General features: G+C 42.4%; 1 protein-coding gene across 2 annotated transcripts; it reads left to right on the top strand.

The window, feature by feature from the left end:
• The first annotated feature begins 46019 nt into the window (after positions 1-46019).
• On the top strand, positions 46020-106976 carry NUDT14 (nudix hydrolase 14). Of its 2 annotated transcripts, none has more exons than XM_035328244.1 (5): positions 46020-46179; positions 74369-74412; positions 88952-89016; positions 93624-93861; positions 105381-106976. In XM_035328244.1, the coding sequence occupies exons 1-5, from the start codon at positions 46099-46101 to the stop codon at positions 105619-105621; spliced, it is 669 nt and encodes a 222-aa protein (XP_035184135.1). In that variant the 5' UTR covers positions 46020-46098; the 3' UTR covers positions 105622-106976. The 2 variants fall into 2 exon arrangements, with proteins under 2 accessions (XP_035184135.1, XP_035184136.1); XM_035328245.1 differs by lacking the exon at positions 46020-46179 and adding an exon at positions 60516-60615.
• Positions 106977-144179: the final 37203 nt, after the last annotated feature.

The raw sequence follows: 144179 nt of genomic DNA, 5'->3' as shown, positions 1-144179 counted from the left end.
ACCACCAACCTGTTATTCAGAAAGTACTGATCTTCAAAATTAAATACAGCTGAAAACCATTGCTCTGAATTCAGGTAATACATCGGGAAGACTACTTGAGATAAAAGGTAGTTGGTGCCTGTGGCTTGTTGGTGTCAGAAGGGACTGCCAGTAAAAGCAGGCTGCGGAAGGGCATTAGCTTGTGGGGTTCACAGAGAATGAGGCAATTCATCACCTGAGGAACACAGATTCACTGAGAGTAGTGAGGGATTAGAACATGCCATAAAACACCATCTTTACTGCATCCACAAATTTTGCATCCAGTAACGATTAAATCCGAGAGGTAAATATTTCAGCTCCCAAGGCCTCATCAATGGGAGTCTTTGCAGTGGCTTTAAAATGCTTTGAATTGCACTCACATAGAGCACATTCATCTCATAGGCTCTTGGACAAAACTTTTTTGGCTGTTGAATCACGGGTTCAGCTAGTGACCACCTGTGACTCTTGAGATCACTGTGATTATTAGCTTAGGCAAATGCACTTGTCTTCCATTCCTCCTTCCTGTCTCCATTTATCCTACCGGGGCATTCACCTGTTGTACATCGTCTAAATCCTTGATTAGGAGGTCTCCGGGTCAGGGCCTGTCTTTGTGTTCTTTGTTAGATCTCTTCAATATTAATCCCTTTCACATTGGCACTATATGAAAGGTGGATTCCTCGCAAATTCTTATTAAGTACCCAATTAATAAGAGCAAGAGCGTGTTAAGAGCATAGCACAGAGACAATGCTCCATTCAGATGCTGCCTGAAATCTCGATGCTGATACTGTCATTTGAGTGAAGCCTGTCTAGGGCTGGGGGTGAATCCCATGGTGAGCACTAGGAGAGGATTATTAGCAGGAGTAGATTTTTTATTTTATTTGGAATTCAGGGTTCATATGTGTGTGATTAAACAAAAATAACATTTTTTTTTCTGTGTACCATTTATATAGACTTTATTTTAGAAATTTAGACAGGAAAAAAAATGTTTAATTGGCCTAAAACTTGATCATAATCAGGGACTTCATTCTGCTTTGCACCTTATTCAGAAGCACATAGCACAGAGCCTTTTATTGTCACTCATGGCCGATTTGGGGAACAGCTCATCCAGCATGCCCTCCTGGGATATCTGTGTTTCTCAGTGACTCATCAGCTCCCCTGTGCCAAAGGATTAATGAAGTTCAGATGATGTCAGACCCCAAATTTGAGTAGAACAGAATCCCTAGGAACATCAGCAAGGAACCTCGTGGCAGATAGGCACTCGTAAAAAGGGGGTTGTTTTAGTCTGACACAAGGAAATGTCAAGGGACAGCTGACCACAAGGACAAGCCAGATGAAGGGGAAAGTTGTGGTAGGCCTGTCTGGGACTGCAGATTTGAGAGAAAACCCTGTGTTTTACCTGAAACAGCAATCTGAGGTGCTAAGCTACAATATTTATTTCAGTGTAGAGGGCTCCAGACTTACTGGAAGGAGGCCCATATCTGAAAAAATCTCCACCAATACCAACGTCAGAAAACACAGGCGTGTGTGGAGTGCCTTGAGATTCTGGCTCCACCACTGCAGCGCCTTGACAAACTATTCCCACGGTTCACCTCCGGCCGTGGACGCGAGGTGATAAAGGCAGGCCTCTGTGCGCTCCTAAAGATGCTGGGTGCTCATTTTGCCATTCATTACCCCGCAGAGCAGCCTTTAGGCCACTCTGAATGGTAACAGGTGCTTCTGGCCCCATTGTGCCGTCCCAGCTGTCAGGGATTTCTGGGGACCAGAGAGTGAGATTGTGTGGGAGTTGCTTTAGTGGCTCTTTGCCATTCAGGAATTCTTTTGCGCCAAGGGAATCCTCCAACAGCTGTTTGGGCTGGCTTGGTGACAGCTTTGTGCTGCCGGAGCTGGGCAAAGCAGCCCCAGCTGGGCCAAGGATCTGGCTCCTTGCATGTAACTTGCTTATTTAGGCCTGTCGCCCTGTTTCGTAGGTAATCTCTGCTACTGTTAGTGAATGCAGCGAGCTGCTGAAATCGGTGGCCTTTGCCAAAGAGCGAAATACCAACTGATGTAATTGGAATGTGAGATCTGCAACGCTTGAAAATTCTGCCAGAAGCCAGTTAAATGGAGATGGCATCTCATTAAAGGGAAGAATGGGGTCTCTGTACATGTTTTCTGTCCTCACTCTGGGCAATGGATCTCCAGCAAGTTTCCTCTGTAAATGATAAGCATCTGAAAGAGGAGATGTAAAAAAAAGAAGCTGGGTCTGTGGGTGAAATGGGTAGGAGCAGGCCTACTGTGCTCAAGGATGTGATGTCCAGGTGCAGCAAATGAAGGCCTGGCTGAGAGCTACGTGTACCTTGCAAACAAAGCTATGTTTTGCCATGCCATGCTGTTGGTTCGTGCATGTGCCCTGAATGTCTTTCCTCATCCCTTTGTGTCACTGCCTATTCAGGAGCCACGAGGAACATATCATAAGGCCAGCTAGCAACAGTGTCTCCGTATCTACCCAGTCACGACTGGCAACACAGTCTTCGAGGATCAGCTGTTTGATTATCCAGAGAGCATGTGGCTTCACTCAGCTGCTCCAAGCAAAAAAAGGCCAAGAAAGACAACTGACCAATTGTCAAGAAGTGTGGACAGTGAGGCAGGAGGGAGAATACACGTGACTGGTTTCTGAGTATGGTCCTTCAGAATCCAGTCAAAATAGAATTTGCTTGAGCTGTCTCATGTCCTGCTTTATTTATGTACATAAATATTTTTATATTTGTCCTTATTCAAAAGGGAGTGGGACACCATATACTGTGAATGGAACAATGCACGCAAGCACTTGGAAATCCAAGAAGTGCCTTGTAGCTAATTCATATGACACGACACATCTCCCCCAGTGCATTGTTGATGGGCTATCAGGTCCCAACAAAGCTGTGAGGAAAGTAAGTGGCATGAAATAAACCCCATGCTACTGAGCAAGCCCATTATTTGCCTGACACAAAATGTGTAAATACTGAAATAGGTTAAGCAACTGCAGCCTAAAATAAGATTTTTTTTTTTTTTTTTTTTCTGTTCTTGCCTGTATTTTGTAGCCTAATGGATTAAAGTGCAAAGCTGACAAGCTGCTTTAAAGAGATGTTCCCCGTGGGACATTAAAAAGTCTTCATACGTTTCACTAGACAAAACAGACAACCACCTCCCTGTCTTTGCTCAGAGCAAAAAATGGGGCTGTGTTTTATATTCTGTGCTACTAAAGGATATGCTTTATTCCAGTAACTGGAAGGAGGAAGGATACTCAGTAGATAGGCATCATCTAGAAATTACAGTGTTTGCTGTTATTTGAAGTACATCCCCCTTGGGAGGATGGTAAGAGCATTCACTTCCCTCTGTTATAGTGGTTACAGAATTACGTGGCCTGGACCCATCCATGAAGTTAATGCCATGAAGGAACCTTCCCAGGGGAAGAGAGGTAATCATGATCCTGTGGTTTCCATCTATTTCTTCCTGGACTTTAGAGAAGGTAGTGCTTATAGATGGTGCCCCAATGGCATGCCAGGTTGGATGGGCCCAGGCAGGGCCACCAAGGGGTTTTGTCCCCCAGGCAGCCCCCCAGAGCTCACCTGCAAAAGCCAGACAAGCCAGGAGCCCACCATGTGCCGTCTCCAGGCTGTCTGTTGGGGAGCGGGTGGCAGGCATGGGGTGTCCCTGCAGGTCCCCTCGGAGTGGCCATATTCCCAGAAAGAAACCTCTTGGCTGTGAACCTCCCAGCTCTGTCCGCCTTTCCTCCAGCGCCATCACATGAGGCTTCACCACATCGACCACATGATGGATGGGGCCAGGGCTTGGACGAGGGGCACCCTGCAGACACTGGCTCGCCCAGGGCTTTGGCACCCCATTTCCCACTGCGGGGGAAGCGAGTGCCCGCATCCGGGGAGCCGAGCTGCGGGGCACTTTCCCACAGGAGTGAAGCGGTGAAGAAGCTGGATGGGTTTGGAGCCAAGGCTTGCAGCTATTTGAATGCTGTCTGTCTCTACAGACTGCATCTTCACCCCGAGCCAGCACGTGGAGGGGTTGGAGGGAGGGATGGACTCCCCCTGGGGGTGATATCCTCCCTGCGAGGGACTCTCCAGGGTTTTTTAAGCGTAGGCTGTAGAAATCTTTTTGATTTGTAGATACAAGTTGATCTTCTTTGAAAGAAAACAATCTTTTTTTTTTTTTTTTTTTTTTTTTTTCCCACTCCCCAGGCTTCTTTAAAATCTTCTTCTCCCACGAGGGCTTTATCCAAAGAGAGAAGACACCTCACTGCATTAAAGAGAAGCCTGCCGAGTGTGAGCCATTGCATCGAACCCAAAATAAACCTGGAAAACATTGCCAAAAATAATAATAATGAAAGAAAGTGTCTGTGTGCTGTGAGAAAATATTTTGCAAGTAAATTAAAATAGGAAAGCAAGGGGAAGCTTTCCTGAAGTGGAGCCCAGAGGATCTTTTAGGGCAAAGCCTGAGAGATGCTGACCGAGCTTCTGCCCCTCCTGCTGCCATGCTGCAGAGACCTCTCAGGCCTCATGGCTCTGCCCCATCACACACCACATCTCCTTCCCCCATGACCCAGCACACTGGATCCGTCCTGCTGCCCCCACCACACTACCCCAGCAAACACAGCAGCTCTGTGCATGAAGCTCGGTGCAGGAGCAGGCCCTGGATTTACCCGGCTCTGAGGTTAGAAAATAGTGCAAGTTAGGAAGAACATCTCCAAGCTCCTCTGAAAGTCTCAGCTTATGCCATCATGACCTGTTTATATAGGCCAGCTATGGCCTTTTCATGCAGCACTTTTTGTCTGCTTGAGCATGAGTAACACCAGCTCATTGATATTTTTCATGTTTTAAATTGCAACAAGCATTTTAGGAATAGCACGCATTTACATTTTCTCCTTTGGTCTCAACCACCTTAAAAATGCTAGCAGTCACTAGGATTGACTTACAGTTGCTGGTGATGATGGACCTGATAGGAGAGAGAATACTGTTTTCTCAACGCTACTTTTATCTCATACTTTAAACCCCCATCAAAGAATTTCATGCATATTTTTCTACATATTGCAACTTGTTGTAGGGGCTGGACTTGGATACACTTTTTAGTTAATTGCTGCTTCACTTTGTATTTTATTTAAAACACACCAGTTCTAAGAAGCTCTGCTAGGAGGTTATTGTCTTAGAAACTGCATAAATGTCAGCTATGTTTTCATTTGCTCCTTTCTTTCTTCATTTTTTTTTTTTTTTTTGGGGGGGGGGGGGGGGGGGTGGGGGGGGGAGGTGTAGGCATTTTCTCTAGGCCATTCCCCTTTCTCATTCAGTCCTCAGACTTCTGTTCCAGCCCTTCTAGTTTCCAGCTGAGCATCCTCCTACGATTAGTGATGTATTTCCAGAATGCACACATTTCTTAGGACTGAGATAAGAATCTTTGGGGTTTTCTTTTAGCAGCCTCTCTTCCTTTGGCCTCAATTAGAAATGTTGCTGAGTGTCACTGTTCATAAGCAACAGATCTGCACCACTTCAATTCACAAATTCATCTCCTGTGTCCCCGTGGAGCTAATCCTGTAATTGGATCCAGACACAGAAGCCACATGCACACTGGTAAATTAAACATGCCCAGCGGTGTTCCTGGGCACTGCGGCCAGTTGGCATGGAGCAGGCAGCGTCTGTGCTGGTGACCCACCTAGTTTTAAGGTGTTTGCATGGTGGCTGCGTATGGGAAATGGTTCCTGGGCTGATCTAAGCGCTGTGTCCAGGATTAGTGTTAGAATGGGCCAAATTCACACCGGGGATGCTCTAACAGGCTGATAGTGCAGGCACTCCTGGCCCAGCACCTGGGAATGCTTCTGGCGTACCTGGACTTTTTAACAGTGCTGTGGCTGCCTGAGTGTCTGACTCAGAGACAGTGCAAGCACATGGATCAGCCCCCTGATTCAACTGCAGATCAGCCCCCTGCCTCACCTGCACGAGCTGTCGGCACAGCGGTGCCACCCACCCCTGCTGTTCGTAATGGCATACCACCACAATTGGAGGCTCAATTGCACGTCAGGGGACATTTCCCTTAAGTACTGTAAGATACACCATGAAGCTCAAGGCATTGCTGAATGACACACATTATCTTGATAGGTAGGTAGGTAGACACATTGATAAAAGGACAGACAGACAGATCAGGATTTTTCATCCTTTGTCTCTTCTCAGATGTCTAGTCAGAGAAGGTACAGTGGAAGGGACCTCCAAGAGATCTGTTTTCACTGCAGAGCATTGATATAAAAATTCTTAAAGAAGAACCTCACTGTCTCTCACAGTGACCTGAAGCAGGTTTGCAGTAGAGAGGCTCCAAAGCAGGACAGGCACAGTCACCCTCTGTGGGCATGGCCTCCTCCCAGCTTCCTAAGGCTTTGTATTCAATACACACTAAAGGAATTTTTCCTCATCAATGTTTCTGTTCCTTTTCTGAAACTGGTTATACTGCTGGCCTCCACAGCACCCTGGGAAAGGAGTTCCACAACTCCATTAGATGTGGTATGATATCATACTTCTTTTTGTCTGAAAGAGTCTGCTGCTTGATCATTTCTTTGCATGTCTCACAGCTCTTCTATTGTAGGAACAGCTGTCTTTATTTACCTTTTCTATGCCATTTGGGATGTAAAACATTTTTTCTCAGATGTTGCCTTTCATCGTCATTTTTTTCAATCAGGAAGGTTCTAGTTTGCGTGTTCAGCCGTTGCACAGATTTTTTTCATCCATAACTATCATTCCATATTCTGTCAGAGTTACAGATCTAATCTAGTGCTGCTCTGTGCTTCTGAGATGGGGAGGATCAGGCCTGCCTCAATGTACTTGGATTTAATTTATGGCTTAATAATCTTTACTACTTTTTCAGTGTTCTTTTCCTAATAATTACTAACATCCCATTTACCTTTTTCACCTTTACTGAGCACTGCTGTGATATTTTCATAGGACTGTCGCCAGTGGCTTCAGTGGCTTTTCCTAATTGGTAACAGCTATATCAGAAGCCCTAATTTTGTATGTAACATTCGGGTTGTTTTTTTTCTGCAGTGCTTTACTTTGCACTTCCCAACACTGAATCCATTTGCTGTTTTATCATCTGGTAGCTCAGTAAAGCCAACCTCTTCTGCAACTCTTTGCTGTCAGCTGTACTTTTGGCAGCCAGGTGCCCACAGATTCAGTGGAATCCCCTGTGCTGACCCTTTATTCCACTTTTGATTCCTCTCTGTTAAAAGAAGCCAATTCACACAGGAACCCATCCGTCCCTTTGCAAACTCTCTGCAACCTACACACTTTGCTGTCATCCAAACAGAAGTCTTGCCATCGACCTGCCATTCTTCTCCAACTAATGTTGAACGAATGAATTAAATCTCTTATGCATGTTGCTGGGAATGAGGTTGGACCTCTCCTACTCTATAAGCAATACACTGTGCTCCTTTGGCCCCGTGTAGCAGTTTTCATCTCCACATATCAAAGTACTTGCAAAGATGGGGGAGTATCAATGTCTCCAGGTGACAGCCAGGGAAACTGATACCCCTTTTAGCAGTAACAGTATGCAGTGTTCTAGAGTGGCCTGAATGCTATTTGTTGAATAAATTAGTTAATGAGTAACAGCAATAGTTGCTAATTAACATACTCAATGAATATTTATGCTGGCATCTAGCCAGTTGTACATCTTATACAATGTGTCTTTCACTCTCACTTTCCCCTTATTTATTTCATACCATGGGCTCCCATCGGAAATGACCTATCCTGGCTCTGCCTCCCTGGCATCTGTCACACAGAAAGCCGACTTCTTCCCACCCTGCAACGGCCAGTCACAATTAAATGTGAGACCCAAAAGTCATCCCCAGCCTCAATGTGTCCCTAATTCCCAACATACTGGTCGATCACTGGGTCCCCCACAGCACCCCTAGGATTTACAGACTCAGACTTTATAGGGGAAGGAAATCTCAGCTTGTGGGATGAGACAGAATCAACGGACCAGCATCAGAAGAGGTGTGCCTTCTAAACATGAATATCATGGAACATTTAAAGATTCACAGAGAAAAGCAATAGCTTAATTTCAACCTGGAATCCAATCTGCAGCTAGCATAGCTCCAGGTCCATCGCTGTACCCCGCTGCCTGGATCAGCTCCAGTGCCTGGAATAGCCCCAGGCGTGTGCATTACACTCATCTCACTAATCAGGCATTTCAACTCAGCACTCCCTGTAGGGTGGCAAGGTAGGAACTGGTGTTTGTAATTCAAGAGGTGAGGGAGTCTCTTGGTATCATCTCTCCTGTTGAGATGTCCATTACAGCTTTGGTCCAGAAACGAGCATCACACTGGCACAAAACCCAAAGCCTTGTGTCCAATACCAGCCTTAGGGATGGGACTCTAAGCATTAGCCTCTATTAATCTTGCACAGGTTAGGCAAAAGCTAATGATGACTATGAACAGTAAAAAAACGTAATGCTGGTTGTGAAGAGTGGCAGAAAATCTCACACGGCCAATGACTGCAATCTCCCATTAGTGAATGATAAAGTAGCAAATAAAAGTTTCATGTCAACAAATGCAAACTCATGCTTACAGGGAAAAAAAAAAAAAAAAAAAAAAAAAAAAAAAAAAGCACACCCTGGTGATGTCTGTGCAGTAATGGACATTGCATTAGCTATTGCCACTCAGGAGAGACACCCTGCAGGCACTGTTGATAGTGCTATAAGTACTTAACTTGGGGTACAGCAGCATTCAGAAAGAAAAAACTGAAGATCAGGAATTATTAGGAAAGAAACTGAGAAAAACTGATGCTGTCTCCATCCCTGTGTTGCTGTGCATATTGGTGGTGCATGCCCTCTTCTTGCAGTGCCTTGGAGAAACAGATTAAGACTAGAAAGGTTTGCAGATCAACAGGAATGATCAAAGCTACGGAAAGCCTTCAAAATAAAGAAGTATCATATGGGCTGGGACTGTTCAGCTGGAAAAGAAACCACTGTGACAGCAGATGAGAGAGGTATGTGAAACCAGGAATGGCCTGCAGAATGTGATAAAAATGCATCTCTCCCAGCACAAGAACTGGGGAGCCTTCACATGATTAAGTGTCAGATTCAAAGCAAACACGCCCAAAACATAACCACATTGTGACACTCGTTGCCACAGGATGTCGTGGAGGCCAAAAGTATAAATGGGTTCAAAAAGCAATTAGAAAATTCTTGAAAGAGAAGTCCATCAAAGGCCCCTAGACTGCAGAGATGAAGATACAGCCCTGGCTCAGGAAGTCCCTAAACTCCAGATTGCCAGAAACTGGAAGGATGAAGTAGAGGAAATATTGCTGTGCTTGCCCTGCTCTTGTACTCTTTTGCTGAGCATCCGCTCCTGGAGGGCCAGAGGCAGGATATGGGCTAGGTGACCCCTCGGTCTGACTCAGCACTGCTGTTCCTGCGGCCTGGCTCTCTTCCAGCTAGGCTAATTCATCCCATGGCTGCTTGGAGGTTGTGTTTCTCCGTGGCTGGCTGTCCTGGGCTATCTGGAAGGTAATATTGTCTCTACCAGCGAGGGGAGACCCTCGTTGGGACCAAATCAAAGGGACATAAGGTTTCAGACACAACAGCCAGAGCTGAGGAACTTGGTACTGTGAGGTCAAGGGTCCTGACGTGTAACTGCAAGGGAAAAGCGGTGACAAGGACAAGGACAGTGGGCCTTGGGTCTGCCATGGCCAGACCAGCATCAGCTACCAGTGTCTGGCGGGACATCACTGGGGTGTAGGGAACAGCACTCGGATCCATTTCTTCTGAGACAGGCCCTATCTCCAACCTGTGCAGCACAGCGTGGGAACACGGCTGTGTAGGGGGTTTTGGATCCGTGCCGTGCCCGGCCCTTAAAGGCTTTCTGCCGACTCCGACTTCCACCAGGGCGTAGCAGCTCTGGGCTTTGCACTGCACCAAAGAGACCTGGGGTGAGGGTTGCTCCGGGCTCCTGCCAGCCTCTGCTCCCAGCCTTCCCATGGCAGATGCACAGTGCTGGAGGAGGTTCAGATAAGGCCTTGCTCCAACAAAACAACAAAACCAAACAAAAAGCAACCACTCAAGCACCCAGGTAATGAGCAGCACCTGTGCACCTCTAGGCACATAGGCACACAGCACTTCCCAGAGGAGCCCATGGAGCTGCTCCACGTGCTGAAAATTACACCCGTACTTCAGGATTTTTCTGTATCGGGGCATTAAATTGAGCAGAAAACCCTTCCTTTGCCTCGTTTTGAAAAGCTGCAGTATTTGTGAATGCCTTGCTGCAGATAAGCGTTTTAAGTGCATTGTAGCACCGTGGCTGTTTTTGAATTACTAAAAACCCAGCACTACAAGCTTTGTCTGTGATAAGGCTAATCTCCTCTTCTCAGCATTATCATGCTAGAAATCACGCTGCAGGCCTGTGTAATCTGACTTCATTTTGCATTAACCATAATTGTGAGAACTTGCTTTCTGCATGCGTGTTTGGGCAGAGATTGTTTGCCAATGCCTTTATACAATTACTTTACTCCCCAAAGTATGCCAGAATTAATTTCTTTTGCTCAACTTTAAAATAAAATAAAATAAAATAAAATAAAATAAAATAAAATAAAATAAAATAAAATAATAAAATAGTTACCCCAAGGGAAAAAGACAAGAAGAAGAAAAGAAAGTCCCTGTTGTACAGCATGACTCTGAAGCATACAGTAATGGCCTCAGTAGCACAAATCATGAAGTTAGAGGTACCAAATAACCAAGTTTCACGAGTCAGTTTGGCAGGCATTGCTTCTGTGAATGTCACTGTGAGAGATGAAGTCCCAACACCCCAGCTCTCAGTGGGGGCAATGTGTAATGACATGCGTTGCAGATATGCCTTAATTGTCGCTACTGTAATTAATAGAGATGCAGCATTGGGTTCAGACCTCCTTTTTTTTTTATTCCTTCCAAAATCCACACTTTCTGTTCACTCATTTCTTTTTCCTTTTCCTGTAGTGCCTGATCCTATTCCTATTAACCAAGAAGAGACCTCATAGAAGGTGTGGGTCGGGGCAGGAGTCAGGATGGGAGCCCTAAACAAGCTCTGCCTGCAGAGCTTGAAGAGCACAGGCTAGCAGCTCTCTGGAGTCTCCTGTGAGCTACAGAGTTCAAAGATCACAGCCAATATTTGCAAAGCAGACCTGATGCTGATCCCAACCTTTATAGATCCTGGTCTGATATGAGAAAGAAAATGATTTCATAGTCTTTCAATTAAACAGCTTATCAGTGATGTTAAAGCATCTGCAGTGACTGAGTGCTAAGGAGGAGAAACTCAGCGTGAGAGACATTTATAAAGAGGAACACCTAAGAACATGAAACCAAAGGTTTTTTTTATGGCTAATGAAACAAAGGCATTTGATTAATTACTGACATTGCAGCTAAAGAAGTACATTTTAAAAAGTGATTACTATGAGTAGAGATGTTAAGGGTGATAATATGCACGAAGCAGACAGCAGGGCTGTAGAAGATTTATGAGATTCCCCTGCACCTTGGCTGTAACAGGGTAAGCTTGCTGAGTCCCAGGAGTTCACAGGAAGAGATCTGAAGAGCTCTGAGTCTTTTCCAAACCCCCAGAGAGATACATTAACTAACTGAGTGTCCGTGACATGGATAATATACCCTGAGTCATCTGAAAGGGCGAGAAAAAGGCAACAGCGCTGGGCAGAGGAGCTGTTCCCAGTGCAAGGGTACTGCGACTTGGCCCTGACCACAGTGTGCAGGGAGTGGTCTAGTTGGCACGTGGAGGTCCCCGTGGAGTTTGGAGGCAGCAGGGTGTTCTGCCACGGAGAGCAAAACCGAGTTTTCCTGACGGTGTTCACCATGGGAAAAACTACAAGGTGGAAACGTCTGCTTTCCACTGCCCTGGCCAAGGCATGGTGGCATTGTACTGCCTCCCTGCTCCTCCATGTTGTGTTCCAGCACAGTTCGCTCGGGGAACACCATCACATGTGAGCATCATGCCCCACAGGGAAGGGAAAGCAACCCACTTCCATCAGCTGCTGCATCCCCAAAAGGATGTGAAAAAAAAAAAAAAAAAAAAAAAAAAAAAAAAAAAACCTGCCCGAGGAGGAGAAGACCTCTCAGAAAGGGGTCTTCTACCCTCCTGCTTCCAGATCAGAACACCTCTGAAAGCTGAGGGCTGTCACTTGTGTTGTAGATATAAGTGCTGGAAAGTGAGTAGCTTTTCCATGACATCTTATGCATCACCAGGTGCCACACCTGGGACAGATTAGTCACTGGTGGCTAGCAGAGCAGTCTGGAGAAATACCACTATCTGCTGCTGTTATTGCTCTCTTCCACAGCCACCAGTTCCTGACTGCTCTCAGAGAGCACCAACACATAGCCAATACTCAGGTTCCATGTTGCATATGTAATTTGTGAACTAATTTTGCTCTCCTAGCTCTATTTGTGCTCTGGCTCTGAGCTTCTGTTCATAGCCAGAACTAGCCATGCATATTTAGACGTGGTGGTGAGGAGGGGATTGCTCAGGACAGGCAGGCAGCTGAGCCTTTGATGTTTCCACCAGCATTCACACTGAGGATGGCACCTAGGAACTCTGCTCCTTGCTGCACTCTGCACGTAACTACAGCTTTATTGATTACACCTAGGGCTGCAAATAAAGCAGCTCTGAAACTGGAAACAAATGGTGAGGACAGAAAGAAAAACAACTTATAAATGTATACTAAAAAAAAAAAAAAATCAGATATAAAAAGGCAAGTTGCAACAGTGAGCACTGGGGATTTGTCTAAGGGCCAAAATCTAACTGAGTGCTGGTAGGTGCTCTTGGACAACGGCAGGGTAAAGGTTTGGAGCCAGGTTTTCTGCCGGGATAAACAAGCGATGAAGTAAATTGCACTAATCTGATTTATAGCAGCAGAGAGTCTCTGCCATTAAAAGCATAGATTCCTCCAGAAGAGCAAGGGGCATCTTTTATGAGTTGCTGCATGACAGTAATTCCTCGTGCGCTGAAGAAATATCTCGATGATTTCACTGGCAGACATGCCCATAAGGATGTTTCAAAAGGTGAAAAAATAACAATATCCTTAAGCTACCTGCAACAATTGCTAATTTCCAGCTACCTTCTTTTTTAATCAGTGAGACAGGCATATGTTGACATTTCTTTATCACTGCTATTAATCAGATCTGAATATCTCTGTTTAAATACCACCTCCATATGCCTCATGGCACTTTTTTTTTCCACTTTGTATGACAGCTCCATAACCTTAACTGTGTTGCCCTACACTAATGACACAGAGCGTAATGCGATAGCTTCAGATAAAGGTGCTAATAAAATATTCTTGCAGATGCCCTTAACATAATGACATGTAAGGAACATCATAGGTCCTGCCCTTGCCAGTAGAGGTCACTGCAGAATGGATGTGCGAACATTCACCCAGAAACCCTCTCAGGTCTGATACACAGTTTTTTTTGTTGTTGTTGTTGTTGTTTTGTTTTGTTTTGTTTTAAATTAGACTCATAGAGACATAGAGATCTGGGTCCGAAGAGCGCAAAAGCCTCCATGTAGCACAGTGGATGTCCACAGTGCCCAAGTGACCAGACACAGAGCATTTCTAATGCTCTCCTTGGATCATGTTGGTTTTAGGTAAAGGTACCCACTGTAACCAGAAACAATACAACATTTTCTCAAAATAGAAATATATTTTAACATAATTGCTAGCAGATCAGTCACTTTTGATAGCAGACCTATTGTGTAAAAAAAAAAAAAAAAAAAAAAAAAATTATTTATTATTGTTCTTTATCTCAGTTTCTGAGGCCCTATGTTGAATGCTGTAATCTCAGTGAGATTTAATTCTGATTACCCAGTATGGAAACATTTGTCTCATTCATCTCTCTAGGGTGTATGAGCACAATGTGAATATGGACCGTATGGATTTCCCAGTGCACACAGGGATACGAGAGGGCTGACAGACTAGGGACGAACGTGGATGTTCTATTCTGCTGGAAATGCAGAGTAGTAGTCAAGGGAGCTGTCATGATGATCGCCTGACCTGCTGTATAACCCCGATATAAAATTATCTCCCATGAACTCTTCTCCATCTTCAGATCTTGCAGAGGAGCTTTCGGGAAGTCATCCACCCTTGATTTAAAGAGAAATTGAGAATCCAACTTTACTCTAGTAAGTAGTGGTTAATTGCCTTCAATTTTTCCTTTACTTCTGTTCTGGATGTGTCTAGCATCAACAACCAACCACTGGATTTTATTATGGGTTTATTTTCTGTTTGAAACATCTGTTGCATTTTCCCCGTGCTCATACTTGTAGACCACAATCAAGTCACCCCTTAGCCTTGTTTCAAACAGACAAATTCCACTGACTTTTTAGTCTCCTATTATAAAGTTTTCCAGATCTCAGATTGCTTGTGTACCTTTCCCTGATGCCTTTCCAACCTGTCAACATTTTTTGAAGCATGGACATGAAAACAGGACAGAACGTTCCTGCGGTAACCCCCTGCTTTTGCACACAGAAAGAAATCCAGGTCACAGCTCCTCCTGTGCATGCTCAGGACGCTCTGCACAGCAGGATCTCACAAGGAGCTGACATTGTTCTGGTTATTTCCCATCACCCCTACAACTTTGCAGGTCCCTTATAAAGTAGGGAATGGAGTCCTCCTTTTTGCAGAGGGATTTTTGACACCCCCAGCCCCAGCTCCATATATTGGAATGAAAGGCTGGCCCTGAGCTCAGGGAAGAAAATGGCTCCCCTGCTCTTTGGACCATTTGGCTTAGGACCAAGCCCAGGTTTAAGTTAGAGCCTCAAGGGAGACTCCCCAGCTGCAGCAGCACAAAAAGTATGGAGCTGGGAGCAAGGGTGGAGCCTGCATTCCTCAATCTAAAAGGAGACTTTTAGTCTCTTCCTCGCCTCCCTTTCTTTGAAATGTCTCTCAAGAGATGGTTAGAGAACAAAGGAGAGGAATGAATAAAACACATTATCAGCACTTTGCATGAGTCCTGCAGGGAAAGGTGGCAAGCTCTCTTCTTTTCTTCTCCCTTTCTTGTTCCTCCCTTCACATAGTGACTCTCTCACTCTGTCTGGTTTGGCACCCTCCCCTTGCAATTCTTTCCAGATCTCCCATTGGAGTTGCAGGAGATGCTGACTCCCTTCTCTGTGGGCCTTGCTGCTCTGCTGCCATTTATTAGCATCCCTGGTTAGAAACGTCTTGATTAGAATGATAGAAATAGTAGCAGTGGAGGGAAACCCACAAGAATGGGAACAAAATGCTGTACAATGATAAATTAAAAGCCATAAGTGCCAGGGCGTGGTACATGCCACTTACTCACTGGGGAGCAAGGCAGAGCCATATCACTCTCCAGTGCCAGGAAAAACGGGACAGACCAATGTTATTTCCTAGAACAATATTTTTAAAGTATTCTTCCATTACTGTCTACCTAAGCATACCTTTGAAAACTACATTGTCTGGCACTACACCATACTCTTTTTTTTTTTTTTTTTTTTTTTCATAGGATTTTAATTGAAATGATTCCCTTCCAATCTAATCCATAAAGCTTTACATGCAGTTTCTTTAAGTGTAAGTCCATTAGTGTCATGCAATGGAAAACCAAGCCCTACATCTTGTCCTAATTGCTCAGAGTTATTTGTATAGAACAGAAAATCCTTTGAATGCATTCTTTTATTAGTTATTAAAGGTCTTGTGCCTTTTCCAAGCAAGTTCTGCAGAAGACAAGCATTTGCTAGCCTGGAATATGTCAGCATAGCTCTACGAACAATGTAAAACCAGATCTGAATAATGCCATTGGTGGTAATTTGCATGTTCGCTTAATATAATCACAGAAAAGATGGATAGGGATGGATAGTCTATGGTTTTTTTTGTTGTTGTTTTGTTTTGTTTTGTTTTTTTTCTACACAAGAACTAGGTTCAAACCAAACTAGAGGTGCTAGTTTTGCATGCAAAAGATAGTAATCTGTGGAATTGATTGCCAAAGGATGTTGTGGATGATAAAAGTTTATAAGGGTTTAAGCAGCAACTGGACAAGTTCACAGTAGAGAAATGCACTGAGGCTGCTAAACATACAGAAACCACACCTAGCTCAGGGAGTCCCTGAACTGAGAATACTTGGATGCTGGAAGAGTATCAGGGGAAAATATCTTACAGGTTTGCCCTTTCTTTACTCTTCCCAAGGTATCTGCTAATGATTACAATCCAAAACTAGATGCTGGACTGGATGGACCTTGGTCTGACGGGGTATGGCTACTCCTCTGTTTTTATGTTTGTGGTACAGATAGTTGTGATAAGGCAGCTGTAGTTGTGCTTGTATTTCCTGAACTGTTTAGTTCTTATGAGAAAAATGACCTAGATATTTGTATTTATTTCTACCATTACAGTATGGTTTAGGTTATGCATAGCTTTCAAGACGCAGACTTGCTTAATCGCAATATTATATTTTCTGTGGATGAGCTGTGTCTTCTTTATTCTCAATCATAGAAGAAAATCAGGATAGTGAACAAATAAGAAGAAGAAGAAGAAAAGAAAAGAGAGTAAAGAAAAGAGAGTAAAGGAAAACAAAAAAAAAAAAAAAAAAAAAAAAGGAGTACGCATATTATCCTGACCCAAAACAAGTCCATGACAGCTTAATACACACAGACATTTCAACAGGCATGTTGGCTTTATAATCCATTTTTGGCGTCAGACTAAGTGATGAAAGGTAGCCATGTGTCCAGATAACTCCATATGAATGATTATAAAACCTGGTCATTTTTGCCAGTGGCACAGGCCCCTACCTGCCTTTTTAAAGACAGCCTTCATCCAAGATGCCTGATGAATGCCAGATTTTTGTGGTATTATCAGTAATGTCATATACCTGTGAACGTGCAGCCCAGCCCTGCAAGAAGCTTGTGCCAGGGAAGAGGATGAAAAGCAGCCCCTAAAAGCCTGAATACTCCAGATGGGCAGACTGTCCCCGGGGAAGAGCTCTCCTCTTGTTTCTATTAGCAAGCAGAGGGAAACAGTTAAAAGAGACAGGCCTTGTTTGCATTAATATTTAGAGTGTTTTGGCCAAAACGTAGCTAAATAATGAATCTGAAGGTACTAAACACTGTTGTGTGAAGTTGGAGCTCAGACCGAACAGAAAAAGAGAGGTGGCAGGAAGGCACTTGGGGAAGCAGAGACTCTGCTTGGACCTGGGTGCCATCAGGTACTTTTGGAGCACCCCACAGAGATCAGGCTGTGAGATCACACCAAACTTGACAGCAACCCCATGAGGAAACATTAGTGCCAACTTAATGGCCAGTGGGGAGCTTTTTTTTAAGCAGCAAGGGACTGCAGCTTAGCTGAGAAGATCTGGTAAAGATTTGCCTATCCAGCAAACCAGGATCAATTTGGCTGAATTAATCTTTGAAGCTTTGAAAGCAGGCAGGGCATCGCTTCCCTGAAGGCCTGGAGATTGCCTGAACTTCCCTAATGCCAGTCAACAGGAATGGTGAAGAGGGGCAGGCGCTAAATCAACACCATCATGCGGGATGTTCAAACTACAGGTGGAGAACCGAGCTCAAAAACTACTGTCAAGAAGCTGCTGGGAGTGGGAAACAGTGAATCTCACAGCTGTCACAGATTAGATCTAGATGCAGACACAGATATTGTCAGTTTATTAATGCACCTATTCTCAAACTGGGTGGCATGTCCCCCCGGGGGGGCTGGAATGCAGAGGGTTGAATAGTTTACTTCTGTGAGGGAGAAAGCAAGTCTGAAGCCAATCCCTCAACCCGCTCCCCTCCGCATGGCTGCCGGGATCACCCAGGCTTGCCCCTGTCCCAGCCTCCACATCTGACATCCCCAGGCCAGGCAGGGCCAGGTGCTGAGTCCCTAGCTCTGCACCGCCTGTGCCACTGCTGAAGGGGACAGGCCTGATGCTGGGGACAGGCATGATTGTGGGGACAGGCCTGGTGCCGGGGACAGGCCTGGTGCCGGGGACAGGCCTGCTGCAGGGGACAGGCCCGCTGCCCTCACCATGGCCTCCACGCAGGCCTGGCCCAGCCCCAAGCCGAGTGTCCCCCTGCCATTCCCCCACTCTGCCACATTCAGGTTTCATCTTCTCTGGGGCCTGCAGTCTGTGTCAGGTTTTCTCCATTAAGGCTGTGCTAGATTTTCTTTCCCTTTCCTTTTTTCATACACTCATAACTCAAGCTTTGTCCACAGGAAGCTTTGTGTTATAAAAACACATGGTGAGTGTACTGGTCTTCCTTGTCTCCAGTTTAGGGCTTAGGCTGATGGAATCCATCACACCTGATGAAATCACCAGGCATTTAAACCTCTCTCTGCTTCTGCCAGTGTCACCTGACAGGAAGTTTACAATATCAGGTTCTGCAATAGCAATTTATGACAGCCAGTGACTGGCTCCATGCAGGAATGTCCCTTGGGCCTCGGTCAGGATGGTCGGTGTTGTTGGCCACCAGTCCCTCCATTCTTTCCTTCCTCTCCTGGTCCTGCATGAGTGGACAGGGAGCAGCCCCCAGACACGGGCCTCCTGCAAACAGCAAGGAGTGTTCAGGTCCCAGCCATGCTGCAGAGTGAAGGTGATGGAGATGCCAGAATGGAAATTTGGAGGGGAGGCACAAAATCCCAGTGGGGCTTGCATCTGACCTATGCCCAAAGCAAGTAGCTTTTTTTTTTTTTTTTTTCTGGAGGGAACAGCTAAATGGCTTGACTCTCAACAAGGACTTGAAAGAAGAGGATTTAATTCTTAGCACTGCCATGATCCTCCTGTGTCACCAAACAACATTACTTCTCTAGGTGTCAGTTCCTTCCCTGTGGAATGAGGAATTTCATCTTCCTTCTCACATCCTTTGCTTCTTCGGTCTGCTTAAACTGCAAGTTGTTTATGCAAGGGCTGTTTTCTATAGGGTGTGCATACAGTGCCTAGAGGTCAAAATGGGTATTTAGGACTGCTATAAAATGACAAATCCCAGTAAGAATCCTGCTCATCCTCCAGGCTGCATCTACCAAGCAGCAGCATATGTTGTCAGTGCTTTTAGAGGTACTATTCTAATATTTCCTTGTACTTTCCATCTCTCTGACCCCTGCGTGCTGTCAGACATACAGGCTACAGCAAGTCTCCCTCATTACTAGCTGCTAGCAAGTACTCAGTCAGTCACCAGCCACTTCTGAAGCATGCCAGACACGTAGTGGAATATGTGCTCCTCTCAACCCATCTGCACAACAGGCTACAGATGCCAGCTGCTTTGCTTGGAATGACATGGAAGACAGAGAAAGAAGGAAAAAGGACAGAACAGTAACTGAACCATGTTCTCCACACTTCTTTTAATTAATTTCTCTCTTGCTTGCACACTATTTTCATGTTGTTTCCCAAATTCTTCTCTCCTTCCCATACTTCCATAGTCTAATTAGGGTATAGAGTTAATAAGTTTAATGAGTTTTCGTTCCGTGACAACAAAATACAAGATGTTCTTAAAATATCTCCATACTGGTCTTTCAGTATACAGGACTTTTATTCAACATGTCCTTTACTTGAATATTCAGTTAATTTGAATACACCATCAGCAGCCACCGGTTCTGAGAACCCTTTCTTCACAAAGAGGATTGGCACTGCTGTTTTCCTTGGGAATATTTCTGATTCACAAAAGGGTAAGATACAAAAGAACACTGAGGATAATAAGCCTAACCTTGTTATCTTTTATACTTTCCCAAGGCTACTCTGGTTGACTGTGATGAACATATTCCTGGTTGATGCTGGCCAGAAGCTGAAAGGGTAATTGAGTAGTCTGAAATGAAGCTGGCCTACAGCAGGTACACATGAAAATGCCAGTGTGCAAGTTCTGAGGCATGGTGGTATGGCAAACTTGTATACAAGTCTATTCAGTAAGTAGCTGCTCACCAGGAAAAAAAAAAAAAAAAAGTATACAAGGGAAAATGATGTCACCATGACTTTTGAGCAAGATCATATTTTCTACCAGCTTTTTAGGAAGAAAATCAGCTTGTTAACATTTTCATCCTTCTGGTGCAAATCTACAGGCAAATCCCTTAATTTTAGAATAAATGTAGCTGGATATGGTTTCATGCACAAAGGCACAAGAATATGGCAGTATTGCCTGAATAAATTCCAGTTCAATGTGATTGTAATGGCAATACAAAAAAAAATAAAATGCATTGGAGGAGTTAGGCATAGGAAAAAAGAGCAAAGAGATCCTGACTGTGTGCAACTTTTTATTTTGAAAACAAAATGAATGAAAGCAAGCAAAGGTTAATCATTCCAGGTGGTTGGTGAAGGTGAGAAGTCATTCTGGGAGCTTCATTTTTGTAGCACACAAACTTTTGTGAAATTCTGAATTCAGTCAGCATCTACAATATCAAGCTCCCAAGCTTATCTGGGAGCCCTACAGACCTCTCTGCCTGTGTAATGAATAAATAAGACTGTGAACAGCAGAAGCCCCATTTCTTCTGGGTGAAGTCTGCACAGACAAACCAGATGAATGAACCCATTTTCAATTCACAACTCTTATTAATTTGGTGACAGAGGGGGAGAACACAAGCCTGGTGGGAACAATGGGCTAATTGGATAAAAAGCATGTGAAAACACTATACCTATAATGTACCTTGTTAGCATATGCAAATGAGATAATTATACGGGCTGATAACAGTTAGGCACAGTAATACACAGTCCGTGTGAACTGTCCACAAATACTTCTGAGATCAAGAAATGAAAGTAAATTCTTTAAACATCCTAATTGGTTGCCAAAAGGAAATTCATTCCAGCTAGAACGTTATTCAGTGTAAAGCAATGTAACTCATTTGATCTCAATGAAGATCAAAAAAAGACAACCATATCCAGACAATCTTGGATTAAGGTGCTTTGTTTGTATATATTTACTACATAAAGTTGTTATGCAAAAACAACCTAAATGAGATGAAGGCTCTGAAATCGTTCATTACTATTTCTCATGTGCTATTAGTAAGCTCAACACTGTCCTGTTTGTGCAAGGAGCCTCGAGATCTTCCTGAAATCTGGACTTGCATACAGGACTTGTACAAGTTACGTGGATAGTCAGACATTTCTTATTCCCTCAATTGCTCTCAGTGATTTTGCACTTCAAATGCTTTTTGCTTACACACATTTAGGCCAGCCTCTCACCTCTCAAACAATTAATGTACCTCAGAGACATTTTCTAGGGAATTATTCAGGTAGACAACATTTTTTCTACTTGATTTGCTATGAAATGACAAGCACTGTTAAACCAAAGGTTAATCATTGATTAAGTTTAATGACACTAAAAGAAACAGGTCATGTGAGAAAGCAATTGCACTTTCATTTTTGCTGTCACAGGTCATTTATAGCTTTTGATTCAAATTCCACCCCACGCAAAGAGTTGCTAACAACATCCTACTTCAAATTCTAATGTACTACAACTGCAGAGCAAGCATGTGAGCTGGCAGTAATCAGGCCATTTGTAAAGCACACACAGATTCTTTCATTCATCCTGGCCATTAAACTGTTTGAAAAGATTATTTTATTGTTCTGCATTAAGAGGCAGTGCTTTTGACAACTTGTTTAACAGAAAAGTGCCCCCTTCTACTTGTACACAGGACTGTTCTGTCATTTTGGTGCATTTAAGAACCTCAGTTTCATCGTCACCTGCAGTTCTTCCCACTTTGCTATGGACTCAAAAAAAAAAAAAAAAAGGAAACAAGCTCAAAAAGAGAATATTGATTTTCTCTGTTACCAATACCCTTGTGCCCCCAAATATGTGTGGAGCTGAAAAGTCAATAATTTTCTGTGAATCTTTCAAGGATGGGTACATCAGGAAGAAGCTGCAGTAATAAAGCTCACTTCTGGTCTCATCCTCCTTTGTATCATGGTGTTCCCATTTGGTTCTAGGACATGGCTCTTCCTTTACACCAGCATCAGCCTGATCAGAATCAAATCTTCCACCTGCTGAGGGACAGTTAATGGTCATTGTTAATCCAATATGCATCTATGCTTTGGCCTACCAGCCAAAATAATTATCCCTCTAACAAAGAAAGGGCCCTTTGAAAACTTGGATGTGGGCAGGAAATAAGCAATAGAGGTAGATCATGAGGCTTATAAGGCTATATAAAGCTTTCTTTTCCTTTTAGTCTATGTAATATGAAAAAGAAGGACCCATGTCAGGACCCACATATTTTATGCACAAATGTCAAATTTCAAAACTGACCTAATTTAAAATAGCAGACGTAAAGTCAGCAATATTAGTGTGCATGACAAAAACACTTCATAAAAGCCAGGGTTTCTGTTGCAAAGAGCACCTATAGGCAGAGTGGAGTTGTGCTTTGAAAATACTAATGGTGGGACAAAAGAGATGAGGTTGCCTTTATGTGTAGACTATACCAGAACTCAAGGATGAGTCCAGGTTTTTGGAACGAGACCATTGAACAGATGCAAAGCTCCTGAGAAGAGCTTGTCTTTGAAGCATAGCAATAAATTTGATGAAAGTAGACTGTTGTTATAGATTTATTCCAGCGTAACACCAAAATTGGCATAAAGAAATCTGCTTTAAAATGATAGTACAACAGATTCAACAAAAGGAATGCCTCAAAGCAATAAGATATTTCCTTCTCAAAGAGTGCAGCAAACATTATTCAAGCATATAAAACAAGAAGAGTGCTCTAATTCTGGTATATTGGCATGATTTTTCCCTTTAAACTTAATTCAGTAACGATCATTAGAAAGTCTGCATTAAATATTCTCATTTTCAGTGCTGCAGTGTTGGAGCATTGCCATAGTCTTTTTGAAGAGCCACTCCACATTCAAATCTATTTTCACCCTTTCAACCCAATTCTATATTGTTATTGCTGAGCAGTGAAGTTGCCTTTGAAAACATACAAAGTAGGTGATTTTTCAATTGTGTAAAGCCATGTTTGGCTTTCGGCATTTGAGTTCATGGGAATAGCCTTTCCAAAAGCCTGGTCCAAAGCATAGTGAAGTCAATGGAAAAACTCCAGGTGACTTCACTGGGCCTTGGATCGAGCCCAGACTCTGGAGCCTCTAAGTCTGGAAGTTTCAGCTGGGCACGGAGTTAGCCCTAATTGTTCAAAAACAGAATAAGAATTTTGCAGGGTCAACCTCCTCCACACACGCTGTGTCTGATATTGCAATGAGTCTCCTAGAAGGCATTCAGCACCTTGCAAAATGAAGTCCCATCTCAGGATAAAACTCCTTATGAAAGTCACAGCAGTAGATGTGCAGTGGATCCATCATGTTGTCTCATTCCTTCTCTGCATCCAGCTGTGCAGTTTAGTCATCTTTAGCCACAGGCTGTGGTCACAGCTTATCTGCTGAACTTAGAAAGCTGCATGGAAATACACTTCAGTGAGACCATTCCCACCAGGAACCGGCTAAGAAAAATAAATAAATAAAGACAAAAAATACAAAAATTTAAATTAAAAGTGTGATCTGATCTCCTAAACAATTCTTTACCCATAAAGTTCCCACCCAAGGAACCAGTTACATTCGTGTTTCAAGGAACTATATTGTTTAAAGAAACTGTAAATGTCACAGAGTTAAAAGAGAAAGAAGCAGCTAGATTTAGTTGAACAATTGGCTAATAACTCAGTCAACAATATTCTTATCCTAGGTAGTAGTTATCAGCTTAGACAGCTGTTACAATCTTTCACTGTAATACTTAAAAGGCAAACCACCAAATTCAATACCATATTGTTTGTGTAGTAGTGTTTGTTTAAAGGTAAATCACTCATAAAAGTGTAATTTCCTGCTGATACATAATGGCGGACAGTGACAGGAAGCTGGTCCGAGCCGACTGAAACCCTGAGATATGCAACTCCAGATCGCCGGCAGTACTTTACCCCAGCTTTAAAATGATTGTGTTTTTACACCCAGTCACACCTAAATTAGCACCAGCGTATTCGGCCTTCTTGCGGATGCCTGTTTTCATTTGTACAACAGCATAAGATAAGAAAAAGTGCTACAATCGGCACAATGAAGTCATGTTTCTCCAAATAAAAATTCCCTTCCTGCCAAGAGACCCTGCTGGGTAAAATTCCTTTCCTAGTCTGCTTTTCTTACTGATTTCTTACAGAATCATACTCACATTTTAGGTTTCCTTCTGCTTGCATTCTCTGCCTCCTTGGATTTTATCATTTTAGGAACTTCTAATTGAAATTCCGAAACTCATGGTGTTTCAGTCACTGGTTTTTGAGCATCAGCAATATAAAGAGAGATCAACTGTTGGAAGAGTTACTCTATATTGATGTCAGTATATCCAAGAACAAAACTAACCTGCAAGCATGTACTAACTCTTCTCTCAATGATCCCTCAACCTGTACAGGGGCTGTCAGTATGAAAGTGATGGGGATGCTTCCATGGTTTAGTCTCTGCACACTGACTCTGCACAAGAAGGGGAGGAAATGTGCCCTGAGAGGAATCACCTATTGTTCCCATCTTGGTCTTCTGAGTGCCGTGCCTTTTGCCCGTCTTCTTCTGCCTAAATCTCAGGTTGCTGAGAGCCGGCTATCTAAGTGGTATTGTTTAGATGATAGTCAATGGAAAGAGATGCAGAAGACAATTGACTCTCTGCTCTCTCTGTACCTTTTTTTGGGTGGAATGAATCAGCATCCATCTCTCAGATAGTCCCCAGTGCCTATGCAGGTAGGTATATATTTTACTTTCCTTCATTTCCCTAAGGAGATATCCTGGGATACCAGCAATATGCTTCAATGGCCTGGTGCCAGAGCACTCTCCATGTGCCATAAGAGCACCTTGCATAAAATCTTACAGCCTACATCCCAAATATACTGCCGTGGAATTTGCACCAGACTACCTTGTTCTTTTGGACAAGAGACACTTCTGATAAACTGCATAGGTAGGTATTTTTACAGATTTCCTTTTAGCAGTCCACAGAAAGTCCTGCAAAGATCACAGAAAAGTGAACTACTCTGCTAAATTTAAAATCATAAAACATTAATAGAAGGCAAAATTGGAAATCAGTTTCGTCTTCCTCTATCTGCCAAGCTCTGATTTCTCAGCAGTAAAGCAGATAGCTCAGGGAAATTCTCCCATCTATCTCCATTAGGTTTTGAGGTTATCAGCTTTTTCCTGTCACATACAAAAAAAAATTACCTTTAATTATCTTAGTTTACACCTACACTACTCAGCCTTGGAAACTTGCTTTAGGATCTGAGAATCTAGTTGTCATCTCAAGTGTCTTATGAATCATCATCAGCAATGAACACATCAAGGCTCAGGTGGGCTGTCTCTTGCCATAACTGAGGCCAGTACTGAGTCCTGAAGATGGAGCTCCACAGAACATGCCATTCTTCATGCACAGTCCCGCATCCAGTCTGGTTCAGCCATCACTGGCCCTACGATATCACAGAACTGATCAGAACAAGAGCAATAAGCTGCTCTGCCTTCCCATATCAACAAGGGTATCCCAAATTATGACTTAGGTAGGTCTAGGAAGACTTACTTGCCTAAAAAATGCCTTTTTATTATTTTTATATACATATTTTAATTTTTAATACAAATGCACTTAGGAACATGTGTTTCCAGTGTTGTGTGAGCTGCTCTCATTCCCTGAAGTTCATGTTGTTAGAAGTGAAGGAGGATTCATTTCCTGATAAGCTGGATGAAATCCTTTTGTGGGTTATATAGTTCACAACTAAATATAGCATTTGTCAATGCTTTTCTGGCCCAGAGGAAGAGAAGATTGCCTATTGGTTTCCTCTTCATTACACGGTTACTAAAATAAAACATCTTTGTTTAATTGAATGCCTCTGCAGTCTCAGTCAGGTGCAACTCCTGTTTCTTCAAACAAACAGATAACAAAGGAAACGTGCAACTGCCATGTAACCTTGTCACTCGCTTTGAGGAGAGGAAGAGCTCCAAGCCAGTCATAGGTTTCCCTCAGTGCTTCAAGGACAGACGGAACAGCTGTCAGTCTGGGGGCAGCAGGGCGGAGGAGGATCACACGCAGTATAAAAGCAGAACAGGAACTGGAGCTAAGCTGCACTCAGTCAGGGAATGGGTTGGAAAAGGGTGCGAGGGACATTCCCCTTGGTACTGTGGCAATTCTTGCTGATGGACCATCAGGTTTCTGCTATGGCAAGTGACTTCATTGAGGAAGTTCTTTTGAAACCAACTGAGATTTTATAATGAGCCTGATGTGAGTGAAGATAGCATAATTTGGCAGCACTTGTACCAATGGATGTCTTTGATATATGAGGATCTAGTTACCAGTCTGAGTAAAGGATTGAATAAGTGTCTCTCCTTTTAATAAATACTATTTTGTATCATTGTTTGGGCTGTAAGGCTGACTGAGAACAAGATCTGTTTGTATTAGACCTGCTGCACACTCACAGAGGCAGACCCTGCTCCTCCAGACCTTCATTTGAAATTGGCGACAAGCATGTGGTGTGGTAAAGGTAGCAGAAATGGAAAGGGAGGAATTAGGTGATCAGAAATCACACAAGATGTTAGTGGAAGTGCCTGAATGCCAGTTTTAGAAAGCTAATGATAAATGGTAGGAATACTGGGAAATAATTAAGGAAATCTTCCAGGAGCTCACTGCGTAGCTGATGATAAAATTCAGGGTTTCGGAACACCACTCTCTTATTCGTAACAACAGAACTCAGAATAACACAGTCCATGAATAACATTCCTCTGAAGAAACATATGAATCTCAGGCTTGTCTTTTCTAAATTCATCGGGTCTGATTTCACTTCTCAGAGACTACCAAGTTCTGCCAGAATGGGATTCAGCAGAGAGCTGAAGAAAAGAAAAGGACCTGTCTTGACATTGTAGTGAGATTCTGCATGGATTGCTCTTGTAAGACATGCCTGCTATCCAGTGAACGACTCCCACACAAACCTGAATCCATCCCCTTTTCTCTGTCTCCATATCTCATGTGGTCCAGCACACAGAGCTCCTCATGCTGAACGCTGGTTGTGGTCGCTCATGCATTCACTGCTCCTCAGGCCTGAATGCCTTCTCCTGTGGTAGAAGAGTAAGTCTGGGCAATGACTGCAGTTCCCAGATCTGTAATCCTACAGGCTTTAAGGCTGTCATGATCTCGTGATCTGATGGTCTGACCTCTGGTGTAACCCAGGGCAGAGAAATTCATGCAGAATCTCCTGCACAGTGCTGTGGTCTCAATTTGTGGTTAGTGGCAGTTTAGAAGCTACAGCTTGCTGCAGTCTCCTGATGATGGAGAATCACCACATCCCCGGTCAGGTATTGCAGTGGTTTGCTGAGTCTGAGTCACCATAACACAAATGCTGTTGAGCCTCGCAGGCCTCCTATGGTTACAATACATTTTGCAGTCTCTCTTTCAGTACAACACAAATAAAACTCTCATGTCGGGTCTATTGCTCAGTCTAAAGCATCCAACGGAAGTGAGAGCTGGTGCTCAGAATATACACAGATTGTCTATAAAGTGTCTGATGAGAGGAAAAGCTACTTTCTACCTACGTCACAAATTTACAGGCTGGTGTATTATCTGACACAGACATTGTTTTTTAAACCACTCTTGGCCTTAGAGAGAAGGCCTGGCTTTGCCAAGAGGCTCCTAAGGACATCTCTTCCTATTTGAAAACATCTCTCATTGAAACACCCTTTAAGGGAAATCACAAACACAGGAAACAGCAGTTAAAGTGAATCGTGTTTGTCCGAATAGAAGGAATGTGATGATATCATTTTGGAATGTGCTTTCTTTCTCAGATTTTTGTTTTGGTGGCAGGAATGTCATTTTCTTAAAAATTAAAGCACATTCTTGGCCATTCTCTCCCCCCCCCCCCCCCCCCCCCTTCCAAATTTTGCCCGAAAATCAATATTCCCATCTCCTGCCATGTGTTTTTCCCAAATTGTCACATACTGTTCTCATGTTACCGGTACAACCATCTGATGTCAGGCATCCCAACCAGCCATTATAAATAGTCATTTACTATTACCTAGGGAGCTTATTTCTATACAGAAAAGTTTCAAGATGTTCTTTGCTATTTTAACCTGAAGGTGTCATTTATTTGCATTTGGGATAGAGGATGTGACCATTAAAAACCATGTCCATTTCCATCACGTCATTGCAAAACCCCAGCTGAGACCTTGGCCCTCTAGAATGAACTGTAGATACCTCAGATGGTCCATTTTCAGAGGAACCCAAAGGCATCTGGTGCCCTTTTCTCCGTGAATCTGAGAGGGCACCTCTCTTACAGCTCTGCCTGAAAGTGCCCACTTACCAGTGGACATATCCCCAAAGCCAGATAACATTCCTTGGTGCCGATGAAGACATGAAGATCTTTGCCATGCCTTTTCTGTGGAACCATATTTTCCCCCCATTTTGACCTAATCCACATCCTATGCATTTCTGTTCTATCATGCTTTTGTTTCCACTTCTAGTTGTTGAGCTGATCAGGATAGAAATGAATTCAGTCATTGAGGAAACAGTACAGGGAAAGCTCTGTGTGGTTGGAAGGTTCCACATGGGAAAGGTCCACATGGGAAAGATGTGTGTGGCTTCCCCAGAAGACAAGGCTGGAGCCTCAGGAGCTTGTCCTGCAGCAGTCTGGGACCTCTTCAAATGGAAAGTGGATCCCTGCTGGTTGAAGGGACAACGTGAGCTTATTGCCCACCCTATCAGCCAGATTCACAGTGTTTAATTTTTGATATTGAGAAGGGTAATGTGTAACAGAACAGTGAGTTACAAAAATCTCACCAATGGCAATTCATAAAGTGTGTGCTTCAGCAGTGAACATCCAGTACACAGTAGAAGAATGGCAGGGCAGTGCAAATAGAGGAGTCAATTGAAATGCAAAAATATTGACTCCTGTGCAAATAAAAGCCGACCCCTGAATGCTGACTCTAAAAGTCTTCTTATCCTCGTACATCTCGTGTCTCAGAGGTGATGTGGTATGTTTCCTAGGTATTTATTTCTCAGAGAACAGTAACATTAACAGGTGTCAAACTGCAATTTCTGACCAGGATCATCGTGTGTATAATAATGAACTCAGCACTGCTGCAACCCAATTCATTGTCCTTGCTCTTTAATGTTCCATCTGATCTCCAAGGTTGCTTACAATGAATGTTACTGCATTATTTATTTATTTATTTTAATTCTAAAAGTCTTTTCTTTCACTGAGCAATGTTTAACAGAATGCTAAGGATCTGTAATTGAACAGAGAATCAAAATTATCCAATACAATCAAGGACACTTTAAGATCAAACATTGACTTTGCACTAGCAGAGCTGTCGCTCCAGAAGAATTTAGAAGTCTGGCTGGGCAGACGTAATACTGCAAGCATCAGTTAATGTATTTTCTTATGTATTTTATACTGGCTACAAGATGATTATGCAAAAACAGAGGCTTCCTACTGACTTAATTCAGGATTGTGTGTGGGTGTAAGGGTGTGCCTTCGCTGGAGCAGTTTACATGACAGGGGCCAGAAACCCAATTCAACACGTCTCTGTATTCTTTAACAATTAGATAAACCAGTAATAAGTTCATAATTGCAATTCCACAAGGTAATTTCATGTGCCTGGGAGATGACAATATGCATGCAATTAAAAGAAGAAAGCTTTCCATCCCTGCAAACTGTATTACTGCATGCTCCGTCTTCTATTTGCAGCATGTAAGCAGAAGGGAGGGCAGGGGTCACCCTGAGCACGGTGGAGGTACCAAGAGGGGAAGCGAGAATCCTTCTCGAGGCGGTAAATTCACTGAGTTCAGTTCAGTAGAAAATATGGAAACGCAGCTCTCTGGCATGCTAGCTCTTCTTAGCAAGTTTCAGCTTTTCGGTTGTGTGCAAGAGGAAATATCTTGGGATAAGGCTCGTAGGTCTAGTATAACAAATAAGGTATAAAAATCCCTTTATCCTGACCATCTTTGAAATTAAAAAAGCAGCTCAATTTCTGAATTATTACATTTAAGCTGTCTTTCAACTTTCCTTTTTCCCCCGACAGCCTTAAATCTCTTTGTGGGTGGAGATCTAATGTCGGCACATGCAATTCTATACTTTAATCATTTTTTAACTACAAGATCAAAGCAAATTGGTTTTTATTACTCCAGTGTCCAATACTTCATAACTTAACTATTGCATGTCAGGCAACAGGTCTTCTCAATGTGCTGCATTAAAACAAATCTTTCCAGATGCATTTGCTTTCCACCAAGAGATGTATTAGAGGGAAAAAGAGAATATTTTAGTAATCATTAGGTATGAAAATTAATAGCAGTACAAGTAAAATATAACGACCTTGCTCCTGCACTGACTCTGGGTCTGTGTGAGCTGTGCACTGTCCAAGAAGACACCCCTTGGCAGACCTTGTTAGCATCTTCACCTCATTTTCATTTCTAACACTTTCCTTCACTTTCCGTACTCCCACGCAGGAACACAGAGAAATTAATACCTGGCCCTTAGCCAGGCTGCTTGGGTGAGCAGTCCCCTGCGGTGGGACTCCTTTGGCCACAGCACAAGAATGATGGCATCTTTTTCCCCCTGCTCTCTATCCATCCCTACATGTGCCTGAATCCTGTCTGTTACTGGTCTCACCACGGTAATTCCTCCCGTGCATTTGCTAGTGCCTCACTCTCATGGCTGGGTATGAGGGGAGTATGGTTTTCTGGGAGAGCCACACACAGCTCTTGGTGACACCACTGGCTGCAAGTCTGGGACGTTTCGATCACTCCTTGGTGCTTCTGGAGAGAAGATCTCACTTAACATACCACCTGACTCGCCAACGTGCTCCCTGCTGCTCACAGGGACGTGACTCAACCTTGCTCAGCAGCTCAGGGAAATTTCAGCAGCATCTCACTGTGACCAGGGTTGAAGCTCCGAGCTACATGTTTCTGCATGCGAACGTGTAGCTCGTGTCCTGCGGACCCGCGGCCGTGCCACTTGCCATTCAGCTGCTCCAGACATGGATTCGCCAGGCTGCACTTCCAGGCGAGCAGAGCAGGCACAAGGCTCGCGCTTTGTTGTTGGGTTGAAATCCTCCCAAATACTTCTCTGTCACAAGCTGTTCCAATTAAGAAGGCATGCAATAATGCCCCTAATTACATTTTTCTTTGATGAGAGATCTAGGCTATTTTTTTTTTAAATGCATGTTGTATAGGGTTAGGAGAACCTTCATTTCAATTCTTTGCATACCTTGGCACCGGCCTTGTCTCCGCCCGACGGCGGGCTCAGGGCCCTGCAGAGGCACGTGCAGCTCCTCTGCTCCAGCAATTCGGGGTTTTGGGTGCCAGCGGCTGGCCAAGCGACCCGGTCTGGGGTTCTGCTGACCCACCCCTGAACTAAGTCCACGAGCTCTGCCTACCCCAACATGAGAGGGAAAAAGACACTGAGCTCTCAGGGGGCTTCGGTGGAGGGGTCTTGCTGCAGAAAACCTCTCTCAGCGCTGCCAGGTTCAAGCGAGCACTGAGCAGGAGATTTATATTTTGTTGATTACAATGGTAATAAGCCACAAACACAAATTCAAAGAGTAAGATTCAACCAAACCCATGTTCTCTTTGAGTGAGATAAAATCTCTACCTTTTACACACCTATCTATTGATGTGTTCCTGGATAAAATGTGTAATTTTAATTAACTGAAAGTACCTGCCTTTTATATTAAACTTGGTGCTAAAAACAAAGAAAATCACACAGCAAAAATGCCACGCTGGCTGAGTGCATGGGAGATCTTTCTTTTGTGCTGAGAAATTGGTATGTGCACTGCTTTCCTCTCGATCAATACACATTAGTGTGCAACTGATGACTGCAGAAATACCCATATCACTTTGCTAATCCTCTTGCTAAGCATTTATGCATTCAGCTCCTCAGACGCAAGCTCCTCAGATAAATTTCTTAGTGGAACAGCTATGGGGAATACAGTTATTGGTAAAGTAAGGAAGAAAAATAAGAAAACCTAAAAACAAATGTGTCCATACAGAGTTAGAGTTAAGCACGAGGAAATCAGATTGTTCACTGTAACTTTAATGCTGTTCTAGTACAACATATTTGTCTCTATTACTTATTGTGTCATGTCAAAACCATCATCATTTAACATACATGTATGTAAGTGTGGTTGGAGGTGTAGGTATATTTACATATATCTCAAGAATGCAGTGCTTTTGATGGATCTCTTAGGATTATTTGGTCAGCACAGATCCTTTGATAATACCGGCAAAGAATTTTAGGTCAGGAATTTACAGTTACACTGAACCAAAAACCCGAGCCAATGGGTATTTCATTAGAGCTAACTTCTCATCTCCATCCAGACCCAGGTCTCAAACTCCCCTTCCTGGATATCCTCTGTTGTCTCTGCCCAAGGGTTTTGCCATCTCACTCTTTCTTTTGACACCACCCTGTTGTTTGGCTACCGGGACGCATTGTTTCGCTAACTAGATCAAGGATTTTGCCAAGTCCTGTTGCTTCCACTTCTGTAGCATATTTCGAATTCCTTCAGCCCTCTCTATCTCAAAATTCTTGGCCCTGCACAACTGTTTTATTTTGGCTGCTAGAAGCCCACACTAACCTAACCAGATTTTGGCTGGCAACACAGATCGTTGTAACCATGTCTGTTTTTCCCTGGGCACATCTTTGTTTACCAAGTCTGGTGGTGGTGGAACCAGTACAGTAAAACTCAGTATACACAGACACAGAGGAAAATCCATGGCTGAGTCCTTAACACAGATAAAAGTGCCACAAAATAGAGCTGAGGACGTGGTATCCGTCAACTAACTAACTACAGCTTCTTTTTAGTGCTTCCATAATGTAAGCATACGATGCGCTATTTTAATTTTTCATGCCCAGTTTGCACACAGGTGAATGCCCACAAGCAACTGTCTCTGGGTAATGGCAATCACGATGCAGAGACTCTCGGATCCTCTGATTGAATTAGGCTATTGCGGCTAATAATGTCTGTTAATTACATCAGAGGATCGCTAGTTTAATGTACACTGGTGGACAAATGTAGATGCTGGTATTGGTGATGGCAGTGATAAAAATATAACAGTACGAACCCACTCTCTTCTGCTGCAAATCACTTCTTCCTCTAGAAACTTTCCCAGTGCTTTAAGTAAAATTTAGCTTCGATTTTAGTAGCAAACCCTTAAGCAAACCTCAGATAACGTTTTTCCTATAACCATTTGTATGAGTATTATCTTCCTCCCCTGCCAGATTAGCCAGAGCACTAACTGCAGCAGTTTTCCTATACACAAAATGCACAAGATCGCTTTCAGAATTGCCTCAGTGGTTTGCTAAAAGACAATGTTCATCTTTTTCTTTAAGCTTTTTATAAAACCCATTTTGGCTGAACTCAGAAAATGTGACTATACAATGGGAAAGGGCAGGCCCTCCTATTTCTTTTTTTTTTTTTTTTTGTATGAACACAATGGCAGGATAAGGGAGGCACCGCGCATTGCGAGGAATACACTTTAATCAAGTTGCTCAGCACCAAAGATTCGTCTCCTGCCACTCTGGATGCCAATGTTTGTTTTCTGTCTGGGAGAAGGAACAGACAACACTTTTCATTTTAATAAAAATCTTTCAGAATGAAGCAAACAGATGACCTAATTTGGAGGATCTGCTTCTTCCCTTGGTTTGCAAGTGACTTAGGAGGTAAAGATGACTGCAGCCTCTCCCCTTACAGCCTGGCTGGAGGAGGTTTAACACTTTCCTGCTCAGTGTGCGAGCTGAGACACAGGAGATCAATTGCAATAGTGTTTAACCCGACTCTTCCCCCCTTCAACAACATTGCCATTACTATCATATACAGCTTGGCTTGAGTGGGAGCTGCAAAATGTGCTGCTATGACTAAAACTGCAGTCGGAAGGGTGGAAATCTACTTTTATTAAGCACATGTAGGCACTTGCTAAAATTACGAGTGCAACTAAAATCAGGACTTCATCTTTAGTCTCACAACAGTCCCCTTCTCTGATATAATAGCATACAACACTGCCAGTTTAAGGGTATCACCACAAGTCTTCTGAGAGGTCTCTTTAAAATTCCCAGCCCCTACAGCGCTGGACATGTACGTATAACCAGGCAAGAAAACATAATCATAAGAAAGACTCATCTTTCACCTAAATAATTCATTTCCAGCCTCCAAGTTTGCACAGAAAAACATAAAAGCCTTAAAGACTCGGTGCAGTAAAACCAAAATGCTTATTTATTTATTTTTAAGTCTCATTACATCATGGCCAGTCTCCAGGACTTTGGGGCTTGAGCGTTACATTTTTATGTTGTGGGCTGACAACACTTGAGCACTACAAGCATCTCATCCTGTCTGCACGTAGCATCTGATAACAGCAGACTGACTTTATTATCTGTGACAAGGTAGAAATAACAGCCTGAAGACTCCTATTTTGTTCGGGGATTCATCTCTGAAGCCAGATCTCCTGCCATTTTCTTTCAACAGCAATTAATGCCCCAAAACCAAGGGAAGAACGGGTAAGAGGAAGGGCAAAGAGGCAGAAACGTGAAACCTATGTCCTCCACCCCTAACATCGTGCCCCTTGGAGTACCAGAGGAGCAGCCCTGTTGTCACTGAGCTTCAGGTAGAGGAGATGCCAGCACTGTGGGCTGTCCTCCTGAGACCACATGCTGGAGCAGAGTGCAGGAGGGAGACAGGAGGCAGTGGGGGGCTGCAACCAGCGCCTTTTCTGCCATGCTCCTCTCCCCAGCTCAAGTCCTGCTTACCTTGTCTGACACAGCCCAGAACAGCTGAAACTTGGTGGAATCTGCCAAGTTGGCCAGAAACTTCCAAAAAATATCACATTAACCATCAGCCACCAGGATATGGTTTCCCTTGGAACTTGTGCTGCATTGGTGAATAATGCCCACAGGTGGGAACACGTCTTATTTCTCTTTTAAGCTTGCCTCACTGTAGCATCCTACCACGGATTCTTGCTACTGTACTGCAAAGAAGCATCTCCCCGTAAGGGTCAGTTAGGCAAAAAACAGGCATACACAGGTAATACTGCAATTTTTTTGTAAGCAGAAAATGGGGCCTGCTCTTCCGTTTTACCTTTGCTGTCCCTTAGGGCAGTTCCCCTCCATGGACTTTGTCCGTTCCGGCACCAGCTGCCTACCTGGTTTAGCCATCAGGTGCAGCCAGCTCTGCACACTCATGTGGGAGAGGTTTCACTCCTGAGCAGGTTGTTATGGTCACGGGCATTTTCCTGCGCTGGAGGGGCTGGGAATGATGATGCTTTCACATACTTTAGACTCACATCACCCGTGTTGACCATGGAATATCCATCTCCCTAAAGCTACATCCCCTGATCCCTGCTGACATCGGATATTCATCCAGATTTGAAGGTACAAGACGTAACTTAGCATGTACTTTTCCTCCCAGGCATTGTAAACCACCTTTTGGGATTTTATTTTTACCATTTCAGAAGTGATACCCAGAAGAATGTAAGGATTCATCTTCCTGTATCAAAATTGGCAACACTATGAGAGCAGAGAGTTGCCCAATGAGCTGAACTGGAGCTGGGCATGCCGCACTCCTGGAGATGAGCAACTGGTTATTCTAGAGAGGTTCTGTAGAGGTGCTAAATCCCACCTCCGGGGAGGGACCAGAGACAAGGAACTGGGGCAAAGGCGTCACTGACTGGCGACCAGATCTACAGCTTCCTGAAGACATCACAACACATAAAGAAGCCACTCTGTTTATCAGCTCTAATACCAGGTTTTCATTTAGACTGAAACAGCTGAAATAAAAAATCTCATCACTCATTAGTCATGATGATCTATTCTCTTTCTCTGCTGTTGTGAGAAAATGTTTTCCTTCTACATGAATTTCTAAAGCAGTTTCATTTAGCAGTTGGTTGTCCCTCCTTGGGAAGTACAGAAAACAAGTGAAGAAATTCAAATTATTTCTTTACAGATTGTAAATCTTTTTTTTTTTTTTCTTTTTTTTTTTTTTTTCCCTAGTCAGCTCTGTTATTGAGTCAGCTATCTGTGCACACTGCCAAAGGAAGTAATGGGAGTTGTCTATATAAAACAGAGGGAGCACAAATCAACTGAAGAGAAAATTGGGTTTCTCTTGAGCCACAGTCAAAAGCAAACCCATCAATGATGTAAAACAAAGCGGGGATTGCTGCAGACTTGCAGATTCCCTGTACTGTAGTGATGCTGTCTATGTTGCATGACTGCTTTGCAGCTCTTTTTCCTTTAATCTAAGTAGTTTCAGCCTTCAGACTGCTTTTCGGCGTGTCTGTCTGCTTGCAGACATTGCTGCATTGATTCCCATCGGGTGCATATTTTAAAAGTTTTCTTCACAACCTTAAGGATTAACTGCCCTTTAAAAATATTTTTTATTTTTAACAGAAATTTAGATTCTGAAGCCCACTGAAGAAAACAATCACTGCAAAGAAGTACCAAATCTCCTGCAAACTCTCCCCTGATCGTTGGGCATTCAACGACCTACCAGCAGCTGTTAATGTAACGTTATGGATGTTTAGCAGGACTTCCTGTATCTAATGAACATAGCTTTTTCAGCAAGGAGACAAAGTGCAACGCTGTCCCAGGAAAATCAAAACGATGTAACATTCAGTCAGGAATGCACTTACTACGCAGCCTGGAATCATGAATTCATCTCATGCTTCTCTAACAAAGATCTCATCTGTAGTCCCAGGCACTGCAGGCACTGACACAGCTTCAGAAGGGATGGGGTTATCCTGCTCCCAAAAGGAACTGATTAGGAGAGATGTTCCACGAGCTATTTGATACAGGCAGCACAATCCAGAATGGCATTTATACAGTGAGTCAAAAAAAAAGCAGTAATCTCCAATATTTTTATGTCCAAGAATGCTGACAGCATTGTCGAACTGACAGTGAAAATTGAAGCTTTTAAGCACTCTGGATTTTAGAATAAATTAGATGTGTGGGTGTTTTTAAAAAGCTACTGTTTATTTCTCTATGTCTAGTTGCACACAGGGATAGGGGAAGCAAAATATGAAGTTGTGAGGTGAGCCGGTGGTGTATGAAACAAGGACGATGCAATGCAGGCAACTTGTAAGAAAGGCTTTCGGCATCTTTTGCCAAATATCCAACTTGCGGAAATTGTGTGAGCAAGGGATTGAAAACGTACAAGGAGTTTTGCTTCATCAATACTATAAAATAAACTGAAGTTGAAATGGGTGTTGCCCAATCCAATTGTCAAACATTGCTGCCGCAATACAAAGACAAATGTTTATTGGCTTAGCTTTGAAACTGCAGTAAATGCTCTTCTATTCAATTAGATAAACAAATACAGTACTGAGTATATAATAGGGTCCTTTCAAGTAAATTATGCTTCCTAACTCATGTGTAAAAGAAAAATGACTTTTAATGTTTATATTCCTGTAAAATAAGAAACCATCAAGGCTCTCCTTCTGTTATATTCCAAATACATAAAAAAGGAGATTTAAATGATGTCCATTTTATGACAACATGAGCAAAGGAAAAAAAAAAAAAAAAAAAAAAAAAGTCCATCTGACATTGCAGCTTTTCTTCTCACTGTTATGAGAGGGAGGAGAAAAAATTCTCCATTCCGTTCTCATTTACAGTAGCACAAATCCCCAGGAACTGCACTGACTTCAGTTGGTTATTTTGGATTTAGGGCAGACTGAGAGAGATTAGAATTTGGTCACACATGAATGAAGAACAGAACATCCACATTCGCTGTAAATGCATTTGTCTTTCTTAGGTACACAATAGAGCAATGCTGACAGATTATGTGTTTCGGTTTACCTGACCAGTGAGAGAGAAATATCTAGTTACTGAGCAGAACATCTCAGGGAAATAAGTACTTTGACACCTTCTCCAGCAAATGCTTCCATTTTATGTCCAGAAAGAGCCACATTCTCTGCAGGATCAGGGCGTTAGGCAAAGGCTAAGTGCATACATACAGCATTATGCATCCAGTGATGAGAACCACCTGTTTGTGAGTCTGTTCTATTGTTTCTGCCAACGATTGGCTCTCAGTCATGGCAATCTCTCATGCAGATATATTAGCATACATGGACTGTATATCTTTAAAATACCGAGTAGAAAACCATAGTAGTTACTGTAGAACACTGTTGTTAAAACAACATGTAATTCCTGATCTTGAAGGAAGGCATTTTCTTCACACAGCATACCCAGTAATGAGAATCTCAGATCTAAACTCAGCAAAAAAGCAATATAGCAAATAGCTATAGATCTACAAGCAACAACGTCCTCTGCACAGCTTGAGCCAACTTCGGGACCCAGCGCCCCCGTGCCTTGCCTTGGCCAGCCGAGGTGCAGCATTGCCCTGCACAAGCAGGTTGCCAAACAAAGTGTCTCTTCTTTGCTCGACACCTATCAACTTTTAATACATCCACCTCTTCCCTTCTGCAGGATTTCTAATGAAGAGGCTGCAGGCAAGGAAGAGGCTTTATGAGAAGGAGCATTGCAAAAGTAAGGTGAAAGCAGACTGCTCCGGGAGATCAGCAGAGATTAGGGACGGATATCCTTGGGTTCAGTTTTGCTGAGAGCATGCTAATGCCCAAATCTCCAATTGAAATGCACTGGATACCTTCTCTGTAGCCTCTAAGGCCATAGTACAAAATAATAAATCCAGCAAAACAGTTCACAAATGGGAAAGGTGTTTTTTTTTATATTATTTTCTGGGGGGGTTGATGTGGGGGTGGGTGCTGCTGAACTAGAACCAAAGACTTGCTATTGTCTAAATGCACACAACATTTATTAAAAAAACACTGCCAAGGTTTCGAAGTCAAGCACTCAAAAGTTAGGAAGTGTCAATGCCAACAGTTTTGAGAGTACAATTTAAGACGGTTAGGATTTCTTTGTTAGAACTTCAGTTCTTACAGAGCCCTTCATGTGATCAAAGGACCGGTCTCTAACTTTCCAGCAAGCTCTCAACAACAGATCAGCCCAGCTACTTCCAAGTTCGTTGCCAAACCACCTGAATTTAATCAGTCTGACCCCTGTTTTGCTTCCTGACTTTAACTCTCCAGCACTTAAATCCAGCTGCCCAACTCCTCCACTGCTGCAATGCTCCCAGACCCCTTCTCTATGCTGCCTTTCACACACTCACACTTGGATGAAAGCTACACTCCCTCGAATTAGGTTGTGCAGAGCTTAGCCTGCCCTTCCCCAGAGCCCTCCTCCAGCTCCCTTCTAACCACAAGAATCTCTAAAGAGCATTTTGGCTGTTTTGTTCCGTTTTGATACTGATGAGCACAATAAAGTTCTGGATTCCTAAGCGCTGCTGCAATACAAATAAATATGGGAATAAGATTGTACGCCTAATGAAGAAGAGGCAGGAAAATGGCCAGTTGTGACTCCTTACCATTCTATCTCATAAATTACATAGATATTTATATCTATATATGTCAAAATAAAAGCCAAGTACCTGCTCCATACATCCGGTAGGGAAAAAAAAAAAAACAAAAAAAAAAAAACAAAAAACAAACAAACAAACAAACAAACAAACAAAACACTCTCCATCTATCTCCATCTATATTTTTCTTTTGGAATGTCTCAATTTACTGAAGAGAAATGTTTCATACAGACAAGTATTCAATTAAATTCCTTCGGAAAACAGGCAGGCTTCCACTGGAGCTATGCCAGCCCCCGGCTTCTGAGCAGCCCAGCTGGTAGTCTCCTGAGGACCAGGGCTTTCAGCTCCCACAGCTTCAACAAATCTTGCTAGGCAAACTGCCTGAAGATTAAGGACCCTTGGGCTTTTAATGCCTGCAGTCCAAGGCAGGCTACCAGGCACAGTGTCACGGTGACTGGAGAGCTCCGAGATACCAGGGTCATGGCTGGAGCCATGGCCAACACTCAAGCATCCAACAGCTTGGGCTCCAGTCCTTTTCACAGACAATTTCCAGCTATTGGAACATCAAGGTTCCCGGAGAAATCAAAATACTTTTCTCCTTACAGCTCTATTGCATACATACGGGCCAAACAAAAGCAGATTCTTCTTACTCCTTTACCCTCCTTCAGCTGTTCCTTATTATGTTATGCTAGTCTTGTTTGTTCCTTTCTATAAATTAGTTTGTAGCTCTTTTGGGAAATGCACCATTTTTCTACCTGTATTTGCACAGTTTCTGGCATAATGAGACCCAGATTGTAGCTGTGCGTGGTACTGTAACACAAACAACAAGGTGTTATCATTTTCTTTTTCTCCTCATTAGAGCGGAGCTTATTGAAAAATCAAAGTCTTCTCTCTAATCATTTTCACTCTGTTAGCTGTAGGCAACATTTGTTGGATAGTAATTAAAATAATTTAAAAGCATCTGAATTTTGCATGCATATTGTTTCTTATTTTTTCACAGGCTATGTGTTTGTTCTTCCCCCAGCTGAAAAGCTAGAAATCAGAATTTACTTCCCATGTTCTCACCTCCCTCTCCCTACTTTCTACCATATTGCAACTTGTCATATTTTATTATGAATATCTTATGAACTGTCTTACTGACATATTAGTTACATATTTATGTTGAAGAGCTTTTTTTCTCCACTATTTTTAGAGACCAATTTTACATGTCATGGTGTCTGTATTTATATAGAATAGATTTCTTTTTTTTACTGCAAGAACTTTTACTGTACAAGAATTTTGATGACAATATGCACTTAAAAAAAAGAAAAAAAAAAAAAAAAAAAAAAAGCTTTGTATCAGCTGTTCGTTCCCCTGGGAGATGGATAAATTCCAGCTGTTCTGGAAAATGGCGCTGTTCTCCTTGACACAGGTGAGCTTTCCCCTATAGCCATGAGACAGTACCTGACATTGCAAAGTACAGACCAAGAAGGTCATTTTCTCATTAAAAGAGACACATCTTGGTTTTCTGAAAGCAAACGGTACCTAATGGTAAGATCTAAGGGAGACAAACTGAAATATTCCTCCAGCTCGGCATGGTGCACACCAGCAATACCACACACCGTTCCCACCTTGCTCACGCTGTCAGCCCTGATGACCCAAATTCTGCAGACCCGTACAGGAATAATTACTCCGAGTTCTTCTGACTGGGGCTATTCATGTGATTAAAGCACCTCTGAACCAACTGATGGTAAATACAATGGTTGGAACATAGTGTTATGTACTGCAGCGCGGACCTCTGATTTTATATTTAGTAATGGAAATGTAAATTATTTAAAACAACACCAACAGAAAATAAGTCTCTCAGATAAGTTACTACTAAAATAAAAACAAATTTCTCTAGGGCTCTATTTACAATGCCAGAACAATTGCATAAGCACGATTCCTGACTTTCATGAATGTAACCAGGGTGGTTATGCCCCAGAACTGAATAATAATTAAAAGCTAGATATTGGCAGCTTCAGGCTTGCTTTTCTGCAGGAGCCTAGGGGGTAAACTTCAGAAGGCAAACTTCAGAACAGCCACTTCATTATGGAAAGAACCTGCATCTGATCCCCGGAGAGGTGCTCACAACTAAGCTCTCTGTGGCAATGCAAAGATGGCCCACGTGAAGAAGACATGCTTTCGTGATGGCAGCCGGAAGGATTCCCAACACAAAATTAAAAATTATACCGGATTTTGGACATTTTTATCCACCTGTCGCACTAAGCATTTACAGCCAAAGTGTCCAACCTCCCTGATACCGTTACCTGACCTTAACAAAAACTGCCTGTGGCCCAGGGAGCTGGGGAGGAGGACGTTCTGGAAGTGCTTTCCAGGCAGAAGACAATGGCTCTGCAGGCATCCCAGCTGCCTGAGGCTGGATGGGGCTGAACCGGGCACGCAGCTGGGTCCTGGCTCAGCCAGCGCCTGCTGGCTTCGGCAGCCCCTGAGCCGGGGCCTCAGGCTATCTGTCACCCCGACATCAAAGCCTTTCTACTAAATACGTGCCATCTCCTTGGCACGGGACCTGCGTGCAACGGCTCACAAACCATAGATTTGCCACAGTTTACATTTCCTGACTTTTTCCTGTAACCACGAGAGCTGGAAATAATTTTTAAAAATGAGAGCTGAGTACTGCAAGTCAGCTGGCCTCTACGTGCTGAGGCTTTCATACCTGCAGTATCTTAGTAACTACAGTACTCGTAGGTATCAAAAGAAATATAAGGTTATATATATAACGATACTCTCCAATATCTGGAGATAAAGAAAAGCTCTGGATGTGATTTTTTTAATTTTTATTTTTATTTATTTTTTGGTAAGCAATGGACATGCCATGGTGCCTGGTAAAGACAGACAGAATTTAATAGCCCTCACACACTCACACACCAAAATCCCTATGGGAAATGTGCCACCTGACTGTGCATGAAGGAGCCCAGCAGCTCAGGCGCTTTGCTAAGCTCCAGCAGGAAGAGGGAAGTACCACGAGGGACATTCACCGGTGCACATGGCAAACGCTGGGGCTGCTGCCTGAACAGCTGGGCTGGGGCAGGTGGTGAAGGACAGCCCCGGCTCCCTGCATGCTGATCCCCAGGCACACAGGTGGAGAGGAGAGGGTGTGCGTTGTCTCCAGGAGCTGCCACAGGCAGAGGGACAGCAGCCCGGTGCAGGAAACATTCCCTGTTACGTCCCAAAGCAAACAGCAATAAAACAAACTGCTAATAAGGATGCAACCTGACCCTCTGCAAAGTACATGCCCAAGGTCTGTGTGTGTTTAAGGGGAAGGGAAGGACTGTGTCTGCAAAAACTTCAACCTCAAGGGGATTTTTTTTTTTAAACAACAACAACAAAAAATTGTTTGGATATTTTGCTGGTAATAAAAGTTACTCACAATGTAACACAGAGCAAACATTGCTTTGAAGGAAAGAGAAGTCTGTTAAACAAAGAACCTTACCCTGAGGAAAGAATTCCTTTTTAGCACTAATGTTAACATTTCATTTTTTATAAGAAATCCCAGTGAATCTTCCCTTAAGACTCTTTAGTTCCAGACAGGACACTTCTCTCTTTTTTTTTTTTTTTTTTTTTCTTCTCTCCCTGTTGACCTAATCTGCTGATCTTTCTTTCCAGGAGAGAAATTAACTTGTACTCTTCTTTTTTTACTTCTTGAGCTGGCTGTTTGTCACACAGTCACACAAAATGTTCTCAGACCTGCTAGAACCCACGCCCGTAAAGCATCCAGACTTTAATTTACAATAGGAGACCGGCAGATATAGGAAAAAAATCATGACAACATTACATATATTACTTAAAAGCAAGAAAACAGCATATAGTACAGAAACCCAATCTAAGGATGATAAAGGAATATATTTGATGCAGTGAAAGGCAACCTGTCATTCTGACACCTTCCTGTTTTTCGGGGGAGTCAAATTAACAGTAATTTAGGAAGGAAGATGTGATGGCACAAGACAATTGGCCTGTGGGAACATACCATCTGTACCTATTTTAATTAGGAGTCTAATGGTACACATAGGTAGTAATCTGCAAAGAAACTGATAGCAAAGAGCAACCTACGATGTAAGAAGTTTGCAAACCGATAATCTAGGGACAGTGTCATAGAAATGGAAATGATACTTTACAGAGTATTACTAATGGAAACCAAAAGATTTTGCAAGCAGTTAAACATCTATCTCCACTTCAGCATCAGAATCATCTCACTGAGAGTAATATACATGAGCACAGCACTTGAACACCTTGGAATTATGAATGTCTATTTTCTCAAGCTTTTGGAGGAATGAAACCACCAGTACTGCTTTAAAATAGAGGCAGACATGCAGAGACGTCTAGTAACACACAACAGAGTAGTACGGAGATCTGCAAGGTCATAATTATCTGAGGTAATAAATCCATGTGTGGCAGTGCTCTGAGCAAACACTCCCAGCCTCCCAATGTCCTTTGGAATCAAGTAACCCCAGCAAAAGTCGTGAGCACATGGTGGGGGCACTTCTGCTCTGGTGGAACTTCATGTGCACTGCGCGAGCTAAGCTATCCTGACCTCAGAGCTGAGCTGCTGTGTAGCATTTCTGCATCGTTATTTGTTATTTGCTGTTATTTGCTTCTTCTTGTTAAGTCAGTGCATTTACAGCCAGGTCAGAGCCACTGCACCGATTACCATAGGAAAGCTACATGAGCAGTGCAAGGAAACAGGAAAGCAGAAGTGCATCTCGCCCATCGAAAGGTAAGTTATTCCCCTTCAGTACTGCCCATGGGAGCAGAAGGTCATTCCCTTCCCAGGATTGTTCCTGGACTAGCAAAGTCAAGGCCACTTGCTATGCAGGGTACCTAGGCATTAATGAAGAATTGTAACAAATTCATGTCCAGTTGCTCAACAGTAGTCTCACTTCAGGGCATATTTTTATTTTCTCATTCAGATTTCACCTGTAAAATGGTAGCACTAAGCCAGCTCCTCAATTTCAGATTGTTAAATCCTTAGTTCAGCTGGCACATTCACAAGGAACACTGTCCGATAAAGAAGTCTACAACTTTCAATCACAATTGCAATGCTAGAGCACCCCAAAAGGTTTTTTCCTGTGACACTGTGCTCAACTGTTCCAGGTGCATTAGTAAGATCAGGTCTGTGACATATCACAACCCCAAAAGCTTCCCACCTAAGACTAAGAATGGAATAAGCCATCCATCACACACTATGACACGTTCCCAAAAACACACACACACTCAAAACCTTAAAGTGGTGTCAGAATGTTTATTGAAGAGCGCAATCTAACTGGCTGAGCCGACCTGGGTACTGGGTAACTTTTAACATAAGCAAACAGAGATACTGTAAACTTGCTATGCATGGAAACTGTGTTTATACTTAAATCGGGCTTGGAAGACTGAAATAATTCAATAGCAAAATATAGCTTAAGTTCCCAGGAGCTCTGAATGACCTCAAGATCATTCTGAAAAAAAAAAAATAAAAAAATACAGGGACACATCCAATGATGCAAATAGAGTTAAACCAATATTTTTAAATAGTCAGATAATAAAATGCATTTAGTCATCTATTTGTCATGAGAGATTTACAAATATGCTTTTTAAAACAACACTTTTCAGTCCCACAAAACATTTTATTATTTTGTCACTTGTGTTATAAGAACCGATGGTAAACGTTCTGCAATGTAAATGCTACCTCACTTACTTCTTACTGAGCTTTGCAATTGCTGGATGTCTTCTTCTTAGCCTTGTTGCTAAGACAATTACCACCACATTAGAAAATGATAAACTTTCTTACTGATGCAGTGGTCATAGGTTAGAAGAGAAAAAAAGAAACAGATGGGAGGGATTTCAGATTATTCTCAGTGCAGTTAATATATTGACCAAATAATTAGATTTATACAGCAAGTAAAATAGCTGTACACTGGCACTTCTGAATGTGAAGTGAGCACAAGTCAGAGAGAAAATTACAACAAATTGTGGGCTCCATTGCTCAGGAATCTATAAAAACATTATCAGGAACATTAAAATACCAAGGCAAATCTAATGTTACATAACGATGATCAAACTCCTATGAAGACCAGGAAGTTGTTAAATCTAATTGTGATTTGCTTAAAAAATGAAGTAAACTGGGAGAAAGTAGTTATCTCATAACTTTGTAGCTGGTAACTGCCAGATGGGCCCAATAAGATGTTTTTTGCTCTTCTGCTATGGGATGGTTGCGTGGCCATGACCAGAAGTTGGCCATGAGGACAAGCCTGAGAAGCGCTGGCTTACACGTTGTAAGGTACAAATGAGGACGTATTCATACCCACGCTTTCCATGCCACTGATTCAATTCCCTTTTGACACAGAAACGCCACACAGGCGAATGTAAGGGACTGTGCTTTTAACGCCAAGGCCGTCAGCCTGCAAAGCCTGACACACAGCCAGGACTGGGATGCGATTTGGGCAAACTTCCGCACGGATGTCAGTTCTCCAGAGGACGGGGCCCACTTTCTGTGTAATACCGGGGTACATCAGCAGTATCAGTACCCCGTGTGGAGATAACTGTCGCAAATCGTTTGAGAAAACACCATTACAAGTAGGTGTTGTAATATGTCAACGTGACAAGCCGCGCTGCGCCGCCGCCTCTCCCCGGTTTTGGGGGTGAAACCGCTCCCTGCCCTGCCTGCTGCTCCCAGGCCGGCCGGCAGCGGCTGCGCACGCCTCTGCCCTTCCTCCTCTGCCCTTCCTCCTTTTCCTCTTCCTCCTCCTCCTCCTCGTCCTGACGGCCGCTGCCCCCGGCGGGATGGAGGCCATCGAGGAGCTGGCGATCCAACCCTGCACCTCCTCCCTCTACCTACGGCCCTTCCGCCTCTGCTACCGGCAGGTGAGTGCCGCCGGCGGCTCGGGCTCGCCCAGCCTCTTCCCCTCACGGCCTGCCCGTCTCTCCTCCCCCTCCCTCCGCCCCACCGAGGCGGGAGAAGGCCGGCTGGGGCGTAGGGATGCCGGAGGAGAAGGGCAGGCTGCTCGGGGGGCCCCTCTGCTGCCGTGTCCCCCCCCTACCCCGCCCGCCGCCCCCGCCATTTTGGGCTCGGCTCGGAGCTGGGTGCGCCTCAGGCTCATGGCGCCCTCCCTGCCGCCTCTGCGGGGCAGCGAGCCCCGGCCCTCCCGCGGCTTCCTGCCTGCCTGAGCGCCCCTCTTTGGGATTGACCTGCAGCAGGGCACCCTCTAATTGAGGTTTTGCTTCCCTAACGAGGGTTACGAGCATAACCTGATGGTTGGCAGCCCTCGGTGTGCAGGGTTATTGACGTGACTCCAAGTTGCACAACTGCACCGCACGGCCAGCCTCGCCGCGGGCACGTGGAGGCGGTGGAAGCGGGGAAGGAAATCCTCTTCCTTATAATGTTTATATCAACATGAATCACCTCCCAGAGAATCCCAGAGAATGGGAGCCTTCAACAATGGAAGGAATGCTAGGCGTAATGCGAAAGTCCTTTCTCGTGGTCCAAAATACTGAATTTTCCTTGATGGACGTTTTCTGCAAGTGAGGTCATGCACAGAACTGGCTGTTTCTCTACTTTATGATGTAGTGTTGGTGGCTCCAGAGTGAGCTCTGTCACAGAAAGGGGGATGGAAGTGGAAATACAGAAGAGCTTGGACAACCTTAGAAAGAAACATTGTGGACCGCATCTCACTGTCATTCACTTCTGTTCGTTCTTTTCTTTGCTCCTGAACACATCAGCTGGAAAGGTAGAAGAGGGAATGCACACAGCAGAGGTGTTTAAACCCAACAGTGAGATGAGATGCAGAAAAGGTTAAGCAAAGGCTGAAATAGTTTGCATCGATACAGATTAACTGACTTTTTTAAATCTTGTTTTATATTTTTATGTGATTTCCCTAAAGAAATCTCTCTTAATTGGTAGGTGTAATGAAAACATAGTGATTTGCAAACAGCTGTAAATTTTACACCAAGTTAACTATTTGTTTTTAGGTATTAGAAGGAAACTTGACCATTTTTTCATATTGTCAATTTCTGCTGGCCTAGCTTGTAAGTGACAAGTCTTAACTTGTTAATGTTGATTTCATTTTTGAGTTGTGCTATATTTATTTGGAAAATGGGATTCCATTAAAATGTACAAAATAGTATTATAAAATTAAGTTGAATACAAGTGCTTTAAACATGATGAGTATGTTAAGAAACAAGGATGCGCGTGTTCACATGCTGTGATTTGACAAGAGATGGCATTGCCACCAAAAGAAGTGGACTTGCCCTTTCTGCAAGTCTTGCTGCTTGCTCTGACTTCCTCTCTTCTCCTTGTGCAAGTGTTTTTGCAGAAGTACAGGGAGCTGGGCTGGGGAGCTGGTCCAGATCAAACCTAATCTGACCAAAAAAAAAAAAAAAAAAACAAAAAAAAAACAGCTTTTTCCTAAACAAGTGCTTATGCTGGCAGAGGGGAAGTGGTAATATGGTGGTTTAGAGGAGTGAGTGAGTGGGGGCTGGTTGAGTGCAGAGATTGTTTCTCTTGGCCTCAAAACTCTCCTAAAAAGAAGGTGAAAGTACTGTTTATACGGCACTTGTGCAGAAACTGCCTTGGGCCCAGCTTCCTGAGAGCATAAGCTGAGTGAGTGCACAACTGTCTGCACCTGACCCGGGAGACAGGCCCTACGTTTATTAAAAACACATTTTGCATTTAAAAACTGACTTACTAACCAAAGGAAATGCTAAATATTTTTAGTTATTTGACTAATTGTTTCAAAGGTGTTTGGGCCTGCTGAAAACCCCAGTAAATACCTAAACTGTCTAAAACGCAAGGGAGTTAGGTGCCTGATCTGCTTAAGAATTTTGAAAATTCCACTGCTTATCAAAAGCTGAAAATGATTTCAAAAATCTAGCCCTTGATCTTAATGATTTAATGATGAGTGGATCTTTTCCTTTACCAACCTTTTTTTTTTTTTAAATCACCAGCTGGAAAAAGAAGATAAAAAAGGGAAAACTTTCCATTTTCCCAGTTCTCAATTGGTGCTCTATCTTAGAGTAAATTAGTTACCCCTTTCCACAATTTCCCTGCACCTGCTTGCTGAACTTAATCCAAATCTAAAAAAAAAAAAAGTCTTTGTAACAGAATAATCTGAGTGAAGGAAGTTTAGATAATAGCATTTGTTACATTATGAAAACTGAAACCAGTTGGATTCTTAATGCAGTACATGGCATAGTGCTGTAACTGGAGGTGGTCTTTTGGCTACTCTTCATGAAGCGATATATGTTCCCTGTAATTCACTGTAGTCAGAAGAAGATCCACCGGTGCTTAATTTTTTAATATAATTTTGATGAAGGATAGTTTAGGCCTTACAGGTCGTCATTTTGTAATCTATTCTCAAACAGATACATTTCTGTAACAGGTATTGATATTTCAACAAAATCCTATGTCTAGGGACATATAAAGATAGAATTGGCATTTTTTTTACTTTTTTTTTTTTTTACAACTTTTTCTCTCTAGCGAGGAAATTGAAAGAATTTTTACAAACTATATGTGACTTTAAGAATATTTCTAAGCATTCATAGATACTTAAGTTATAGCATGGATTCTTAGATATCTCATCTGAAAATTGTACTAGTTGTGCAGAGCTAATTTGAATCTCATTACTCTATCTAAAACAGTTAAGTCTTTAACAGTTAAATGTAAAATTTAGGTACGGGTAATTTATATCAGAGTTAATTCTGCAAGTCTGTTTTTATCCATTAAACCCGTATCCCACTGAGTTGTAGACCACCATTGCTCTAGCTGGTTTGCAGACTACCAGAAGTTTTCAAGATACCAGAAAGTAAACGATGAGAGGGGTTAAATCTAAACTGGTGAGGCAATAATGATTGTAAGCATGTCCAGGTTGAAGAAGATTGTGTCACATCTGATCAAGAGTGGAGCCAGAGGCTCAGGTGGTCTTCATCTGTTCATCAGAGGTACTTAAGGCATACAGAACTGTAGGCCAAAAGATCTGATTAGCGTTCTGGCCAGCTGAATACTCTGTTTGGGTATCTGGATGTTCAGACAAGGAGCTGTGGACACATGCAGGAGCAGTTAGGTGTTCTTAGAATCAGGCCTGGTGGTTACTTTCATGTTACTTTCATGTCAACTTCTTAGAGTTGTGTGCTAGTCCGAAGTCTCCTTGTGTTCTGAAAGCTTGAGTCATCCTTTGGATTGAATGTGTTATATTTGGTTCCATATAGAAATACTCTTCCAAAAGATCAGGAGAAGAATGTAGGATTCTGGATACTTGGATGGAGAGGGGCTTGTCATAATTCTTAGCAGGTCCCAAAATCACCGCGATTTGTGCCCACGGTGGATCTGCTTTCCCCACTGAAGGTCGTGAGATGTTTTTGTTTTCATAGGATGTCTTTTTTCTTCCTCTGCCTGCTCATTGTGTTTTAAATGGAAGTAATTGGCTCTGCATGTTTCTCAAAGAGAGTAAAAGTGTACACCTTTTTTGAAAAAACTCTAGGTTTTGAATCATGCATGGATAGAGGCATCCTGCAGCATCCAAGGTGTGGGGAGGAGCCTGGTTACAGACACATTGGTGTACTTTTTTAAAGGGTTTGTGCCATCTTTATATGGTGCAAAAGTAGAAATAAGTGCAGCAAAGAAGTCACAGAAATGAGCAAACTGTAGGCAGATTTGGCTAGAACTAATGCGGAAGGGTAGGGTAAAATTTAAAATTCCGTACTTCGGAACAGGCACCTACCAGCTCCTCAGAACAGACCTCACTTTCTACTTGGGATTTTCAGCTGTAAACCCTCTTCTCAATCAGGGACCCTCAGACAAGTAAGCCATGTTATTTTATGGAGGATGCGGTGGTGCTTAGAGAAGGATAAGGCACCTCTTGCAGCCTAATCAATGTGCTGTGTGTTTTGTTGGTAGGAACCCTGTTTACATATTTTTGCTCTGCTCGGTGCTGAAATAAAAGAATTCATTTATTCATTTATATAGGATAGCATCTGGCTGTTATTAATGCATACTTGCCCCCAAAGTGCAAATTGATTTGTTGCCTAAAATGGCCCTTTTTTAAACATATATCACCTCCTATAGAATTGGCTTCTCTACCAGGAACTCCATGGTAAATCTCTTTTCACTTTTTCCTATTGAAGTTTTTCTGCTTTTCATAAATAATTTATTCAAGAGACCAGAGGGGTGGCTAATGAGAGATTAACTCTATGCCCAAGGGCTAGGGCATTTCCCCGGGATGTGGTAGAGTCAGGCTGCAAGATCTTGCTTCAATTAATATTGCTTCCCACATCACAGGAGAGTGCTCTCACTGCTGGGAAACACATTTGTGTGTAAATCTTCAGCTCTCTTTTGTGTAGGTTAGCCAGACACTGGCCTATATACCAGATAGACACACGCATGCACACAAAAGGTTAAGAATCCTGCCGAGACTCGGGGATGAAATAGACCCTGAGTAGTAACAGTTGAGCAGTTGTCAGGATTTTGGGCAGCTTTGAGTACCCTAATGGAAATCTGGATTCACTGTAGTCTTCTTAATAAACACCTGAACAGGGACTTTAGTACTTCTGAGCTCTAGTAAAACTTCCTGTAGTAATAGACGATGCCACTGCGTGCATTTTTTTGTCTCTGCACTAATGCATTATTACCCTTTGAGGCTTAGCAGAAGCAAAAGTATTTTTGCTCCAGTTCTCACTCTGCTATTCCGGTCCAAACCCACCTTCATTAGCCCTTTAAGCAAAATTACTGACTTTTGCACAGAACTAAATGACTTTGCACGTTCCTGTTGGTGACCTCGGTGCTGGGGACAGCATCCTTCACAGGAGGCAGAGCGTCAGCTGGGGGGAAGCATCTTGCTGGGGGAATAACACCTTGAGCACTTAAAGAAACTTGTGCCCAAAGCTCACCTATCAAAGCCTTTGTGGATCTAGCCCAGACTCCTATAGCCTTGTTTTTGAAGGTTGTTCTGGCAAGGGAGCTCTTGCCACTGTTTCCTTGCATTGTGTAAACATATTCATTCTGCCCAGAAGCTTTTAGAAGCTTGCTACTAGGCTAATAGTAAGTGTCATTAGTTCTCCCAGCATCCACGTGAGTGAGGCTGTATTCCAGATCTGGGGAATGGTGAACGGGCATCAGTTTCACTGGTGTGGGATAAACCTGAAAAACCCTGCCTATCGATTGCAGAGTATGACCAGTAATGGTAAACAGGAGCACTTTGCCCCGGGCGCTTCACGTCCCTTCTGCAGATCAGTCCTGCTCAGTGCCCGAGTATCACATTTTCTTCGTTGATTTAACATTTAGAATAATTTATTTTGAAGTTAGGCATGTGAAAAATGCTCCCTTTGATTTCATTTTAATGTAAGATGTTTTCATTCTGTGTTAACAAAGTTAAATTATAATCTCAAAGTTTTACAGTCATTCTAAAAGTAATTTTCAAGACTGTGGTAGATTTTAACACACAATGAACTTTATGATATACCTCAGGAGTAGCGTGCGATTCATCAGTGAATAAGGAATGTCTTATTTCTAATCTTAGATTTGATACATCTTTCTTTTGTGACTATAAGCAACCACTCTGCTGCTGTGCCTTTACAATTCAACTGACTTGGAGATGTCATGAAGATTAAGACCCTGATTCTGTGATAAGCTGTATACATGCAGAGGAAAAGCAAAGCCTGTATCATTTATGTCATGAAAACTTTGAAGATGAAAAGAGCAAAGCTGTGCCGTGTTACAGTAATAATAACAATCTGATTTTACATTCAAAAAAATTTTTACATGGTAATAGCAACATGAATGTGCCCAGCTGCCTGAAATATTCTCTGCTTTTTTATAAACATTAAACATTCTTTCCTATTTTGACAGTTAAAAATGATGCTGTTGAGGGAGTAAACAGATTTTTAAGTTACCTGTTCAAACAAGTAAGTCTGCACTTGAATCTTCAAAAGGCTCTAGCAGTAGGAAATAAGCAACCCAGTAATACATTTATTTTGCAGTTCATTTTTTCAAAGCAGTAGTGCAATAAAAGGTGATGCTGTTTTTGCTGCGAAATTTGTCTCATTTTCTTTAGGTTGTCAAGTCTAATATGTCAGTATGTAATATTAATCTTATATTGCTGCTAGCTCAGGAAGTTCCTGAGCTGCAAATTGCAGAAGGCTGAGAGTGTTTTAACAATATATTCTTCCTCAGGCACCTTGGTTTCTGTCAGAGGTAGGATCCTGGATGAGACAGATTTTTGATCTGACTGTTACGGCTGCCACTGTTTTGACCGGGAAATTATGGTTAAAGTGTAGAATGATTCTTTTGTAGGGGTGGAAGAAAAGAATCATGGATTTTCTGCAATAACAGCATTAGGGAGTTAAGTACTGAGGAAACGTAATTTGCTTTGAGAGGAGCAGTTTTCTTTGCAACTAGGACACAGGTTTAAGAAAATAAATTAAGGAATTCAGGTGTATCTGCTTCTGGCTTTGCTATGTACCCGGAGTTCAACTCTGGAAATTTGTACAAGATATTTTTGAATGAGGTGTTTATGAATTACCACAGTGGGAAATGGGAAGCATTAGTAAATAAAAGCAAGAGTTGAAAAAAAAAAAAAACAGTACTCTTTTTTGTTTCAGTGATTATTGTGCAATCTTCGTCTTAACGTCTTTATCCAGCATGCTTTGAGAAGTGAGTATAGGGTTGTTTGAAGTAAATACATGAAAAGTAGTTGGCAAAACTTCACGTTTTTAGGTGAGCTAATGAACTTAGGGCAGCAAATGTCACTGGGAAGAATGAGGTTGTGTTGTGCATCTTTTCTATCATCCTCGCACAGGGCTGAAATGTGTCTGCACTTAGAGAAACTAACGTTAAACCAGAATGGCACAGTTTAGTTGGAAGGGACCTACAAAGACCATGGAGTCCAACTGCCGTGAGATTAAAATCTCATTTAATGTCATCAATAGATACACTATGTGGTTTATTGTGGAATAGCTATGAAGTTGAGACCAAGTTTTAGGAGGAAGTCCATCGGGTGTAGTTAGCTTGAAGCAATGCTTGTCACATTCTCATGCAGTGCTCAGTGAGGGCTGTTGGGCTGCCTGCACGTGGTCCATGCGTCAGCTAGGAGAAGCAGATCAATCACCAGCAGGTTTTCATGTCCTACCAAAGGTGGGCAGCCTCACTGGAAGATGTTTCCAGGTCTGGAGATGAAGAGGTTGAAAACCACTGGCTTTGACAGTACCACTCCAGTAGCCTCATCTGCAAGGGCTTGTCTACACAGGACCATCCCGATTAACTCCACGTCTCATTCTACAACAAAGAGTCTGGTACTGTTTACATTAAACCACTTTCAAAGTACCATTGCACTTTGAATTCATACTCTACCTTAATCCATGTTAACTTTCCCGTGCATGCCCTAAGGGAACAGTAAACTCAACTGAATGACTGTGTCCACACAGGGGTTTAATGGGGTTTAACTAGCAGAATTCAAGTTCATCAAGGTGCTTGTTCCAGATGTGTTTTCTTGATGTCCTGGTAGAGACAAGCCCTAAGAATGAAAGCTGTTTAGGTTTAAGTGAATGAACCGCGTTATAAAATCCATCATTGAGATTTTATTTTATTTTACATGCGGAATATGGCTACTGTAGTGTATAAAGTAGGCTTTTTTGACTTCGTTGGTACCGTTGCTTTTGTAGTAATTGCAGTTAGATCTGAGAAATAAAATAGTGTTCATGTACTTCAACAACGAAATGCTGTATTTGTTTTTCAGTTTGGATCAAAATACATATGTTTGCTTAAACAGCAGATATTTCTTTTTCCCGGTACAAAAATCTGTCATCTGAATCATTATTTCAGCTATGACATTATGTGTATTTAATATGTTTTAAAGCAGATGAACACTGTAACATTTTAAGTGTTTACAGCAAATCTGAATATTATGGAAATGAGACATTCTCTGTAAGTGGGAATATTCTCTAAAATGTCTTGGTTTGATGGCCTGTATGAGATGCAAGTATATGTTATTATATTCTTAAAATACAATTACATTTTAAATAATTATTTTGCCTCAACTGCTTGAATATTTTTATCTTCAACTATAACTCATAAATGGTCAGCTCCTGTGCTTTGAAAACTCTCTACGACAAGCTGATGTTGCATAAATAAGGTTGTTTTACACGGTGGGCATATAAAATTAACTGCCTCTCTGCCTTGCGTTTGGATTAATTACTCTACAAAACTTTAAAACAAAACTTTATCACCTCCAAGCTTGGCTTCTTGGTACTGTCCTCCAGACATTGATCAAAGTCTTGTTAGTATAGTAATACTGAAGTTTACTAAAGTTTAAACAAAGTAAAGCTCAGTTTTTCTTCGTGGTCAGCTCATGTCACACTAAAGCTGCGATCGCTGCTCAAAACAGCATTAATTATTGGTTTCACGTCGTGGTTGCTGTGTCAAAATCCTTTAAATACCTCATGGAGCTGAGAGGGAATCTTAAGGCCTGTGACAGAGCAGCTGGCCTGGACATGGGCTGATGCCCCAGTTGACAGGTTGTTGGATTAGAAAGAATATCAAAGGCAGCGAGTAAGATTAGGGATAAGTGAACATCTGACAGCAGTTTGCAGCAGGGGAGAACAGATGATAAACAATGGGAGCGGGCGGCGTGGGGGGGGAGAGGTGAGAAGGCCATGGGAAAAGTGTGGCGGCAATCACTAAAGCTCCAGGTTGCTGGGCCTCATGAATAGAACAGGAAATGGGATTTGCTAGGACAGATGTGCTGAGTGGTGATGAATACATTATAGGGAAATGAGGCTGAACTCCTAAAGGTGAGGGATGTGCTGTCCCTGAAAATAGAAAATATGGGAAAAGAAAAGTTTGCCCTCCTGGAGACGTAAGCGTGAATAATACAGAAAGGAGAAATGTTAGCAGTAATTTTAATTAAATAGTTATTCTGTAGTAGCATTCATGACAAACTGTAGGTTCTGTACTTTTAGCATAACAACGTTACAATGATACTACATATTTGGTATAGCAAGTATTAATTTTAAACCTAAAATTGCACAAATACCCAAACAGTTTCAATGACAGAACGGCCTGCACGGCTCTGGGTGAGGAATGCTCAGACATACCGTCTGTATCTGGCATGTATTATATGGCATACGTCTGATCCTGCCACCGTTAAAAGAGAGTTGAGCTGGATGATCTTGTGAGGGCCTTCCAGCCTTACGTTCTTCTCATTTTGTGCAATGATTGCGTGCTTCTGGGAAATTACACATAACTGTTGGTGTTCCCGAGAATACTGCTTCTGTGCGTCATGAACCTCTTTGTTTTCAGGTCTTGCTGGATCCTTTTCCTCTATTTACGATACAATTATCTCAGAAAGCTACACTTCTTGTGGGTTTACTGATGGGATTCTCCATCAGTTCACAGAATTTCTCCAGTGTTTTCTGTTTTGTTTTTGATCTTGATTTTTAAGCAAACCTCATTGAAAAGAAGCAGATATCACATTAGCACTCTCACAGTGTGTTACTTTAGCAGGAGGAGATGCAAAGAGCATGACTGGCGATGTCCATCTGACAAAGCATTGATAAGATCTGTTCTCAGAGATAAAGGAGGTTATTCCATAGTACATTCTCGTTTGTAAAAGGAAATCAGAGCTTTCTGAAATAAAGTAGAAACACAAACTGTGAGAGTCACCAACTGTAAAACATAAAGCTCGATGTAAGGACAAGAGGTGACTGAGCTGTAATGGAAATGCCCGCCATCTGTCTTCCCTGACCTCAAATCTCTTCCAAGTGCTGCCTCAGTCCTAGAGAACAGGGCATGTATATCTGGCCTCCTTCAGTCCAAGTTTCCTCCAAGCCCTGTGTACTGTAACTATACCCCTAATTTTTAAGATGGGCAATTGTAACTAGAATTTGAGCTGACTGGGGCTGTCCCGGGCGCTGTGTTCTGACCGCAGCAGTATCATCCAGGTACAGCAGCTGCACTACCAGAAAAGTGCTGCAGTTCTTGGGCCCAGAAGTTTCCCAAAGTCAGTAATCAGCAAAAAATGTATTTCAAGTGGCCACAATAAGGAAATGAAATGTTGTTTGCACAACAAAACATAGATCAAAAAGAGTATGCCCTACTGATTCTGACTGGCTTAAGTACTATCCTAATAGTTCTGTTTTCTGTAAAACTAATTTCTATATTTGCATGATGCTATAACCAAAGAACTGAACCATCTGTTGCAGGCGTTTCCCATTTTTAAAGGAAGGTTAAAGATTATCTGCAGTTGGCTTGCATAGTTCTTTGGTTTAAATCATAAGTTTTAAACTGTTCCAGCATTGCTGTCATTATGAAGGTTTCCAAAATAAAGTACTAAAACGCAGAACTGTCCATAAGTCACCAATCAACTCAGTTAATCAATAATTAATTCAGTGAATTGAATGCGAGTTGTATGTGGCTTTTAAGCAACAGGTACACTTCTCTGTACCCAGTGCTCCCTTCAGAATAGGTGACCAGTTAGGAGATGTTTTGGAGTTACTTCTTCAATTTTTTTATTTATTATTACTTTTTTTTTTTTTTTTTTATGGGAAAGGGATGGCCACTGCTACAGGAATCCCATCTCAGTGAAGTCTTTCTCAATTGAGAGGTAAAAGTGAAATTAAGAAAATAGCAAAATCTGGAGCTGGTTGCATCTGTCACTTTGAACTAATATTTGGGGGGTGGGGAGAAAGGAGAGAATGAAAAGCCCTGAAGATCTTTGTGAGGAGGGTCTGTGAGAAAGTCTTGGGAGAAAAATCTAAAGATTGTTACTAAGCCTTGGCTTCTATTAGCCCCCTGCTGCTGTTCTTCATCAAGTTATTTTAATGGCTTTCAAAGCAAGTGAGTGGAAAATGGTTTCTCTGGAACTTTAAGGAGACTGAACTGAAAACTGTCATTGCTTTATAAGTAAAACACATCAAAGATTGATGGAAGAATTGCTTGTTAAACACATTGTAGATTTTAATTAAAAAAATTGGAGATATCATAAAAGAGACATCAAATCATCATAACTACCTAAAGGTGAAAGTTTAATGGCTTGTCATGTGCTCAGGATCCTATGTTAAGTATCTCCTTCATAGCTTTTGTGACCCTCTGTGTGTGTGCATGTGTACAGGATTGGTTTATTTTTTTTTTTTTTTGAAGAGTTTTTTTTTCCTTGTATGCAGGAAAAGCACACTGTAAAAATGAACGTGGAGGTTACTATGCTTTCTAATTTTATTTTCCCTGCGTATATGGATGTCTTCTGATATTTGTAATATTTAGTGTTTCAAATCGTTATGTCTGTCTTAAATAGTTTTTTTTCTTTGTGCTGTAATGTATTTTTCATCAACTGAACACACAAAAAAAATGTATTTTATAGAAAACATATTTGTGTATCACATAGGAATTGCAAGAGCATCTCTTCTGGAGCCCAGTCCTCTTGCTTTCCTCTCCTTTCCACACCTTCTTTTCCTTCCTTAGTCCTCCCAGTCAATAAATGGTGTGGATTTTAGAGTTGTGTAGATTTTCTTCCATAAGACAAGTAAAAAAAAAAAAAAAGAGTGTGCATAGAAAACATAAAACACAGCATTTCCACTAAAACTTTGAGCTCTATACTTTCAAGCCAAAACATTGTTCTGATATGTCATGTTGCTTATGATCAAGGTGCATATTTAGTAAGCAAAACAAACAATTGTTTTCAAAGACTAAAGGAGCTTCTCAGCAAGCTGATAAAGCACACAGTGCGTTATTTACTGGTCCATCTTAAAATTTCAGAAATGTTCAGTGTTGTTGTTTCGGTTTCACAAGTTCTTTCTGGAGTTAAACAGATACGTCTATGCGTAATTGGGACCCTAGATCTGATTTATAATGAAGAAAAATGTTTTTCCCAAGAGCTTACTATGTGATTATTGCAATTACTTGATTTTCTGAATGATAGCATAGAAATGGTACGTACCATCAAAAAAAAACAGTTTTCGTGAGTTTGTAAGATTTTCATGATGTACAAGATCTCTTTAATTTAGGAATAGAAATATTGGCTATGCAATTAACTGCATAGAATAGATAACTTGATGTTATTATTTTAATGATTCTTCTCAGTTAATTTGTCATTTTAGCTGGTGTTTTATTTAGCCGTAATAGTTACTGTTATTTGTGTACTTGGAGAGGATATAACAGTATGTTTTACTGCATAAAAAGGTTCTAGACTATAAAAGGCTTCAGGCTATGAAAGGCCAGGTATAGAAATCCTTAGTATGTGTTTTTACAAACTTTTAAAATTCAGACCTTGTTGAATACAATGTTGGTTTTGGTCCCTATATTGAGGAGGCCAGGTCTTTACTTGCATTGTTTCTGCTTGATCATAATTTAGGCGAAGTCCAAAGCAATTTGACTGATGTTTTTATGTAGAAAGTAAGGTAATTGCAGCTGGAGCAATTTGGTTATTTATGACCAGAAATTACACATTTTGACAAACTGAGTTGGAAGTCAGGATGTGGAAAATACAGGGGGATAAACTTGTATCTCAAGTATAACGTTGTAAGTGATTGTAAATCTTATTTAGCATGTGAACCTATATAGCTCTTGCATATGTTCTTATCTTGAGTTGTTGAAGTGAAGTATGGCTGCAGGCTTCATTCAGTCTTGCTTTGGCTTTGGGACATGTCTTTGCTACTGTTTGGCCTATTAAGCTTGGTGACCTTGAAGCAGCAGCATTGGAAGAGAAGCTGGCTGGCAAGTTTTGCAGCAAGTCTATCTTAAGAGTTTCACGTGTATGTCTGTGCTTAGCACTGCTTTCAGCATTGCAGTGTTTCTGGCACTTTAAAACCTTGAGCACAGGTGCAGTTTGGGTAGGTATTTTTTAGCAGAAAAGCATTTCAGCAGTGCTTTAAGGAATTGAGTGATGCCTCCAAATTGAATTTTTCAGCTTTTATATGGCCGTGACTTAAGGAAAGGAAGTGGATACCAGCATGTTTTGCCTGCAAGGCTTGTGTTGCTCTTTGAAATGACATTTCATAGCGCTGCAGTGCGTATGGCCTGAAGTTCAATCGGTAACTCATCCCACTTGTACTGCTCAGTCAAGGTAAAGAAGAATGTGGGAGCACTGGCCTCCTGTGCCGTGAGAGCAGTCCGTGATCATCAGTGAAGAGCTGACTGCTGTAGTACTACAGGATAGTTCCTCCAAATATGACACCTGCTTGTTTCTGTAAGCCACCTTTTCTGCCTCGCTGAGGGTGGGTGGTTGGCCTGTCTGTGGAGAACCCTGATTCTTTTAATCTCCTTATTTTCTGCTTGATCTGTCAAGAATCACTGGAGCACATGAGCTTCCCTAGAGCCTTATGGTACCCTCCACAGAGAAAGATTTAATTTGGAAAAGTAATAATACAGATGTCCAGATTTAAGTGTAACAGTTATGCTCAGGAGGGAGTAGAGATGTAATCATACCCAGCATCAGGAAACACAGAAATCAGTGAAATATTTTCCCTAAACACAAAAACGTGGAATTCTTGCTTTTGAAGCATGTCTCAAAATAAATAAAAATAATAAAATAGAACAAAAACACGATGAGTAAATGCCATTTGGTGGTGTATCTTCCCTCCCCTCTGCCTTTACGTTTGTTACAGCGCTTGTGATAGAGGAGTGGGATGACAAACCCTGCCTCACAGTTGTGCCTTGGGGAGAGGTTGAAAGGGAAAAGAAGCAACTTACTGCAGTGCACGTTTTGTATATTTATTTTTTTTGTCATAAGAATGTGTCTTGCTCTTGCAGTGGAAGACTTGTAATTGTAGTATTTGTGGAAGGTAATTCTTCATTGTCAGTCCAGCCCTGCTGAATCTGGGGAGTGGATTTATGAACTTCATTCTTTGTCTAAGATTTTAGTCACTTCTGTGTATGCTGGGTTCCTGCCATCCCATGCTTGGGATAAGGTCTTAGAGCTTATGGTGACCTGGTATTCTGTTGAAGGAGCCAGCAGAACCAGCAATAAATAGATTTAAAAAGGTTACTGTGCTCAGTACTACCGAGGCGACATGCTAAAGAACCTGTAGACCTTGTCTACAAAAGCACTTGTGGTAAGTGGTAACCTTGAGTACCTGTGAGACTTCAGTGGGTAGGAGGCGTCCTTTCCTACTTCTGCTTCACCATGGAGACACCACGGTGCTGCACCTGGCTTTCTTCCCAACTCTGTTGAAACTTAGGATCTCCTGAGCACTGCTTGCTAACCTTGGTTAATCTTGTTAATGCTGGTTCTTTGTTGGCATGTACCAGATTGGTGTGTGATGCAAGGTGTACAGTTCATTGAGCTATATTGTTCCTGCGTTGACTTGACTTCTGCATCAGAAATATGTTGTCCTTCGTAAGTTATAAATAAATCAATAGATTTGTTAATTATATTTTAAAATCATTATCTATGTTACTGCTTTACAGATGCATTTGCAAAACCAAGTAACTGAATTTATGCATGATGGATTGTTTTCTGTGTTTTTTATTATTATTATTATTATATCCAGTTTTAATGATACAACAGTCTAATATATACACAGGCTTTTTCTTATCAGTGTCCTGCTTCAGGTGACATTGTTGGTAGGTTTTGTTTGGTTTTGAAATTAGAATGGCATTCATCTAGTGCATGGTTTTTAATGCAGCTTTATTATCTCTCTGGAAATGGAGTGGGCCGGCACGCGGTAGGAGAGGGCTCGGTTCTTTTTCTGCTGGCCCTTTGTCAACCAGAGAAGATATTAATCGGACCACGTGTAAGTTGCAGTGGAATTTGTTAGAATGACTAAAGGTGCAGTGGAATTTGTTAGAATGACTGAAGAGGTAATGAGAAATATTAGACAATTGATGGTGGTGATTAACGTTTGGCTGGAATACCAGTGGCAACTTAACACTGTGGTTTTATGGTGTTGTCAGTGTTGTTTTCCTGAGTGGCATAGCAAAGTTAATGATGAAAGGACAGTTTCTTTCCTTCTTCTTTTGGATAAGGGTCATGACCTATGGTAGCAAAAAAGAAATTATGCTTGTAGGTGTAGTGGTTGCCTTGGGACTGATGATTTTCAGATTCATTTTCTACTACTTCTGACTATTCTCGTGTTTGCCTCACACTATGCTGTACCTGCAGAGATGTGGTGAGAGCCCTAAATCCTGGCCAAGTCAGTGGGGCAAATGTCTCCTTTGTTAGGGATTCTAAATTAAGTTGTTTTCAGCAGTCCCAAATCCTTCAGGATGGCTATACCTGTAAAGAGGGGAATTGGGAAATTGCAGGAATGTGATTTGGACCAAAGCAGTGCTTGTCCACCTCGTATTTTTAGAAAAGTCCTCTCCCTCAGGGACTGAAAGAATATTTTGAGTAGTGAGTGCACAGAACGAGTAGAGGAAAGAGTACAAGAGTGTGAAGTGAGATTTCTTATCTGCTGTGGGTTGTCAGAATATACAGACTTGCAATGGGTACTGTATGTGGAATCACTATCCTGAAACGACCACTACAGACATAAGAGGCCCAGGTGTGGTAGGCCGAGAGCAGGCCTATGTGGTAGCTCTGGGGCCAAAAGAAGTCAGCTGCCAACGGACCAGAAAAGATGAAAACAGATTTCCCTGAGACGTTTTCATTCTTTCAATCTGTTTAAAGTTTTAAAACAAAGGTTTTAATAAAGATGTTTCAGCATTCAGGGATTCAGGTGTTTGCCTGAATTGGTTCAAGTAAAATCTTTAAATTCAGATCTTGTCTTTCTGAAGAGTGCCTTAAATCGGAGGTTGTTGAATGCTACTAAGTGCTTTCTTAAGTCTCTTCTTCTGGAGATGTTCAGGAAATACTAGAAATTGGAGAAGGGTTTTGAACGCGTGTCTCTTGCTCCCACATTTGTTTCTTTGTTAGAGAACTACAAAGGCTGTGTGTGGGTTTGTTCCTGACTCAGTGCATATGTAATGATTTATACAAATCAGGAAAACTCTACAAAAAGAAATGAAATGCAGAACACCTGAGAGTTCTCTGCAGCCCTCTGTTTGGGTATTTCCCTGGCTTTTAGTCTGTGAGCTGGAGCCAGCAGATGTGCCTCCTGTAGCACCAGAGAGTGCCATTAGCATCTGACCGTTTGTGCTGATGAGCAGAAGTTTGTACGTTTTTGAGTAGAAATGCTGTTCTGAATCCAGAAAGAGTTCTGATGAATCCTAACTTTATCCTTTTGTGGTTTAAAAAAAAAGGTGTGTGAGTTGGGGGGGGGGGGGGGAGAGGGGTGCATTTTGATTATTTTCAATTTCACAACTGTCTAGCTGAAAATCTGAAGTATGCTATTCTCCTTAATACTGAATTAATTTTGAAAAATGGGATCTGTGTTTCTCAGCCTCTTAGGTTGTTTGGGGAGTTTTAATTTTAATTTCCTTTAATGGTCACTGAATATGTAAAGTGTACAATAAACTAATCAAATACTCTATGTTCTTTTTGCACAGGGATGTGCACTTAATGGTAGAAACACTTTTGCTTGTCCCGATAAGAATTGAGGAGACAAAGTGTTAAAAAATTTCTCATCGTGGTGTACCCAGGACAGTTGTCTCAATTGCTTCTAACATCTGATTTTCTTCTAAGTTACATGTCTTAATCTATTTGAACTTCATAAAGTCTAATATGTCTTTAATTATTTGGTGTAGATCAGGACTGCAGAATGTGAGAGATGAAATTGTGGTTATGCTGGTTCCCTCTTGTGTGGCACATACCTTTATGTAGGGGCAGCATGACTGGCCACAGAGAAACTTTTTTTGTGTTGAGGTGATTTAACCAGCTTACATCTTTAGTGTGGCTCAGTGTGTGGTTGCAGAAGTGTTTGTGCTGTTTGCATGCAGGAGACCATGCAGGAAGCAGGGAAAGGGAGGGTGATGCTATTTTGTTGGAAGTGCTGACCTCGGTCATACTGGGCAAAAGAAATCTCAGAGGTTTAAATTTCCTAAATTTCCTGAGATTTTCCTTTTGTCTCTTTGATAGTGATTTGGGGAGGAAAAAATAATAAAAAAAAAAAAATAAGGGCAACAAAAAAAGATCAGGCAGCTATTTCAAGTCATGTGATTTATTTTTTAACAATAACATAAAAATACAGGGAAAAGATTCTAAAGATACTAGTTGAATGACATTTACTGCATAGATTTTCAACAAGTATGGATATCACTGGCTGTGTGAGATGTGTATTAAGTTTGTTTCAGAATACAGTGCTTATTTACAGGAAAATACTTTGCTGCCACATCAGCTGAATACAAAAATTGCAAATGATATCACTTTCATGTTTAGGAAGCTATTTCTTAACTATGCCCAGTTAGAGTTTCAGATTTCATGCTTTCCTACAGCTTTGTGAAAAAGTAGTGTTAGTAATTTTGTAAACGTAGAAGGTGTATAGTCAGCTTATCCATGCAAAATAAGAAAAAGTGTTACAGACTTCTAATTCAATGATATAGGAATTTAGGTAAAACTCAGAGCATTTGAATACTTGCTTTAAATGTAGTCTTCAAAATATTCTAGTAATAATAATAATAATATAATAATAATAAAATATTCTAATTCTAAATATTCTAATTATTTTTTAAAAAATTACCTACTAGCTGTTGGTTCCTTTCAACAGAATTTATTGGAATCATCTTGGAACTAGAAAAAGCCCCATCTGTATCTCAAGTTATAACCTTAAATTATATGCTGACCTGGCAGTAAAATGATGTGAGAAAAGTCATAAATTTGACCTTTGTGCATATTGTGTTTCATAATGCAAGCACCATATCCTTGTTGTTTGTAGTGTAGATTTCAGTATACTGAAAATACACTATAGCTACTACATATTTGACTTCTAATAAAGCACATTTGATATGTATACGCAATTGCTTTTAGTATTAATGTATAATAAAAACAGGAAAACAAAACAAAACGAAAAGGACAGAAAGGGGATTTGACTTAATTTAGTGTATTCATATATGCTTAATTCTCATGTTTTATAAATTTCATTCAAAGGTAAGTGATCTTACTGATAGCTGAATGCCAAACTAGACTGCAACAACTCCATTGTTGAAAAGTACACACAAAAAACAAACTGTGACCTGAAAAGTAAACTTCCAGAGGATTATATGAGAAAGTTTACTTACACATCAAGTATCTTAGCTGTAATTGTTCTGGCAGTTGATGTACATAAAATGAACAAAGTGGCTTGGCCCAGTATTGCATTAACAGTTGAATAAATTAGAGTTTTCTCCATTGTTTATTTTACCTCCTAAAGTGTGAAAAAATTGCACCTTTGAACAGTAAACTCCATTGCCATAACCATCTGTTTGCAGTTTCATTACAAACTCCTACCAGAATAACCCTCACTTTGAAGAGAAAATTGATACGGGTTGTAAAAATTATAGTCTATGACCTTAGGTTTTATGTCTCTTTAGGTATCCCTGGTGTGGTCTCCACTGGTGTGTATTATGATTTCTTCAAGAAGCAACTTTGTCTTCCAGCTAATTTCAGATAAGAAGTCAAGTCCATGCTTCAAAGAGTTTGCTGTCGCACAGAGCTGAGTGCCTTTATCTCTTGTTCAAGATCCCTAGATGTAAAACAAGTGTAGTGGAGACTACAGCAACTTTGCCCTTCCCTGCCCAGAAATGCTGTGTCAGCTGGAGCTGGCATGCTGTTCTTTAGTGAGTAGCTTGGTTTGTCACTGTGAATTTTGCTACGCATAGTCTTACTTACAAAATTGTTAATATTGTCAATTAAAGCCAGTTAGCAGCAGTAGTTTTAGTACTTTAGACACAACATTGATTTTTAATGTAATTGAGAAGTCATAAGTTTGTATATTTTTGGATACAAATTCCATAGAGGCACTAAAACCAGTCCTTTCTAACTGAAATATTTGAATAGTGGTTAAGTTAAAAACTGCAAAACACCATTATTAGTAATCACGATGCTTTTAAAATAAACATTCCGGATAGATTAGTAATGAAATCTTGCAGGCTTTGTTTAAAAAACAAACACCTCCCCCTTTCCTCTTGAGCTTAAACAGTGGCTTGTTTAAAAAACAGTAAAATTCCATAACACTTAAACTCTTTTGAAGTAGGTCTTCAACATCAGCAAGTAATTCTGCAAATTGCTTTTGAAGATGAGGCTTCATTTACTCCAGCATGTGCAGTCTGATTGAGTGGATTAGTGGGTGCGGACTGAAATTGTAATTTAGGCTTTTTTGTGTGCATGTGTCTTTCTCTCAAACAACTCCTTATCAGATGCATCTCTATATTCTTGCTATAATTTTGAGTAGACCCAAGAGTACTCTTTTTAATAGTCGTTGGTGAAAATTTGGTGTGTGTATAATGGCATTACATTCATGTTAGCTACTATTTTTTTTCCCCGTCAGTTTTTCTGGGAGAGTGTATTTTTTTCATATCACTCTCTAGAACCAGCTTGCTGTATGGTTACACAAATGCTAGTGGTGGGGTAGGGGTAGAGCAGAGTTATGCAGATGGGGTAGAAAAAGGAGCAGCCTGGGTTTAGATTGACTTTACAGTGTTACAGGACAGCACCCTTGGACAGAGTTTAACAGAAACACGTCTCATTTCAGTGAGTAGTTATGTAATACGATAGCCAAGTGTAAGGCAGTTCAGTAATACTGATGTGTTCCTTCGAAAGGAAAAGAAAAAGAGCCAGGCACTCGACTCATGAGAATCAGAATTATTTTATTACTTTTGAGTTGCATGTTTTTATGCCGTCTGAGAATGCTTCTGTTCGTTTTAAGATACATAATACTTTCTGTAAAATTTGTAATTATATAAAGAGAAGACAGTTACCTCCCTGCTTCTGACAAATCAAACCGTTGAAATAGACAAAGAAAATAATAATAATAAAAAAACAACCACAATTGTGATGTCATTACTTCAAACAGATTTAATATGCAAAATAGTTTTTTTTTCGGGATGATTGTTTCTATGTGAAAAAGTTGAATATACATTGTCCTTGAATATTTGACTGTCCATTTGCATTCTTTTTTGTGGATGAAAAAGATATTTTGATACAACAGGGCAGCTCTCTAACTCCTATAAACAGAAAGAGATGCTAAACACCGCCCTAATTTACTAATTTAACAAAACAATGGGGAGCAGTTAAACTTCTAAAGCATATGGAATGGCTATTTCATTTTATTCTTAGCTGGAAAACTGCACAAGTCCAGACATGTTTTAGCTGTATTTCCCTGTATAATTTCTGTTCTTCATACAGATTTCACAATATTATGTTGACAATTTTGGCTTTATTGCTCTAAAATAATCTGAAACTATGGGGGTACATGTTTTTTTTGGCATCTAAACTGGTGGTTTTCCTTATTTATTTGTTTATTTAGACAACTTCTGTGTTTGGCAGTGTTGAAAATACTACACAAATATTCAGGCAGTGCAAGGTAATTTGATCACTAGTTGTGTGATCTGAAAGTGAAAAGCATAACATATTCAGTCCTGAGTTTGGGTTGGCCTGGAAGTACAACTCATGTTGGCACGTCACTGTGGACACTGGAAACATCATGTATTGATTATACATAGGGAAGAATTATAGCATTAATATTTCACCTGGCAAGAAATGGTATGCACGAGGTTATAAATCCTCATATGTTTCCACTAAAAATTGCTACAGATATGACATCAGACTCTATTAAAGTGAAAAAAAAGAAATGTGACAGGGAAATTTCAACTTACAGGGGTGCTTCTTCTGCATTGAGTGAAGAAAGAAAGGGAAAGGTTCATTTCCAAATGGGTGAGGGTTTAAGTGGCAGCATCCAGCATCTCCTGTCTTGCTAGGTTTACTGCAAGGGAAGTCCACTCTGTGTAGCCCAAGAACTGTGGCTGATAGAGAAGCAGCAGTTAATGCACATCTTCAGGACATATTTTACCACTGTAGGAACAAACATTTTATAAACCAAGATGTACTGAATTACTGAGTTGCTGTAACTGCAAGTTTATCTCTGAGCAGTTGTTATTGATCGTAAAAAGATGAATTTGAGTGAAAGCATTTAGCTAAGACCACTTAAGAACATAAAAGTAACAAGAGGCTGCAGCAACTGGCTGAGTTGGTGCAGATTTTTGTCTATCTTCAAGAGTCAGTTACTTCATAAAATGAAGAGTTTGCTGTTCTCTTGCCATGTGATTCTGGGCAACGAGGAGATACCTCAGCAAGATAATGTGTAGTAAGTTTCCAGATAGAAGTTACGCTGTGTGCTCTGGTACTAAGCTGTATGGATGAATTTACAGAAGATTGGTTGAATATGGGAAAGTGTGCAATAGAAAACAAATCTTACAAATGCATTTCATGAAAAAATACTGTTATTCTTCTAAGATTTTTTTTTTCCATGAGAACAGAAGAAAGCAAAGTTTGATTGTTCCTGTAGGGAGTTTTACTGCTTTGTTACATGTAAATGATTAAACAGGGACTGCACACTTGCTTGGCACTGCTGACTCTGGTTTAAGACCGTTATCTGCCAAATAATTCTTACTTTTTTTTTTTTTTTTTTTTTTTAACCTGTAATGCTATTATTTTATTGCTTGAAGAATGGTCATAATCCCTTTGCATTCAGGGACTAATTGCTTTTGTGTCGTAGAACTGTGGAAACAGAAGACTAAATGGAGCAGTGAGGACAGAGTTATTTTTATGCTATAATTGCATCAACTTCAGGAGTTTGGTTTTTTTTTTCACAAGCCTGGAACATTTATGTCATGGATAACCGCTTTAAACCCAGCCCAACTGGTAGAGGCTAGGAGATCATTACTGTTGTTTCTCATTTTAACCCTCATAACCTGTGCATGTAGCTTATCTATACCATAATGTATTTGCCTTTCTTCCTTAACTGCTTCTGTTTGTTTACACCAACTTTGTCTGGGCTCTAACTGAACTGTAAGATCATTGAACAGGAACTGTTCCCACTAAGTATTTTTAATGCCCATCACAATGGGTTGCTAAACGTCTCGTTGTCTCTCCTGTTATGTAAACACTAAGAAGTTAATCATTGTCATCGACTGATTATTTTTTTTTCCCCTCTCTGAGTGGCACAGGTGAAGCTAGTTTGCTTATTTTGGACATATGTCCCCAGCATTTATCTGCTTTCTTAGCCTGTCACCAGCCTCCTCAAAAGTGTAATGTAAGGTATGAACCCCTTTTCCTGAGGTGGCTTTGGTGCAGCTGTACAGTTCTTGGAAACTGGCTGCTGTCTGTCCAAACAGCGCTTTTCTCTGGATAAACATAGGAGATGCTGCTGGCCAATGTTTTCAATTCAGCAGCTGTTTAAATTGTCATACTTTAAATAATATAAATTAAAAATGAGCTTTATGTAGAGTCTGAACAAATATCTTTACTGCTTTGGTCATGTATTGTATGTCAGGGGCTCCTTACGAGAAGGTTGTCTGTCATTTAAGTTGGTGCAATTCTAATGTAGGGTTTGTCTTTTTGAACGGTCTGAACTCCCAACAATCACTACAGGAACTACGTTCCTGTAAACCTTCATGATGAGGATTTGCTTTAGATAACGTCATTTTAACTGTTGTGTAACGATTATTACCTAATGTTAAAGCAACATTTAAAGAGATTATTTTAGTGTTGTTGCACCTACTATACTAGCATGTTTTCAATTTACTCTTAAGAATAAAACTTTGTATTTCCTAGCTTAGATTTTATTAAACATTAAATTAGGATGTTTTAAGATATGTATATATAACACAGTTTGTACCACAGGTTCCTCAAAAGGAGCCAGATCAGTGCCCAGGTAGGCCTTAGCCTTTCTCCTCAGGTAGCCAGCTATGACAGAGTCTTCTGTATTATGGGAAGTACTGAACAATTGCTTTATACTCACCATCACCATGTCATTCATGATTTTTTAAGGGCTGCCATGCCAGCCCGTAGTGTGGCCATCTGTGTAGGTTACATTAAGCTGTGTGGTATGGCCTCCTGCACCACTACCTCTTTCTCCTCGTCACCATCCCAAAACTCAGTAGCACTGGAAAGTTACTGGTCCTGCTTTTTATAACTGCAGCACCACACCACTAATTCACTTGTGTGATTTATGAGCAGATCCCATTCTTTGGGAGGAGCAGAATGATCCCTGGGGAAAGTCTAACATCTGTCTCCAAAATCACGTTGAAGTGCTTACTCCCTCCATTTGGAGGAGTCACATCTACACAGAAACCCATGCTGGGAGGCCCTGCAGGGCTCTACACAATGGCAGAGACCACAACCAAACTGCAGGGGTTTTGCTTTGTCTGGTTTTCTTTCTTTCTTTCTTTCTTTTTTTTTTTTTTTTTTTTTTTTTTGACAGCTGGGGATGGCATCAGTGTAACGCTGAGCTGAGCGTTGCTACAAGTGGAGAGACATTTCCCAAAAGCATGAGCTGGTTCAGGAGCATCTCAGGTAGCAGAGCGTCTGTTGGTACTGCCCACAGGGATGAGAAGGAGGAAGGCATTCCAGCTGCCCCCAAACTACTTTTGGTAGTCTTTATTGGCTAGACTGGGCTAAGTCTTAAAGGAATTTATCTAGTGAGCAAAGGTTATCTTTTGCACAGGTAACCTGACAGCAGTGGGACCACAGCGTTCAGACATTATATTGCATAAGGTGGTGGAGGAAAGCAGAGGACAGCTATATCCCTGGTGCAGTGAGTCTTACGGCATTTTATCCAGAGACAGAGAGAGTGTAGGTGGGAAAAAAAATGGTATTCTGATCAGAGGCTGCAGACAAGTCCAATTTATCTGTCACAGATGGTGTGAACAGGCTGCTGCCTCTAAGTATGGCAGTGAGCAGGTGCAGGAAGGGTCTTAGGAAATGGTTTCATGGATAGAGGAAGGACAGAGAATGTGGAGATCAGGTATGGGTGGCATCATAAGCAGCGCTTTGCTGGTAGGAACCACATCTGCTGAACTTGTATCCACTGTCAGCACTTGTCTAGCAAAGAGCTCTGTGCAGCGCGTGGTTGTCCTGCAATCACGTGAATGGAAAGGGATCGAGTTCGCTCCATGTGGACTGGGAAGCTTGTAGTATGCTGTTGTAATTCTAAATTGTCAATGCCATTATCAAGTCAGTCTTACAGACAAAATGAGCGGGACTTGTGACATGCTATTGCACGCTCAAGTAGTGTATCAATTTGGTTATTTGTGCTTGCTTCTCTGGGAGGGGGAGAAGGAGGGAGGGAGGTACTCAGTTTAATTTGGGTGCCTTTGGGAGACATTGCCTTTTGACACCCTTCAACTGCCTTCTATCAAAGGCCTGAAAGAGTGTTCTGGGGAAGCATTATTCTATGCCTCCTCTATTCTTAAATTTTACTTTTGCTGTTAAAGACAGTATACTAGGCAAGATGGACATCTCGCCTGACCTGATACGGCTTTCTTACGCAATTTGTGCTTATGTAAGTAATCTGTCTTCTGAGTAACATGAAACGAAGCTGTCTTACATGCTGCCTCCCCTGGAATACAGCTTTATTAATTTACACATACTATATGCACTAGTTCAGCATTGCAACATGACAGAATCTGATCACTGAGCACAGAAGTAGTGTGATTACTTTGTAATTAAAGATTTACCAAATCAATTGTGTGTTATATAGTGCTGTTAACAGTATCAAAACTGCTATTTCAAACAGATGAAAATTAATATAAAGTAGTGTTGACATGTCTCTCTTTAATAGAGACATTTCATATTTGAAGGACAGTTGTTTAAGTCAGTTTTAAATGTAAAGTGTTAAGTGTCAGTGTTGAGATTTCACAGTGATCTATTATGATTACTTCTCACACAAAGCATGTGAGATGTTTTGATTGTTCCTTAATAGACATTGGAAAATGGACTACTTAATAATAATATAAATATATATGTATTAAAATGAAGAACATTAAGTGTTTGAGAGAGCCTTTATATTTCACTAAGATGCTTCTGGTTTTTGGGAGTGATGTTGATCCACTGATACCTTTTAATTCTTTGCAACTGTCTGTAATTGTGGTGATAAGAGAACATTGTCAAAGGCAGAAGACAGGATATACAGAATGGGACAGTTAAATGTAACAAGTAGTCATGGCTACCTGGCTTTTAAAGGCATCAATCTCAATGAGTTCTGCAATTAATATTTTTGTCTTAAGGATAAGATAGGTATATTACGTACAGCTTTATATAGTTGGTTGGAAACTGGTTAGAATTAATGTTCTGTAAAGTATGTAAAGCAGCATAAGAACCATTGGTAACTGTTTACATGCTATTAATAATTAGCAACCTTCATACTAGTCTGTTAGGAAAGAACCATGCATTGGGTACAATAGAATCTCAACTCCATACGGTTGGGTTCAAATTACATTTGACTTGGACAATAGGGCATGAATGGTGCTCATTTGAGTTTCTGCCATTGTAAACAATGAGATGTTGGAATGTTTCATTTGTTTATTGATTTATTTATTTGGACAGGTGCAGGTTGATCATATGAAATAAATTTGTATTCAAATATAGACAGACAAGACCTTAACAACATTGTCCAGTCTGAGTATATGATCATAACCAGCATCTTGAATGGACAGATTAAAATTAATTTAGCCTGTGGCTGGTTTTGAATTTGGGTCTTAAGCTAATCAAATTGTGTTCTAGAGAAAGTGCTTATATGCTGTCCAGCTGCTTAGAAAATTGAAAAAGTGAACTATTTGCCAATTTGTATTTTTTAAGGTACTAAGTTTCTTCTTTTACTTTCTGATAAAAATTATTTGCACGTCTATGTGGTAGATTCTGTTAATGGAGCTCACACATGAGAATAGGGCATTCAAATCTGATGGATCCCATCTGCTTGAGGCTCATTCTCCAGGGTATAATTTTCCTCAGCTATTTGAAACCCTTTCGTTAGTGCTCCAAAGCAATCAGGTTCTATAATTTGCTAAATGATGGCAGGAAGAAAAAGTCAGGAGGATTATAGCTGGGATCACACTATGGGAATTAGTATCACAGGACTAATAGCCTAAATCAATTCTAGGATAGCTGTGGTGCAGGCATTTCTGTCTTCTCCATCAGCTGGACACCCAAGTTTCTCTCAAGCTGGCACTACAAAGGAAGAACGGCTGGGCACACATCTTACTGTTTGGGGCAGTGGAAGGTTGAAGCTGGAGAACCAATATGAAGGTACACGCAGAAGACACTCCTAGTACACAGTTTCCCAAAACGCTCATGTCAAACAACAAACCGCATAGCAATCTGCAAGCAAGAGAAAATCCCACGCATTCATGTCTTACAGGTAGTAATAAATCTACAAAAGGATTGAGCAGATCTTATGAATTAAATACATTTAAACTATATTACCTCACAGCATTGCCCTCTGCTATTGAGTGTTGCATCTATGTGTTGTCATAGTCTTTTCATAGTTTATCTGTCTCTCGCCAGGTGGAACAGATTGGATGTGTACACGCAGCTTGATGACCAAGGGTTTTAATACTTCAGTTCACACAGAATTTGCTGTCTTTATTTCTCTTTCAACATTATGTTACGTTTAAACAATGGCATGGCTTCTCTTCTGATGTGTGCATTTGATTCCTGTCAGTGCTACAGAAGTTATTCACAGGCACCGATGGAAGAGTAGACTAGAGTTTCTCTTGAGGTGGACAACTGTTTATAATTAGAGCTGTGGGAATGAAGGCAAACGCTGCTAGCAAGCAAACAGTCACTCTTCGAAAAAGCTCGGTAAACTCATAAAGCTCAGGAGCTTAATCTCTGAACCAGAGTGCTTGTTATCTAATCCCCACCAGCTGTTGTGTACTTGGTAGCCATGACATCTGTAATTGAGCTGAAGGGCCTGTCTATATTGGTTGGCACCTTTACCCACCAACTGAACCTGATTCTTCTTTCATTGCTTGCATTTACCTGCTTTAAATCATTAACCAGTTGCTCAGGGTTCGACCATCCGTTTAAGCATACTTTATAATAGAGAGCTTGTGCTGCTCTTCACATTAGGCATGTTTTAGGTTTGTAAGTCTTCAACGGGTCTGTTATTTGCCTTGCTAATACAAGAAAGGTGTCAACCAAAAGAATTTCCTCAGGTTGTATACTGAGTCCTTATACAGACTTAAAACTGACTGAGGAGGGAATTTCATCAAGCTGTTCTTCATCTGAATAATACTTCCACACATCTAATAGATAGGGTACAGAATTATATGCTGTATAGCAGCCTTCCAGTACCTCAATGGGGCCTACAGGAAAGCTGGGCAGGGACTCTTTGTCAGGGAATGGAGTGATAGGATGTGGCGTAATGGTTTTAAACTAAAAGGGGGTAGGTTTAGATTAGATATCAGGAAGAAATTATTTACTCTGAGGGTGGTGAGGCATTGGCACAGGCTGCCCAGAGAAGGGCCAGTGTTTGAGGCCAGGCTTGGATGGGGCTTTTGGCAACCTGGTCAGTGGAAGGTGTCCTGACCCACAGCAGGGGGGTGGAAACTGCATTTTTTCCAGGTCCCTTCCAACCCAAACCATTCTGATTCTATGCATGTCTCTGTTACCTGGTGTGTATGAGCTGATGAAGGTGGTTACAGAACATAGAATATATATACAGTTGTGTGTGTGTACTGTTGAAAAGTGGTTGTTTTCAGGGGTTTGTTTCAGCCGTGTTACCTGTGGTACCTGTCATTTATTAAGACAGCAGAGGACAAGATGACATGCGAGTAGTAAAAAGTGACACAGTAGAGGAGGTAAATGCTGAGCTGTCCTGCAAAGATAAGTCCACTTCTGCACATGTATCATGGAAGAACTTAGACCTATGGGTTATTTTACTGGTTGAAAGTTAGCTGTATATAGCTTCCTAGCACCTGAATGAGTAGACGGGGGTTTGGAGTTGACACTGTGGCCAGAATTGGGCCCAAAGACTACCTCAGTCGTTCATTAGCTGTCAGCTTAATACTGTGGACTAAAGCTTTAGAAATCCCTAAGATAGTTCGCAGCATCTATAATACTTACTGTCAAAATCCAGAATAATGATCTTGTAAGTAAAACCAGCACTACTGAATGTTCAAAAAATACCTTCTAAAAATTTGTTCAATTTCATTATAGTCAGTTTTCATTTGGAATTAATTTTACTGATGCAGTTATTTTTTTTGTTTGTTTGTTTCCCCCAGAATGGTACTAAGAAGTTCTGGGACTTCATGAGGACACATGACAGGTAACAGATGGAATCACATTATTTCCTTTTGTCTTTATGTTGTACTTCATACTCTTCCACTGGTCAAATCTTAGTATATTGAGTTTCTTGTTTTTCCTCCAACTTCCTCTTCAATTCTTACTTCTCACATAATGCAGATACTTCTTCATTATTTTAAACAGAATTAGCAGAAATTTTAAAATCTTCTTATGGCTTGTTATGTCTTTCAGTATATTTTGTCTGTGCCTGACTTCTCAGGTGTTAAGAGTTTTGGCACGTGATATATCGCACATGATGTAATGACACAGAAGATGGAACTACAAGTTTGAATTGTATGAAGTTTTCTTTCTGAGTGTGAATATATCAACTGAGGGAAGGACTCTGTCCGCACATATTTAACCCTGTTATTTGTGTAAACAGTCTGGGCCCAAATATGTGACCACGTTCCCTTACCTGTGAATATACAAGCCCAAATATTGCCCTACAAAGGCTCATAAAAAGAGTCTAAAGTTACAGACATACCGTTTGACTTTCTCACTGGCAATTATTTGGAATGAGGTGGAGATTTTGTTTCATGTTTGATCAAATCTTAGTATTGTGCTTTTTCATTTTTATTTTAATCCTCTCCATCACTACTGTATAATGATGTTTCAGGCAAAGCCTAATTCAAGTGACTTTGCAAATGTCTGAAACCTTTCAGCCCATGCATTCTGTAGACCAAAATGCTCTCCTAATCACACAGGAAGAAGTGGATGGCCTCTGACTTTATTCTGTCTTTCCAATTGTGTTTTTCCTATTAAGGAGGTAAAGTAGTTTGCTCCTGACTCTAAAGAATGCAAAATAATAACTAGATGTATATGTATGATGTAGAGGCAGTCTCAGAGTTATTAAATAGTATTTGTCTCTTTTTAAATGTATAAAGATGTAATCTAGTTACTGAAAAATCAGGTATTGAAAAATGAAAAGCAGAGGTAACAACTTTTCCATAGGAAATAAAAATGATTTTCTGAATTTATTAATGTATAAAATGTAGAAAGCACTAATGGCAAACAAAATTGTGACACAACCATGTTGAGAGAGATATTCTTCTTGTGTATGAGATAAATAGGTAAAACCAATTGCATTTTCTGAAATTTTGTACTGCCAGAACCTTCTAAATCCTTACAATGAATGTTTTTGTTTGTAGGCTCTTGAAATTGGTATTTATATCACTTTAGTGGTAACAACACTTTTTATCAATATAAAGATTATGAAGGTAAAAGTTCCAAGAAGACTAGGAAAATATTAAATTGATTAGAAATGCCTGTACTGCCTGAGGTTAAAGGAAGAAAAAGGAGTGATATTTCACTACTGAAGTTCACACTTGCTTTTGGAATTTGCCTGGAAGACAGTTCTGTCTTTGCACTTTGTCTATCCATATGGGCATGTGCCAGGATTTATGAGCACAGATACAAAAGCTGAAATGATAATTGATTGCTGGAAATTTAATATATGCCTTGTACTTTCAAGCAAGCAAATCCAGCCTCAAGTCACAGTGCTGAGAAGAACATATCTTCCAGAAGAATAATTTATGTTATTATTTTAGTTTTAACTTCAGATTATCGCTGTGTGATAATGTGTGAGCATATGCAACTGAGTGGGGTAAATATGAAAGGATCAGTTTTCCATGAACTTCTTGAGAACAGTATTTCTGAAGGACTTTTGTGAACATTTTTAAAATAGTTGAGTACATAACTGTATAAAAAGGCTACAGCCACATGTCATGCCAGTCATCTCTGGTCACATAACATTTGTTAGCTTCAGATGTACAACAGCTGCCATCCTAACTTATTAGTGACTACTGTTGAACTGCAGAATGCCTCGCGCTCTTTCACAAGAAAATTCATTGCAACTTCTGAAACCTAAGGTAATAATATGAACCCTCTGTATATGAAAACCATGTTTTTTCATACATTTTATTTGTGAATGCAAAGTCAATTATTATCAAGTAGATTAGTCAGGTTCAGAATTCCTTATAATGTCTTGAAGTCCTACATTTTACTGTATTTTTCTAAGACAGCTGTGATGCTAGGCATATGGAAAAGTCATGTTGTCTATTTGCTGAAGAGTGTAGAGGACTTTGTACTTTGAGGGCCCTTAGAGGTTCATTGCTCTTAATGAGGGATAAAATACTGAGGGAGGAGGGGCTTCCAGGGCATGTGTCCTGTTGGTCAGGATTTCCTAGTGCATAAAGTTAGGAAATAACTGTCTCCTTCAGAAAGATAGTGGGAGTTTTCTATAACTAAGATAACTTTTCAAAAGTACTTAAAATTCATTTTATTAGTGAAAATGCTATAACACTGGTAAATGCTCCATTTTTTTTAAATGAGGTTGTTTACTTAAATAGAACATACATTGGAACAACAGATCTACAAAGTATGCATATGTGTGTATTATTTACATAGCATTGATATATACAATTGATTTAATGATATTTAATATTAAAAAATTGCTAATCATATAAAAACAGACATTGAGCCTAATTCATGTCTTTATCTGTTATCCAGCTTCAGCAGCACAACTAAGAGTGTTTAAGACTGACTTCACTGCCATGTGACAGTAAACGCAGAGCTTGTCTTTTCTGGTTCCTCTGGGACCTTTGTGTTTTTTCTCATTTTGAATGAGGTCAGCATAAGCCAACATTTAATAGATTCGTACCAGAATATAGACCTGATACAGGAAAATATTTAGCAAGAGAGTTGAAGTTACTTCTATATAAATGTATCCTTTCCAACTGTTCAGATGAACAGCTGATCAAATAATACAACGACAAAAACATGAGGACTGCAGTAGTCATTTCATTTGCCTTAGGTGTGAGTCACCTGCTTATCTCAATGTATTCCAGTAGGGCTCAACACAAAATCATTTATCCGTACACACGTGGCGTAACACTAGTGCAAGCTAAAATAGGACATCTTTTAATTAGATTTTCCTTTTTTCCTTTTTTTTTTTTTTTTTTTTTTTTCCCCCTCCTTCTTAGTTACTGCAGATCTGAGTTTGAGCCCATACTGTGTGGCTCCTGAGCTTTCTTAAGAGCATTCAAAACTAGCGTATGTCTGGAGTCGCCTCTGCTTTATTTAGTTTGTAATTTATGCATACTCTTAATTCCTCTATACCACTTAAAGACCAAAAAAAAAAAAGTTTTTTTTTTTTTTTTTTTTTTTTGTGAAATTATTACTGGTCACACAGTAAACTGTTACTAAGGCAAACCTTCCAAACCTGTACTGCCAAAAGTTAGTTGAGTATCACTATAGACTAAAGAAGCAGCATTTCCTACCCTATTTGGTTTAAATTGTAATAGAAGGAAGACCCAGGACACAAAGACATACACATGCACACAGAGAGTAGCTAAATCCGGGAACATTCTGCCCGGAGAGGCAGAGGAGTCTGCATCCGAGGAGGAATTCAAACCTGGAGTGGACAAGGCTTAGAGAAACCAGACCTAACTTAGAAATTCGCCTATTTCGAGCAAGAGATTGGATCAGATGATCTCCAAAAGTCTCTTATAACCTGAAAGTTTCTATGACTTTATAAGAAAATAAATACACTTTATTAAAGTTGCAGTTCTCATATAACTGTCAAAAAAAAAAAAAAAAGTAAACTTGTCCAGAAATCTGTCAACTTGAAAGCCACTTTTCTATCCATAAATAAGGCGTTCACTATAGTTCTGGTATTGTGGAGTCACATTTAAGTTATTGTTTCTTTGACACATGCAGTTGAAGTGTATCAGAGCTCAATGCAGGTTTTTATCATGTCTTTAGAAATAATGCTGAAACTTACTAAAAGTAAATGAAGAAAAATAAATTGATCGCTTCTTCTCAATTAGAAAAGTTTTTATTTAAAAAGTTCATTGAGGTGGTCCTCATAAGAGTTAGATAATTATGTTCTGTTGTGTCGGGCAGTAATACACAAGATAGATGCCTTCTGCATTTACTTCGTTGTGCTTTTTTTAATAATTAAATTTAATTTTCCACTCAGCTGATTTTTTTCCTCATCATTAAACATATCCTTAAGAGAATCACACAGAATACGAAAGATGAAAAATTTAAATCATAGGATCATTATTGCAAGGTGCTTCTTAGATTTGGTCTATCAAAGCTAGTTAGCAACCAGCAGTGATGTCTGTGGGGGAAAGTTGATTGATTTTTGTTTGTTTGTTTTTTGTAAGATCGCTGCTATTAAAAATAAAATACCTGATCAGGAATGCACTTTAATTCTGCCAATTTATAGTGATTTTCTGTCAGAAATAGAAATATGCCAAATATTACAAAGTAATCATCCACGTCTGTAACAAAAAAAAAGGTCTCTAAAACCAGAGTCACGCTCCAGTTATAGTCCCCCTCATCCTAATTTTGCTATATTTAGTACCGTAAGAGCCTGAAATGTAATACTTAAGATTTACATTCATCTACTTTATAAAGCAATAGACCCAGTTCGTTTCAGGTTTCAGCAGCTCCCCTTAAACAGATTCAAGGCTTTTAAAAGACATAATTTGGGAACAGATGAAGGTCAGTGCAGTCATGTGCTTGCTTTTGTGCTTTGAGTGATAATGTTCAGGAACAGGAACCTTTTGCTAGCTGACAAGGAAAAGGACAGCTTGTGTTGTGAAAGGATATTAAGCATAATGATGGCTAGTTGTCTATTTAAAAGAATTAAACTTTCACTGTAAAGTACACTACTTCAAAAGGGAAATAAGTTGAGGTGACTGAATTTGCCTGTATGAGTGTTGTGTGAGTTCTTTCTAACCCTGAAACTACCATGTGAGGAGGAAAAGGCTGTAGGACCAAAAAAATTAAACTTTGCATGTGCACTGCACCCCTGTTACACTTTGGTTTTAACTACACAACCATGTCACAGTGGCTCAGGAGTAGTTCTCGACTTAAAAGTTCTTAATGGAAAAAACTTTCTTTTCTCATCTCTCTAAAAAGAGGGGGATGTAATATTCCCTCTGTGTGAGAGAATTTTCTTTTAAGAGATCCATTTATTTCTAATTTAAAGCAACTTCATTTGTAATTGAGCTGGTCGCTCAGAAACGATGCTTCATGTTCTGCAAAGGGAACTGCAAAGCACGGGTTGCCATCAGGAGGCAGTTTGCAGGCGGAAGGGAGCGGAGGACATCTGCACGCCGGCGTCTTGTCCCCTGCAGGTTCTTGACGCCCACGGGACAAGACAGAGACACGAGTAGGAAGACAAAAGCCTTGGGAGGTACCTGCAGCATGCTGCCATAGGGGCTGCCGTATCCCCGCTGCCCCTTTTTGCCTCGCCAGGGCGGCCGGCTGCTATTGCGGCTCAGGGGCTGCAGCAGGCAGCTCTGGAGACGGGGTGGAAGTCATGTGCCCTGACCACATTATAGGAGCGGATTAAATTCCTTCTCCTGTTTCATATGCCGGATCGTTTGGGCTTTATGGAAATTTAATCCCGTATGTATTTTTCTGGTTTATGTCCTAGTGTATTATAAGACACCATGAAATTTAACTCAGATGCTTCCTTTGCGCAAGAATTATCACAGTAGCTTTAAGATGGGTAAAAAACAGCCTTTTAGCATCTTTTTAAGTTAAAAAATAATCTTTCTTGGGTGGCAAGTGCCTTTTATGTGTAATGATAGGCTGTTGTGGTGTAAACCTTGTCTAAACCTTGTCTGCCTTTGTAACATCTCCTCCAGGGTGTCAATGGAGTGGAGTTCTCATGATTATCTTCAAAGATAGTGCAAAAGATAAAGCGCTGTTTAAAATAAACTGGATGTAGTTCAACAAACAACAAAAAAAGATGAAAAGTTTAGTGAAATAATACCTGAGAGAAAAAGTAATGATATCTGGGCATGTTCTTGCAAAGGATAATACAACCGAAGAGAGAAATTACTGCTTATCACAAAAATGGAAAGGAATGCTCTAAAGCAGGCCAGAAACATTAAATTTCATCAGTAATCAATGACCGAACAAGAAAGAATGGTGTCATACAGAACGTATTTCATAAATGAAACGCTAAGAAACCATTTTTAACGATGGGCACTAAGACGATCTGGGAAGGCATGTTCTGTAATCGCTGTCACTGGAAATGCTCAGGTCTGGACTTGGTATCTGTTTATCAAGGATGCGATCAGGATAATGATATTTTTCCTGCCATTAGAAGGAAAAATCTTAGAAGCCTGTTGATTTCCTTTCAACGCAAGTAATTACACGATTTGTTTGCATATGATATTTGCAAATAAAATACATTTATGCTTGTTTGTTGTTTTTTTTTTTTGCTGTTGTTTTCTTTTTTTAAGCAAAGATTTGACATATCCTCTGCTGGTGTGCCAGGAGTTCTGCAGGCATATTTACTGTCTTTTAGATGTCTTATTTTGTTGTTACCTTAGGATCTGATCTAAATAAAATCGTAGCAACAAGGCAAAAATAAATGTATTTGATGCTGTAAAGTTATCAGAGACAAACACAAGATCATAAGCCAGGTTCTGATTTTCCCCTAAGTATCTGCCATTAAATCTCCGTATAACATATAAACTCAACTATGCCCTATCACTGAATAGGATAAAATGGCAATAAAATCTTTGTTCAGGGCATCATTTCATTAGAAAGTTAAATGTTTGTCTAATTTTAAGAACTGAATCAATAGAAATATTTTAAACTAAGGTATATAAAAGTGTTGGTTGACGAGTCACAAATTTCTACATATGGTGGCCAAAGTAGAGATATCTAGTTTTTACATCGTGCAGAATTGCATTTTTCAATATCTTTCAATATTAAAAAAAGTGCACAAGTTAATTCTCTTCTAGTCACTGAAATCAAGAAGAACCTTTCAAGAAGAATTTCCTTCCGGGTGGTTTTGAATTAAACCTGTTTGTCTGAAACGAGTGTCAAAAGAGTTTGCATGGTCTAGAGACAGTAACGTGGTCACGGCCTGCATCTGGGATTGTAAAAGTAATTTTACGAAAATTCGGAAATGTTTTCAAATCTGAGTGCCTGTGTTTTTGATTTTTTTTCAGAAAATATTTTGTGGAAAAGAGGAAACTATTGAATCCATTATTCCCGAAAGGGGGAAACTAGGAACTATAAGACTTTACATTTATACCTGAAAAATACACTTCTATGCCTGCTATTCACTTCATATTTGATTTTTGATAGGTACAAAAGAACATTGCTGGTTTGTCCCTTATTTTAGCTTGGGCAGAACACTTGAAATGTTTATTCTGTGCACTGTCCTTGAATTCTCAAGTTGTTTTAAGAGTTTTCTTTCTGCCATTTCAGAATGGAGTCATACTTCTGCCTTTTAGATCGATCACTTGGTGGTCTTATTATGTGATAGCATTTATAAGCGGTAGTTTCACAAAAATAATTAGGAATTGGAACAAAAGCCCATCAGATTCTGACATCTGTTGAGCGTAATGCCTACAAAGATTTATTTAATGAAATAAGAATAAAACCTGAATTTATTTATTAAAATATTTTGTTGAAAGAATCCCATTAAGATTCAGTGTGTCATTTCCAAGGGTATCCTGGGATACGGGCCAAGATATGACACTTAAAGAATGTTATTGAAAGCAACGTGCTTTGATGTCTCATTTATTTTGCAGTTGAACTTACTTTTCTATTCTTTTTTTCTTTGTTAGATGAAAACAGGGTGCTGGGAGGATTGTTTATTCCAAACAAGTTGTCCTGCATCTTATTCTTTGAATAGGGGACTAATTACTGCTTTACAAGTAGATAGGGAATGTTTTAGAAGTGCATGTGTATGGATTTGTTAGCACTTCTTCATTCATTCTTCTACCAGGCCGATGATTAACCAAACATACGCTTCCTGCTTTGTGGTGTCACGAACAACTTCCTGCTGCACCTCACTTTTCTGAAACCAGCCTTCCTTTTGATTTTTCCCGGTGTAACATTTTCTTAAGTATCTGCATCTCAGCACTTTATTCTGGTTTTACTTGATATTAAATATTTAAATCGTAGAGGAGGAAGCTTTCACATTTCATCTCAATACAGAAGTCTTCTAGACGTCTCTAATTATCTTTTGCCAAATCCACTTTATCTGTGATTAGTATGAAAGGCTGAATGTTTTTGTCAGGAGCTTATAGCTTTGCTTTTGTAATAGGCTGCTTTTTAAGCAGCCAATTGGATTGGTGCTGGCCTTTGAAAAATGTAAAATGCTTTGAAGGAAGACTTAAATGAACCAATAAAGATTGTGCAAGCCCACGTTTAATCTCAGGACTATCTGCATTATAGTTAAAGCTCTGGGAAACTAAAGGAATTGCACTGGAGAATAATCAAAGGGTACAGCTTTATTACATGTCTGTTCTGAAACGAAGGGCCTGTTTTCTCTGGCTTACGATACTGTGCTTCTCTGATAAAAGGAAGACGACAGCACTTTAGATACCAAGTTGTAAATTTTCAGGGACGTGTCCAACTGTGGATGGTTAATGTGAATACAGAATTAGCAGGGGCTGTATGCAATTCTTGTTCGTGGTCACCAAAAATAATTTTGAAATAACTTAAGATGAAGTAGGTCCTCCTGGAGGATGAATCCTCCCTTACAATCACTCTTGATTGTTAGCTCTCAAACAGGTTTGCTTGCTGCTTTAAAATTGAAAGCTCAGTCATTTCTGATTTGAAAAAGAAAAGGATGCTTGGTCGGTAGCATGCTTTAATCCCCGATCTGGGGTGTTTCTCAAGGGTAACATTTAAAAAAAAGACTAAATGGAGTTATAGATTTGACAAAAAATAATGTGAAAGATAAATTTGTCAACACTGTATAAACAAAGTCAAATTCATGAAATTTAAGAAAAAAATAAATTTATGCTTTAAAGCTAAAACAATTGTAGCACATCTAAGTGACATATTTTTTTCTTACTTTCCTTCTTGAATGGTTCATGAGTCTTGCCATTTGCTCCTTTATAAGCCATATAAGGCAAAAATACTATGCGTATGTTTTTGTATTTGTGTGCTCTCCAGCTGAGATGAGTACATCTCCCTAAATACTTTGATGGTTGTGACTACAATTGATTGTTTTCTTTTGATTTCATCAAGGGGACTTTTAATACCAAATATGCTGAGAGTTGAGGGGACTTAATTACTTACTTTTATTCTTGCATGCCATTTTAAAATTTCTTTTTGGAATTTTATTTTCATTGTCCGTTCTATTTTTATTGTCTTTGAGAATGGCATTGAATTAGCACAGGTTCTGATAGTGTTGTGGGGGCTTGGTTGAGTTTTGTTTTTTTTTTTTCCTTTTTTTTTTTTTTTAAAAAAAAAATCAACATTATATTTTTGAGTTTCCACTATGATGCAGGAGATTGTCATTCCTAATATTACAGACTTTCAACTAATTAAGTGATAATTTTTAGCCTTTAAAAGTAGATGGAAGGAGCTGGGGTTAATAGCTGGGAAGCCCTGGCTTTCAGTGTTAATGCCAGTCTTTTTATGGTGCTTTATCTTCCATTATTCAGTTTGATCAGAATTTGTGTGTGATACACACATACCCATGCTAGACACCTACAAAACAATATCCTGACTTGCTCTTAAAATGATTAAAGAAAGGTCAATTTCTTTGCCCTTATTACCCCATCAATTACTTAGCATACCATAGTATTAGTGCAAGATTATCTTTAAAAAGCTTCATCTCCAGTTCTTGACAGTCTTATTTCATTCACAGAAACACAAGAGAATCTTGTCCTTTTCTTTGCTGTTATAAAACTGTGATTTATTTATTTACTTATTTTGCAAATACACATTTGTAAAGTTTGCATTAAGGTCACATGCAAGAATAATGAAAGGCTGAATTAATCTTTTTATTAAGGGATTCTAAAAGTTTGTCTCTTGAAAAGCAATTAGGAAGTGTTAGCATGTGCTTGTGGATTAACTGTATGCCAGGTTAACAACTGACAAATCATCATGACAGAAAAAACCAATGACTACAAACTGAAATTCTATTTCTATCCCCCCAAAAAAGCAACAGCAAAATACAAAGCATGTACCTCAGCCAAAACCAAACACAATAACATCATTTAAGTCGTGTATCTCAAGAAGTACCTGTTCTTGTAGCTTTGGCAAAGCTCACTTGCTGATCTTAATTGCTGGGATGGAATTCAAAAGAATTAACTTGCTGTCCTTCCATATGCGTGTGCACGTTTTAACAGGATGTCAGTTTTCGTCTGTCCCCTACCTCGTACCTGCTGTGGTCACGTACCATGTTTTTTACATGGCTCCTAGAAGGAAGCATCACCTTCATTTTTCAGCCTCAAGGGTGTGAAGCTGTAATATCATTTCTCCACCCGTGTCTGCTCTGCTGAAATGTCACAAAGCATCAGTTACCACGAGCTCAATAAATACAGAGGTGTGTACTATGCTGGGGGAAGGAAAAACTTGGAAGTGGTTTTCTAGGTCGGTGGCACACAATGGAGTCATTTTCTAAACTCCTGTAAGAGGTGTTTTCAGCTCTCAGGGAAGTATTCTGCTGGAGATCTCTCCTACTGAGAGTCTTAAAGGTGGAAGAGGAATTACGATTCTGGATTCCTGTGTCGTAGATGGCCAGGAGTGAGCTGCATGCGATTTCTGCACGTTGACTTTGACATTTAGGGAAGCCTGATAGCCATTAGAGAAGCCTAAACCTTAGCTATTTCAGTCAGGGTTTTCTTTGATGGTTAACTGCTAGGTGAGATCCTGGACTGAATAGTTTAGTCCCTCTAAGAAAATGCTCTATTAAACACCAAGACCAGGCACAATTTTCAGCAAACATGATTAGAGTAAAAGCTTGAGAACAGGCTGGCTGTTTTTTCTAGATACGTCTTGCTGACATTTAGGTATTTATCTTTCTTAAAATACTTTAAGGCTACACTAATTGTTGCTGTATTTATAGAAAGAACAGCGTCCTGTGTTACTGCACAGTGCCCTGGTAATGTGCGTGCCTTCTCTGGGAGAAAGCCTCTGGTCCCTGGAGCACTGATTTATTGTACGTCTGAAGCGAGGAGGAGCTGGCCTGACGGCTGAGCAGGTCTGCGGTCATCACCAGCACTGGAAGACACTGTACAGACCGTGGCATCTCTAATGCAGTTTGTTTCTGTTCAGTGGTAGTCCTTAAAGCAGCCTCTGACAAATGCAGCACAGAGGAGCCACGGCTCCATTATTGCTTGAAGGTGATCTGCGTTTTACAGAAGCAAATATATGTGGAGGGTGTTTTGGAGAGTGTTCTCCTCTGCCACCTCTTGCCTGCAGACACGTAGCAAGCCCACCAGCAGTGGCAAGTACCCCAAGTGCTCCCTGCATATGGTTTCAGCCCGGTGTGTCCCGCGTGCAGGTCTGTGGCTCCGTGGCATAGCATTTGCATTAATGGCCTGGTCTTTTGCACCAGCTGTTTGCCTGGGTGTCAGCTGCTGCAGGGATAGCCCGCAAAGATTTACAACTGCAGAGCATTGCAAAAGGAGTGACCCGCTACCCAGAATGAAAAGGGTGGTAGGTCTGAGCTGGGGCAGCCTTTTAGTTGTGCAGCTTGTTTTCAAAGCATGGAGGCAAGTTTCAGATCCACCTTGACCCTTTTACATTAGACTATTTTTTTCCTTTGTAAAAAAAATAAGAAAAAAAGTGGCACTGTGCAGCTTTTTGGCTCGTGTGTACCTGAAGCCTGTTGTTAGATTAGGACCTTTTGGTATCCGTGTCAGATTAATGTCTTGGTGAGTTTTTCTACTTTTTTAGGAAATTCAGCTCACCCACCGCCACCAGTGGGATTGTATGATTTTTTTAATTATTATTGTTACTTTTCCTGTTTTGATAACACACAGGCTAGGCTTCGTTGATCTTCCATATCTTTTATTTGTGGAGATATTCCCAAGAGTCATTGTGTAAGTTTTAATTGCTTATTTTATATATTTACTATTTTTTGATCACTTTAATGTACATAGATGGATACGTAATATTTAAAAATAGGATAGGTTGTAATATTTTAAAGGGAATTGCCTTGAAACATCAAATATTCATCTAATATCCTGTGGTATGTTACCACTATAAGATGTATTTGCAACTCTGCTTTTGTAATAGAACTTTTTGATATCCTGTATCATCTGTGAAAATAGTAATTTTCAAATAGTTTTGTAATAAATTCTTAGTGTGGTGAGGTAAAACTCTGGAAGGTACTTTCCTAATCTTATGTGCCAGACCAGAGAACTGAAATCGCTTCTGTGGGCTCTTGCAGCAGTAAGGAAACTCACTGAAAGCAGTGGCTGTGGGGATCTTCCAGCTGGATCAGTTGAACCGCCTTGCCCTAGCTTTATGGAATACTCAAACAACTCTCCCGAATGCAGCTTTAAGTGACATTTTGTAAGTTATAAGCTCAGTAACCTGTGGAAATGTTTCATGTTATCTTGTTTCTTGTGGAATAAAAAATACCAAGTAGTATTTGTAGGGTGACACTCATCTTAAGAAGCTTTAATTTTGAACTTTTTCCTCTCCAAGTCTGACAAGAACTATTAGAACTTGCGTGTTGCGGTTTGTTAAAACATGTAAATTTATGTTCAAAATTGTTTGTCAGTCTCTCAGAAAACTAAAAGTAATTAAATAGAAAGTTCTGCAGATTTGTGCCATTTCTGTACCCTCTCATCTCAAGATGGTGTGAGAAGCAGACAATTGTAATAACTTGCTGCTACTCCTTTCCAGCTTAATTTGATCCTGTTCCTTAATTCTGACAGATTGTTTTTAATTTTCCCATCTGTTCCATAAAAATCTCAAGTGATTGACTCTTAGGAAAAAAAAAAAAAATGTCTAATAGCTGAGCCATTTTTAATGAGTTGGTATGAGTTATTTAATGAGACATGCTGAAGAAGGCATGCCAAAGGAAAAATTGGGCCTGGGGTGGTGGCTGTGGAGAAAGGCGAAAGGCAACTGTACCCTTTAGAAGTCCCTACCAGTCCTTTTAACCTTGGACGTGGACTGCTGCTGTCTCCAGTTTCATGCAACGTACTCTGCCTTGGAACAATGGTCAATATATATCTTTGTGTAATATCTCTCTCTATATATTCAGTAGCAGTAGTTCCTTATCCCCTTTTCTGCCATGTCTACCCTCAGACAGTACTGCTCTTGTGAAAATGAATGGCCACATAAAGGGGAAAAAAGAAAATAATTAAAGAAAAATACTTAAGTAAACTTAAGAACATTACAGAGCGTAGTTTAACTTCATTTCTTCTAGCAGCCCACACCACAGCTCCCACATACTTTGGGGTTGTGTCAGAAGGAACCCCCATTTCTACAAACAGAAGGAATATTCACTTTCAGCGTCTCCAAAGGCTAAAACCTTTGCTTGAAAATTGCCTGGAAATGACATCTCGTGGGGCAGGAAGCCATCAATATGCAGTACAGCTCTTTGAGAATAACAACCATGAATATAAACGTTAACATCTGGACTTCCCCCTTCTGTTTTGGTCTTTATATATTATTATAATAAACATTAATATTATTTTTGATAATCATCAAGTAGCAGTTACTCTGGCAGCTTGAGACTGCATTATAAAATTAAATAGTGAAAATAAATATACAGCTCTTTTACAAGGAAAGTTAAAAGTTTGACTAAACTCTGCAAATATGCCATTGTTAGTATAATCTATTGTAGAATTCATAGAATAATGAATTAACTTTCCGATTGCATACAGTGAGGCATAACAAATGACAGAATGCTACTATGGTAATAAGCATAATACATGCTTGTTTTTGCAGGTTTTAATGGGCTACCAACTTAGGAGGGAGACTTTTGTCTGTTTTTTTGTTTGTTTGTTTGTTTGTTTGTTTTTCTTTTCTTTTACTAGTAAAATCAAAGAGTAATTTTACTGGAAAAAAAGAATGGGGAACTTCCATACTTCACCCTTTCTGAGCATCTCTGAATACTCAACATCTCAGGTTTCCCTGTGACATTTATTTCAAACAGTCAGGAAGATAGGGGAAAGATTAAAAACTGACTTTTCAACCATAGAATGTGGTAGCAGTTAAAACTGCTTCTGATTAAAATTTGGGCAAAATTGGACTTGGATGGTGTCTTTTAAGGCCCCAGTTCAGCAAGTGGACAAAGATGGGTGATGCTCTGTGCTTGCTCAGATGCTCAGTGGTCTGGTTGTGAATGGGGCTGGATTGTTCCTAAAACTTAGACCTTAAATCGTAAATCTTAATGTGGGCCTGTTAGGAGGGAAGAAAATGGTTTTAAGAAATTCTTTTCTTGTTAGTGCTGTCTTGCAGCTATGTCCCTAGAGTTGTTGTTCTTTCTTTCTTTCTTTTTTTTTTTTTTTTTTTTTTTTTCCTGTTGGAGAGAAGAATTGATTGGCAAGTTACTTTATCTGTGTGGCAGGAGACAAAAGTGGCTTGCTTTGGGAACATGACCCATTATCTATTCCTCTTGATGGATTTTGGTCAAGAATCTTGTTGCATTGTGTCTCTAGTAATAAATCTTCTATGTATTTATGTAGTTAAAATGAAATTCTCAAGAGGTAAGTTTAATAGTGCTGCATTAATCCTTCATAAAGCATTGATCTTTTGTTTTTTATCTTCTTCCTCAGTGTGTCAATCCTGATCTTTAATACTTCTCGGCAGTGCTTTGTAGTGGTGAAGCAGTTCCGCCCAGGTAATCCTCCTTTTTTTAGATTTACTTTTGCTCTCTTGTGAAGGAAGCTTTAAGGGTTTAGCAGTTAAAAGTTGGTGCATCTGTGGTGATAAAATCTTTGTTCTATATTCTGTTCTTTGTACGATAGCCCACACTTCTCAATAGGTCGGAATTTCTAACCAAGGAAATTTCCATTACAGATGAAACGAATGATGAGGGTAGCCTCACATTCTGCTTTTGGGCTTGCCATTGTCCTCTTCTGGATGAAATTTCAAACAGCTCTATGATGATCATGCAATAAGTTGCCTTTATCTGAAGCTCCTTCTTTATCTATCTAGTATTTAGTTGGGGGCCTTTGTTCAGAATCACAATATTCCTTTTTTTTTTTATTATATATATAAAAAAACAGTTTATGTGCTATTGTGTGTTATATACCTGCAAATTAAAAATGAGAAAAATTGAGGGCTGGTGATGCTATTGTTTCACTAATACAAGGACAGTTTCATTTTATGAGATATTATGAATTTAAGTTAATATGATATTTTTTTTGGACTTTTTGTATCCTTTTTTTTTTTTTTTATTCCAAGCAATATTTACTTTTTGGAAGTTAAAAATGAAATGCATATTATTTGCATGCTAATTGAAAAATCACAAGATATTTCACTGACTGTTGCTAAGAAACCATTCCAAGACTGTTTATGGTAGACTTTACTGAAAACTTTCTAGGGTGGTGTCATGCTGTCCTTGCTTACCAACAGAGCTTGGTAGGCTCTGTTTTGTGCAGCGCTGTTATAATAATAGTGCATATTCCTCAGGAAGCACGATGTTGATTATTACACAGTTTGTTTATCTGTTTATCCATAGTTCAGTGCCTTTTATTTGACAGCTGAATAAAATCGCTCATATAGCTGTTCATCAATTTGAAGCAGTCTTTGGCAAAAGCCTACATGTATATGCATACATATATATATATATGTACGTAATAGCAACACAGACAAGTCCATTATATTGTTTCCATGGAAATGTCAAATCTGCCTCAGCAGACTGGATTGTTCTTGGAGTTAAACTGTTCCAGAGGCTGGAGCTGTTCAGAATCCTGGCCGTAGGGACCGGTGGTCAGTCAGACATCCCATAGCAGCCCAGTGAATGCAACAATGCCCCTACATGACTCACATCACTATTATTACATTTCCATCAGCTGGTTATTGTCTGCCCTGGTGCCTGTTTCACAGAGCAGAAGTGAAGGCTAAGACTTTCTCATTGCTTGCCCCTGCCGAGGTCCCACCAGGAAGGCGATAACGCTGCCCTTTTCTGGTGAGCAAACAGCTGCAGCTCAGGCACCAGGCACGTCCCCTGCACGCGTGGCGGGTGACATCTGTGCTCGCCTTTCCTGAGGGTGCGGTGTCACGGTCAGGTTTTCCCATTTAAGTCCGCGCTGATTCTGCAGGCAGTTGTCCCTCTTTGTACGCACATTCCCACCCCGTTCCCTTTGACGGCACCAGCCCTTATGCAGCCCCAGCAGAGGTCCTGTACGGCTGCAGGCAGATAAGGTGGAGGGTTAGGCAGCTCATCTGGCTGTCCTGAAAGAGCTCATGGTGGCTTGAAGGGTGGCAGGAGCATGCAGCCTTGGTGAGGCAGACAGGACTGTATTTTTCAGTGTACTGTAGACTTAGGCCACCTTGAATGGCCATAAAATTGGTATTTGGAAAGAGCATGGAGAATGGAAAGTTACGCCTGTATCTCAGTAGTTTCCACAGTTCCTCACTCATTACCTACTGACCAAGGTTTCAGGCAATGCTCATTACAGCAGTTAGGTGACCACACATTCTCAGATACAATAAAATTGTAGGTTCTGGGGTAAGGCTAGCCTTAGTACCTATGGACATGTGCTCTGTTTTTTTCACTGTAAGAATAATGACCTTTCAGTAGGTTGTGATGTTTGTTTTTGCATTGACTCAAAGTAAGCAGTATCAAAGATTTGAGCTATAAGCCATGTTCTGTTTCAGGAGATAGCAACCTGGTGTAATCAAAGAGAATTCAGAAGTTTACATGGAAGCTATCACGTTCCCCAGTAAGCTAAACCCCACTAACCCCTCCAAGTTCAGGCTGTTACTTTATTCTCTCTAGCAAGAACAAGCAAATCCCTGTATGGGTCATCTAAAGAGACCGTTCTGAGTAGCTGTAACCATCTCATTCGACCAGTTTGGTTGAGCTGTCCTTCCTTTGTCCCACATTTGCAGAAAGAAAGGCAAGTACCGCAATTCTGCCACAGCCTCCACTCTGAGGCTCCTCATAGCTGAGCCGCTCCGGGGTAGTTAGTCAAGATGCTTAATGAGCAGAAGATGGTTGTTGCAGTCCTCACTGCACTGCTGCTGGTTGCATGCGTACATCTGATGATGGAGGAGGCTGCCTGGTGGAGAAGTGGCTCTGTCTGACCAAAGTAGCGTAAGCCATCAGAAGACGAGAGACAGCAACCAGACACAGCACCGGTGGGTGGGCCACGGGGCTGGAAGACAAGTCCTAGGTTCTGGTTTCTGCTGTCTGAACTCTGTATGCTTCTGCCGTAAGCTGACAACCTGTGATGAGAAAGAGGAAAGTGGTGATGGTGAATTCATACATGATTCCATAGTGAGCACTCTAATTTTTGGACTCTTTTAAAGAAGTGACGAGCACTGCTTGTTTTGTTCCTGATCTACAGAGAAAAGCTGTTAGTATGCTTCGAGTGCTGGCATATTCCAGGGTTGTGCTCTGAGGACTGCTCGACTGGGTCCTTCCAGGAATGTAACTTTGATCCACATGGAGCCCAGTTGTGCTGGGGGAGAAGGAGAATGGCAGGTGCCTGCTGGAATGACAGGATGGGTTTCAGGGATTCAGCAGACTTGTAACAGAGAGTTACTGTAATCACAGTTTCATATTTCCGTTCCCACACTCTTACCTGCATCCCGGTTTGGTGCCTAAGTCCCCTACTGGAATGTATGCTTTGCTTCTTTTTGTATTTGCTGATAAAGATATGTCAGTACTGACAAAGCAATACAATCGTCAGAGTATTTCGCTCATCTCAGCGAGATCCTGGAGGCAGTTGTCATTTGTGATAATTGACATAGCTTTTAAAATATTTTTGGATTAACAACAATATTCACCTTTCAAGGATCTGCCCCTCAGACTCTGCATGGACTTTTTTTTTTTTTCCTCCTCCTTACTGCATTTTAAGAAGAAAATTGAGCTCTACCATGTCTTTCAGCTAAAAACTGGAGGCTTTTTTCCTTAAATGGTTGCATCTCAAGGGCCTAGGTGTACCCACTGCAAACAGCTTCAAAGGTCTTGAGTTCTGGACAATGATGAATTTTTGGACACTCTTCTGCACTTCGTGTTTCTATGTAGACTGACAGCTCCCATGAAGTGCTGGTCTTTGGTACGACCGTTCCGAGTTGTCACAAGAAGTCTTACAGAAGAAGCCTGGGCACCAATTTCTGGGATACAGAAAGTGCTTGAGAAGTTGTCACTGTGCTACTTTACTTTTACGCTACATTTCTTTAGGGATCTGATTGCGTACCACAGTTTTAAGAAAGAATGAGCTAAATGCAGTAACTGGAAGAACAAAAGGTTGTCCATTGAACTTGAGCTCTTTTATATGCCAGCTGTAGAAGATTTAGAAGGGGAAGTAAAGGGTGAGCTCATTTGAAAAGCATGCTACACATACATGAAATATGGATGTAAAATATTCTAATGGAATAAAAATTGTTTCAAATTTTAAAATTCAGAGTATTTTATGACACCCTCATGGTAACCTTTCAAGAAAAACAAGGGGGTAGACGTGAGATTTTAAATGGAATTATACCTGTAAATTAAAGTTAATGTGATCTGGAATTGTCGACAATGATTCTTTGTGTGTTTGCATCCAGTCCTGCAGATCTAACTCAGGCAAAATTTCTGCTGACATCAGTGAGAGGTTTTGCTTAAATGAGGGCTAAAATCTGGCATTTGCACTTTCTTTAGGAGTCCATTACACTGGCAGCTGTTTGTAGATTAATTCAAGAAGTCTTTTTCAAACTCCACGCAGGAATCTGTGCAAGGAACTATATGTTCAAAAGAGGATTTTTTTTTTTCAAACAAACATACATGCTTTTCATACCCTTTCTAAATAACAGCTGAGTTGACAGGCTGAAAGACTCATCATTGTGCACATGGTACATAATGTACAACCCAACTTTCCTGCAAAATAATTGCATAGTTTAAATTAAATCCTGATATCCACATTGCCCAGCAAATGGAAGCTGTTCGGAGCTTCTGGGATGTAGACTTCTTGGATGAACTAGCTTCCTATTTTTATTCTTTATTTTTTAAAGGTGTGCATGAACTCATTCCAAATGATATGAGCACAAACAGAGCTCAAATAATAAATTTACAGAAGTGGCAAAAGAATCTTTATTCTCTAAAGCTTTCAGTCCATTTTCAGTGTGTGGTAATTTTAATAGATAATACTACAGAATACTTGCTGCTCTCGATGCTCTGATGGCTGTAAATTCCCACACAAAATTCATATGTTACATATATATATATATACACATATTCTGTTTAATATTAATAAATTCAAAAAAAAAATATTTATTTATTTATTTATTTTTAAGCTGTTTACATGTGCGAACTAGAAAGACATCATCCTCAGCTCTTCGAGAACCAGGACAAGGAGAGTTTATCCCGTGTAGAGGATCCCCTGCCTGCTGTGGTAGGAGTGACTTATGAACTCTGTGCTGGCATTGTAGACAAGCCAGACCTTTCTTTAGAAGAAATTGCATGCGAGGAGATCTTAGAAGAGTGTGGCTATCGCGTTCCCATTACAAACCTAAGGAAGATCACTTCTTACAGGTAAGTAACAGTAAGTAGAAACACTACGTTTTTTTGTGTCACAGATTTCTGAAGTGGCTTGAATGTGAATTAATGTTCTAAGCAGTGTGTTGGAGAAGTATGAACATCTGAAAGTATGTGTAAGGTGTAATTTTCAGCAAGTGAGAGGAGTATTTGTTAAGAATTTAGGAATGAAAAACTGGTAATTACAGGATGGAATTCCAAGTAAGAATTCAACTGTTGTGATTTATTCCAAAGAGTGTTAGAATTCGAAAAAAAAAGTAGCATTGGGCTCTAAAGAGCAGTTTGTTACAGTACTAGAAAACTGCCTGGCTTTTCTGTGCCAGGCTTGTTTCACCTCTGATTCTTACTGCTCTGGTATAAGTTACTCATGATGGGCTCTTACGTTCTATTAATATGAAATATGAGAACTTGTGCCATGTGGTCTCTTCATATATTTAGGGCATAATTAATGCTTCTTTTAATTGAATGGTAATTAATGTTATATATTAAGATTTTGCTGATTTGACTGTGGAGTTTTCAACATAACATTTGTTGCAGTATTTTAAGTAGCTGTTGAAATAGATTCTAACGTGTTTTAAAATCTATATTAGGAGTAAGAGGAAAATTACAAAAATATGAGTTTCATAAAAAAAGAGGAAAGAAAATAAAAGCTTAGGAAACACTTTGCAATCAGCTTTAATCCCATTTTATCTCCTTCCCAGCTTCTTGTATCGCTATCGAAAATGTATGTATCTTTGTGTTTTTCAGAGAAAGCAGCAGGTTTTCTACTTTCTTCATTTTGTTTGACATCTCCATTGAACTAGGCCCTGTCATTGGTTTTTAATTTGGGAATTGAATACAAATCCACAGCTGTCAATCCTGGCAAATGTTATTTCCTGCTGGATTAACGAGCAGTGCTTCTGTTGAGGGGAGGGGTGAATCACAGGAGCTGTCTCTTACAACTCCTTGAAACTAGATTGAGGGTTTGTTCTGCTGAAAGAAAAAGTGCCTTCCAGATTTTGGAGGAAAAGCTGTCTGTAGCATTTCATAGGTTGGGTGACACTGATGAGCGACACTGATGGGCTGTAGCATACAGATATATACACATAGCCACCAAATAGGAAGAGTAGAATATAATTTCTGTAGCTGTCAGCATAGAAGCTTGCCTCAACAATAATGATTCTCAGCTTCCTAAAACAGCACACGTTTTTGGTTGATAAATGTCTTTTTATTTTATAGGTTGACTTTTTTTTTTTAATCACACTGAGACTTGCAAAGAGGAGAACTCCTTATACAACTGGAGTTTTCTCTGTTGAGACCCACGCAAAGGATGCTTAGTATGTTAATCCTCCAGTCTTGCTTTGTCTATGTGGGCACCGCTTTCTGCCCATGGAGATCCATGCTGAAGTCAAAAGGCCCTGTATAGTATTTACTTTTTCAGATTAATGTCAAAGGTTGAAGCATCAAAGATGAAATTTTTACAGTTTCTTTATTGGACTTACTGTGTTCTGCATTAAAATTTGATTCTAAATATTATGGTATCATTATTAGCAAGATCCTGTTACTGTTCCTTCAGCCAAAGACTGGCATATCTGTTTGATACTTCTATTTGACGCAAAGACAGGAAATAATTGGTCCCCCTAGACACTGCTGAGGGCATATTTTTCCATAATGGCTATGGTACATACGAGAATTTCAGAGCTTTTTCTAAGTGCAACAGGTTTTTCCGAATGGTTTATGCTGTTTCATGCTGTGACTGTCAATGCAAAGACATTGACATAAAGTGTTACATTAGTGCACCGTGCATGTCATTAATAGTTAAAATGCATCATGCCTTTCTTCTATTTTTATCTGTTATCCCAGTGATCGGTGTAATAGTAGCTCTCTATTATTAATCGATCCATTGCAGCAGGTCAGAGAAAAGCCTTAGCAAATGCAATTGGAAGGAATTTTGGGAGGATCTTGTCTAGACTGCTCCTCTTCCAAAGATCAGGGTTTAAATAATTTCTGACAAATGTGCGTCTGTGCTTTCCCTAAAATCTAATAATTTTGTAGCCTCTGCAAGCATTTTGTTTGAAGTATCCAACTATCCCTACCATAAGCAGGTTTTTCTGCATATCTTGTCTGAATTTCCTGTTCTTCATTTCAAGTCTGTGATTTATTACCGTGTTCCCAGTGGACGCGAAGTACTTCTGCACTTTCCATGCATTTGTTTGAACAGGTCTCCTCTTGATTTTATTTTTGTCTGTGAAAAGCTATCTTAGTTGATTTAAGCTTCTCTATAGACTATGTTTTTTTCAATGTCAGATCATTCCTTCTGCTGTCCTCTGCCTTCTCTCCATCTGGTCTGCATCTTTCTTAAGAACATAGTGCCCAAAGTGGAGCACAGTATTTTAGTAGAGGCTATACCAGTTTCAGGTTGAGTGGAATCATCATTTCCCTAGTCTTACAGATGATTTTGTTTATATGCTGTAGTAAAGATGTCTTTTGCAGTTGCATTATGTTGTTGACTTTGCTCCAAGCCTCTCTTATCTAAAATCTATTTTCTGCAGAAGTACTGTACTGTCATTCTTTGAATGCAGGGCTCTCTGTGTGCTTTTGTCACTCCTGCCTGCACACAGGACCTTTAACTTGTCTTTACTGAATTGCATCCCATTTTTTCAGATCAATTCTTCAAGTCGTTGGGATGATTTTGAATTTCAATACTCATCTCTAGCTTCTCATAAGCAATCCATCCCAGCTTTGCTACCTGCAGTCACTATTTCAACATGCAAGTCCTAAAACAAAATATTGATTCATACTGATTTGAGGACAGAGCACAGTGGAATTTGTTTTGGTGAGTTTCCAATTCAACAGTGATACCCACTCCATGGGTACCATTTTCATTCTAGATTTGCACCAATTTCACAGTTTCTTCAATTTCTAATTAAATCATGATTTCCTAGCTCCTTAATGAAACAGTCACATTAGATAGAATCCAAAGCCTTAAGAAATTGAAGTTACATCGTTTGTGTTGCTAATCCTATCCACAAGAGCTGTTAACCTACTGTAGCTGGAATTATTTGACTGCACGTCATATATTCTATACAAATCTGTTAGCTGCTGTTCTTTTCTTGATGCAAAAAATGCCCCATTAAGAATATTGAGAAAAATGTAATTCAGAATTACTGAGTTAAGTCGATTAGATTTTTGTAGATAAAAGCTGGCAATTGCATGCAGTGAGAAGGCTTTCGTAACAAGCAGGAGCGTCTGTGATGCATCTTCAGTCTGAAAGCAAGGAGTTGCCCTGTATGCCTAATGACAGCCATTTCTAGAACCCTGGTAATGAGAAGGAAATTGCCTGACCTGAATAAAAGCAGAGCTGGCAGAAGGATATGGAAAGCAGAAGACACAACAAATGTAAGGGGAGAAGCAGTTTTGGCCAGAACAGTAAATACAGTTCTGTGGCTAATGGATTGAGAAAGGGAGGGACATGGACAGTGCACTGGGAGAACTTAGACTAGGGGATTGAAGGTCCTGAATTATAAATGAGAAGAAGAGATGAAGTGACGATGCAGGGAAAGAACATGGACTGAAAAGTAAATGGACTCAGGAAAAGTACGTTCATTGTGGTGGAGAGGAATTCTTTTAAAGAAATATGGACAGTTCCTAAACTTTAAGCAGAACTCCTCTCTGTTCTCAAGCACTGGGTGCAGTAAAGACTAAAGGCAATTGGAAAATAGCATTTTCTTCATATTTATTACCAGGGTCTGTAGCAGTGTTTTTAGAGGATTTATTGTTATTATTATTTACGTTTCTCAGCTAACTGAAAAAGTTTACTATACTGCTACAGGTATTTCAAAAGCATTTACAAATGAGCTGTTGGACTCCATTTTTAAGCTCTGTCAAAGCTCCTGTGACATGATACTAATCAGATAGAAGTCAGGCACCGAATTAAGCAGCTCTCCAACATAATTACCTTGAATGATCCACAGAGTAGCTGGAGTTGCTGAGAAAGCCAGGAATTGAGAATTTATGCTATTTGAGCAAGAGTCTTTGGAACAAATTGTTCCAGCAACAAGGAGACAGCATGCTGCGGCTGAACGAAAGAGGCTAGATTGGAGGCAGAGCGTGAGAAAGACAAATATATTAAGAGGGGCTTGATTGCAGGAGATCAGAGGACTCACATTTTTGAAAATCAGAAATATCTGATCCTATGATAGAGTTATGCCAACCAGAAACTGGATTTGAATGTACGTGGTTCACCTGTGTAGATGGAGGCAGGAATCATTCTGAAAAATGTTATAGCTTTCACCCTTGTGATGAGTTTCCTCTTCGCAGCATGGCTGCAAAAATTGCAACTTTTGTAACTGGCACAAAGTGAGTAGCCTCATGTTCACCTTACAGTAAGGTGGCTTCTTTCTGTTCTGTCAGCAACGAATCCACTTTTGGAGACGTCATTTTCCATCATGATAGTTTTGACACTTAGGGCTGTGCCGGGTTCTCGTCAGCTATGCGTACGGCTTCAAGTCAAAACTTGAATGGATGGTAGGTGCTAATTCTGCTGTGTAACTGTCAACTGGGGCTTCGTGAAAATGGTTGTCGGTGAAACTGTTCATTTTTAAAAGCTCTAAAACAAATCTATGAGCTTTACTCTGGTTCTGGTTTCTTAAATGCAAAAATTTGAAAGGGAGCTAGCCTTACTTGTATATCAGATAAAACAAATTTTATTTCTGTCATCACATCCCAGCAGTTTTTGGTTTGAATCCCACATGGAATTCAGCTTTCAGTTAGTTTCTTATGTTGAAATATTTACAGCTATCTTCCTTGGGACTTGTTTCATTACAAGACAGGGACAGAGAAATATGTTGTTGTTGTTGTAATTACTAAAGATGTTGTTATAAAAATTGTCATCGATACTTACAGTATTTTCTTCTAGTTCTCAAAATGTTTGGTCATCTTGAGGAGTATTTACAAAATGATTTGGACTTTGATAATATGTTAGAGCGTCAGGAAAAAGGTTACTTAGAGCTTCTGGTTCATCTTCCTTTCCTTTTCATCGCATCTTCCTTTTCTCTCACTGGTTGTACAAACTCTTGGATATGAATTGGATACAATAGGATCTGCAGTTTCTCAGCCCTGCTGTAAAAAATTCAGATGGATTAGTTTAAGGACCTACCTATATTAACATAGGTACTTACTTTAATCTTCCTACATTTGAATTTTTTCCAAAAGTATACAACAAAGGAGGGTATTCACAGAATTAATATTGGATGTTCCAATTACCGTGCTACGGCTATTAGTCCCTGTGCAATGAGGTAAAAATGGTTTGTATTCACAGGTTATTATGTAGAAAGAATAACGGCCTTCAAAATGCTGGAGTGCATTATAATTAGAAAGATCACCTGCTAGTACACCTGTTGGGTGATGGCATAATGTAATATAATTTTATGTTAATTACTTCTCTGCTTTTTTCCTGCACCTGCTGCTTATAATGTCAGAACTGTACAAAGGTCCTAAGAAGTGACAATAGGAGCTGCATGTCACTGTTCATCAGTTTACATGGGGCATGCCTAAATAGATCTTGATCAGAGATTTGTGTCACATTTATATGTAAACTTGAACTATGAATTCACTATATATCCAAATACTGCATCCAAATGGTTAACATTTTATAAATAGATACATTGCATTAAGGTTTTTCACATTTGCTACGTTAGATTAAAACCAAAACATGTATTTCTGTGTTAACAAGGGCATATAAAAGTAGTTTTATATAATCTATTAAATATGAAAAGATGCGAGATTTAATTACTGGCTGTCAGAAATCTGAGTTTAACTAATACATCTTCCCAATTACAAGTTAGTTTTTGTTGTCTACCTTTCAGCAGAGGAGCACAGTATGAATCCTGATTATTTTGGCATAGATGTTTGTCTGTTCCTTCAAATTAAAATATTGAATGTAAACATTGATTTGCATAGATGAGTACCTGCACAAGAGAAAAGGGGAAGTTAAACTTGAGTACACACTTTGAATTTTGACCCTGCTTACAAATGTGTTTGTGTGTGTACAGAAGAATTTGAAGCTGAAACTCTCTGTTAATGAGCATAGGCATTCATAGGAGGTGGACTTAATCTCTTGTAGCTTGTGGGAACTACTAGATGTTTTTTTAAAGCACTATGATTCTGCCACCCAACTCTAATCAAAATATATATTTTATGCTTATGAACTTAGACTTGAGGAATGAAAAGTCCCATTTTGTGAGCTCCGTTTCAGGTGCTGCATATTTCCTCATGTATTTGATGAAAGGGAAGAGCTAAACAAAGACTTTGTGATAGCTGCTATTGCTGTGCTTCAAAGACAGATTGCAGTGACAATCTGTCTCTTGTGTTTCCCTGGTCTGAGAGGGAAGTAGAGATAAAACACCCTCCTTACAGCCTTGTCCTGCCACCCAGTCCCACCCCTGGGCAGGAGGTGAGGAAAAGCACTTTGCACAAACTGCATCTCTGCTGTGCTGTTGCCTACAAGTGCATTGCCCATAGGTTCGAAAGCATGGTTTGATCACAGTATTTGGGCATTTTAATAAAGTGAAATGTGGGACAGCAGCACACAGTCTGATTTTGATGTGTTAAACTTAAATTGAAGTTACTGTTGTGATGAAAACCATACGGCTTCGGTATCCTCAGTTTGACGTGCTTACATTCTTAGACTTGCTGCTGTCAAAGGTACTGGAGGTTTCTTACCATCTCCGAAGCAATACTTAAAGTTTACTACTAAAGATTTTAATTTTAAGTCTATCTGTCGAAGTTAAAGGGTTTGTGAGCTTAAGCCCTAATGATTTGACAAAGAGTCTCTGTCAGCCACGTAGCTGTTAATTGAAATAACTATGAACTTCTCAGAGTATCCTCATGATAAAGGGACAGGTAAATCAGAGCTGTGTTTTGTATAGATCATTTGCATTTGTCCCACAGTGGTAAAGGAGAGGCAGGCACGTCAAAATACATCTGGAACAGTGAGCTGAGTCAAGCCAGGTGGAGTAGGTCTGGGTCGGTACGAGCCATGCCATGCCTGATCCGGGCAGCTCGGTGCTAAGCTTACGGAGTGAGACTGAAGCTTTAAGTCCTGCTGTGGGGCAGTGCTGCGAGTTCAGACCCTGCTTGCCCTCCCCCAGAGGTGCTGGAAGGGGGGACACGTTTGTCAGGGGGTGGTTTTCCCAGGGTGAAACTCATCACTTGCGGTCCGTGTGTGCTGACCTCTGTGATTTTCACAGATGCAAAGCTAATGAATATAGCTGTAATCTGTTAATAGGTGACTCATTTTAGACCAAAAGCATTTTATTTGTAGTGTGAAATACTAGGGAAAAGAGTAACATATGTCACAGACTCAGGATAGAGGAAGAAGTTAGCAGTAAGCAGAAGTAATAAAACCATGAATAAAGGCACATCAATGTTACTCAAACAAAGGGCTCAGAAAGTGCAAACAATTGTGCAAAAGTATAGGAAGTTTCTCGTGGCAGATAAACCTGAAAGCATACTGAGAACATAATTGTAGCCTGTTGCCTCTTTAGCAGGCAGACTGATTTTCTCTCACTTCCCTCTCTTCCTCCCTCTGCTGAAATGTATACACATTTTCAAAAGTATATTTTAAAAAGCTTTATTACTTCATCCAGATGGAGACTTAGATTGGCTTCAAAGCAACAGACCTGCTAACTTTTCATTTCTATAAAAAACAAAGGTACTAAGACAAATGGATTGGCAATAGCACCAGGATTTGGTTTTTGTTGTTGTTTTTGACAATTTTCTAAGGACAGGCAGAATCTAGAAATGTCTAAGAGTCCGGAAATGTGAAAGACAGCAGTAGGCAATATTGGAAGATGTTTAATTTAGTAAAGGGCATTCCACATGGGTCCGTTCAAAAAGTAGCAGAGTAAGCCAGACTATTTAGATTAAGAAATATTCAATAGAAAGGTCTTTTTTTATGCATTACAGGATGTTCCTGTGTCAACCTATTACTGAAGAGGTTGAAATAGTCATGTAGTTAGACAACAAATGCGGTGAATATGTGCATAAATAATGTAATACACCAGTCTCCAAAGTTACCGATCTAAATAGTGAGGGGATTATAAGTAGTCTTAGAAATGTCAAGTGTGCTGTTCTGGGGCAAAAGTAGAATAGAATAGCATGAATATTAATACCAGCACTCTTTGATTTTATTCAAAGCTCATTTGGAAGTTCTTACTAGCCTCTAATGCATAACACACAGCAAAGTTGCGCCAGAAGAAGGTAGGTAATCAAATAAGAAAGGATGAACATGTGGCTGTGTCCTGTCTTGATTATGTATTATTGCAAATTTTTCATTGATTTCCATGGCAAATGATATGCCAGCCTACATGGAGAAACCCCACTTGAACCAGCTGTAACTCTGGGCATCGTAACAAAGAAAGACTTTGATGTCCAGTGCTTTCATCTTTTAAAGTGTATTCAGTATAGTAGCCACTCTTGGTGTGTTCAGTTCATAAGAAAAGCAGTGCTGGTTTATTATAAGTGTCAGATGAGTAAAGAACACGATGAAATAACAGCATATTGAAATCGCTCAATGCTGTCTGAGCTACAGTGACAAGAAATTGAGTCTTAAGGGATAGCCACACAGCAAGCATTTTTCTTTTCCTTTAAAGAAAAGATGTGTGAAAAGTGAACTCCTGTGATTTCCACAGCTGCAGCTATTTCCTAAGTAAACGGTCACAGGTGGTATAGCAGGAGATTTATACTGTAAATACTCAAGCTAAAAAGTTCTTATAGAAGAGCTTCTTAAATAAAGTCTCTATGTTTTTTGTATGTAACCTATGCATAATATCAAGTGGACAGGGGTCCATTTAAGAGCATCTTCATTCTCCAGGTGGGGCACCCCAGATGAAGTTCAGATTTGATACTTAGCAGAAATAACATAACTTTAAATATATTATGCATGATCCTGTCCTTTTTTATAGTACCTGTAGCAAGCTGTATTTTCTATGTTGGAAATTTTGCAGTATAAATTAACATTTGCTTTTTATTTCTTAGTATCAGTTACCAAAGAACAATTGCTGAACCCCAGGCTTCCTATGTTTATTTTACTACTAAAAATGCAATTCTTGCAGAAACAATAGAAGAAAAAGTATTGCTGTATAGAAAGGAAAACAGATCTGGCTCTCCAATTGATTAAGAAAAATAAAATCCTTTCTGACTGCTCACACAAGAAAAGAAGGAAAAGAGCCAAAAAGTGAACAAACGCTGTACTATTTCATCAAAATATGTACTGTCAGTGAGACTCCTTGCATGGGCAGAACTCCAGAAGTGAGGAATGGGCAGCACATGGTTCAGTGGCCAGTGGCAGATAACAAGGTGAATAAGCTGGGGCAGATCGTGCACTGAATGACCAGAGCACAAATGGCCAGCAGTGATGGGCTCTGAAAGGGATCTGTCTGCTCTTCATCAGTATTTCCAGTGTTGCTCTTTAACATCATATATTATTGCTTGATAATACCAAGAAAATGCATTGCATTTTAACACGAGGAGAACGTGGTAAAGTGTGGCGTCATCCCCACAGCAGAGAGAGGACCGATAGCACATTAGCATAAAACATGGCATTCCAACTTCTGCCAGCTGGTTGCTGATAGCAACTTGACGAAAGAGGAGCCTACCTTACTTTTGTACTGAGGTTAGGATGATTAAGGCAGCACGGTGGGCCCAGGGTGCAACTCCTGCTGCTTTCAGAGACTGCGTTTGTGCTGTGCTGTCGGCTGGTCGAGTCTTTGGTATGGCAGGATGAGTGTCAGCACGGCTGATGGATGGCATTGCTCTGCCAGGCAGCTTCCCCTATAAGAGCAGGGGAAAGGGAGCATGGCTTGGGGCAGAGGACATTTGATCGAGTGCTGGTGGCATGGTCTGGAGATGTCTGTCAGCCCCGGATGGTTTTGTTATTGGCAGACCATCTTTGATAGTCATCCTAATGGCATATAAGCACCAGGAACAGTGGCTGCAGAAAGAGGTCCTTAGGGGAAAAAAGTACTAAATCAGACTGACTGAGGAAGAAGGCTGTGTGCTTTGGTGAGAGTGGAAGAGAAGGGGAAAATTGTTAGTCTGGCCACATGCATGCTAGTAGGTTGTGTTTTGGGACTTAAAGCGTGTATCAAAAAAAGCACTACGAACACTGAACTGTAGTGGTGAGCCCAGAATAAAAGAAATCACATAGTAGACTTCATTCTGAGTCCTTGGAAGTGTGAAAGATGCTTAAGTTTCTCTAGCACTTCTTAGGAATAGAAGAACGATCTTGGAGGGGTGAAATGCCTTGCCCAAATTTGCAGAGTGCATCAGTAGTGGTTTTAGGAAAATAATTCACTTTTTCACTCCCTATTCTATGTTTAAAAAATGAGGTGTATATTGGTGTAAGAAATCAACTTGAATAATCACTACTAATTGACCAAACAGAATAACTGTCAGCATTCTTAGAAAACTGAGAGACAAATGATGACCTTCTGGTATAGAGTGATTTATGTTGGATTAGCTGGGAAACCTAGCTGACTGATGATTGGGTAAGCATGGATGCACACTCTAGGATAATAACACTGCTACAAATCTTAGAATCCTCTGTGTGTATAGTAATTTAGAAGCTAATTTTTCATCTTTCTCTAACGCTTGATTCATAGCTTCAGTGAACTTTGGATCCAGCTTCAATATGAAAAGTCACTTGCAATCATACAAAATGAAGAATTTGCAATTACAAAGTGATTTTTTTTTGGAAGGACTAAATGAGTGGATTATGTTCTCATCCCTTATTTTAAAATATCTACATGAAATTGTCCTAAGGAAATAGAGGATTAACAAATAAGAAGTATAATGCACAGCAAGTGGTCTAACTGAAGAAAGGCTATGTAATCTAAAATAATTAAATCCACTGTAATAAATTTAGCAGGGAGACTGAATTATTTCAGATACATGCGTGCTTACAGTGGTCCATTTGGGTCAAGGCTAAAGTTCAGGAAGGATAGAGAAAGACTCTCTGCCTGCCTTTCTATTCTTGTATCCATTCCATGAGTAGAGGACTCCAGCTGTGAATGGACGTAATCTTCTTAAGTAAAAACTCTAAATATTTGTGTAAAAACAAGTAAACGAATGTAGTGTAATAGCATACAGATACACTGAGGAGTTTAATTCTGTTGTTCGTAGATCTCTGCGGGTCATGGCGCAGTCCTGTTCTCACCAAGATCGAATGAAAAAAAACTTTTGTTGACTTCAATATATGTAGAACAACTGTTCATCAATTTCAAAAAAGGTTTATCATTTTCCCTCAAGCTATCATTTTCCCAAAGTTGCAGAATGTATTTGAAGACAGAAGCATTTCGTATGCAGCTGTGTTCAAAAGTGTTGATACTTCAGCATGAAAGTTGCAATCAATTATATTAACAGAGGGTAAGGACGTATTTTGGCATTGCTTAGGGGTGCAAGTTAAGGATCCAGGTTTCCAGATTTCTAGCTACCATATTTTTATCTAAAACAAAGTTTCCTCTGCTTTTTTCCAGGTCTGGAGTTGGTGTGACAGGTTCTAGGCAGACGTTATTTTACGCAGAAGTAACAGACCAGATGAGAACTGGTGAAGGAGGTGGCCAGCCTGAGGAAGGAGAGCTGATAGAAGTTGTAGAAATACCTTTAGAAGACTCCATGAAGTTTGCTTATGATGAGTCTTTCCCGAAGACGATGGGCGTCATCTTCAGCTTCATGTGGTTCCAAACCAACATAGCACCCAAGCTGCCAAAAAAATAAGATCAAAGCACTGTGACTTTGAGACAAGCTTTCTTGCTGGTTGTGGGTACAAAAAACTGCAAATCTGCCTGCCTTGATCAGCTCAACTCACCACAGAGTTCTCAAATCTTTCTCAAAATAAATTTGAATGAAATCTGAAGTAAAATCCTCACCCAGTTTCCATCACTAGCAGAACAGTAGTGGGCGTCTCTGGGACCAGGGTTTGTCTCTGAGAGGCAAATGTTGATTCTCACTCAAAAGCTAATAAATGTGCCCTCTTCTCTTTTTCTATGGCAATGCTCTACCACTATTTTGAAGAGATACTCAGGGCTTCAGTGCAGCTGATATTCCAGCCTCTTGCTGTTGTCTGTAGGGTCTGGTAGCTGTGTATTCACTCTAGTTCTCATAGATGTTTCTCCTAATGTTTTTTTTTTGGGGGGGGGAGGAAGCAAACTAGTTACAGATATCCTATGTTGTTGAGCTCTGCACAGCTTCCAGGGAGCAGCTTTCTCTGCGGTGTGTATCTCCCGTACCAGAGAAAACATTTGCATTTCTGAACATGCAAACCTTTATTTCATAAGCAAACATGTCTGTAAATCCTTCTGCTAATGTGTCGTTCGCACAATAGACCAGCTGTAAGGCTATGTACTTCTGTTTGCGCCCGCTAGAATGCTGAGCAGCCGGGATGGGGATGAATGATGGGGGCTCCGACGGGAACACATGCTTCTTTGTTTGTTGTATGGATAATAGTTGCTTAATTAGATCAAACTTTGTCATCTAGAGCGGGACTTGAGAGGCCAAATTCTTTTCATTTGACTCCGAGGTGACTCATATAACTGATTTCTCGGAGGTGTTCTGTGGTCTCGGATTCCCTATCGCCAAAAGGGGAAGAATGGGACTTACCTCTTAGATAGCGCTCCGTGAAATCCAGCCATCGGAAGTGCTTTAATGGGAGGCTTTATCATCATTTGTGCAGTTTACATCGAAGGCCGTGCATCCTGCACAGACACACTGAGCAACGCAATTTGATTTAATAAAGTGGTCTAATTAGAACATATATTATCCTATCAGCATGGTTTAGATGTGGACGATTTGTCATGTGAAAAACTGTTAATAGCATGAATGAGAGAGAATCAAGTCTGGACATTTAATTATGCAGTTGTTTATGCAATTCATTGAGTTAATGTTAATTAGGGTGACTACATTATCTGTGCTTGTAGTGCTACCAAGTATTTTTAGACGCCGAGCACCAGGAATGTGCAAACTTTCACATAGTGGCTGGGATAAACGCAGCGCAGATCAGCTGGAAGCGATCCGCCAGGTGATCTGAAATTGCTGCGGATCTAAAGTGGTGTTTAAGAAAGAAATGCATAAATCAAAAGCCTTTAAAACTGGTACTTGCTTGTTCTGCTGAGAGGGAGGAAAGCTCATTGGAGAGTCACGGGAGCAGGAGCAGTCACGGTGTGTGGCAGTCAGACACCTCTCTATGAGAGTGCAGACACATCGCACAGAGCTGTGCCTGGTCCACAGAGCCGACAGCCAAGTTATTGTGAAAAGTAAATAGATCTCGTCTGTCTGCTGTATTTACATTAGAAGGTGTTTTAGGGCGGGGTCTGCACTGCTCTGCATCCTTACAGGGCTTGGTACGATGTGCCCTGATTGCTGCTGAGGCATTTAAAAGCTCGTAGAATATGGATAATAAATAATGTCTTGCTTCCAAGTGTGTGTGTGTTGGGATAGGAGGGAGGGCGCTGCTGGATTTGTCAAAATCCAGCCCAAAGCAGAAGGGCTGCTGCCCATCACCAGAGCAGTCCGTCCCTCCCTGGAGGCGGTCATCAGACAGAAGCAATGCAATGTGATGCACACAGAGCATGGGTGTGCCTGGTGTTGGGCTGTGCAGTATTAAATACAAAAGTATTGTCATCCTTTTCCTTCTTCCCTGTCAATTTTGGTGGCGATTTTTGTAAGTAATTAGGAAGGTTTGAAAATGCAGGAGAAAGGGCTTGAACTTTTTTCCAAATGGAAAATGATTCATATAAAAAATACAGCCAGGGCAATTCAGATACCACTTCTCTCATCAGGGCTCATTTCAAAGATCATAATTAGAGCAAATCTGATATACATCAGCCAAGCCCAGGCAGGAGAAAAGTGCTTCTAATGGAATCTTGAAATCACGTCTGCGTTTTAGATACATCCTTCAGACGTGCCACCACACATATACATGGCCATGGAGAGCCTGCAGTTTGGAATAAAAGAGTCCCCATTTCACAGGATGGCTGAGGTTGGAAGGGATGTCTAGAGGGACCTGGTACAGCACCCTGCTCAAGCGGGGTCCCCTAGCACAGGGTTGTGCCCAGGTGGCTTTTAAATATCCCTGGGGAATGAGACTCCACAGCCTCTCTGGGCATCCTACACCAGTACTCCGTCATCCTTGCAGTTACGAAGTGTTTTGCTGTGTTCAGACGGAGCCTCCTGTGTTCTGGTTTGTGCCCGTTGCCTCTCATCCGACTGCTGGGCAATGCTGAGAAGAGTCCGGTCCCATCTTCCTGACACCCTCCCTTCAGAAACTTGCACATTGATCAGATCCCCCTCAGCCTTCAGGGCTGAGCCGGGCAGCTCCCTCAGCCTTTCCTCGCTTGCTGGTGATGACTACTGTGCAAAAGTCACATCTGATCTCATCCATCCTTCCCCGTGAGCTCAGCGTCTTCCTTCTACTGAGCAGCATCGATCGGTCTGCGTTTAGAAAACAAGTCTTAGCATCTCTTTAATCTTTTTGATATGGCTTTGGTATAGAGATAATCTAATGAAATTATGAATCAGGCTTCTAATGAAGCCTGAAATTATAAAATTGGGATGTAAAGTCGCTGTCAGGCTCGCTATGAGATGGCAGAAAAGACATCACCAGCAACTCGCAGGTATACGGATGACATTTTTTTTGTTGTTCTTCTTTATTGGGAAGGTTGTAAAATAATCAATTACGAGCCCCGAGCTACTCCTGCGAGTAGTGATACAATAAAAATGCCTTCTCTAAAGGGCTGACAGATGAACCACTGGGGTTGCGGGGAGGGGGTGCCCCAGCAGCGGGGATGCTCCTGCCGTGGCCCCGCTCCCCTGGCAGGCGGCCGCTGGCCTTTTCGCCCGCCGCCTCATTACCATCCCTCCCCGCCAAGGACAAAAGCGGCGTGCCCCGACTCCCCGCAGGGCCAGGGCCAGGCCAAGGGCAACCGATATAATTGCTCCTGAAATACACGCGCGGCCAGAGCAGGGCGACCCACCGGCCAAATAGGATTTTTGCTAAATTAGGACAATCGCCGAGCAGGCTTCATCCCCCTCGCCGGAGCTCTATACATAGATGAAAGGCACACCCAGTTGTGAAATCTGTTGAAATGGCACACCTGGTGCTGTCTGCAAGTCTATTCACAACCGTCAGCAGGTGCGACTTGGCCTTTGTGGCCATAAAAGTCTGGCTGCGCGGCCCCCGCTGTGCCCCCCGTGCCGCCGGTCCCCTGCGCGTGGCGAGGGAGGCTGTGGCAGATTAACGCCCTCGCTGGAAGCCGCTCGCAGCCAGTGCCTGAAGCGTGGAGCGGCTTCACAGGGGTCAGGATGAGGCCCGTGCACACAGGGTGGGCTTGCAGCTCCCGGGCAGGGGACAGCCCCATCTCTGCAGTCCCAGGACTGCTGCTGAGCGGCCCAGCCGGCATTAACCATGATTTACAGCCCCTGTTTGGGCTCAGCCTCTCCAAAAGGCTCTCTGGAGGCAATGCAGCAGCGAGGTGGAGCCCCCAGAGCCCCCAGCCCCAAGCCAAATTCACATTTGAGGTAAGGAAGGCTGCAGGTCAGGTGCCCCATGGCAGTTTTCCATCCCGCTGGGCCACGCGTGGCTTTGCTTGATGAAAAGCAAAAAGATGTCCGTACAAATCCTTCTGCGCTGCTGCGAATGTTACCCCTCGATTTGTATAATCCTTCAGAGCCAGTCTCGCTCTGTAATTGGGAACACATTTTTACAAGGGCTTTAATTGCTCTCCAGATAAATTACGAGGCAGAAATCAGACCATAGCTGAACAGCCCAGACTTGTGGTGCTCAGAGCTCTCCGGCCTGCCTCAGAAATGGAAACACGATCATGGACTTATTAAACCCTGCCCTGTATGGCTTTGCTGGTAGAGGATGTAATATCCTGTGCTGGCTTTGGTCTCTCATAAAACATTCAAAAGCAGTAGTGCTCCGAAAAAAAATTTTGGACACTTGGTTAGGATGAAAATGGGCTGGTAACAAGCCATGTGGAGACGTTCATCAACCATCATCAATGAACGGCTTCCCTCATGCCCCAGCCTCCTTTAAACAAAAGGCCCCGGCTCTGCCTGTGCCCACTGTGCTTCGATACGGGGCTGCAGGTGTGATGACTGGAGCATTTAACAGTAGCATTAACATGATTTAATCGTTTTACAAGAGCAAAACATTGCGGCGATCATGCCGGCAGCCAACTCCAGAGCACTTTAGCTCGTGCAGCAATCGGTGAAATAACCCGACAAGGTGCAACCAAGCACTCGAAAGCGCTAGAAACAATTTAAGAAATGTTCTTGGGACAAGCGGCAGGCACTGTGCAAACAGCTCCCGGGCTTTCCGAAAGCAGCCTTGGCTGCCCGGCCCCGTAGGAATGCACTTGCAGCGATAACCTGCGGCTCCTTTCGTAACCTCCTCCTTTGGGCTCCTGCCCTGGGGTTTCGGGGTGCTGCAAGGGAATCAGGAGAATGAAACCAGACGTCTTGCAAATCCATGCTATGCTTTTCTTCTCTATTCGGTATGAAGGTGGGGGACTTAACAGGCGCAATGCTCCCCACTGGCCTCCCCAGGACACAGAGGCTCCGCTGCCCTTGCTTCTGCTGCCACTGCTCCTCCACGCGTTGATCCCAGATGAGCACAGACAAAGCAATGCCAAGGCACCCAAAGAATAAGATCTGGATCGAGGGGCTCTTACACAGCCCAGCACTGAGTGACCTCGGCTGTTGTACTCATCACAGCTGTGACAGCCCTGCAGCAGAAGATTTAGCTCCTGGATGGACACTAATGTGTAGATTTTTTTTTCTTTTTTTTTTTTTTCTTTTTTTTTAAATTTTCTTGCTGGCGAAAGTGATGTGTAAATATTCTGCAGTTACCGATATAGCTCTGCTATAGCAAAAAAAAAAAAAATGGAGGTATGGTCCTGCCTCCCAAAGCCCTGTGCCTGATCCTAATGCCCTGTCCTTCTTCTATCAATCAAGGCTGATTGGCAAAGCTTTTTAATTCAAGTCTCTAAGCAGGATGATCAGCGTTTACTTAGCCAGTGTTGATTTCCACTTGACCAGACTGCTCTGCAGCACGGTATCGTCTTATGGCACAAACCTTCTTACAGGGGATAAAGAAACTGAGACCTCCCCGATCCGCCTCGTTACCTCTCCAGACCTAACAAAGGTGCCCATCTTGAGGCCTGCCCTCGGCGCTGGTGTTGTGCCCAGCCTGGGCTGCAGTCCCAGCGCTGCTGCAATATAAAACAAGCCTGGCACCAAGAGCGTGCAGCCCATGGCACATCTCCCCTGGCTATTTTTAGCTGCTTTTCCAGAGAAACAGGGTTTATGCAACCGGCTGCCCATTTCAGGGGCTCCGGCCTTTGCCCACCACCCGGCACTGCTGTGTCCCAGGTTGGGCTGCAGAGGTTGGGACTGGACGAGGCAGGAGCTCCGGGATGAGGTTAAGGATGTTACTGGGAGCACAGCCCCACGGGGCAGAGGCACCAGCACATCCCGCAGCCCCGGCCTCCAAGCTCCACCACGCTCAGGACAACCTTGCATCACTTCTCCTGCCACCTGCAGCCTGCAACTCAGCAGGGAGGGAGAAGATGTAAACATGCAATGCAAGTGGTTTAATACTAAACAAAGTGACTCATTTTTACATAGTAAAATTGTTTCGTAGTAAAACATGTTGTTCTGGGAGGTCCTGCTTCTGGAAGAGGTCAGAGAGTGTCGCCGCGGACCTGCCTGCAGCCTGGGGTTGTGGCTGGCTGCTGCTCGTTGCAGGACTGGTGGTGCTTCAGGAGCTGGCTTGTCCTCGCTGGCTTCACAAAGCACACTGAGGTACGCACGTGGCAGCATAGAGTTAACACAGAGCATTTGTTCTGGATGCAAAAATGAGGGCTGCTTCATTCCTCAGGTAATAGATTTAGATACTTTATGCAGAAGGAGGCTTTGGTGGGGCTGGGTCCCCAGAAGCAGACAGGTCTGGGAGCAGGGACTGGTGCTGGGCAGGGCCCCACCACATGCTCTGGGGGCTCAGGACCCCCTCCACAAAATACTCCTTTCCCTTTGCCCTGATTATGGGTGGCTGGGTATTGGAAGAAATGTAAATGCTGAACAATAAAATATTAGATTATTTCTCTAAGCCTGTCTGTACACTGATATTCCTCTTACTGAACACAGAAAGACTATTGCACTAATGCCCCTTATAAAGCCAGCCAGAGTTTTAGTACTCAGAAAGCTGCTTATCTTCTCCTTTGGGCTAAGAAGACTCAAATGCCTTTTAATTATTAAAAGGGCTGAATTATGCCTCGGTCTAAACCTGGAAGTCAGAGGAGCCACAGACCTCTGCAAGACCTCTAAAGGAGCCGAAGTCCTTTAAACCCAAGCTCAACTTTTCAGAAAGAGCACCGTACTAATTTATTTGCTTGTTGCTTTCAGGTGAACTCATTTCCAAGCTGTCTGCATTTAACACACTTCATGGGCTTTGGCTTTCCAGTCCTCCAAGGAAAGCCCCAGCCTGGAGGACTTTGCCATGCGGACAGGGAGGGACTCAGCACCCAGCTCTGGGTGTGTGGGCCTGATTCCCTCCCCAAACCATCTCACAAATGAGCCTTTTACAAGGGACATCATTTTAAGCGGGATAGGATGCCGGAGAGTGCCTGTAGCGGCTGTGATTTATGGCACGGGACCACCCAGCCCAGGCACTCGCCCCCAGGGTGCCAGGAGGTGTTGCTCAGCTCGGCAGCAGGCTCGAGGGCAGGCCCTGCATGCGGTGGGGCAGAGAAAGCATCTCCCTCCCCCCCTAAAATTTGGAGACTGGGAATTTAAATTGAGAAAGCTCAATCTGCTTATTCGGTACAACCTAATACAGCACCGTAATCCTGGGAGATCTCGGCATCAAAGGCAATCATTTCACTTGCAAGCTGTTAAAGCTTTGAAAATGGAGTTTTTCTCTGTAGAACAGCAGCCCTGGGTAAAAGCCAAGGTCCTCAAGGCTAAAGGACGATAGACAAAACCAACAGACCTACAGGGATACTGGATGTATTTTCTATTTGCAGATTTATGTGTCTGTCCTGGCTTTTGTCATGCGTGCAGCAGGAGAGCTGTATTTGACACTTTAAATCAAGGAACAAAGGACTCGAACGGCAGAGGGGACTAAACTGAGTCGAATTAATTTGTTTATCCTGCAAATCAACATCTGCTAAGACCTATTTCTTTCAACTCCGAAGTTGTCATAATGGAATATTTTGCCTTCTGCTCAGTCTAATTATAGACGCAGGAGCCGAAAGCTCTCATTTTGCTCACAGCCGTCAGCGGGGGCTTTGCCGCTGCACTCTGCACGAGCCAGGGTTAAACCAAGCTGCATTTAAAAGTCTCTTTTTCAGGATGGAGCCTTCCTCAGTAAGCTGTGTGTGGGTATCCAGTTAAGCTGATGTTTTTTTACGCTGAATCTATCATACAGCTGATTTGCAGTGCTGGCGGAAAGGGGCCACGGGTGCCTTGTGGGCAGGGCCGTGAGGGGAGTGCTCGGTGCCACAGGGCCCTGGGTCCCCCTCAGCCCATCGCTGTCCCTCACAGGCTCCCCTGGCCTTGCTCTGCTGCTCTGCCTGAAGGTTGCAAGGCTTTCAGACAGCAGTATCTTCTCCAGGTCCTTCAGCACAAAAGCCTCAGCTGTCGGTGTGGTAAAACAACCAAGTCACACCAGCAGGAGCGGTCCCATTGCTCTGTGACTCCAGTGTGGTCATCAGGAGATGACTTTAGGAACCTTGGTCGCATTGCTGCCCATTTCAACTGAAGATCCTTCTCCAGCTACCACCAATAAAGGTCTGGGTGTCCCACACTGCAGTGATGAAAGATGGTGGCCTAATCCTTCTAGGTTTTGTGAGTTGTTTTTTTTTTTTTTTTTTAAATCGGGGGCCCCCCCCCCGGCCCCTCCCCCCCCCCCCCCCCCCGCCCCCCCGCAGCAAGAGGCCTCCTCTGAAATCAGGAGAGCTCCAGGGAACTTTTCAGCTGCTCACTGTCCTGCTGGAAATGATACAGCTCTATCTGCAGCCTTGGGGCCAAACAGGTTTGGATGGAAGTAAATACAGATGCGTTGTGGACAGAAAAGGAGCTGTGCTGACGTACACCACACGGGAAGATAGCATCATTTTTCTTTGACTTGATTGTTTTGGCACAGATCCTGAAGCTATGTGTCCGGCTTACAAGGAACTGTCAACACTGAACACAAGATCTGCTGTTGAGGAAAAGGAGCACGTGCAGGGTTTCCAGGACTTCTGACCATGGAGCAGAGCAGAACAAGGGTACGGGGAGGGAAACGTGCAGAGAAATTGCTCTTTCCTCTCTCCAGGATCACACCTGTCTCTGAGTTCCCCCCAGGACCTTTTTCTGGTCAGGAAAGTGTCTCCAGCATCTGTTGGTGACTGCCTGCAGCGAGATGTTGTCTTCCTGCCCTAAAACCCCACTGCTTATCAGCAACCCTGGCTCGAGGCTACCCCAGCAATCCTTGCTTGCAATGCATGTCCATTATTTCCTCTTTAGAGCTGCAGAGTCGGGTGAAACAACCACCCTCTCCCCAAGTTTGATATTGGTAGCTGTAGGTAGCAAACTAATTAGCTTCCCTATCTACATTCATCTTCAGCACACCAACTGAGGCTTCTTTAAGAAAGGCTTGTTTAAAAAAGAGCATGTCTTTAGCAGTATTGAGCCTCAGACATTTTGGGTTTTCTCAGGGATGCTTGGGGAAAAAAACTATATTCAAATCTGAGTGCTTTGCTCTCCATTAGAAACATGTCTCTGAAAACACAGCTGCTGAAAACAATCTCCGTGTGTGGGTCTGTGTTGGTGTCCTCATGGAAGGGCTCAGCAGGGCTGCTTAACTTTTCTCCATGGATTGGTTCTGTTGCCTATGGCACCTTCCTTACCTGTCCTCTCTGGATCCTCTTGGAGCAGTTGCCTCAAACATCCCATGGATTTCACCCCAAAAGCAACACAAAAGAGCAGAGCTTATGGCAAAGTAATATGGCCATTTATATATGATGGTAATATTAAAAATCATGTCCTCTGAAGATCATCCCAGGAGGTAGCTCAGCTCCTGGCTGAGCCTCCACAATCACAGGAGAGGCAGAAGTCCCTTGGCAAAAGCACATGCAGGGGTGACGGTGACTGGATATCACCATTGTGTCCCAAACATCTGAAGAGCCTCCTCTACCAGTGACACAGGTTTCCTCCAAGCTGGAAGGTTTGGAGAGGGAAAATGAAGGTAGCACCTAAGCAAAAGCCTCTCCCAGGGTCTGAGCAGGAATTTGGAGCACTTGAATTGTCCATCTCCAAAGAATCTTTTCCAGGTCTGGCCCTGATCCTGGTGCATGCTGAGGCAGGACTATGGGATTTGTAATCAGTGCTGTAGACATGATTTAAGACCCTATAATATGTATCTCACTATCACATCACAGTGCTTTGAATTGAGGAGCTCAAAGTATTGTATTTTCATGCATATAGCCTGCATCTCAGATAACTCACACCACTGTAAAAGAACTGTCCTTTGCAAACAAGTACTTAGCTAATCTGCATCCTCAGATAACCCAGGGGTCAGCTCAGAGTATCAGCTCTGTATGTGAAAGCAGGGGTGCAGGGTGGCAAGCAGCCGCCCCTCCTTCACCACAGCTACCACCATCCTTTCCTGCTCCCACCTCTCTTTTTCTGTGGCCCCCAGCTTCCTCTCAGCCTACAGCAGATGAGGATGGAACATCAGGGTCAGCAGCATGGTGCTGCTCACACTGACCATGTGCCTGCGGGCTGGGCTTCGGTTTGGTTTCCACATGCAGCTCCTGGCACTTGGACCCCTGGTCCAGGACGCAGCAGCAGCCTGCAGCGAGGAGGGGTTTGGCCCCAAAACTGTGCTGAGAAACAAAATAACCAATTCTGACTCTTTTGCATGTGTTGCTGCATCTTATTTTCTTATTCCCAACTTGTTGTGCAGTCAGTAAAACCTCCCTGATGCAAATTTCCCCTCCAGCCTACAGAAGCTTGGCAGAGGAGCTGAGCATGTACAGGGATGCTTTCAGAAGCCAGGAGCCTAAAATTAGACTTTTAATGCCACAGTCGGCACCCGAGAGCTGACCTGATTTTCAGAAGTGGGGGGATATTTCACAACCTGCTCCCTGTATGGCTTCAACTTCCATGGCCGCGGTGAGTCTGCAGCAGCTGTGAATCAGCTTCTTAAACCTTGTTTTGCACCTCTTGGGCTGGTCTGCAGCACAGGAGGATGCCACACATGTAAAACCCAACTGCCCTTTCATTACAGGACTTACTGCAGAGCTTGTGCATCAAAATTTATTCACCCAGCTTGCCTCCTCCAAATTCTTTCTACCTGTAAAAATGTCTGGTCATCCCTTTCAGGTTCTGCACGTGAGCAACTTTGCACATGCATTTATTCAGCTGATAATGGCATAATGCGTTTGCAAACATCAGCTCATGGGCAGAGCAATTTACCAGGCGGGGGCTTTATTTAAAAGCATAAAGATATTTCATGGTTTCAAAATGAGCCAAAGAAATAGCTGATTTCCCAGCTAGCAACAGCTGTGCTGCTGGGTATACACAAGGCCAGCCAGCTTCAGCAGGACAGCGACACACAAAAACTTTGTTTTAACAAAACCTGCGAGTGTATCAGCTCCTTTGCACATGCTGCACCTTGGGGCCTGTGTTTGTTTTCGACCAAGGTCATCAAATGAATTATATCCTCATTGCAGGGTTTGCTAGAAAGGGCTTTCAAAGCAAATGGGATTGTGAAACACTCTTTTACTACACCTAATGCATTGCAAATAACATTGAAAAAACTGACAGGAATGCTGAGAAAATTGCTTTGATAAACTAAAGTGTTTAAAATAAACTTTAACATTACTGATTTTAACCCACGTCGGGAAGCTGAAGCAATAAGCATTCCTGCTAGAGTAACTGAGTTTAGCCTGAAGTCTCTGTAAAACTGGAAAAAAAAAAAAGAAAAAGAAAAAGAAAGAAAGAAAAAAAAAAGAATCAGTGAAAAATTAGAGATGTTTGCGTCCTTTCAGAAAACAATAAAACAATGCACACAGACCAAGCAACCCCTGAAACTTGCTCTGGTTATATTATTTTTTTTCCACAGAGGAAGATGAGCATCCCTGTCAGCACTGCGTGTGCACACCTCAGGAAGGCACTGGACGGAGGGTGGGGGCAGTTGAGACATGCCATGGGACACTTCTGGGCATCACCTTCTAGATGAGGTCCCTTGCAAAGCCACCTCAATGGCTTTGGTAGCTCCTGTATGACCACACAGAGATGGCATCCTGTGGTTTGGTCTCTGAGCTGACACAAGTGTTTTCACCACCTGGCAAAGGCAATAGGGAAGGGGGGATGCTGTGACCCCATCAATTTGTCTGCTAATGTTGTGGAACAAGCAATCAGCACTTGCTGGGGCAAGGCCTGCAGAGGGCTGCTGAGCCTCTGGCCCCCATCTCATCCCAAGCTTAGGGACATGGGGTTGTTTTTGCACCCCTAGAGATAGGGAGGATCAAGGGTGAAAAACTCCTGTGGGCAAATGTCCACAGGCCTAAATCTGCATTTCTGCTGCCCGAGAAGTGGGCTGGACAGACAAGGCAGCCCAGCCCAGGTCATGGGGATATCCCTGGTGCCAGCTGCAGGCATCCTCCACACCATCCCATCAAGCCAGCACTGAGGGAAGCTACTGGGGCTTCCCCAGCCATCGCCGCTCCTTATCAAGGTGGCTGCTCGCCTCTGGAGATCAGAGTAGAATGTTTTTCCCTTTCCCAGGACCTTTTTCTGCTTCTCCCCCGTCCTCTGATGCAGTCCCTCCTTTCTGGCTGTGCAGGTTTTGTTTCTGCTCAAGCGCTGGGTCAGGCCCAAGCAGCGCTGTCCTGTGGTAGGCCAAGCAGAAGACACAGTGGAAGGCCGAGCAGAATAAACAACCTCTCAACAACCAAATAAACACTACTGACAGAACTGGGAAATGCTAATTCCAGCCCAGGCCATGTCACAGAGCTGGGCTGGGCTGGGGGTCTTTGTGCTGACCCCAAACGTCAGGTTTTTATGCCTGAAATGCCCACATTTCCTCGCACGGGCCCTGATCTGAGCAGTGTTGGGTTTGTGAGGCCAGGATTGTAAAGACTGCTTGCTTGCTGCTTTTTCCTGGAAATCTCCCAGCCAGCTGCTGCTGTGGCCTCATCGTGTTTGGCTCACGAGGTCTGATAGGATCACAGCACAACCGGAGGCCGAAATGACTGGTGTCACCTGCTCCTCACTTGCTGCAACAAACCCCTGAGGACCTGGTGGTCGCTGGTCTCTAGGGTCCTGCAGCACTCTTCTCTGCAGAGTAGATATCCCTGAGACACTTTCTTTCAAAGAAATACAAAGCAATCCTGCACTTGTCTCCAGGTTTCGATAGCCATTATTATGTAGAGCTGCTTCTTACTACCCCCCCCTCCCCCCTCCCCCCCCCCGGGCTCTGTGCTATCCTTTTGGCTCAGGCTGTAGAAGCAAGGAAAAAAGAAAAAATCTCTTGATGAAATATCTCTGCTGGACACAGGGACTGGGGACCTACAAAAGGAGTGCAGGAGCCCCAGCTCTGGACCCAGCTTACCACAAGCAACACAGAGCTGTCAGCTGCACGTGCCTTGATCCTCCTCTGCCATAACCCGCTCACTTCCCTACCTCCAACAGCTGAGGCTTCAACATTTTGCTTATCACACAGACCAACAGCACCCCTCCGGGTATTAATTTCTACCTCAAGTCCAAGTCTTTAAAATATATATACCAATACGCACCATTTCTGAAAGTCTGTTAGCACTGGCAGAGCCCCTGATGTTGGATTACTGAGGTATTTGAGGGGCAAAAAATAACCGCACTAAACTTGACAGGCACGGGTTTAGGACCATGACGGTCCCCGTGGTGGCCACCATTGGGCCCCAGGTAGCCATGTCCCCCCGTCCTGCCCATGCCCAGCGTGTGCTGGTGGCCGCGACAATGCCTACGCTTGGAGCCCGGGAGCCAATTGTGGGCCAGAAATGGCAGAGCCTGGCAGAAAAGCGAGGGTGTGATTTGGCCCTGCGGGTGTATTTTTAGACTTTCTATTTCGGACTACTCCTCTCCAGCAGAACATCTGTTGGATCATTTTATAGCCCTGATTGTTTACTGGAGACTGACTGACACTGACACCGCAGGGATATGATAATAGTATTTCTTCTGTGTATCTGTAGATCCATGTCACTGGAAGGGACAGGTGAAAGAGCTGTGTTTAAACACCACGGTGAAGGGAATATATTCTTAAAGCAATCATTTTCTTGCAACTTATGGGATCATCTAGTCTGTAAAGGACAAAAGCAAGCTCTGATTGCTATTCAGAGATTACCTTGAATTTGACCCTTCTGCTCAATTTACTCTGCAGAAGCTGCAGAAATGGTCATGTCCAAATGCCACACAGAGTCAATTGATCCGGGCTTTGCAGTTGCAACTCTGTCCAGGGACTCCATGGTTTCTGCTCTGTCAGTTCCTACCAGAGACTTATCTGCACAGTGCATCAGAGAAAGGAGAGCGAAGGTTTTTAAATGATAAAACTGTGGTTTATTCCAATAAAAAAAGGGGGACAGACAGGGCGCATGGTTTCCATGAGAAGAGAATCGATCCGGGCAGAATTTCCAGCAAGGCACATTTAGATGTGGCGTGTAATGGAGATTACATTGATTTTCCTCCATTTACTGTAAGGTAACTGCGAGTGAAACTGTAACAGGAAACTTAGAAATGCTCTTCACAGAAGCTATATTTAGGCAGACACACTGACATGATACCACTGAATAAAATAAACATGCAGGAGACGAGCAGTCCTGAGAGACTTTCAGCTCCATTCGCATGACATGCAGCAAAGGGGGTGAGTTATCCTCAAGCCATCTATGCGACCTTTACTGTAGAAACCTATAGAAGGCCAGCAGGCTGCTGGGCAGCAACCTGGGTAAAATGGGGGCATCTCCCGTAAACACGAGGATTTTGCCCCTCCCTGCTAAAACAAGCCCCCTGCTATCTGGCTGGGGCACAGCTCCTCAGGCTGCCAGTCCCTTTTATATAACAGGATAATTTATGGCTTGTTGTCAACAGAAAGAGCAACAATTTGTTTGCCACGCCGCCTGGAAGAGACGAATTTTCTCAGAAGCCCATATCATTTCTGGAGTTAGGGGGCAGCTGCTGCTTCTTCAAACACTCTGGCACCACGTCCCATGTGAAATTAAGCCGTGTGTGTCTGTGATGCCACGGTGCCCGCAGGGGCTTGGTTTTCCATGGGGCACTCGAAGCTTTACCCAGCTGCCCGTATTGAATTCCTTATTGCTCCTTCCCCCAAAACGGCAGCTCCCAAGATCCCTGGGCAAGAGAGCGGTCCTGTGCCCAGGGCTCTGCTCACTTGTAGGTCCTGCTAGGGTCTTTCCAGAGCAGCCATGGACAAGTCACTTAACTCCCCTGTAAGTGGGAGCAATGATGCCTTCCCTCCTCGCAGTCTGCACGTGACACACGCTATGTAAATATTTAGTATTTGAGCCAACTAATGCTTGCCGGAGCGGCACAAGTGAATATCAGATCTGCAAACATTACGTCCAGGAATGCAGCAGAGAACACTGTTTATTTTTATGAGCTAAGTGCACACCTTCTCCCCTTAGCTGCAAAGGCTGCTCTGTGATGGGAGGGGAAAGCACAAATGTCTGAGCACTGTCCCAAATCTAAGTTTGTTCCTCCTCGCACAGCACACACGTTGAAGTTAGCCTTGTTGGCATTATGTATGGTGTAGTCAGAGATATGAAACAACCTCCCCAACAGGCGGGAAGGCCTTGGGGTGCCACCACCGTGCCCCTGTAATTGGGGAAGACAGAGTTTGGCAGGTAGCAGTGATGTTCTGCCCAGGCTCTGAATAAGTGGGTGCCAAAGGCAGGAGCCCTCAGAAATGAGAGTGCAAAGTCAGAGGATGGTGGGGGCTGGCAAGGCCTGCAAAGGAGGCACAGGGAGCTACACCACTGGCCTTTGCCATGGTCCTGCATGAGGAATTGGTCCCTGAGCAGCTGGGGAATAAGGATGAACCACATAGGTGGAGGGGTTTCAGCCCAAGAAGGTGACCCATGTAATCTACTCTTTGTTATCAAGCACGTCCATTGTTTCCGATCTTCTGGTTTATACCAAGTGCCAAAATGATGGACTCATTTGAAGAGATCAGCCACATAAAATCAACCCCTTGTTTTTGCATACCTGGGGTTAAGTCACTTCTCTGTGCATTAAGGTACATTTCATCTATCTGCCCACCAGAAAATAAATCATTGCTCCTGATCCAGACTGACTGCCAGGTTGGCGGGGTCGCACGAGCAATGCCTTGCCCCCTTTGTGCACACACTTGTTTGGTTACATTAATCACACAAAAGTGATCGCCAGGCCATTTCTTCTGCCAAGCAGAGGCAGAAGCCCCACGCCACGGTTACAGACTGCAGAACACGCTAAGTGCTAAAGCCACAAGCTAAGATAAATATGTTGTGTAGATATTTCAAACATTTGCAATGGCTCAAAATCCAACTGCTCCCAGGATGAGTTTCTGTACGAGTTTCACTTGGTACAGACAAGTGCCTGTAAGGCATCTCCAAGGCTTTTATCCTGTGCGTGCTCCCTCTCAAATGACTACTGTGGTAAAACAGCACGAGACATCTACTGTAAAAATCTACTGCACAACAATTAGATGTGCTTGCCGGTGCCACTCACCCTCGGTATATTTAGCAGCACGAGCACCAGGTGGGTTGGTGAGGGCTGACCCTCTGCAAGTGGATGAGCTCACCCCACTGCAGCCCAGTGGCGCAGGAGGGAGGAGGAGAAGGCTCCAGCAGAGGCCAAGGCGAGCAAAGGAGAGATGTCATCTTTCAGTCATTCTGCTGTCTTTCATCAGTTTGGTGAAGGGGAAGGTTGGAAGGGGAAGGTTGGGGGACCATTTCTCCACAGCATCAGTAGCATGATCCAAGTGGTACCCACTCACTGGGAGCCCGTGTTGACAGGCAACAGCCAGGTATCTTCAAACATGAGACAGGACACGCTCCAGCAGTGGCACCCAAGTGAAGACGCAGTGGGGTGCAATGCTGAGGGGGGAATTGAAGCCCTAGAGAAGGGTGAAACGTGCGCGAGGCATCGCGGACACAACACAAGCCGTCGAGTGCCATCTGCTGCTATCTGAAGATCATGTTAGCTCTGCGAAGGGCACGACACTTAGGGGTCTGCCTAATATGGAAGGAAAAGCAGGAATGAGCTCAGTGGTGCTGCATCTGCTCTCCGAGGCTAAGGACAAGCAAGGAACGGGTCTGGAAATTGTATAGATCCGCTGACTGGCTCAGTACAGCCCCGATGCAGAGCGCAGCCGTGCCCCTGCGCTGGGGAGGAAAGTCTTTCCCAGTGATGTTTTTCTTGCCACAAAACGTTAATAACGTGGTGTGAGGTCCTTGCAGACAGGCGACTGCTCTTCCAGCTACAGAGCTCTCTGCGGTGACGTTTTGCCGTGCTGCAGGGATAGCTGGGAGGGCAGAGCAAGGCTGGCAAGCTGCTGGCGGGGGCTCCAGAGCAGCTGTAGCTCCTGAGCTGCAGCACGGCATGGGAAGCAGTTGGGTTGTCACATTTTGGCCCCAGCACATCAAAGCCAGCACCCAGGTGGAGCAATCAGGAATCTGTTTGGGCAGCATTTGTCACTTCCACAACCTGTCCTTGTCTTCTCCAGAGATGGACAGAGCTGCCACATGGGGATGAGACACATGGGCCACCGAGGGAATGACGATGAAAAGAAAGTGAATGCATGACAAATGGTCATCTGCCCTCTTCTCCCATGGCACCCCAAATCATGTACTCATCATGGCAGGGCTTTGTGGCAAGGCGGAGGATGAACTCTGTGACAGCACCGCAGCCAAGAACTCCTTACCCATGCCTCACTCTAGGAAATGCAACCTCCTCCCTTGGTTTTCTCCTTGACCTCTCCCTAAATACAAAGTGAGGTTCGGCTCTGGAGCCCCTGCCTTGCCTTGGTGCATGGAGCGTGCTGCATACACAGTGCTGAGGCTGCCAAATTATTCTGCTCTCCGATAATGCAAACCTGCAATTTTCAAACAAGTGCTCCAGTGATTATTGCATTGCAGCATTGTGTGAGTTTGGCCCCTTCTGTCATTTCCTTAAGAAAGGCTGACTTGGTTAAGAGGGCAGATTCATTTGTCAGTGCTGTAACAGCTGCAGCGAAACCCGCTTCTCTTGCCTGTCCTGCAGCTGACCAATTTGTTCACAGGCCTACCCTATCCCCAGCCCCGACACCATAACCCCTTCCATGCAGTGCTCAGCACTGAAAATGGAGATGTCTTCACAATTAGACACATCATGGATATGATGAAGCAGTTTCTGGATGGAAACGCTGTGTTTTCTGATGGCAGACTCCCTTGTACTTCACAAATCCCTTTCTTCCTCATTGAGAGGTATAACAGGCAATCAAATTGCTGGTTTTCTCCTGAGCTGGTCTTTGGGTGTTGTGAGCTCCTTCAGAGCCTCATTCCACTTGGCTGCACCAGCAGCAGGACAGGTCCACGCTGAATAGTTGCCTCCTGTCAGGCCCTGGAGCACCACAGAGGACACACAGTGGCTGTGGAAGAGGAGGCGGGACAGTGCCCATCCGAAGGAGTTTGTGAGGGAGAAGTGGCCCCACTTGTGGCCCAGGTGTGAAACAGGAGTGGGTCACGCTTGCCTCCAGGACCTGACGGGGACCCAAAGGCCAATGCCGGGGGTGAGGTCCCACACCACGGCTGGAGGAGGTGCACTGGGGCTGTGGGCCTGGGCAGGGATGGAAACTGAGCACGTGCTGCCTGTGCCAGCAACACCTGCTCGCTTGTGAGTCAGCTCCAGAGCAGGAGCCTCTTAAGAGAACATAAGAAGCAAAGCAGATATTTAAGTAATTAGTCACAGGCATAATGGCTTAATCAAGAGCCCACTGGAGGCAGTTGGGCTCTGCTTTACCAGAAGCTGCTCCGGCCACCTGTGCTGAGATGCAGCGGGTGAAGTGCCCTCCCAGGAGTGCTGTAGGCCCCTGGCATCCCCACACCTCTCCTCGCCTCATCCCTACCTGCCTGCGAGGCATTGCTGTGAGCCAGCCCAGGAGGCTCATCCAGCTGTAAAACAACACGGGGGGGGGGGGGGGGGCCCCCACAAGAAAAAGTGCTGTTTCTCCACAGCCAAACCTGATCTCCAATGCTTGTTCTCACCAGGCCCTGATGGCCATGTTGGTGGAGCAGGGCAGGAGTGAGCTGCTGGCAGGGAGGGGTGGGAAGGGTTGGTTTGGGTGAAACTCAGCACAGATGGAGCTAAGGAGCCTGGAGATGGGTTACTGGCCTGGGCTGTTACATCCAGGCAGGGTGTCACACCACTCTACTGCTTTGGCACCCAGGCCACTGTGCCAAGCCACACAGGTGTCACCTTCAGGCTTCTCAGTCTCCAGAAGAGATGACTGGCTGGTGGCCTCTCCTTCCTCACACCGCCCGGTGCTCCTTGAGCTGCTGCAGTTTAACCTAATGCTCTGTGGAGCCACAGCGGTTCATATCTGTATTTATAATGGTGACCTGGGTATTGCTACAATCCAAACCAAGGCGAGATGCTGAAGGGTGTTTGCATGTTGATGCTGTTTGCATTTGATTATGTCTCTAGTGCAAAATGGATGTTGAAGGTAAACTAAGTGCCTCCCTCAAATGTGAAAATAAAGATCATTGCATGAACAAAGAGAATTCAAAGGGAATGATCTGAACATAAAAATTCAGAGGCTGAAACTACCTTGTATTAATAGCTGTCTATTTAATTTCACGTACCGACTGGAATATATCCTATTAATAGGAACAGAGAGCACACTACCATTAGTAAATTTGGTTGAAACATTTCTGCTTAGACATTTTTGCTAGCAGAAACAGTAATTTTCACATATAAAAGCCTTTCTATATTCTGTAAAAGAAATTCAGGTTTTCCTGAGGAATGCCAAAATGCTTCAATGGAACTAAAACTTGATTTTGACAAAAAAATATCTCAGCAGGAAAAGGAGAGGAAGAGATAAGGAAAGGATTTTCCTGGTCCATTCTAGCCATTAGCCACTTTGTTGTCTGATATCTTGATTTCATGACCTCTAATAAAAAGTTAAGCTTCAGGACAGCAAATCATCCCTACACTACGAAGTTATTTTTCTGTCCCTACAGAATGCCTCTATAAACATTTTAACACAACGCAAGAAGTTCTGATAAGAGATATTGCCAATAAATTCCCAGCTGCATTAAAATATAAACATAAAAGACAAGAAAAAAAAAACACCAACCAAACAAAGTAACAATTTATGTTAAGAGCATTCAGGATGGAAAAAGCAGTTTCTATAAACAAAGAAAGATGTCTGAATTAGATTTTTTTTTTTTTTTTCTTAGCCCACCTACTTCAATTTGACTCAGGAACTCAAGGCATAATCTGTTTTTTTCAGTGTGTATCTGCCATTTGCTTATCAGGTCTATGAAAATGCACTATCAAACTTACATTTTTACTTCTTGCCTGTTACCTGGAGGCAAACCCTTTGCACAAAGAAGTAAGACTATGTGGCTACGTTTTTCTTACAGTAAAACAAATGAGAGCAAGGAGGGAATAAAAGCCACCAGCAAAAACCCACTCCTTCTGTTTAAAACTATATATGTAAGCAAAGAGCCCAGGGAGCAGCCCATATTAGGCAAAGTGCACTCTTTTCTTGTAAAAAGTTTGAAGAATTGAAGGTCTGCTGTCCCCACTCACAATCGTCAGCGCACTTGTGTATTGCAAATGAAAACAACAGATGATGCAAGGACACTGGAGCAAAAGGAGGGGCTTTGGACTCCTCGCTGTATGACTGAGAGGTGGATGGGGTGCGCACCCAAGGCACAGCACTACCTGTGATTACAAAACCAAAACCAAGAGCCTCGCTGTGCGTGACAGTGCCAGGTAACCTAGCGAGGACATCGCGATGAATCCAACCTGGTCGAAGTGCAGCGTGATACTGTACCTGGGTCAGGATCCCAGGTACGAGTCCTGCCAGCTCTGCAGCTGGAAATGTGCTTGCTGGTATCTGGTCTCTCTCAAGCTTCAGGGATCAGATTGGTTTATGAACCTGCTTATATTAAGAGCAAACAATTTATCACTGCAGATTTTCCGTGGAATCGCCTCACTGTTGTTCCTCTGGTCTTGCAGCTACCTGCCTCTGATGGCTCGAGCCTCACCCACTGCTTTTGGGAGCCCTGCATCCCCTGGTGACTCGGCGGGCACCCCTCCCTCCTCCTGCCTCTGCAACACACTTCGAACCTGGTGTTCTGAACCTTTCCTCTTACTTTTCCCATAATTCTTCCTGCAAGGTGGCATTGATCACAAACATTGCGTAAATGGTGCTGGTGCATAATAGGAGCAGGAGTGGTACGTTCTCTATCACAGGCAGTTTTCTTCCTCACGTGCCATGGCTTTTGGCCTGGTTATACCACAATCAATAAGGTGTATTTTTTTCTAGATAGACTCCACATACCATACAGTATGTTTAAAATTGCTGCATCAACAAATCAAAGTAAACAACCTCCTCTCTTCTGTGAGATGATGAAAAACATAAATTATGTAGTCTTTAAACAAATGGTAAAGAGTTTCCTTATTAGGCTTCAGGGTCCTGTGTGTGTATATGCCCCTTGTAAAATCCTTGTCATTCCTGGGTCTGTAGGTCTGTATAATGTTCTTCACAGATTCAACTGAGTGGTCAGCATACCATGCCTGGGCTGGGGGATTTGACATAGACACACACATACACACATGTAGATAGATATATATAATTATAAACTACAGGGAAAAAGTTACAGTCTCTGCCTATTCTTTTGCAGAAATTTTCTTGATGGTGAAAGTATGCCTTGATTTTGGTAGATTACCTCCTCCACTTTCCTTCCCTAACATTTTCTCCATCTCTTGGTTTGCACAGAAATGTCTCCCACATTCAACCTCTTGCTTTACTTGGTAAGAAAGACCACGTGGAGCACCAGCTTCCCTGCTGGGGCCATGAACTCGTTCTTCCCAGCCACAGGTGCTTCAGCCCACCTCCATGTCCATCAGACCAAGGATCCAGATGCATCCTCACCCACTGCCTTTCCCTTCCTACCACCTTCTCCTAGGGCAGAGCCACCGAAGAACTTGAAAACCAGGGAAAAGCTTGCTTGAAAACTGACAGAAGATGCTGAGAACACTGAAGCCTTGCTCAGCTTCTCCGTGGTAAGCTGGGCTGTAGCAGACATCTGGGTGAGCTTTGTGGGGTCCATGGGTGGGAAGATTCTTGAATCTCTGTGCTCGCTGCCCAGGCTGGCAGTGCTGCCCATGGGCAGGGGATGGGGACAGGTCACCACAGCCCTTCAAGGAATGTCCTGTTTGAAGCAGGACATTACTGTGACCGTCTGATATCCAAGAGCACCCGTGAGCATCTGAGTTAGAGTGCCGGCCATTCCCTACAAAAATAATTTTGCTTAAACAAATAGAATGTAGTTCATTGTACTCGTTATAGGAAATATCTTGAATAAGGCAAATACTGAGGTTATCAGAGCAGATATGTCTTATCTAAGGCAAAGGGCAATTTTTAGGGGGGTCATCACTGTTGACTGATTAAACACGATCCTGATGGGATGTCTGGCATGTACTTATCCATGGAAATGCATTGCTTTTTCTGGGTAGCCTTTGAGAGCAAAACCTCAGGGCTGGTCTCTTGCCCAGCTTCTATTTCCCATGCAATTACCTGTTATCTCAAAGCAAATGTAAAACAAAGGAGGAGAACCAACAAGAACTTTGTAAAATGGTGTGCTGAACTACATCTAGGCCTCCAAGGACTGCAGCAACACAAATAAGTGTGTGTAGCCAAACTTACGCGGTATCTCACCATCCTGGCAATCCTCCATCTCCTTTCTACACCAGCTTTTCACCCCGCCATGTTGCTGTGTCTAACTGGAGGTGTGACTCACATTAAAGCTAGGAAATCTTTCAGGCTACATTTCCTCAGTCAATGAACAAACATCCCAGGATCAAGCCATGAAACTGCAGCCTCCAAGGATGAGCTCTTTGTTTCTCTTCTTGTGGACTGGTAAGGAATTGTTCATATCTTTGAAACTGTAAATAGGACCTTTTAATGTGTTGAGCTATGATGGAAGAGCACTGAAGTTAGAAAACCAAATCCTACATAGATAAGAAACCAGGATTAAGGATGTCTTTAATTACATCATCACCTCAATTTTCTAGCCCCATTACTAAGAGTTGCTCTTTGTAGTAGGTGAGCTGTTTGCTGACATTGAGGAGTCCGCCACCCTGACTTTCTGAGAGACCTGGAGGCACTACCTCTTTTTGAGAGATGGAAAAAGAAGAATTCTTTTGCCATTCTCTTCACTATTGCCACTGGGAAGTGTTTGCCCAGCCCTGGGCTGTGGGAGAAACCAGGGAGCAGAAGGGCCATGGACAGCAGGTCATTCACCACGGCACAGGGATACGTCCTGTGCGAGGGACATCCCGGTGGACTGCCAAACAATACCTTGGATGGATGGCATGGGGTCTTGACTGAAACCAGTCTCCAAGTTTAGTTAAGGAGATTGTTTTTGATTAAATGGGCTTTTTTTAAGGTGATGTGCAATTTGCAGGTTATTTTTGGCTGTGATGTCTTAGCGCATATTGCAGTTGGCTTCATTAAATCACCACTTTTTAAAACCCCTGAGGTAAGACTATCCACAGTTTCTTCTCTTCTTTCAGCACTATCAGTCTTTCATGGTGCCATATTATTTTTATCTAATTACTGCTAATTTTATTTGTCTTGCTTGGTGAGAATGCCTTGGAGTAATAGTGCTCATCATCTGGAAAATGGGTAAAGACTGACTTACTGGGGGAAAAAAAAGCAGTTCATGCAAGGAAAGCTGGTGACAAATATTTAAAAATCTTAAATACCTACTATTTTACTTTAGTTGAGATTTTCTGCCACAGGTACTTCAAGGCAATTTATCATAATGTTATGGATCTAACTTGTTTCATTTACCTCACCAAATAAATAAATGAAATTATAAAAAGAATAAATCCATTCTATTCAGGGGAACTAAACCATTTAAAAAGGGATTGGAGGTCACCAGTAGGCGTATGAAATCTAGGCAAATTTACATGATGTAGGAGTCCACAGCTTTTCAGCCACAGTGTAGCTATTAAGTGAACGATCAGCAGTTCATTATATCAGTGTTGGCACGCAGTACAAGGTAGCAGATGACTGGGTAACACATTTCAAGCAATTGCTGTGAATCAGATTTAGCTCATGCTTTCATTGAGGGCTGCTCACCATTATCTCCTGCAGAGATCATTTCACGCGTCAGCCTCAGGGGAGCATGCGCTGAAATGGTCTCTCCCTACAGATCGATCGGTGTGGAGAGCGATGGAGGAGGAGGTCGATGGTCTGTATGCTGCAGAAGGACCGGCAGAGCTTCAAAGCCCCGTGGCAGCATCTCCTCCTGATGCCAGACCCTGCACTCCCATGACACTTCATGCTGTGGCAGGACCCATCAGTAAATAAATGCTGTTTATGTCTCCATTTCCTCACTTTAAATGTCAGGAGGCTTTGGGGTCTATTTTACTTCAGTGCACAGTGTTCGTGAGGTGCATCTCACTCTTCCTGCTCTCGGCTTTGCCCATGCATGCACTGATTGAGTGGATACTGCCTTATCTTTATCCCAGCTAAGCTTTGTTATCTGGACTGTGCTGTTTATTGCTTAATACATCCCCACATAGTCATCTGGTGGCTGAACACGCGGCCTGTGAAAGGAAGGAACAAAATGGAAAGGTGCTTCCAGAAGACCTAGAGACTTATTACAATAACCAGCAATTCCTGCCAGCTCTATTCAGCCAAGCCATTGATAGCATTTCAAAACTATCCAAACCCAGAGATTTGTGGCTGATTTTTCTGTTGTTTCTCTCTCCCCTCTTACACTCAAAATAGCGCTTTTCAGTGCACAGACCCCTAGCAGTACTACTTTTCCACATGGGAAAACAAGACCCGGAGCACAAGTGAGCCAGTCCCCAGCTGAGATAAGTGCTTGTGGCTCTGTGCAGCCAAGCAGCTCCAGCACCAGGCTGAGCAAGGGCCAGGCAAAACACATGCTCATGGAGGAAAAGCAGCACCAGTGACACAGCAGTCTGCTGTGAAGGAGAGCTGCTAATAGCCTTCCTTATCTCCTGGCAGAGGCTGCTGGTGATCACCATCTCCATTTCCACCCATTCCCACCTCCCATTAGACCAATGTGCAGCCAAGTAGGAGAATAAAACATTTGCAGTCTGGTACATAAGGTCACCTCGGCGGCCTGGTGAAATAAAGCTGCACATAGCAACTTATCATGGGTTGAAAGGCAAAAGGAAGATTAGACAGCCATTGATCAGATTTAGAGACATTCTGGTGTTTTCCAGATACCTGCACCACTCCTGCCACAGCATGCACCACCTGTGACTGGTGGTGGCTGGGTGGTCATGGTGCTCCCTCCGCATCCACAAATAACAGGAGGACTTGGAGGCAGCATTAATGTCATTCCATCCATTATTCATGTCCCTGGCTGCAGGAGCAGGGCTACAAACCCAAATCAGGAACCTGGCCCCTCCAGACTGCTTTCTGACCTGCCCCAGATTGCAGACCCTGCCTTCCTACAGGTGGCCTGGAGGGAAACAGGCCCACTGGCACCTGAATTGCACTCTTTACACTACAGATGGACCTGCATGCTGTTTGGTGGTACAGTCAGTTGTGTCAACCCAATGGAGGGATGGGGTGGTGAAGGAGCATCAGGGAAGCCTCTGAGGATGTAAGGACACTATGGTGACACTGCTGTCACTCCCACTGTGCTGGATGAGCTCCAGCTGTGGACATGGCCATGCCCTGTAACTTCTTTGCCCCCCAAAATCCAGCTGCAAAAGGTGTCAGCAGCACTGCCTCTTGCAGTTCTCCTGCCAGGCCTGACCTGCCCCCCCCCATGGGGGGAGCCCCTCTGCAGAGCCGCACACCCTCAGACAACCTCGCAGGGCAGCAGTGTTTGGATGTAAGAGCTCGATTTGGTCTGCAATTTGCAAACCTGGACCTCAGCAGGACTCAAAAGTCACAGAGCAAAGACGTGATTTAAATAGGGCATGTCTTAAATGTTCATTCTGGAGAGAGTTTAGCTCTTAATCTTTCCTTCTTGAGCGAGAAGGGAAGGATCTGCCCTCTCTGTTTTCCTCCGATTGTATAGCACCCTCTGAAAGATCATTAGACCTTTCATGATGTTTAGATATAATGGTGACAGGCACATCACAAAGTCCTTAGAAAAATAAATTTGCTTTGACTCTTTTAAGTTAATTGGGGAGCTGATTTATTTTCTTTGCAGCCTGAAGCCCCACCTCTCCGACGTCCGGGTTGGCTTGAATAGGACGCAGAGGCCCAGCGTTCAACCTGGGCTTTGAACAGGATCCCACAAAGCATTTGCTTCGTTCAGACCCCGAATGTGATGGCGAGCTACCAACAAGTGAGTCAGTGAGGCTCTGTGAATCTGTTTATCAGACAGCAACAATCATTTGTGGAAATGTCTTTTGTAGCAACAGAAGAGTCTATTTGATGGTAGCACTGACTAATGTAAATGAGGATTAATTAATGTTTTCCTGCAGTGATTTTGGCACTGATAGTGCCTTATTCATGTAATTTAATTTCTATTGACAGGCTGCTAATGGAAATGGATAGCAATGGGTGTCTCTCCCATCAGGCACGCTCTGCCACAGAAATAATTCTCCGAACTGGCAGTTGGTCTCGTTCCTTGCTGGAAACGTGAGGCAGTGAAAGGGGGCTAGTCAGAAATGGGAAACAAAGGGATTATTGTCTGACTCGTAGCAATCAGCGCCCAGGTACTTGAACCAGGGTAAATTTTGGGGTTCAGGTCTGGGTGAGGCTCAGCTGTGCCTGAAATCGAGCTTCAATTCAGCCCCAAATGTTGGGTGCACGTCTTCACAGAGGGCAGGAGCTCCTTTAGAGCAGGGTGCGAGATGTTGGGCTGGCCCTGTCAGGGAGGGCTGGGCAGGGGCAGGAAGGAGGGGAATGGCTGGGAGAGACTGGGGCCTGCGCGCACCGTCTGGGCCCTTCCCTTCCTGTGGGTAAATCCTGCATCTACAGAGGCACAAAGTCACTGCTCTGAGCAGCTCCCTCGTGTTCCTCCAAAGTGGTGACCAGAAATATCTGCTGGTGTCCAGGGAGAGTGTCAGATCAGTGACAGACTCAAGTTGGGGCCTCCACCTGAACTGAGAAAAATGGGCTGGTTTTCTTGTTGTTCAGCAGTCAAGTCCACGCTTTCTGTGACTGCTCTACTTTCATCAGAAATCACAGGAATCACAGGCAGAGTAAAGTAGAAATAAATAACCCAGTGAGAAAACACATTTCCAATTACCTAGCTAATTCATCAAAATTCGCATACAAATATATATTTTTCCTGTCACATGTAATTGATTCTGCATATTGCTTACTTCTTCAGCAAAAACAGGCTTTCTAAGCATCCTTTTGTCCATGGGAACTCGTGGTGACTTTCCAAGGGATGTGATTTTATCGTGGACTTAGCAAGTCTCCTGCAAGGCTGACCAAAAGGTCCTTCAGGTACATGTGGAATTACCTCCCCACCAGGAGGCTGAGGGGCACAAAAGATGCCATTTCCACTCTCCTTGTGTAATCGAATGACAGGAAACCATCTTTTAACATCTCCATATCTTCTAGCACCACCAAATGTCTGACACTGCAGAAGTTTTAGCTTTGAAGATCTTTTGTATGGTCACTCTGAAGTAAAGGCTGCATTTTGGGTCATACTCCTGATCGTTTAACAGTCAGCAAAAAATACCTCGAAAGGTGGAATGTGCCTGGTTGTAACAATTGGAATGGATGGAGTGAGAAGAACTAACGTGCTACAGCCCACCTGGAAACAAAGTACAGCAGCACCTCTCTGAGAGGCACAAGCAGCACAAAGCAGCTGTCCCAGATAACTCTGCTTGTCCCCGCATGTCACGGCCTGCAGCTCTCCCTCTAATCTGATCACCTTTACATGCTCACCATGAGTGTTTGCTTAATCCTCATTCTTTCATGATACTCCATTCTTGTCCTTTTGAAAGAAAGCAATCACCTCTCTCCTCCAGGTATGCTGATACCCCACTCTGACCAAACTGGAGGCTCCAATTTGGAGCTTCTGTTGTGTATTGTCCTGATTTCAGCAAGAATGAGGTGAGTCCTGCACCTTGGAAAATGAAATCTTGCCATCTGAAGTCAAGCACCCAGAACTGGAGAATACCAGTGTTGTGAGGGGCTGTGGTGTCTGAGTGGACCAAGATGCTGCCCCACACGTCCAAGTGTGGGTCTGAGTGAGACCAGCTGTGCCCCATGACTGGTGAGGTGGCAACAAAGCTGTGGTGGCCATCTCCAGTCCTTCCAAGATCCTGACAGTTGAAACCATTGCCCTGCTGCCATCTGGGGCATCTCCTCACTGCTGAGTAGAGAGGAGCCCAGCCATGGGGACCAGATCCCCTGGATGCCACCACAGGTGCATCAAGACAAGGAGACAAACTGGTGGAAATCCCCCAGGAGGGCACCTGCACTTGGCTGGGCTACAAAGACGTTCTCCATCCCTCCTCCCATTGATACTGAATCAAAAATAATGGAGGCTCTCATTTGCCAGGAGAGAAGGAGCAGAAACATCTTCTCCTGCTCAGGGCACCCCCAAGGAGTGTGCTCTGTATTTAAAATTAAACAGATGCAGAAAGTGCTGGGGGAGCAGGGACAAGAGCACAGGCTCTTTGTAATGGCAAGGACAGGTTTGTACAGAGAAGAAATGCCTCTGATCAGACAAGCTCACATGGCTGAAGAAAACAGGCAGGTTTCCAGGCATAAAAGAGCAGCAGTTCCATTCTAAGGGTATTTGAGCACAATTCCTGAGTTTAATTTTGCTAATTACTTCAACAAGGTAAGTGAAAAGAAGGGTTAGCACCTGCACAAAAGAGAGAATAATGAGCAAGTGATAAGGTTGGGAAGAAAAAAAAAAAAAAAAAAGTAAGAATGACTGCCTAAGGAAGGGAGAGAGGGTGGCTCAAGGTAAAATGTTAATAAAAGCCTGTTGAGTCCTTGGCTTTTCGCAATCAGCAGTGCTAAGAACTCTAGTTTCCAGGCTCATGTTCATCACGGAGGCATTTCTGTCCTTCACCCTGCCTTCCTACATGCACCTGCCTGCATGAAATCCTAAGCATCCCCTCAGTGCTGGCAAACAAAGCCCCGGCCCCTTTCAGTGGGATGCCAGGCATGGGCTGTGCATTGTGCCTTCTTGCTCCTTTTTCAGGCTGTCTGGATTGGACTGCTCATTGCTGATAACCCTAAACCTCACTGGGGCTCTGGCAGCAGGCAGACAGGGTAGCCCACAGTGCTAAAGCAAGCCAAAATCCCCACTGGGACTGTGGGCTTGCAGGGGATGTGCAGGAGCAAGCAGTGTGTTTGGGTGCTGGACAGAAAGTGCAGCTACATGTTTCAGGGTGCTGAGTTCTCCTGGTTTGTGGTGTGCTCTGGCCATGTGCCCCTTTTCTGGGGCTGTGCTAGGGCCTCAATACTAGTATGGTGCAGAAGGGGTCTTTACATCGCAAATCTGACCTTGCGTGCTTCCTGTTGTGTCCCATCTTTGTCACCTGTGCCCCTTGCAGCACAGCTGCCCAGAGTCTGGCAGGAGCTGGGACAGCTTCTCAGCCGACAGGAGAAGCTTCGTGGCAATCACTTCTTCAGTGTTACAGGACTCTGCATTTTGGGCATTAAAACCATAAAAACCACTTCCATATGTTTGATTCCTGGGAAGTTGGAAGCTTCTACATGCATGCCTGCTTGTTTCCTGCTAGGGTAACAATATTTTGTTCTCTTTTCCCCATGCATTTGCTGCTTGCTAAGCCCATGAACTGCCCTCTGGGAACGTGGTCATTTAGATTGTCTGTTGAGGAGATGTGACCTGCATGATCACTCAAGACCTCCTAGCAGCTTCTGATGAGTGTGCTTGCTGATCTTCCATTAATAACAGTGTGTCACCCTACATCTTATTCTTCTACTCCTACCCCACACAGACTTTCCATATCCGTTTCACTTACGGAACGCAATAATTGTATGTTTTACATGGGAAGACACCAGCGGCAGCCCAGCATTGTTCAGCTTGCAGGTTTTATTCCGCTCGCGCAGCCTGAGAGGTAAACAAACAGCCTATTTAATAAGCCCCAAATTCTGTCAACGCAGGCAGTTGCTATGGTGAGAATTCCCGTGCGGCGCTGCAAAGCTCGGTCACTGCACACCAGCGAACGCGGGTGTTTTGGCTCACGAGCCCGTGTTTACCCAGGTAGGTCTGAAACGCATCGGAGGGCAGGGGCAGAGGCTGCCGAGAGCCTGCTAAGGAAACCGTCAGAAACAAACACTTGTGAACGGGAGGAATTTGGGATTTATCAAGCCAGCTCGGGTGGGCAGCACCGGACTGGGCGCTGGCTGAGTGCTGCTCGCTCTTCTGCTGCATTGGTATTTTCAGGGCGACCCAGAGGATCCAGAGTGCAATCCCATGGCACAGCAGGCAGCGAAGGCACTGAAGAGCAGCTGCAGATGGGGACCTATCTGCTCTTTCGGCCCTCGGGGAAGGCTGTGCAGAAGAGATGAGAAGGCTGATAGCGCATCGCTTGATCTGCCTGCTGCATCCTCGCTGCACGAGGAGGACTGCAGGCTCCAGGGCTGTCAAACCGTCAACTTGCACTCGGTTTGACAACAAACTCACTTCACATATATGGTTACATTTAAAGAAAATAAGAGGAGGGAAAAAAGAAAGCTGTTGGAGCAAGTAAAGTCCACAGATGCTTCCTAGAAGTAGAATGTTATTTTGCGATCTGGCACCCACATTTTAGCAGCCTATAAAAGGTAAAGTTGGTACTACAGCCAGCCATTTGTACTGTACAAATAAGAGCTGTGAATATATTCTGGAAGTAATGTCAAAGAGGACCAGATGGGAAATGAGCAGCATTCATTCTCATTTAACAAAGACAGCTAACCCAGAGAGTGCATTAACATGTAGCATTTTTCGTCTGCCTCCATTCAGAACAGATTCTCGGTATCATTTCCAAGCAAAGGAAATTGAAGGAATACTTGCTCCTTTGTGAATTACTGCTCTTTCATAATTGGAAAACTTTGGCATTGGAAGCTAGGTGTAATATGCTTTGCCTGGAAATAAATGCAAGTACACAATACACCCACGAAGCCCTACAGGCAGGCGCACAGCCAGCTCCTTGGGTCTTGGTCCATGTATGATGGATCCAGGGTTTGGGGGGCCCCGGGCATGCTGCTTGCCTGCAGAGGGAAATTGTGTATGGGCAGCAGGGAGGGGGCTGCGTGTGCCAGGGTATTTCTGTACTCAAAAGCAAGAGCAGGTCCGTTCTCCTGTGCCCATGTACACATAGGTAAGGGCTTGTGTGCAACCTACACCTTGAACACATGCTTTGAGGACTAAAAGTGAAGTGTATTTGGAGGCTACCGAATCCTAGGTGTGCATTTTTTGAATTCATACTCATTTTTTGGCTCGTTATAGGCTGCATCAAGTGGGACGCGCCTGTTTGAAACTCAATGTACAGGACATTCTACAATGTTTAGTAGAACCTAGATCCCATTTTTAAACAAAGCACCATTTCCATCCCCTCTCTTCTTTTTCCCTTAAATATTTAGAAGGGATTAACTACAGAAAACAAGCCACATCCTGAGCTTTTTTCTTTTCTTTTCTTTTTTTTTTTTTCCAACTTGAATTCACTCTTTTTATTCAGCATCATTCATTATTTGAACCCTTTTCAACTTCCAGGCTCCTTCATATAAGATTTTCTTTTAAGTCCAGAACTGCAGAAGTACGACTGAATTCCCCATTCCACCCCAATACAAAGCCAAATTTTTATAATGTTCTGTTCAGCAGATCTCTGCATTTAAAACACACCCCTTACTTGGAATAACAGTGCAGCTTCAACACCCTGTTAACAAATAGGTCTCTGCACCACGCCAGAGCACTCTGTCCAGGGGAAAGGCACAGACAAACCCATACCCATTCCTGGTGCTTCTTCTCTGCTGCTCAGCAGCATATCCTCCTCTCTGATATGTGGCCCCCAGGCCAAATCCTGCCCAGTGTGGCCCTTCCTACACAAACTGGGGAGCCTTGATCCAGAACAAACAGCACACTGAGCGAGAGCCAGAAAACCAGCTGGGGTCAGACTGGATCACCATCAGGTTTCTGTCTGACCTTGAAAATCTGATCAAAATGCACAGTTCTAGCTGAGAGTTGACACTGTACACAAAATGCTTTCTGAATGCCCAAAGCATCTGGTTTAATGGATCCCTTCAGTTTCCCAGCCTTTGCTGTGCAGAATCACATGTGGAGCAGCTACATGTAACTCCTGGCTAGTGGTCTGCATCTGCAGGGCACAAATCCCCTTTATGCCTCCCTCAGTGTCCATACAATGCGTCCAGCTGGTATGTGAAGAAGCCACTTTCAGCAGCAGAATAGGATCTCCAGCTTTCCAGGCGAACGCTCTGCCCTTCATCCTGGCGAGCAGCTGTGCAAGCTGGGCTCTGCGGGGGACCCCGTTGCGCTGGGGCAGATGAAATCCAGCAGCAGCCCCCCGCTGATGTCTGCAGCCAGTGCTGGATCCGTGCCGGCAGGCTTACCCAAATCCCTGCTCCTCCCAGATCGGGGATTCGGCACTGTAGGTCCCTGCACCGCTTCCTGTGGGGTCACTGCACTAACACCTTTTTGCTGCATAACTCGCGGTGATCAGGATACAGGGGAGCCTGCAGAAAGCGCTGGTAGCCTCTTTCACTGCCTGTTTCACGCACCAAGCAGCTCGGTGCAAAGCTAGCTATCAGCAAGTGAAGCAAGGTGCATGCTTTGAGGCTTGCTCGTTGGTGGCTTTGGGAGTTTATAAAGCACCACCGTACAATGTGAGAGTGGTGCTGGGTGAATGTGAGGGATCATCATGGCCAGGAACAAAAACACAAACAGGAAAAATCTGAACCTGCAATTACATGCAGTATGGTGCACCAAATCCTCTACACCCCTCAACGGCTGTTTCATGCATTCAGCCCCTGCAAAGCTAAGGTGCAGGTTGTGTCCTATTCATTAGCACTGGAGTAACGACTTACAATGGCTCCTGAAATAGCTGCCCTTGCTGGCGAGGGCAAAGAAAGCAGCATGAATCTTTATAGGAAAGAAAGACTAATGGTCTCTCCCCCTTCTCCCTTCCTCTAAAATCCTCCCTCACCCCTCCTCTCCCGGAACAAACACACTTTTTAAAAGGCTTTTAAATAATCTCTTGTTCCTTAACAAAATTACAGAAGCAGTTTCCTCCTTTAATAGCACTCTTCTTCTTGGTAATCTTGTTTTATCTACAGTTTTTGATGGGAGAGCACTGGCAGATGAATCATCTATCACCCCTCTTGGTTATTTTGCCTGGCTCCAGAAAGAAAGACTTCTGTTTTGGAGTACAGTCCCTTGTTCGGAAGCTCTCATTTATGCCTGCTTTTAACTAGGAGTGATAAAAATTTTATTTGAATGGTTAATCAGGGCATAAACATGAATTGTGAATGTGACTGTGATCCAGCACAACGGATAGCATGGTCCTGGCTCTGAGTCACTTCTCTCAAATGAATTGAGCTGTCTTCTGCAAGCGAGAGGTCTGTTCCTGTGCATCACCTCCTCACAGAAAGCACTGGAAGGCACCGGTTGAAAGGAAGGTCAAAGACTGGCTGCGATCCAGGTGACAGGGGGCAGAAGTATTTTAGTTCAAGAGCTCTGCAGTGAATGATCACTTCTCCAACCACCTAAACTACACAAAATTCCAAAGTTTTGGTTTTTTTTTTTTAGAAAGAGATCCAGTTTTATTTATCAAAGTCTAAGAGGCTGGAGGTATTGGTGAAGCAGAAGAAAGATTGCATAAACACGCGCATCAGATCAAATTATGCAAACAGAAATTCAAATAAATGCATTTTAGTAACTGGAAAACATTTATAGGAGTGTCATGGCTACCGGTCTTTTAAAATTATTATTTAATTTTAATCACTGTCACTGTGTAAGGATATTACTGGGCCTTTGTGCTGAAAGAGCTTCTTTTGTGCGCCTTGACTGGCATGGTGCTTGCCCTCGGATATCACCAGTGTACCACATACAAACCTGTATGTCCCCTAGGACTTCTTTACTTTCAAGCACATTGCTTTACAGTGGTCCTGAGAGGCAGAGGAACACAAAGAGCAATCCCTCTTCCCCCAGCATTGGGATGTCTTCCAGGTAAGAAACAGCAGACGACGTTGGCTGAGGATGTTACTGTGTAGGACCCTGTAGGTGAGGAACACGTGAACACTACTCCATTAACAGTGGCATCGGCAGGATGCTTTCAGCAACAAGACGGGATGGTAGCTTTGTGCTCCTCATTTTTTTTTCCTCTGTCAGCTACCTTACACTTTCCTCTGTCTCCACCTTACACTCATTTAACAAGCTGTGAGCTGGTCAAGGCCAACCATGTGGCTAATGCGTTGAAAGGAGCGTCTACGTATGAAGAGAAATATATAATTCTGTTTAGGTATATATGTCTGATGTACTGCGATGCGATCCTTTTTTTTTTTTTTCATCAGCTCATCAAATAGATGCATGCCTACTCTCCTCCTGACTCATCAGATATGTTCCTTCTACAGGCATGGATATTTTACTGCATCTTCCTGAGTTCTGCCACCTCCCCTTATCAGGACAACAGCATCTCCAGGTCAATACCAGTGCCTGTTCTGCTGAGTGGTCCACGTGCAGGAGAGGGATGTCAGGCCTCCATCCTCTGTCAACAGATTATCCAAGATACCATTAATGTCAGTGTCTTAGTCTGAGCTCAGATTGGGTTTCAGTTAGATGAACTTCTAACTGCATGTTGGATAATTTCCCTATGAATTCTCCTTGGGAACTAGCAATGTATTGGCAGTTGGTTACAACAGAGATACCCAGGTTGGGTTTCCTTAGCATCGGTCAGACCAGCTCATGTATGAAAGGAGGAAGGGAAAATTCCTTCCATGCCTTCCAATAGCACTGGCTATTTCAGTCATGAGTGGCATCAGTTACTTAGAACTCTTTTCTTAGAAATGAATGAATGGCTGTGCAGGTGGTATCACCAGGAAGGTTCTGACTTGCTTGAACTTGGGTGGATATTCCAAGAAAAAGGATTGGTGATCAGAGCTAGCATTCAACGCACAAAGCATGAAGAGCATCTCTGTGCCCTGACCTGCTGAATTAATGCAGCTAGGATCTGCAAGGACTGGTTTCAAAAGCAAACAGGTAAATACAAGCAACAAGTACTTGGGCAGAGGCATATAAACTAGGGGAAATACCATTACTCATACGAAAATCATTGGAGGGATGATGAAGAGGACAGGAGATCACCTGATGAAATAATGCACAGGAGGATAAGGAATAAATAAGAAGAGATTAAAATTTTGATACAAAATCAAAATGAGAATTGGATTTGACTCTAACCAAAGAGAATGAACCGCTTATAACATGCAAGAGGAATGCAGCTCGGGTGAGAATGACCATGAAACAACAGAGTTCACAAGTCGTCAGAAAGGAAGGAAGGAGAACAGCAAAATAAATACAATGGACTTCCAGAAAGCATATTTCAAAAACCTCATAGAACTGATAATCATGAGAAACAAGTTTCAGAGAAAATGGAGTTCAGGAAAGTTAGCAGCAGCTTAAAGAAACAATGGTAAGGACATCAGTTCAAACAATCCCAGCAGAGGAGGGAAAGCAACTTTTGCAAGATGCTTAAATCATGGCCACTTCATTGACCTCTAACACAAGAAACAGTGCATTCAGAAAATGGAAACTAGATTCACTTGCATATGAATGTAAATGTATAGCCTGAAGATGCATGGACTAAATCAGAAAAGGCAAGATATAAACAGAGAATCAATGCAACAAGGCATCAAGAAAACTTAAAGCACAGGAGCAGTGACACGAAGGCCATGGTAAGAACTACCCAAAAGGTAAGGAATGAGTGATGTGAAGACACTGGACATATTTACCTGCTTTACTTCAGCTTTTACTAAAAAGACCACTCGCTCCCAAATGATTAGCACAATTAGTGCTGAATGATGACAAAGAAAGAGCTCACTCTAGAAAGACTAATTGAAGAGTAGTTGGATTACATATTACAATATGCTTAGACTGCTCGTTGAAGCAGTCTCACAGTGGTGAGCAGCTCTGAGACCTCAAAGAACCAGCAAGGTGTCAGAAGACTGGAAAAGGGAGGCATAAACCCTTTTTGGAAAGGGGAAGCGCTGAAGAACAATACTCAATCCAACTTGGTTTGAATTCCCAGAGAGAGGTGGAACAAATAAAGAAATACTCTATAAACATCTGGAAAGCAACAAGGAGGTAACAGCTAACATGGATTTATTAAATCACCCAGATGTTATTTTTCCTTTCACTGGGGCAGCAGGGTATGCAAGAACCAGTAGATGCGATAAACCCATCCTTTATTAGGCATTTTGACGCTCATAGGACATTCTCATAACTATAAGACATGGTCAAAAGCCCCAAGGGGAAAAAACAAAACAAAACAAAACTGCTCAGTGGATGGCAAACAAAATTGAAGTCAACAATATCATTGCAAAAAACAGACAGACAAAACCCCAAGCCCTGCCTCCTCCTCAAAAAAAAAATAATAATAATTTTAAAAGTACATTAAAGCAAGCATCATGCTTGCATGCATGGCCAGAAGCAGCTCCTATCTGGTCTGTGATGTCTCACCTCACCCAGCACTGCTACAATCTCACTGGAACTCTGTGTCCACTTCTGCACACTGGGCTTAAGAAAATTGAGGAACAATTGCAGAGAGACCACAGTAGGGCCACAAGAACAATCAGGAGTATATAAAAAAAATATGATCTACCTTCCTAAAAACAAAATATTTTTTCATTACAAAGAAGATGCAACAGACAGAGGCACAGTAATGGTCGTCAAGTACAAAAAGGGTAGTGATAGATAGGAAGGGACTATGCTGTGCTCCACATCCCTTGCAAATAGGTCAAGAAGTGGGATCAAAGAGCAGCAATTCAGCACCACACATTTTCTGCTGGTTAGCTACTAGAACAGGTTATCTCAGCTGAGAATTTCTATCTGGGGATGTTTTTAAGAAGAGGTCGGGTACCCATCTGTTATGCAAGAAGCAGGCACTGTTTGTTCTGCCCTGTGGAATGGGATAAACTAGATAATCTCTGGATATCCCTTCTGACCTTATTTTCTGTGATTCATGCACCAGGAAAGTCACAGGTAGAGATTTCTTGCCTTTTTTTTTTTTTTTTTGAGGATGACTACAATGAACTTTAAGAGTGAAGGGTAGCCTGTGGAGAGTGGGTACAGCACCGTTCAGTCCACTTGAGAAGCCTTCTCCAAACTAATGGTTTTCCTGAAAATCTACAAAGATAAGCCACTATGAGAGCAAGAACTTCACTTCCAATGGGGCACATTGAGCCTCAGAAGGCAGACCAGCTGGAGGTGGCTTTCTGCCTTTTTTTTTTTTTTTTTTTTTTCTCCCAATGACCCATTAACACAACCATGCAAATCTTTAAGGGAGAAAGGCAGAGCTTTGGCACATGGGAGGAACTCAGAAGAACTCTGTGTTTGCCACATTTCCCTCATTTTATTAATATTGTCAGCCTTTAGTACCAAGCTCTACAAACCAAAACCAATTGGCTCCTCCAGCTAGACGCAGCACATGCTTCTGCTAGCAGAAGACCAGGCCCCGAAAGCAATAAACAAGCCATGCAGCAGAGCTGAAATGTTAGGAAGCCACCTTCTTCCTGCTCTGGAGCCCCCAAAGAGCAGTGCCAACTCAGAGCTGGGCAACCACTGACACAGAAGGAGGTAGTGCCAAGATCTCAGCTCCTTTCCTGGCACAAGTTCCATCAGGCATAGCTTTACTTTCCTAGCAGGAGGCCGGAAGGAAGACAGATGCAAGCATCACCTTCTACCTTCTCCACCTCATCTTCTCTTGGACTGTACTAACAGCTCAATCCTCATGAAGAGAAACTGCCCCCAGGTTTACGTTGGAAGACACCTTAAAACAACATCCTTGCAGTTCATCTGCTTGCTCCCATGAAGAGCACGCATATGCATGTACATGCTTGTTAAACACATCACTTGAACCATCCAAATCCATCAGGACTCTCTTCGGTCAAAGGAGAAGACATGTCTTTGCCCTGCCAAGTCCACAGCAAAGCTCAAAATACCTTACTCCAGCCAAGTTCTACAAAGAAGAGGGAAAGAAAAATCCTTCTCCTCTAGTTACCCTCTAGCTCTCTTCCAGAGGAGCCTTCTCCATTTGTGTTATTAGCCCCAGCCCACACTGGCTTCTCATAGAGGAAGAAGGAAGAGAAATTAATTCTTCACAGCTGGTTCTGTCCTGCAATGCCTTGCTCTCAGGACAGGCAGCTGTAGCCTTTCTGGCCAGAAAGGGAGGATTAACTCCTACCCTGCCAAGTTTCAGATGGAGAACATCCAAAACGATCTTCTTGCCTTTAACTTTCCCAAGCGGACACATTCTGGCCTGGGTAAATGCGATATATATGTCTATATCCATATCCACATGTGTGCTGACAAACTACATCCCCACACCTCTGAAAGTCTCTAAGGCAAGTGGAGAAACCCTGCCTCTTCCTAGCTGCTGTGATCCTCCAGGGATATTTTATGCAAATGATTTAATAAGCATACTTGCAAAGGATTTGCATACAGGCATAAACTTAACGCAGGCATGCAGGCAGAGCGCAAAAGCAAAAATGCTGGCCCAGAGGGCTGGGAACGAGGAGGTGCGGGATGCAGGAACTCCACCCCGCCCGAGACCAGCGGCGAGCATGTCCCTCCCCTGCCAGAGGGACCAATGTTCTCCAGTCACATCCCCTGTGCAGGATGAGTAAGGGCTGACAGCAGGCTCAAGCCCCCATTAAAGTCAGGCACTGGTTTCCTCGGCCCTTTCTCTGCTCCTCCCCTGTGCACAGTCCCTAATTCCCACTGGCGACCATTGGCAGCGGTTGCAGGAGAAAGGAGAAGGAGTGGCAGAAGGAGGAGGCGAGAGAACAGCATTGGGAGGATATAGATAGTTTTTGAGCTGGATCTCGGTAACCCTTG

Source organism: Oxyura jamaicensis, chromosome 5, assembly GCF_011077185.1.
Source record: "Oxyura jamaicensis isolate SHBP4307 breed ruddy duck chromosome 5, BPBGC_Ojam_1.0, whole genome shotgun sequence".
Classification (NCBI taxonomy): Eukaryota; Metazoa; Chordata; class Aves; order Anseriformes; family Anatidae; genus Oxyura; species Oxyura jamaicensis.
The sequence above is the reverse complement of the archived record's forward strand: the minus strand, read 5'-3'. Positions and strand labels throughout refer to the sequence as shown.

Coding starts and splice junctions, on each gene's coding strand:
- NUDT14 (XM_035328244.1), top strand. CDS start 46,099: ATGGAGGCCATCGAGGAGCTGGCGATCCAACCCTGCACCTCCTCCCTC. Junction 89,017..93,623: donor GGTGAAGCAGTTCCGCCCAG/GTAATCCTCCTT, acceptor TTTATTTTTAAG/CTGTTTACATGTGCGAACTA. Junction 93,862..105,380: donor AGGAAGATCACTTCTTACAG/GTAAGTAACAGT, acceptor GCTTTTTTCCAG/GTCTGGAGTTGGTGTGACAG.